General features: G+C 40.0%; 1 protein-coding gene and 1 pseudogene across 1 annotated transcript; both read left to right on the top strand.

Annotated features, from left to right (window-relative positions):
• The first annotated feature begins 4,773 nt into the window (after positions 1 to 4,773).
• Positions 4,774 to 5,370, top strand: LOC110130579 (dihydrofolate reductase pseudogene; annotated as a pseudogene).
• A 47,039-nt stretch (positions 5,371 to 52,409) lies between these two features.
• Positions 52,410 to 128,381, top strand: ASB4 (ankyrin repeat and SOCS box containing 4). Its single transcript, XM_020882693.2, has 5 exons — positions 52,410 to 52,778; positions 63,932 to 64,231; positions 107,647 to 108,137; positions 124,538 to 124,651; positions 125,829 to 128,381. The coding sequence occupies exons 1-5, from the start codon at positions 52,592 to 52,594 to the stop codon at positions 126,015 to 126,017; spliced, it is 1,281 nt and encodes a 426-aa protein (XP_020738352.1). The 5' UTR covers positions 52,410 to 52,591; the 3' UTR covers positions 126,018 to 128,381.
• Positions 128,382 to 144,179: the final 15,798 nt, after the last annotated feature.

Genomic DNA, 144,179 nt, shown 5'->3' with positions numbered 1-144,179 from the left:
TTTGCAGTGACATGAATGGACCTCGAAATTGTCACACTGAGTAAAGTAAGCCAGGCAGAGAAAGAAAAATATCATATGATATCACTTTATATGTGGAATCTAAAAAAATGGTACAGAGGAACTTATTTACAAAACAAATAGTCACAGATGTAGAAAAAACTTCTGGTTACCCGGGGGGGGGGGGGGGGATAAACTGAGAGACTGGGGTTAACTCATAAGGACCTACTGTGGAGATCAACAGGGAGCTCTCCTCAGTGCTCTGAAGTGGCCTCTGTGGGACTAGAATCTGAAAACGAGTGAATGTGTGCATGTGTATAACCGATTCACTTTGCTTACAACAGAAGCTCACACAACATTGTAGATCAATTATGCTCCAGTAGAAATTAACTTTAAAAAGCTAGAGAGGACCAAAAACACCTTCACAAAAACATCCAGAGTAATGTTCAACCAAATTTACAGCTGGCACTGTAGGCCAGCCAGATTGCCACAAAATTAACTTTATAGTCACTCATCATATAAGTCAGATTAGACTGTGAAATCCTGCACAGGCGTCAACATCACTTGATTAAAACTTGCATTTCTAAGGTTAAAATGAGTAAACATAGTTCCATTTAACTCTAAAGATCTTTGAGCTTGCATGAATCCTACCTGAATTCTTCTCATATACTATCAATATTGCTTATCATTAAGTCCCATAAAACTCTTTTTGTCGATGTGTAAATTTTATTTCTGAACTTGACATCACTTATGTATATTTTCCATGTTACTCGTTCCCACAGGAGTGCTTCATTCTTCGATGCATAATATTCTTTGCATGAATGTACCTTAGTATATTTAACTTATTGTAATTGATTGATATTCATTTTTCTATCACAAATAATTATGCAATAAATATCTTACATTTGATTTCTTGTGCATAAGTATAAATGTTTCTATAAGTTAAATGCTGAGAAATAGATTTGCTGAGTCTTAGAGTATGCATATATTCAATTTTAATCGATTGCTACACTCCCTAATTGTCCTCCAAAGTGGCTATACTTTGTAACACAACAGGAGTATGAAAATACCTTTCCTTCTAATCCTCACCAATCAATTGATATTATAAGACATTTTATTTTTTGCCTATTATAAAAATAAGGGGATTTTGTTTTCCTTTTTATTTGTATTCTTTTGAATCTTCCTGAGGCCAAGTATCTTTTTGGAAATTCATCTGTCATTGTAATTTGTCTGCAACTTGGCTTTCTTATGTTTATGGAATGAGTCTGTTTCTGGAATCTTTATTTTTTAAAAATGGATCTGATTTTCATATTATGCCAATAATGCTATTTAAATCACTATAGATTTATAATACAGTTGGATATTGTGTTGTAGTTTGTGTTTAATCTCTAAGTCATGCCCAACTTTTTGGGACCCCATGGACTGTGACCCACCAGGCTACTCTGTCCCTGGGATTTCCAGGCAAGAATACTGGAGTGGGTTGCCATTCCCTTCTTCATGGGATCGTCCCCATCCAGGAATCAAACCCATGTTTCCTGCCTTGCAGGCAGATTCTTTACCACTGAGCCACCAGGGAAGACAGATTCTTAAAATTCTTGAATTTCTAAAATTAAAGAATTTAATTTCTTAAAATTCTTAAATTTCTCAAATTAAAATTCTTAAATTCTTTTAACCTTTCTTAAAAATATATGATTTTTTTCCCATTAAGATTGTACACATTAATACTTGGATTTATTCCTAGATAATTTAAAGATCCTGTGGTATCATAAATGTATTGTTTTCCTGGGACTGCCATAAAAAATAACCTTAAACTAAGTGGCTTAAGCAACAGTAATTTATTCTCTTATCGTTCTGGAGGCTAAAAGTTCAAATCAAGCTGTAGGCAGGGCTACACACCCTCCAAAGTTCTAAAAGAAGATTCTTTCTTGCTTCTTCCAGTCTCTGCTGTCCCCTGGCAGTCCTTGCTTTGTAGCATCATAACTTGCATCTCTGCCTGCATCTTCCTGTGTCTTCCTTTTGTCTCAAAAATCTTCCTCTCCTTTTTCTTATGAAGACATCAGTCATTGAATTTAGGACTCATTTCTTTAAATTTTTGAACTTGGGGATGATTTTGTTTACTTAATTTTTTTTATTTTTAGAAACTTTTTATTTTGTATTAAGGTATAGCCCATTAACAATGTTGTGATAGTTTCAGGAGAACAGCAAAGGGACTCAGCCATGCATACTACATACACATGTATCCATTACACTCCAAACTTCCCTCCCATCCAGACTGCCACATCACATTGACCAAGTTCCATGTGCTATATAGTAGGTCCTTGTTGGTTATCCATTTTATTTATTTTTCTCCGTGGTGTTCAAGCATTTATGTATATATATTTTTTCCATTTATTTTTATTCATTGGGGGCTAATTACTTAACACTATTGTAGTGGTTTTTGCCATACATTGACATGAATCAGTCATGGATTTACATGTGTTCACCATCCCGATCCCGCCTCCCTCCTCCCTCTCCATCCCATCCCTCTGGGTCTTCCCAATGCACCAGCCCCGAGCACCCGTCTCATGCATCCAACCTGGGCTGGTGATCTGTTTCACCCTTGATAGTATACTTGTTTCAATGCTGTTCTCTCTGAACATCCCACCCTCACCTTCTCCCACAGAGTCTAAAAGTCTGTTCTGTACATCTGTTTCTTTTTTCTGTTTTGCATATAGTGGCTGTACTAGTTTGCATTCCCACCAACAGTGTAAGAGGGTTCCCTTTTCTCCACACCCTCTCCAGCATTTATTGCTTGTAGACTTTTGGATAGCAGCCCATTCTGACTGACGTGTAATAGTACCTCATTGAGGTTTTGATTTGCATTTCTCTGATAATGAGTGATGTTAAGCATCTTTTCATGTGTTTGTTAGCCATCTGTATGTCTTCTTTGGAGAAATGCCTGTTTAGATCTTTGGCCCATTTTTTGATTGGGTCATTTATTTTTCTGGAATTGAGCTGCAGGCGTTGCTTGTATATTTTTGAGTTTAATCCGTTGTCTGTTTCTTCATTGGCTATTATTTTCTCCCATTCTGAAGGCTGTCTTTTCACCTTGCTTATAGTTTCCTTTGTTGTGCCAAAGCTTTTAGTACATCCACTATGGAGAACAGTGTGGAGATTCCTTAAAAAACTGAAAATAGAACTGCCATATGACCCAGCAATCCCACTCCTGGGCATACACACCAAGGAAACCAGATTGGAAAGAGACACATGTACCCCAGTGTTCATCACAGCACTGTTTATAATAGCCAGGACATGAAAGCAACCTAGATGCCTGTCAGCAGACGAATGGATAAGAAAGCTGTGGTACATATACACAATGGAATATTACTCGGCCATTAAAAAGAATACATTTGAATCAGTTCTAATGAGATGGATAAAACTGGAGCCCATTATACAGAGTGAAGTAAGCTAGAAAGATAAATACCAATACAGCATACTAACACATATATATGGAATTTAGAAAGATGGTAACGATAACCCTATATGCAAGACAGAAAAAGAGACACAGATGTATAGAACAGACTTTTGGACTCTATGGGAGAAGGCGAGGGTGGGATGATCTGAGAGAACAGCATCGAAACATGTATATTATCAAGTGTGAAACAGATCAGCAGCCCAGGTTGGATGCATGAGACAAGTGCTCGGGGCTGGTGCACTGGGATGACCCAGAGGGATGGGATGGGGAGGGAGGTGGGAGGGGGGGGATCAGGATGGGGAACACATGTAAATCCATGGCTGATTCATGTCAATGTATGACAAAAACCACTACAATATTGTAAAGTAATTAGCCTCCAACTAATAAAAAATAAATGGAAAAAAAAAATGAAGCAAGGCAAAGGCTAACAGAGTTTTGTCTAGAGAACACCCTAGTCATAGCAAATACCGTTTTCCAATGACACAAGAGACAACTCTACACATGGCCATCACCAAATGGTCAATACTGAAATCAGACTGATTATATTCTTTGAAACCTCAGATGGAGGAACTCTATATAAGTCAGAAAAAAAAACAAGACCTGCAGCTGACTGTGGCTCAGATCATGAACTCCTTATTGCAAAATTCAGGCTTAAATTGAAGTAAGTAGGGAAAACCACTAGGTCATTCAGTTATGACCCAAATCAGATCCTTTATTATTATACAGTGGAGGTGAAAAATAGACTCAAGGAATTAGATCTGGTAGACAGAGTGCCTGAAAAACTATGGACAGAGGTTCATAACATTATACAGGAGTCAGTGACCAGAACCCTTCCAAAGAAAAAGAAATGTAAGAAGACAAAGTGGTTGTCTGAGGATGCATTACACATAGCTGAGGAAAGGAGAAGTGAAGAGAAAGGGAAGACAAATCCAATTTATCTCAAGATTCTTAACTAATTAGATCTGCAAAGACTGTTTCCATACAGTCATATTCTGAGGTTTTAAGTGGATATGAATTTTAAGGGAGGTACTATTCAACCACTACAAATAGGAACTTACTTTTTTCCAATGTATTTTTTCATTGGTTACTGAGGAAATAGAGGAAAGATATTAATTTATTGCATGTCGATCATATGTGTAGGATCCCTTGCTGAAAATTCATGAAAATATTTTGCCAGTTTCTTCTTGGAGTCACTCTAATTTTCTGAGTGACCAATATTATTGACTGCAGAAAGTTCAATTTTAAATCTTTCCTTCAAAATTCCCCGCCAAAGTGGCTGACCAGTGGGGTTCGGGGTCCAGCGCTAGGTCGAAAATGTTCCCTGCAGCTATCGTGGTTCGTCTGCTAAACTGCATCGTCGCTGTGTCCCAGAACATGAGCATCGGCAAGAACGGGAACCTACCCTAGCCTCCACTCAGAAATGAATTCAGGTATTTCCAAAGAATGACTACAGTGTCTTCAGTAGAAGGTAGACAGAATTCGGTGATTATGGGTAGGAAGACCTGGTTCTCCATTCCAGAGAAGAATCGACCTTTAAAGGACAGAATTAATATAGTTCTCAGTATAGTTCTCAAGGAACCTCCAAAGGGAGCTCATTTTCTTGCCAAAAGTCTGGATGATGCCTTAGAAGTTATTGAAGATCCAGAATTAACAAATAAAGTAGACGTGGTTTGGATAGTGGGAGGCAGTTCTGTTTATAAGGAAGCCATGAACAAGCCAGGCCATCTTAGACTATTTGTGACAAGGATCATGCAAGAATTTGAAAGTGATACGTTTTCCCCAGAAATTGATTTTGAAAAATATAAACTTCTTCCAGAATACCCAGGTGTTCCCCTTGGATGTCCAGGAGGAAAAAGGCATTAAGTACAAATTTGAAGTATATGAAAAGAACAATTAATGTGAAAATGTTTTCCGATCTATTAGAAGCCTTTCTCCCCCCCCAAAAAACTATATATTTCTTGTTGTAGAGACTTTGTTCACTTTAGATCTATTACTTCTAATCAATGTACTTTTATTCGCTATTAATCTTTTTTTATTAATTATTATTGGAGTATACTTGCTTTACAATCTTGTTAGTTTCTGTTGTAGAGCAAAGTGAATAAGCTATACATATACACATATCCCCTCTTTTTTGGATTTCCTTACCTTCGATCACCACAGAGCATTGCGTAGAGTTCCCTGTGCGATAATAGGTTCTCATGAATTCCCTGTTTTTACATAGTTGTATATTCCCCATTAATCCTAACTAGACTGTATCGGATACCATTTGTAAAACATTTCTTGCTGTAACCGTCTGAATTCCCACTAAGGGGCAGGAGTAGATTACCAGCACCACCTCGGGTAGAGGTGTCTATCAAGACAGCCCGAACTGGGAGAGTCCCCTGGTGGCAAGAGCTGAAACCATAGCCTGCAGAGCTAGGGGGTAAGTCCAAAGGTCAGAAATGGGCCATAGACAGAAAAACTAGCATTCACTTATTAAATTAGCTCAAAAGAGGGACTAAGAATTACTTCATATAGATCACACTACTGAAAAAAATTCTGTTCGCTCAGACCATTCCACAAGGATAGTGATGGACAGGTACAGCACTACCTTTCTATGGTTAAGAGACGTCTGAGACCTTTAAAAACTTTGTTTCTGAACTTCAGTGAGATTTCACAGGATGTTACAATGATAGAACAAGAATTGGCTGCTCTTTACAAAAAAGGATAATCTAAAATCAAGCATAATAGCTAAAATTTTAAAAGGTAATAAGTTGAGAATAAATATTGCTAGAAACCAAAATTAGTAAGTTAGAAACTAAACATCACAGAATTAAAAAATGAAGACTAAACCATGTTTTACCCATCTTGTTCGCAAAGATTTAGATTACTATTATAAAAAAATAGTATTTTCTGCCTTATAAATTGGTACAACCTTTTTAGTGTGTAAGTTAGCAATATCAATTAAAATTCAAAATATTCTGGGTTTGGACCCAGGACTTCCACTTCTAAAAATTATTCCTGAACAAAGAGATGGGCCCAAGAATATTTGTTGCAGCAGTAAAAAAAAGGATGACTGAAAAATGCCAAAAACTGCTAAGAAGCAACTTATGTATCAACTCAAAATGTTTAATAAATGTTAATGTGTGGGGAAAAAGCATGTGGCAAACTAAATAAATAAATAAATAAATAAATCTTTCCTTCAACCATTTATACTCTGTTTTGTCTATCTCTTTCCTTGTTTAGGACTTGTAATAAAATCTTGAATACTTTCAATTTATTCAAATCTTCTTTTATGTCTTTTAATAATGTTTCATAATTTCTCCACAAGGGTCTTACACATCTTAAAAATCAATTTTGTGTCTAAATGCTTTATGATTTTGATACATATGTGAAAAAGTCCTTTTAAAAATAGTGTTTCATACTTTGTTTTTAGTGATATATAGAAATATTTTAAAAATTGATCTTACATTTTATGCCATACTGAATTTTCTTCATGCTTCTCAGAAGTTATTGGTTTATTGCTCTGGATTTACTAGTAGAAAATAATACTTTAGGCAAATAAAAAGTTTTTTCCCTCCCTTACCACCAGTATTTATATTTTATTCCTTTTGGAGGGGGATATTATCTAAGCCCTCCAAGATGCACTGAATATGAGTTAAAAATGAAGAAATGACTTTATCTAAGATGTTTCTAAAATTCTGTCATTACATATGCTTTAGGTTTTTGATAGATACCTTCCTACACATTTAAGAAGCTTAGAAGTCGCTTCATCTTAAAAAGTAAAAATATGAACAAACTAAAAAACTACAAACTTTATTTAGATCCATCAGAGAAATGTAGCCACCAGGCATATTGCTGCCTCCCAAATTGAATAGACAGACTGGTGGATACAGAAAATTTCAACTTACCGGAGCAGAAACCCATGAAGAGAAACCTCTCTGGGAACGAGTGCCTTGGTAGGAAAATCTGAACTGTAACCATTGAAGACTTGCTAGACGCTTAGTATGGACAAGTCTGAAAGTTAAAAATTCCAGGGAAATCCAGTCATGGGGCCAGTTCCACACTTTTGTGAATTTTATCACTAGGAGCTCCACCAGGTCCTCACAGTGAATATCAGAGAAAAATCCCCATGTGCTTCTAGCAGAGAGAGGGTGAAAATAACCTTTGTGAAATATGCCATTACTTTCTATTCTTAACAAAGGCTGCCCTCAGGATAAACTATTTTACCAGAGTCTAACCGGATGGGATTTTATCAGAGTGCGAGGTAGCTGGGGGAAGGGAAATACTCAACTCTAAGCCCTGTGTAGCCATCCCCTCACGGTTAGGAGGGGGGAAGAACTTAGGAGCACTGGTGAGGTTCACATTGCAGAAGCACAGGCTCCTCCAAGACTGAGACCTAATCACAGCACCATAGAGTGCGTCCTCTCTTCCCACACCTCACCACCACATCACTGAAGGTCTACTTACACCTGCTCCTTTCCCTCAGTATACCGTGTCTGGCTATCGAGCAAAAAATTGGAAGGCACACTAAAAGGCAAAAACACAGTTTAAAGAGACTGAATAAGCATCAGAACCAGAGTCAGATATGGCAGGAATATTGGCATTATCAGGCCAGAAATTTAAAACAACTATAACTAGTTTATTCAGGAATCTAATGGGACAGCTTGATTCCAGCTTGTGCTTCTTCCAGCCCAGCATTTCTCATGATGCACTCTGCATATAAGTTCAATAAACAGGGTGACAATATACAGCCTTGACATACTCCTTTTCCTATTTGGAACCAGTCTGTTGTTCCATGTCCAATTCTAACTGTTGCTTACTGACCTGCTTACAGGTTTCTCAAGAGGCAGGTGAGGTGGTCTGGTATTCCCATCTTCTTGGAGGAAGCACGAGCTAGAATCAAGACTGCTGGGAGAAACATCAATAACCTCAGATATGCAGATGACACCATCTTTATGGTAGACAGTGAAGAAGAACTAAAGAGCCTCTTGATGAAAGTGAAAGAGGAGAGTGAAAGAGTTGGCTTAAGCTCAACATTTAGAAAACTAAGATCATGGCATCCGGTCCCATCACTTCATGACAAATAGACAGGGAAACAGTGGACACAGTGGCTGACTTTATTTTTCTGGGCTCCAGTATCACTGCAGATGGTGACTGCAGCCATGAAATTAAAAGATGCTTACTCCTTGGAAGGAAAGTTATGACCAATCTAGACAGCATATTAAAAAGCAGAGACATTATTTTGTCAACAAAGGTCTGTCTAGTCAAGGCTATGTTTTTTCCAGTGGTCATGTATGGATGTGAGAGTTGGACTATAAAGAAAGTTGAGCGCCAAAGAATTGATAGTTTTGAACTGTGGTGTTGGAGAAGACTCTTGAGAGTCCCAAGGAGATCCAACCAGTCCACACTAAAGGAGATCAGTCCTGGGTGTTCATTGGAAGGACTGATGTTGAAGCTGAAACTCCAATACTTTGGCCACCTGATGTGAAGAGCTGATTCATTTGAAAAGACCCTGATGCTGGGAAAGATTGAGGGCAGGAGGAGAAGGGGACGGCAGAGGATGTGATGGTTGGATGGCATCACTGACTCAATGGACATGAGTTTGAGTAAACTCTGGGAGTTGGTGATGAACTGGGAGGCCTGGCGTGCTGCGGTTCATGGGGTCTCAAAGAGTCAGACATGGCTGACTGAACTGAATGGGACAGCTAGACAACACATGAGAACAGACAGATAATGTAACAGAGGGATGGAAATCTTATGAAAGAAGCAAAGAGAAATGCTAGTGATCAAACCACCTTAACAGAAATGAAAAATGGCTTTGATGGGGCCATTAGACTCCATACACCTGAGGGAAGAATCTTTGAGCTTGAGGATATCTCAATGGAAACTTCCAAACTGAAAAGCAAAGTGAAAAAAAGACTGAAGAAAACAGGACAGAATAACCAGAAAGTGTGAGACATCTACAAAACATCTAATGTATGCATAATGGGAATACCAGAGGAGAAGAGAAAAAGGAACAGAAGCAATATTTGATGTGATAATGACTGAGGATTCCCCCAAAATTAATGTCAGACACCAAACCACAGTTGCAGAAAGTGCAGAGAATACCAAGCAGAATTTTTATGATAAAAACAAAAATTAAAAAAACCCACTACATCTAAGCATGTTCTATTCAGACATTAGAAAATCAAAGATAAAAAAAGAATCTTGAAAGAAGCCAAAAGGGAAAAACACCTTATCTACAGGGAAGTAAAGATAAGATTTACATCCACTTTCTCAGAAACCATGCAAACAAGAAGAGAGTGAAGTGAAATATTTAAAGCATTGAGAGAAAAACCACGAATCCAGAATTCTGTAGCATGTGAAACCACCCTTTAATAGTGAAATAGATATAAAGACTTTCTCAAACAAGTAAAAATTGAGGAAATTTTTTTGCAAGTCGATATGCTATGTAAGAGATGTTAAATTCTTCACAGAGAAGAAAGTGATATAGGCCAGTAACTAGGCTCCAGATAAAGAAAGAAATAGCATCAGATAAGGAATAAATGAAGATACCTTTGAACTAAATACTGAACAAAATTGATTCCTGGACCACTGAGAACCTCTGGCTTGACCCTTCTGTGAAAGGACAACCAGAGACCAGGAAGAGAATGATAGACATCTTAAATCCCTGTGTAGACTATATGAATGTTTGACCACTCATGTCTAGCTTCTGGATCTACCCTGGGTCCACTCTACTCTCTACTTCAGTCTGTGAGTTCCTGTCTCAGAAAATCGCTGAATTGAAGAGCCAACAGAGTCAGAAATATGCCTTCCACAACTTTCAAATGCCCTAAGTCATCTTTAACCAGGATGGCTACTCAGACTTACAAAGGCTTTCCAGGGACACTTTCTAATCACTGGAGGAAGGAGATATGTCTCTGGATGATGAAAAGTTAATCTTAGGACTTTCAGAAGCTATTAGTCATTTTCTGTCTCAGCAGAACCTCATGAAATCCCTCTTAATTGGTACCTGGTGGTGAGAAAAGCAGTTATGGGAGGTTAGGCACTGTTGTTGTTCATTCAGTCGTGTCCAACTCTTTGCGACCCCATAGACAGGAGCATGCCAGGCTTCCCTGTCCTTCACCATCTCCTGGAACCTGCTCAAATTCATGTCCATTGAGTCGGTGATGCCATCCAACCATCACATCCTCTGTCGTCCCCTTCTCCTGCCCTCAATCTTTCCCAGCATCAGGGTCTTTTCTAATGAGTCGGTTCTTCACATCAGGTGGCCAAAGTAGTGGAGTTTCAGTTTCATCATCAGTCCTTCCAATGAGTATTCATAACTGATTTTCTTTAGGATGGACTGGTTGGATCTCCTTGCAGTCCAAGGGACTCTCAAGAGTCTTCCCCAACACCAGAGTTCTAAAGCATCAGCTCTTCAGCGCCCATCCTTCTTCCAAAGCGATTAAGAGACCCGTTGCATACTTTTTCAACTCTGAACGCCCAGTCTCCGGGGCTCTGCGGTCAAAGAAGTGCTCTGCAGTCGAAGGCAGGCATCTCTGACCTTGGAGCCAGGTCGATCCATGTGGAGAGCCAGCAGTACTTGGGAGTTTTGTGTGCCCCATGGTTAACCTACCTCCCAGCCTGTCCTGACATTCCCCTCAGCCTAAGGCCAGTAATGGGTTCAGGAGTCAAAAAGCCCTCTCGCCTGGCTTCAGTGAATGACATGGTCTAAGGAATAATTTATACTCAGAGCTCCCCTTGGAATTAGGCTGGAACTTCACATGAAATCACATCCTTTCTCAGCTTCTTCCCTTTCCCTGTCCTTCTCCCATCCACTTGATGTCTCTAGGGAGCCTTTCTTTAATAAATCTCTTAGAGCTGAAAAAATAAAAATTAAAGTTTAAATGTATGTTGAAATCTACCAAAAGTTTTACTTATACCATATGACATAATTATATTTCTTCAACTTTTAATGTGTTAACATAATAAATTACATACACAGCTTTTAAAAAAAATAGTAAATTCTATTTGGCTGTTTTTTTTTTAAGTAAACCACCAGATTTGATTTGCTATTATTTATTTAGGACTCTACCTCTTATGTTCTTAAGTGAAATTGACTCTAATTTTATTCTTGGACAAGGTTTACCTTGTTTACATTTAGAGACTCTAATAATCTTATAAAATAACTGTCTTCTTCATTATATAGTATATGGTCATGTTTTGTAATGATTCATGGATGTTTGGTAAATATTTATGTCTATTAGGGCTTCACTTGTGGCTCAGCTGGTAAAGAATCTGCCTGCAATGTGGGAGACCTGAGTTCAATCCCTGGGTTGGGAAGATCCCCTGGAGAAGGGAAAGGCTACCCACTCCAGTATTCTGGCCTGGAGAATTCCATGGACTGTACAGTCCATGCGGTTGCAAAGAGTTGGATACTACTGAGTGACTTTCACTTTCACATGTCTTTATTCGGTGCAGAATTTGCTCTGATTCTCATAAATTGAAGCTTCTCAATGGTGTATGACTTCCCTGGTGGCTCAGATGGTAAGGCGTCTGCCTACAATGTAGGAGACCCGGGTTTGATCCCTGGGTCAGATAGCTCCTCTGGAGAAAGAAATGGCAACCCACTCCAGTACTCTTGCCCGGAAAATCCCATGGATGGAGGAGCGTGGCAGGCTACAGTCCACGGGGTCGCAAAGAGTTGGACACGACTGAGCGACTTCAATATTTATATTGCTTTGAACATTGTCTTTTTTCCATTTTTTTCTTAAACGACTTTTCTAACAGTATCTTCCAAAATTTGTGTTGGATAAAATTTGGATCTTCTTGATGGATTGCTTGAGGTTCTGTCTTTCTCTTCTTACTTTACATCTTTTTATTGTGTGTGTGTTCTCTCTTCTGGAAAAGATATTTGGGTTTTACCTCCAGCTCACTAATTTGCTCTTTTGTGTTTCCCATCTGCTATTCTATTCATCTGTTGAATGATTCATTTCAAAGATGAAGCCTTTAGTTTGCATGATTGCTGGCTGATGCTTTTTAAGGAATTGCTGGTTGAAATACTCTCGGAACGTGCTGTATCAATTAAGCTTAGAAAATCACAAGTCCTTAAGATGGCCCAGAATGTCCTAAATGATCAGGCTCCTATGGATTCTCTGAACTTTTCCCCCTGGCCCATTCTGCTCCAGACATTTTGGTTTCTCTGCTGTTGTCAACATTTCAAACCCTCCACACACATACAACTGTTTCTCCTGCTGCTTGCCTCATTTCCCCTCTGAATGTTGTAAAACTTGCTTCTACCCATTATTTAAATCTCCTCATTAGAGAGATAATCCCTGACTACTTTATCTAAAGCAGCACTTAATATCCTCACATATACATTCTTTCTCTCTCCCCACACACCTTTCTTACTTTGCTTTGTTTTTGTCCAAAACATGTTTTGCACTCTGATATTTTCCTTTGCTTATTCTTTGTTGCCTGTCTCGACCAGTAAACATTGAAATGTCCATGATGGTAGCAACTTTGCCTGTTGTGTTTACCGTGGTATCTACAGAAGTTAAAGAAGTGCCTGGTACATACCAGAGAAGCTCAGGGAAGCTGTATTAAATTAAGTAGTGATGGTTTCTAAAGTCCAGTGCTGCCAGTTCTATTCACTGTTTCCTCATGTGTGCATTCTTTCATGCATGGTACCTCTCTCTCATGATGCTGGCTAATCTCAAGTGATGAGTGGTTCTGTGTGTATCTTTGTATTTGTGTTGCTCTGTTTGGCCATCCTGGGAAAGCTCTATCAATTTACTCCAGCCCGTATATGAAGGAGATTCATGAAGTGATGCTGGGAGTGGACAGGCAAACTGCCTGCAGTCACTCGGGGGAGAGGCAGGATAAACAACTGATTGGGGTGTACCTGTAGCTTCAGGAGGGGTGGACACTCCTCACTCCTCCTGTGTGTAACAGTTATTCCTGGATCCTAGTCCTTCCTCCCCAGCAGAGGCCCTTCCATGTCTCGTTGCTGCCTGAATGCAGGCGCCACCTTGCTTGTTTCTTTACACAGGGAGAACCATGGAGTGGCTGGCCTGCTTGACTGCCCTTGCTGTAGTAACGCTGTTAGCTTTCTCTCCATCACCCCATCCTCCTTCAGGTCTTTCAGCCAAGTGCATGGAGTAGCACGCTTTTCTTAAAAGATCATTTTTGCATTTTGAAATGATTGTGACTCACAAGATGTTGCCAAATAGTACTGAGAATCCCCATGTACCCTTCACCTATTATAATGCATGTAGTACATTGTCAAAGCCAGGAAACCCATGTTGGCACAATAATGTTAACCCAGGTGCAGACCTCATTCATATTTCACCAGTTTTTACACGCAGCTTATGTTTTAAAAAAACAGCCTTATTGAAGTTATGATTCATGTACCATTTGCCATGTAATTCATATATCACAAAATTCACCCTTAAAGTGTACAGTTCACTGATTTGTCATAAATTCAGAGTTCCTCAACCATCACATCCTAAAAGAGAACCCATACCCATTAGCTGTCACTCTTGGTGCTCTATCCTCCAGTCCTAGCAATCACCAGTTTACATTCTGTCTCTATAGATTTGCCTAATATTTTCATCCATTTTGAATCATGTATCAGTATTTTGTTCTCTTTTTATTGCCCAAAATGATTTCATTATATTGATATACCACATTTTGTGTGTCCATTCATCTGTTGTTGGACATTTGGGTTGTTTCCACTTTTTAGCTATTATGAATGATGCTGTTATATACTGTGGGTTTTTTTGCCGGGGGGGGGTGGTAATTCTATAAAGTTTTCTGTCATAGATTCAAATGACTATCATCACAACCAGGATACAGAAATGGTCCATCACTGTAGATAAATTTCTTCTTGTTCTTCCTTAATAGTCACACAGTTTCCCCAACCAGAACCCTTGGCTACCACTGACCTGTTCTTCTATCACTGTCGTTTGTCAGTTTGAAAATATTATGCAAACGGAATCACACAGTATTCAACTCCTCACACTTGACTTTTTTTTTTCCACTAAGATAATGTTCTTGAGATCCATCCAAGTTATTTCATGTGTCCATAGTTTGTTTCTGCTTATTGCTGAGAATTATTTCATAGTGTGGATATACAATCTTTTGTTTATTCCTCTGTTGAAGGACATTTGGGTTTTCTATTCTGAGTTATTGCAAGTAAAGCTTCTATGGGCATTACTTAACAGGTTTTTGTGTAAACATTAGTTTTTGTTCCTCTAGGATAAATGTCCAGGAGTACAATTGATGGCTTATATGATAGTTGCATGTTTAGGTTTTTATTTTTTTATTTTTTTTGTACCTTGCCTCTTCACATGCCCTGGAGCTCTATCTGTGTCAATATGGAGAGGCAGCCCTCATTCTTTTGTTTATAGCTGTGTTAATGGCCCCATATTGCTGGACACGTGGATTATTCCAATCTTTTGCTATTACAGTGTCACAACAGATAACCTCGTTTCTGACATTTTGTGAAAATATGCTTGTAGGATGAAGTCCTAGGAGTTGGGTCAAAGGACTGGCGGCCTACATTTCCAGTTTCAAGGCTAAGAGAATTAGAAATGTTTAGGTTTTTAGAAAAATCCCAAACTGCTTCTCAGGGTAGCTGTCTTGTTTTACATTCCCACTAGCAATTTATGAGAGATTCAGTTTTTCCACATCCTCTCTAGTGTTTGCTAATGTCAGTAATTTTTATTTTAGCTGTTTTAATGGGCATGTAGTGGTATCTTCTAAAGGTTTTCTTTTGCATTTCTATATGTAATCCCAGGTGGTACTAGTGGTAAAGAACCTGCCTACCGGGAGACATAAGAGATGTGGGTTTGATCCCTGGGTGGAGACAATCTCCTGGAGGAGGGCATGGCAACCCACTCAAGTATTCTTGCCTGGAGAATCATATAAACAGAGGAGCCTGGTGGGCTACAGTCCATGGGGTCACAAAGAGTCAGACACGACTAGAGTGACTTAGCACAGCACAGTGACTGTACTAGCCTTTATTGCTGCTGTAACAGATTTCCACCACTTTAGTGGCTTAAAATAGCACAAGTTGTTTCATAGTTCTGTAGGTCAGAGGTCTGAAACAGGTTTCATGAGGCTAAAATGGTATAAGCATGCCTTCCTTCCTCTTTGGAAGATTTATTTCTTTGACCTTTCCAGCTTCTAGAGGCTACCAGAGTCTCCAGGCCCTTCATCTGTCTTCAAAGCCAGCAACATCACATTCCTTTGACCCTTCATCTGTTGTTATGTATCTCTAACCGTACCGGAAAAGATTCTTTCCTTTAAGTACTCATATAAGACTGGGCCTGCCTGGATAACCCAGGATAATCCCCCTATCTCAAGGTTCTTAACTTTAATCACATCTGCAGAGTTCCTTCTGCCAAGTAAGATCATATGTTCACAGGTTCCAGAGATTAGGAGGTGGCCACCTTTTGGAGGCCATTATTCTGCCTACCATATTATGGCATTGAATACTTTTAATTGTGAGTCTCTTGGGCAGCAAGGAGATCCAACCAGTCCATCCTAAAGGAAATCAGTCCTGATTCATTGGAAGGACTGATGCTGAAGCTGAAACTCCAGTACTTTGGCCACCTGATGCAAAGAACTGACTAATTTGAAAAGACCCTGATGCTGGGAAAGATTGAAGGTGGGAGAAGGGAACAACAGAGGATGAGATAGTTGGATGGCATCACCAACCCAATGGACATGAGTCTGAGTAAACTCCGGGAATTGGTGATGGACAGGGAGGCCTGTCGTGCTGCACAAAGTCCATTCGGTCACAAAGAGTCGGACACGACTGAGCGACTGAACTGAACTGAATTGTATATAGTTTCTATTTGTATACATTATTTGGTAAAGTGTTCAGATCCTTTACTCATTTTTAATTGAATTGTTTGTTTAACTGTTAAAGTTAAAATGCTCTTTACATGTTCTAGATTGTTGTTGTTTAGTCACTAAGTCATGTTGGACTCCTTGTGACCCCACAGGCTGTAGCCTGCCAGGTTGCTCTGTCCATGGGATTTCCCAGCCAAGAATACTGGAGTGAGTTGCCATTTCCTTTCTTTATCCAGGCCCATGGATAGAACTCGAGTCTCCTTAATCAGCAGGTGAATTCTTTACCCCTGAGCCACTAAGGAATTCATTCTGGATATAAATGTCTTGTTGAATATACAAGTATTTTCTCCCAGTCTTTGTTTTGTCCCTTTTATCTTAATAGGGTATTTTGCAGAGTAAGGATTTCAAATTTTGATGTGCTCCAATTCAGTGATTATTTCTTTTATAAATCATGCCTTTGGAGTCACATATAAGAACTCTTTACCCAATTCTAGGTCACAAAGATTTTCTTCATGTTTTCTTCTGAAAGTTTTATAATATTACATCTTACATTTAATTCTGTGTTATATTAGTCCAGAACCAACTATTATTTTAATCTTTCTGCATAATCAGGACTTTCTGAGCCAAAATTACTAGCAGTATGGGCTAAAGGGCAAGCATTTAATTCCCATAAATTTCCCTACATACTACAGATATTTTTAATTGAAACTTTATTGAGATAATTGTAGATTCACATGCAGTGGTAAGAGATAATAGAGAGATCCTTCATACACTTTCCCCAGCTTCCCTCAATGGTAACATTTTGAAAAATTATAGTATAATATCACAACTAGGATATTGACATTGATGAATCCCATTGTTTTTTCAGGTTTCCCAAATTTGGTTTGTACTCATTTGTATGTGTGTGTGTGTTAAGTTCTATACGTTATCACCTTTGTAGGTTCACGTATCCTCTACCACAGTCAAGACACCGAGCAGCTCCATCACCACGGCCACAAGGGTCCCTTTGTTGCCCTTTTATATCCATACCTCCTTCTCATCCTTCCTTTCTCTATTGGCTTAGAACCTCTAGTCTGTCCTTTTTCCCCCAAATTTTGCAACTTCAAAAATGTTGTATGAATGAAATCAGGTGGTTTGCAATTTTGGGGAATTGGCTATAGGTTCCCTGGAAATTCATTCAAGTTCCAAGTGGTTGTATGTATCAGTGCTGCTGCTGCTAAGTCACTTCAGTCTTGTCCGACTCTTTACTACCTCATGGACTGTAGCCCACCAGGCACCTTTGTCCAGGCAAGAATACTCAAGTGGGTTGCCATGCTCGTCTCCAAGGGAACTTCCTGACTCAGGGATCGAACCCATGTCTCCAGCATTGGCAGGCAGTTTCTTTACCACTAGTGCCACCTGGGGAGCCCACAGATCAGGAGTTCATTTTAAATTAATTGTTGAGTAGTTTTCTATGATCAATGTAACTATAACAATCTACCATTCATCTGTTGAAGAGCATCTGGATTGATTCCCATTTTTGACCATAACAAAAAAAGCTTCTATTAAAAATCATCTATATAGTTCTTTGTGTGAGCATATGTTTTCATTTCTCTAAGATAAATGCCTAAGAATGCAACTGCTGGGTCATGTGATAGTTTCATGTTTGGTTCATTAAGAAACTGCCAAACTGCTTCTTGGAGTAGCTATACTATTTTACATTTCTACCAGAAATTTATGAAAACATCCAGTTTCTCCAGATCCTCACCAGAATTTGGTGTTGTCATTACTATTATTTATTTTAGCTGTTCTGGTACATATGTAGTAATATTTCATTGTGGTTTTCTATATTTCTGATATGTTGTATTTTCATTTTAATTCAGTTAATTTAAAAAGGTTTTCCTTAAGACTGGTTATCTGATATATGGATTATTTAGAAGTAGATTGTTTGATTTCTAAGTGTTTGGTGATATTTTTCATTTTCTTTTCATTATTGATTCCTAGTTTGATTTCATTATGATCAGAGAATATATTTTATATGATCTCAGTAATTCTTTTATAATTTGTTAAAATTCATTTTAGGGCTTCCTCAGTGGCTCAGTGGGTAAAGAATCTGCCTGCAGCGCAGGAGACACAGAAGACATGAGTTTGATTCCTGGGTTGGGAAGATCTCCTGGAGGAACTTCTCAAGAATACCAACTCCAGTTTTCTTGCCTAAAAAATTCTATGGACAGAGGAGCCTGGCAGGCTACCGTCCACAGGGTCGCAAAAGAGTCAGACATGACTGAGTGATCAAGAACAAGGTTCATTTTATGATCTAAGAAATAGTCTTTTGGCAGTGTCCCAAGCACACTTAAAAAGAATGTGTGTTCTGCTGCTGTTCATGAAATGTTCTTATAAATATGAATTAGATTTCTTTGCTGATAATATTGTTTAATTCTTTTAAATCCTTCCTAACATCTTTTCCTACTATTTCTACTAGCTAATTCCAAAGGGGTATTGAAGTCCCCAGCTGTACTTGTGGATTTCTCTGTTTCTCCTTTCATTTCTGTAAGTTTTTGCTTCATGTACTTTGTATCTCCCTTTTTGACACATTTCTGGCCATTTGTACTTAGAGTAATTGTTAATATTTCAGAATTCATGTCTGCTATCTTAAGGTGTGCTTTGTTTATTCCATTTTCATTCTTCTATTTCTTCTTTCCTGTCTTTCTCTGCATTCTTCAGCATCTCATTTCATTTTGTATTCCATTTTGATTTATCGATCATATTCTCTCTTGAGTCTGTCTCTTCATTTAGTTTTTGTACATGTTTGTGCTCAGGATTACAATAAGTATATGTAGCTTGCTCTAGTCAGTTATTATCAGTGTTTTACCACTTCACATGTAATGCAGATGCATCACCGTCATTTAGATCACTTTCTTCTACCTCTTTGGTGCTTACCCAGTGGCTCAGTGAGCAAGAATCTGCCTGCAATGCAGGAGCCGCAGAAGAGGCGGGTTCATTCCCTGGGTTAGAAAGATCCCCCTAAGGAGGACAGGGCAACCCACTCCAGTATTCTTGCCTGGAGAATCCCATGGACAGGGGAGCCCAACAAGCTACAGTCCATACGGTCATGAAGAGTTGGACATGACCGAGCATGCACACACCTTCTCCCTCTTTATGATATAATTGTCTCAAAATATTACTTCTGCACACACTGAGAACCATATTAGACATTGTTACAACTGTTAATGATTTTTTTAATTGCCGGAAACATTATCTATTGGACTTGCTTATATATTTTGCCCTTCAAGTTACTCTTTCTTCATTTCTGATGTTCTTAGTTTCCTTCTGTTATCATATTTTTTCAGTGTGAAGAATTTCCTTTAGCTATTCTTTCATTCTTCTGGTGATAATTTCTCTTAATTGTTTTTAATCTTCAAATTCTTCTTATTCCTGAAATATATTTTTACTGGAATATAATTCTTGGTTGACAATTCTTTTCTTTCACACTTGAAAAATTTCGTATCACTTCTTCTGACCTTCATTATTTTTAATGAGTAATCAGCTGTTGTTTGAATCATTTTTCCTCTGTGGGTTATATGTTGATCTTTTTTCCTGTTTTCAAAGTTCTTCTCTTGTCTTTTCACAATTTTGACTGTGATGCATTTAAATATGGATTTTGGAGGGTTTATTCTGTTTGTGGTTTGCTCAGCTTCTTAAATCTGTAGGCTTATATCTTTCATCAAATTTGTGATTTTTTTTTTTTAGCCATTATTTCTTCAAATTATTTTCAATACTGCATTCTTTTTTTCTTTCCTTCTGGGACTTTGATAATATGAATCAAAGACCTCTTGTTATTTTTATTCAATAGGTCCATAGGGCTCAATTTATTACAATATTCTGTGTATTTTTTATTAAATAATTTCTGTTAACATATCTTAAAGTTTGTAGATTCTTACCTTGTATCTCCATTCTGTCATTGAGTCTGTCCAGTGAGAATTTTATTTAGGTTATTGTATTTTTCAGTTCTAGAATTTCTAATTAATTTTTCTTTACATTTTCTGTTTTTTGCAGAATTTTCTATTTTTAAAAAATATGTTTCATAAGTGTTCACAATTGCTTGTTAAAGCATTTTAGACAGCATTTTGCAAATCCTGTTCAGACAATTCCAAAATTTGTCTTATGTAGATGTAGTCATCTATTGATTATCTTTTCTCACTTGGTTTATACTTTCCTGGTTCTTGGCGTGACAGTTTTGTACTGTACCCTGGGCATTTTGAGTTTTGTGTTATGAGACTCTGATTTCTATTAAGTCGTCTTTTTTTAGCACCCTATTTAGGTTCAGAATGCTTATACTGTTACTGTCTTTGTGTACAGTAGTTCAAAAGTCAGTTTAGTTTATCAAGACTCTGCCATGCTATTCTGATCTACTCTGCTTCTGTTACCCAGAAGACTGTAGTGCATCCCACAGTCTCTCTGAACTGTCTGGGTAGATGGTGGAGTACCACCTCTTTGTTGCATAACACAGTTTGCAAGACAAGTTTTCACCCTCTGACTCGTGTGAAAGTGGGAGTGTTTGCTCCTCAGTTATGTCCAACTCTTTTGCAATCCCATGGTCTGTAGCCCACCAGGCTTCTCTGCCCATGGAGTTCTCCAGGCAAGAATACTGCAGTGGGGTTGCCATTTCCTTCTCTAGGGGATCTTCCTGACCTAGGGATTGAACTTTGGTCTTCTGAGTTGCAGGCAGATTCTTTACCATCTGAGCCACCAGGGAAGCCCATCTGACTCATGTGGTGAGGGTCATCTCCTTGTTACCACAGTGAGAAGGGTAGAAAACAGCTCTGCCCCCTTGGCCTGCCACTGCAGTGCCCATTGCGGTAGGGGAGAGGAGCGGTCCTTTTCCTAATGTTCACCCCCAAGAGCAGGCAGAGTTTCTGTCTTGTGGATCACGTTTCCTGGTCCTCTGGCTAGAGAAAGCAGACTTTTCTTGGGGCTATTTTCTGTCTGTGACTGTTGATGTTCCTGCGTTCTCATTCAGGCTGAGGTATTTATGAGGCAAGAAAAACCTCAGTGTATTTACTGCCAGCTTGTTCCTCAAGTTCCAAGGTCCCTAGCCATTCCACTTTATTTTCTTCTCCCTTCAGAGTCTTCTATAAGTGTCTTTTTTTTTTTTTTTGACCCAGGATTTGTTGTTGTTTTTGTTGCTGTGATTAGTGGGAGAAATAAAATAGAATGTGTTTACACCATTTTGTCTGGAACCATCAGTCTCCAGAGCAGTACCATTTTTTTTCCCTCCTATTTAATTCCATTTTAAAAATCTTTCTAGGGTTCGCTCACAGTTACCATTCATGTTTTCCTCTGTGGTACTGGATTTGAAATCACACATCTTTTCTGTTATTTCTAAGTAGTCACTGTGGAAGGGAGAGCTTCCACATGGAATCAGTCTGTCTTCTAGAACCAGAGTATAAAGAACATTTGTTTCTGTGAATTTATTTTATGTAAGTAAAAGTCACTCAGTCATGTCCGACTCTTTGAGACCCTATGGACTATAGCTCTCCAGGCTCCTCTATCCATGGAATTCCTCAGGCAAGAATACTGGAGTGCGTAGTCATTCCCTTCTCCAGGGGATCTTCCTGACCCAGAGATTGAACCCAGGTCTCCCACACTGCTGGCAGATTCTTACTGCCACCAAACAGGAATATTTTATGTAAAGAGCTTATAAAATATGAAATTTAAATTATTTAAAACTCTCTTAACAAATCGTGCTTATTGAGAATGAAAAAATTACATGCAAAGAAATACTAATTTCAGCAAAGACATATGCATCAATTAATAAAGCATTTGAGTGTTTAAAACCAGAATTTTTTTCTGTTTTATATATATATAGAGAGAGAAAGAGACAGAGAGAGAGAGAGAGAGAGAAATACCACAAAGACAAATTGAACAGTTGGATTAAGCTGCTTTTAAGAAATCAGACAACTATTTATTGAGGAATCATTGCTATGGCTGACTCCATGGAAACAGCTGAGATGAAAGGTGAGTAAGTGGGGGGGAGAGAAAGAACTAAGGTGAGAATCCCAAGGGAAATCCAGACAAAAGAGAAAAAAGGGTCTCAGGGGGACTTCTAAAAAGATTTGTCAGAGGTTTAAGAGGAAGACTGGAGGATCAGTGAGTTCTGTATAACTATTGCAGTAGAAAAAAATAGTACCATTTTGAAACTGATATTTGCATTGACATTTGTCTTCAACTTAGTCATCTATTATAATAATTACTATTACTTAGAATTTTGCTACAGAAAATAACATGGACAATTTGAGAAATAAAAGTAAATTATGACAGTTGTGGGCATGTAAGGATTTCAATTAAAGTGGAAAGGTGCCCTATTGAATTGAAGAGCTTATAGAAATTGTTCTGTCTGATCAATGTGAGTTGAAGACAGATGGATAAAAATTTTGTAGCTTAGTTAAAATAAAAAACATTGACAGGTTTCAACATACTCATAAAAATATTTTATTTATTTACTTCTTCATAACAGTTCAATCCTTCACTATACAGTTGAGAGCATGAATTTAGAGGTTGCCTGTTAAATCTTTTTTAGCAAATTGAAAGCTAACACATAACTGATACCAGAAAATGAAGTTTAATTACCTTAAAAAATTCTGAATTATATTATTGGAATATAAACACATTTATCTAATTTTTAAGTAATTATAATAACATTAGTAATGAATAGTAAAACATTACCAGAGATTGTACTGGATCTAGATTAATAAATGAATTAAAATTATAATCAGCAGCTTGTGAACAAATGGTGCTTGAAAACAATAAATGCAAATAGTACTTGAAAACAATGCCTTAAATATCTCCCATATTTTGCAATTATTAATTAGCAAACTACTGTTTTACAAGATTGGATCAAGGAAAGCTTCAATGCAGCTAATGAAATTATCATAAATTTGAAATTAGTCTGGCCTGAATTATATTCTATTCTAAAGCTAAGAGCTTGATTTACATTTTAAATTTTAAATGCTTTTCATTTTCTTTCTTTGAAACCTTACCTCAAGTTTGACTGTTTCGTTAATAGTCAACCTTTCTCTCCATGACACAAATCAATAGTAAATTGAATGAAATCAGGATTCTTTTCAACTCTTTGAGAACTCATTTGAATGACTGGTACAGGAGTTCTGTGCACCAGCTTTGAAGACATTTTGCGTTACCAATCTTGACTTAAAATGATCTCCTTTTTTACAAACTAGGGAAAGGTAAGAAGTTCTACATTTGTTGTGAATGATAAGTTATTTCTCCCAATATTAAATTCTAACTTAAATCCTTTAAAGAGTATCTAACAAAATCTTTAGTTCTTGTGTTGTACCTTTAAAATATCACTGTATATATGTTTTCTATCACAGTAAAAAAAGTTAAACAGCACCTGAGAAGAAAGGTAAAAAAGAGGAACATGTATGTATATCAATTATATATGAACAAAGCTGGAGGAGAGTGCTGGGTGGTGAAATGTTTGAAACTATAGTACTTCATCCTTTTCTCTTCACTTCAAATAGTATTTCATACCTAGTATTCCTACATACAGAATCATTATTATAATAGACATACCCAGGTCACAGCAAGGCACAGCTGGGGTCTGGGAGGGCATCATTTATAATGAATGCAATATGAATAGTGTCTCCTGGAGTCCCTGGCCTAAGTGCTTAATCCTGTGCTAGATACTGAGATGTCAAAGATCAGTATGTTGCTATCTGTCTAGTTATGGAAAACAGATATGTGAAAACATAAATGTTATGGAATCCAAAAGGCAACAATGAAATATGTTCAAAATACTGTGGTAATAGGAAGGAAGAATTACAAGCCTGAAGGAGTCACAGAAGACCTCCTTGATCCACAGCCTTGTCTGCTTTTAAAAAAGTATCAACTGAGCACAAGTCTTCACAATTAGAATGTGCATTTAATTATAACCATGTGCTTCCATTTATTGAACTCTTACATACTAGGCCCTAATGCAAAGTAATTAATATGCCCTGCTTTTGATATAATTCACATGACTGTCTCATGTCATAGATACCATCCCTGTTTTATTGATAAGAAATCTGAAATTTGGAGAGGTGAAATAGCCAGTCAAGGTCACAGAGTTCTTCTAAAATGTGAGGTTGGCATGGTGTGGACCTGGGTCAAATAGGAAATGGTATACAGTAGGGGCCTCTTTTAACCTGTCAGTGTATAAATTGTGCCTGATCTTTTTATGGGGATTGGTTATGTTATAACCAGGTTCAGGGGCATGGGTTACTGAAGGGTGTTTTTAGAAAACTAGGGAAGATAAAGGAAATAAAGTTCAGTCCGGAGGATAGCACCCTAGAGCAATGGCTTTTGTGCAGCGGCATTCTGCTGGGCTTCTCTGGCGGCTTAGATAGTAAAGAACCTGTCTATAATGCAGGAGACCTGGATTCAATCCCTGGGTGGGGAGGGTACCCTGGGGAAGGGAATGGCTACCCACGCCAGTGTTCTTACCTGGAGAATTCCATGGACAGAGGAGCCTGGTGGTTCACAGTCCATGGGGTCACAGAGTCGGACACAATTGAGCGATTAACACTTTCACATTTCATAGCTTACTACTACCCTATGTGTGTCTGGATTCAAATCCTGCATCCATCAGTATGGCTTGTGTGACCTTGAGAAAATTATTTAAGCTCTTATTTCTTACTCCTCTTCATGAAAAATACATGAATTATTCTTTGTTAAAATTCAATAGTAACTTGCTGCTGCTGCTGCTGCTAAGTCGCTTCAGTCGTGTCCGACTCTGTGCGACCCCATAGACGGCAGCCCACCAGGCTTCCCCGTCCCTGGGATTCTCCAGGCAAGAACACTGGTGTTGGTTGCCATTTCCTTCTCCAAGTAACCTGTTAATAAATGTTAAAATTCTTCGATAGTGGTATAGGATGAATTGGGGGATGGAGATCACAAATTCTTAGAAATACTGTGTAAAATTATGTGTGGGTATATAGAATTATAGAGAGGATGGGAACCTATATATGTATGCAAATGTCCCAAAACATCACATTATGCAGTATATTTTAAATCAAGATAAACGTGACCTTAAGTCCCCATTTTGCCCTGGATGGCAGAAAATTTGAGCTTGGTCATTACTGATCCTCTCCCAGCCCCATCCTTGGACAACACAAAGCTTCCCGAACTTTCCGGGAGGCCTCCCATGAATGGATTGGCAGGTTGTTCTCTGTACAACCTCAGGGGCACAATTCACATCTCTAGAGGCTTGACCACATTCTTGAAACAGGAGGGAGGAAAAAATAGAGCATGAAACAACCCACCAATTAACATTTCAATAAATTATCCAGCCACATGCTTTTTTTTTTTTTTTTTTTTTTTGAGGGAAGAAGAGAGTCCATACCTTTCATTAGATTCTCAAAGCAAAGAGGGAGGCTGATTTGATCCAGCAAAAGAGATGGGTGTCAAACCTCTGTGCTCCACAAAGCAGGAAAACATCACATTTGCATTGATTATAGACCCTTTTCATAGTGCTGACACATCTATGAGCTTTGAGTGGCCTCATTATTTTTTTATTAAATTGGGTCAGGGTGGGGCCCCCATTCAACCTAAATGCAGATGGGGTCATTGTGACTGAACCGCAATATACACAATAGGTAATAAACTCTGGGAAATGAAATCTGTCATCAGACCACTCTTTCACACAACAAAAAACAAGATGGGGTATAACATTGAGACTTGAGGCAAAAAAGTCTCCAAGATAAAGAGCCAGAGTCGCATTCATTGGGTTATAAAGCATTTGGGGGTGGGGGGTGGGGCTCTTCTTTGGATAGAACAGGAAAGGGCCAGTGTTGATTTAGTAAAAAGTATGTAAAACTACTAAACAGAAGACCATGTACATAATGGAGCGAACTTGCGGAATACACAATGATTTTGCTAATAGATGTGGACACCTGAATGGCTGTTTCATTATCAGCCTTATCTTCAAGTATAGAGAGAAAGTGCTTTCTGAGGAGTAGTGGAAAAAACACTCAGGTTAATGAAAAAAAGCCTGTACTAAGTCATATCTGTCATTTTAAGTGCTCATTACAATGGTTATTTTTACCAGCATTTAATTTTTATAAAATTCAATTGATCAGACTTAGATCCATGATTAATCACCTCAGAATGACTAGACATAAATGGGTACTAATAAGCAGTAAGAGAATGTCTAAGTCCCATTTTTTTAGCATTGTTCTTGCACTAAATAGTGTCCACTTTCTATATCCCATTAACCTTCAGAAAAATCTGAAATTCTGTATTTCATGACAGTTCAACTTAGTCTTCTGTCACATTGATTTCAGAGTTCTTTAATAATTAAAAAAACATCAATGCTTTCGGAGTTCTGACATGTCATACAGTCATACTTTTCATTTTTTTATCACAAAAAATCATCAATTCATACAGTTAGCTGAAGATTCTTCACTAATGTGTGTGGTGTAATACAAAGTCCATAAAATCTAAGTTGGGCAGATTAAAGTTGTGTACCCTGTTTCTTCATTTGTTGAGTGGGAATACAGTACCTGGGCTTCCCAAGTGGCGCAGTTGTAAAGAATCCTCCTCCCAGTGCAGGAGACACAGAATACGCGCATTCAGTCTCTGGGTCGGGAAGATCCCCTGGAGCAGGAAATGGCAACCCACTCCAGTACTCTTGCCTGGAGAAGCCTGTGGACAGAGGAGCCTGGCGGGCTACAGTCCATGGGGTCCCAAAGAATGGGACACAACTGAGCAACTGAACATGCATTCACACTTACCTGCCTTACAGTGTCACAGGTAACATATACAAAATGTCAGACAGTGTCAGGATATAGTTAGTGCTGAACAAATAGTACTTTTCTTACTTCAAAATAAAAGTACCAGACAACTGATATATAGACAATTGATACACAGAATTAAAAAAAAATTTTTTTTTAATCTGGAAAGGCCCTCAGTACAAATTTTATTTTACAGATGAGAAAACTGAAGACCCAAAGAGGTGAAAAGACCTGTTTAAGGTGAAGTATCTATCTTTTTCATTAAGTAACTGCTTGCTGAATGAAGGAATAATTTGCGTCATCATCAGAAACCAATTTCCTATGTGTCAAGTAATGATCTGTCTTTTGGAAGAATGGCCTATGGTCACATGTGACAATGGGAAATGTAAAATGTGAAAAATGATTGAGAAGATTTGTATGTATTCTTCTTCTTACATATGTTTTTCATTGAAATTATATGTATTAATTACATTTTACACTTAACTAATTTAACTTGTCTATTTAGGTTAAAAATAACATTGATTTATTGTTCTAATCAATTACCTGCTTATTCTTTTATCTTTATTATATATCACGTATTAAAGAAAAGGACTAAGTCACAGGTAGCACATTATGATAAACAGTAAGTCATTTAATTACTGGTTCACTGTCAGAAACAATAGAATTGTTGTAAATAAATTTGCTAGTACATAATACAGTTAATTTGGCATATTTCTGATGTTCAGAATTTAGTAAATTGTATTTTCTAGTCTATCAGTCTTATCAGATTTATATACAAAAAATACAAAATGGTAGATTCCCATGTAAAAGAAGAAGACATGATGATGTATGAATTTTAAAATAGTGGTTTCCTAGAAATTGCACCGTGGCAGCCCTTCCTTCCTGGGGTTATTCAGCAGCACTTCAGCTTATATAATTACCACACTGGCCTCTCTTACAGAGCCCACAAGGCACCTGGGCCTGTCACCATGGCAACAGATTCTGAATCAGAGTAGCCCATCCTAATACAGTGCACGAGCTTCTTGGAAGAAAGTTTTTATTTTTTAAATTTTTTAAAAATGTTAAACACATTCCCCCACATTACAGGTATACAATTTCTAAAGCTTTGTTCTAGTTTTGTTATATGTGTAATCTGATCATTAAATATATGGGCATACACAGTTTCTTGAATAGCATAGGATATATAAGGCAAACATTTAAATACAGATTGCTTTTTCATCCTGGGCACCATTTTGAAAAGAAGAAGAAAATAACACTGCAGAGTGAAAAACACCTGAAGAAATAGCATGGAAGGAAATCAACTCTCTGATCTTTATGCTTCAGTAAAAACTCTTTTTGCTTATTTTTAAAACTCTTAAAATGCATAGATCTGAGCAAATAAAATACTTTTTTTCCATTACACTTAAAAAAAAAATGAACACATGTGGCAAGGGCTACATTTGTAAACCTTATGCAGTAAAATTTTCTTTTTGTCTATCAAGCAGAGAGTACACAGATTTGCTCAAGATTCTGTCTACCCCTGCACCTCCAGGAGGCCAGTAAAGTCTTGTAGAGGCTGCAGCTGAAGCTACTTTCTCATTTCCTGTTGCTGTGTGGACAGACCTTGCTGCTGCAGTGACGATAACAAGAAAGACTGATCATTTCCGTCATTTGTGATGGCCTGTCTCAAAGCATTTCCCCATCCATTAACTCATTGAAACTAAAGGTGGGGTTTTCTTCTCTCCCCACACCCCCTAATTAGGAAAGATACTTAGGTTTTGTTTAAAATTCCTTTCTAATCTGTCCCCAAACAAAAGAAAGAAATGCACACAGTAACTCATAATGCAGTATCCTGTTTACAAAGTAAGCCCAACCTTTTACTTTTTTTCTTGCAGAGCATTACATTCACCTCCTAGTTTATGCCATATTTCCATTTTCAGCCATCCTTGATACCAGAGTGACTCAGTTCTTGATGACCTCTTTGAAATGTCTCCTTTTTCCCTTTGCCCTCTGGCTCGGTTCTTACTGTGTATTCTGGGCTTCTGTTGTGGCTCAGCTGGTAAAGACTTTGCCTGCAGTGTAGGAGACCTGGGTTCGATCCCTGGGTTGGGAAGATCCCCTGGAGAAGAGGAAGGCTACCCACTCCAGTATTCTGGCCTGGAGAATTCCATGGATTGTATAGTCCATGGGGGTCACAAAGAGTTGGACACGACTGAGGGACTTTCACGTTCAACGTTTACTGTGTATTCTAAGGTATCTATCCTACCCAAACACTACCAGCCCTGTGACTTAGGGAGAAAGTACATTTAATCCATTCTACAGAAAAACAGGTGCTCCCTTCAACGTCCGTGGCTGGCCTCACAGAACACAGGGCTGGAGTCTGAGTCAGTTTTCACCCCCAGGGTTGCTGCCCCAGCACCCCTGTTATTTTACCCTCTCTTTTCTGTGGGCTTCCTCATTTGCAAAACAATGTGTATTCCAGTTCCTGTCTTTCTAACTAATGGAAAGAAGAGGAAGGTGAGGAGTGGCAGTGTTAAGGACCTTTGACACTGCTAAGGAGGGCCCCTCTATTTCTGCAGGCTCCAGTATACTTAAAAAAATGAAGAAATGCCAAAGTAGGGTTGTACTGAACTTGAAATATTTACAGTTAGCAATTAATTTTGCAAGAGGAACAGAGGCCCTTCAATGCTATTAGTGTATCTCTATGAATGGATGACCAATCTAGACAGTATATTAAAAAGCAGAGACATTACTTTGTCAACAAAGGTCCGTTTAGTCAAGGCTGAACTGTCATGTATGGATGTGAAAGTTGATCTATAAAGAAAGCTGAGCGCCAAAGCATTGATGCTTTTGAACTGTGGTGTTGGAGAAGACTCTTGAGAGTTCCTTGGACTGCAAGGAGATCCAACCAGTCCATCCTAAAGGAGATCAGTCCTGGGTGTTCATTGGAAGGACTGATGTTGAAGCTGAAACTCCAATACTTTAGCCACCTGATGTGAAGAGCTGACTCATTTGAAAAGACCCTGATGCTGGGAAAGATTGAGGGTAGGAGGAGAAGGGGATGACAGAGGATGAGATGGTTGGATGGCATCACCAACTCGATGGACATGGGTTTGGGTAAACTCCAGGAGTTGGTGATGGACAGGAAGGCCTGGCGTGCTGCGGTTCATGGGGTCACAAAGAGTCGGACACAACTGAGCGACTGAACTGATGCTGATGAATGGATATATCTAACCTCATTTGGAAATATAAACAAATGTGTAGATTTTTGGCCTCTGATGAATTTGAAGTCCTGGCCCAGTGCTCTCTTGTCTCAGTAGAGAAATGCTTCAACATGAACTTCAGGAGGACAGTGATGGTAACAATTAAAGAACTGCAATTGGGACGAAGGTGGCAGGTTAGTAACAGCTAATACCTGTAGAGCGTTTACGGTGTGCTCAGGACAATTCTACGTTTTTTATGTGTGCTAACATATTGTGCTTGCTTTGATAGCTACTCCTGTTACCCACATTTTTATATGTGAAGAAACTGAGGCACAGAAAGATTAAATAACTTGCCCAGGGTTACACAACTAGCGCTGAGTGTGTACTTTTAAGCATTGTGCTGTTCGATCTCCTACTGAACACAAAGCAGAAACCACAAGGACCAAATTGGGAGTACAGATGTCCTCAGACTCACAGCAGAGGGTGGTGTGTTGGTGTGTGGTAGTGGGGGTGCGTCATGGGATCAGTAGTAAAACTAGGTGGGAGAACAGCAGTGTCTGCCATTTTGATGCTACCCTCATAGGGTGGGATGGTTGTCCCACGGCTGCAGGAGTTGGGAAAACAAGGTTGATATCTGCACTCATATTCTCTCCCCATAGGCCATATGATGTGTTTCAGCAACAATGGAAAGTGTCATGCTTCAGTGACACCCAGAATCCAATCTACCTTCATGGACATGTGGCTTGGGTGGTTGCCTAGGGCCCTGGGCTCTGAAAGATCCAGCACTTGGGTTAATCCTCTATTGTTGCCATCTTGAAAGCTTTACTAATTTTTAAACGAGAGCCCATGTTTTCACTTTGCACTTGCAAATTATGTAGCCATTCCCGTGTGCACTCCTGAGCCATCTGGAGAAGCTTGTAGCTCTGATTTACCCAGAGAGACAAGATTTCCCTGGAACTTCAGTATCATAAATCTGCAGTGGCCTGTTAGTGGATTTGCATTTTACTGCAGTGTAATACTCGTCTTTACAGGGGAAAGCAGTCAGCCCTCACTAATAGGGGCTTTAAGGATGTTCTGCCAAGGTCCACGTGCATAGCCTTGAGCAAAAAGACTCAGGAGAGGCTCCAAATTCAACAGCAGGGCCAACTACAAGAGAGTCTCTTTGCAGAGTCTCTTTGCAGAATGATAAAACACTGTTAACCTCAGCTACATTTGCAGCTGGCTCCAAGCAGTTCTCCGGCAGAGTCAAACAGGTCCAAGTATAAAAATTCCAGCTCAGGTCCTCATAGAAATTTCTAATTTCCCACCTCACAGTGTTTGCAGAATTTAGCCATGCTATAGTTAAGTCAAGATTTGCCAAAACTTACAGAGAAAAATCTGACTGCCTCAGTATAGGGAAGCCAATCCGATAAGTCCTCCGTTTCCTCTCTCCACGATCTTCCAGCAGTCTGGCACTAGAATAAATGATTGCTCACCAGTGGTGAGCTTCCATGGAATCAGTGGCTCTCGAGGCCTTTTCTGAAGTGAAGGGTAGCCAGCTGCTGGGCCCTGCTAGGGCAGTAATGATACCAGTGAGCAGAAACCATGAGGGGAAAAAAGTCAACTTCTCAGAGCAGGCAGACAGGGGATTTCATGCCTGTGTCGTTCAGAGGAGCCAGAACCCTCATATTCAAGGAGATACACTGGGTGGGGTGGGGAGGGGGTTAGTGGGGGGGGGGGGGTTGGTGGTGAATTCATAATGATGGGCAACATGGTCTAGCAGTTACTATGCCCCAGATATGTATACATATCAACTTAGTTAATCCTCACAGCAAGCCAGTGAGGTAGGTATTATGATGATCTCCATTTTAGAGGTGAAGGACCCGAGGTGCAGAGAGGGTGGGCAGTCAGGAGAGCAGCTGCTAGGGCCTGTAGGAGCTACCGGTTCATCTAAGACAATAACAGGCAGTGAGGAGCTCCTGGTGGGGCCGGCTGTGTGTGCAGCTGCTGAGTCTGCATCCTGTTTGTCCTCACAATAAACCCCCATTAATGAGGCAAGCACGATGGGTCTCCACTGCCCTTGCAACCTGAAAGAGCCTATAGAATACAGATCTTATTGTGAACCCTTTTGTAATTTGGAGGTTTCTTTCTTTCTTTTTTAATAAATGGAATAATCAGCCCCTTGATGTATCCCTCGGGAATTGAGGAGCGGGATGAAGAAGCGGCTCCTGTTCTTGAGGCATTTGCGACCTTTGTTGGAGAGACAGAGCCAACAGATGGGGAACAATGAATGAGAGACTCAAGGGCTAGTGTAAGCAAATGCTGTACTGTGGTCTCTGCCTGCGAATGGTGTGGGAAATCAGGGAAGGGCAGGGCGTTTGCTACTGCGTTAGATGGGATGGGGGATGGAAAGAAGAAACTGGGTGGGGTTGGGCACACTTCCCCTTTGGACTCTACCTACAGCAACTATGAAATAAAGCCATCAATTATCTCAAAGACTTCTTCCAGTTTTAACATTCATTGAATCCTGACCTTTTCTGTAAGGCTGGATTTTTATGTGTGGTGTTTGCTAAAAGCAGATGCACACCCAGAAGTGACAGGATCTTAACTGCACATCACGTGGTCAGGTTGATACAGTCTCCTGATCTCATGTCAGCTCTCAAGAGCGTACAAGTCCTAAACTTTTAGCCCATTAGCTTTTCTTGGCTATTCAATCGAATGATTACCCCAGCAGTACACACATACACTCAGACATCTTGGCCATTTGTACTTATCTCTTTTTTTTTTTTTTTACCAAAATATAGAAGTAGGCTATAGATAGACTCTAGCACTTGTATGTTTGAAGAAATAAAATTTATCAAATGGGATAATCGGTCATCTCATTCATTATCATTTAAATTTTTTTTCTTGGGTCTTTGCTTTTGTATATTATCTTTCAATGACCTATGTTATTCTAGCCCCCTAGAGCTGGTTATGATTGCTTAACATACAATTTCAAATCAATGAGGTCTGTGATGGAGATTAAACAGATTTTAAAAACTCATTATTATATCATACACGCACCATGTTTTCAACAGCAAAATGTTTTTAAACCCAGAACAAGGTAGAAATGAAATTACCTGATGTTCCCAATCATTGAAATATAGAAACCATAATCATGGAAGGACTTAGAAGGTATTTGTGGTATGATCTTAGGAGGTATTTGTGGTATGATCCTTAGAGTGAAGTAGCTTTCTCTAAACTGGCAGATACTCTAGAGAGCCCATAAATTAATTGTTCTTTTAATGTGGTCCCCAGACCAGCAGCATTGGCGTTGAACAAATTCTCAAGTCTCACTCAATGAGAATTTTGAGAGTTGGGTCCCAGTAGTCTGAAGTATAACAAGCTTTTCAGATGATTCTGAAGTTCCTTAAAATTTGAGAAACATTATCATAATTCAAATTGCTGATAGAATAGATCATTATAATGAATGACTATCTTCTCTTACACAGTCCTTCCCTAAGCCCAGCTGGATATAGAATTCGGATATAAAATTATAATCCAGAGTATTGGCATTCTTCAATGATTCCCATTACTGGTTGGGCTTAACATGAACCATTTGTATTCAAGGCCTCCTGTAGTTATAGACCCAAGTCAGGTTTCCAGGTTATCTTCTACTTCTCCCTTCTTTTTATTTTAGTTAAATTGGATTAGCCATTCTCTCCGCATGCCCTTACTCCCTGCTGTGAGGGATGGTTGACAAACCTTAGGTCTGGGAAGACTGACATATTAGTAATCTCTGGTGAGTTGGAGATTTTGGTAAGAGTGCATTCTAGGTGGTGTCACAGTCTAACCAGACACTTGATCTGTTTTGGTTTCTATCAGAATTCTATGTCAAATATCCTCTATGAGATCTTTCTTGAGCCTTCAGCCAGAAGGTAGAAGTCTTCCTTCTCTAATACTCTCACAGTATAATCTATTCTGACCTGTTGCATAGTCTGTATTTCTCATTTCTCTGATTCAGTTATAAATTCTTGAGATTGGGGGCTTCATCCTCCTACTTGGGGCTTCCCTGGTGGCTCAGAGGGTAAAGAATCTGCCAGCAATGAGGGAGACCTGGATTCGATCCCTGGGTTGGGAAGATCCCCTGGAGGAGGGCATGGCAACCCACTCCAGTTTTCTTGCCTGGAGAGTCCCCATGGAAAAGAGGAACTTGGCAGGCTACAGTCCATGGGGTCCCAAAGAGTCAGACACAACTGAGCAACTAAGTGCAGAGACCCTAGCTCTTTACCGGTCACTGCGCATTCATTGTCATCATTGTCCTCCTACTCATCTTGTGACCATGCCTGCCAGAGTGTCAGACACATAAATAATAACTCTGCGGATAGCTGCTGAATTGTGGTATGTGGTGGCAGAACTGCCAGGCAAGCCTGGAGAGTCATCTGACAGTTTCCGGCTAAGTCTGTTAGCTGAATGAGTTAGGTGTACATTGCATGCCTGTCCCAAAATATTCCTTTGTAAGTGGCTGGCATTTGTTCTTATAAGATTTATAGAAGCTTCACAGCCTGTGTTTAAAATACAAAATCCACCTAGAAGGATCAAGAAATAGGAGAAAGATCTAGAGAACAAGCCTTGCTCTTTTTCCCCCTGGCGCTATCAAGGGGCAGCCTAAGAGACATGAGAAAGGGCCGGGGCTGGGAAACGGGAACAAATCTTTGATTTCACAGTCTTGCCTGGGGCCTTGACTGACAGTAGCTGCTGCTTTAACCTCCATCTGTGGCTTCACGCCTTTTTAGAAGAGACTCAGGAAATCTCGCTCTTGTCTTATATGGAATATTTTCTGCCTAAGAGGAAAATTGTGAGCATGAGAATCAAGCTTGCTTTGCTTTCCCACACCCTAAGACAGAATTGTATGACAATAATAATTTACAAAGAATCTAATGACACGAGGTATAAAGCATATTTAGTTTATTATTCTAAGTGCTCTTCTTAATATCACTACAATGAAAACAAACAGTAAACGGACAACTGCCCTTCCCTTCCAAACAACATTTCAGCTCAGTTCGGTCGCTCAGTCGTGTCTGACTCTTTGAGACCCCATAGACTGCAGCACACGAGGCATCCCTGTCTATCACCAACTCCTGGAGCTTGCTCAAACTCATGTTCATCGGGTCAGTGATGCCATCCAACTGTCTCATCCTCTGTCATCCCCTTCTCCTCCTGACTAGATATTTATATTTATTTGTTAGCTACTCGCATTTTGAAATTTATTCTATAACATCCTAGACCTATGGCAAATTCTGAACAGAGAAATTCATTGTAGAAAAATATGATAAATAAAAGATAGGGTTTAAGTGGATAACTCCCCCGCCTCAATCTTTAATCTATAGTTGTGATTCAATCTAGATCACATTTTATCTGCATTGGCTCAGATTTTTCCCCCCCTGGGAGACTGCAGTTGTTTTTCCAAGACCATTTACCGAGAAACACTGCCATCATGCGGCCTGGTTTGTTAAAGACAGCTCATAAAAGATAACTAGCAGCATGGCTTTAATTTTCTCTCCAGAAAAACGCTTGCAGCTTTTCCATGTGCTTTGCTCTTTAAAGCTGTATTTGTGGATTCCTTTCTCAAAGAGCGTTATTAAAATATTTGCCAAAGGATAAACTCTGTGTCAGCTTTTGAATCCCCAGAGTACATAGTGACCACAACAGAACAGCACATATATAAAATAATAATTGAACACTGCTTGTTTTACAAGTTTGTAAAGTTTTCATAAATATGTCCACCTTAAAGAGATAGGATAACTTTCTCATGTGCACTAAAGTGGTTGCCTTGTTTTTCCTCACACTGCAAAGACCCTTTGGGGAACGGAGGTATATAACGAGATATGTGGGGAGGGAGTATTATGTAGTTTAAAAACTAAAGGATGAAGCTTGACACTGAGTCTGAGGCTCCAGTTTGCCACTTTAACTATGGCATCTTGGGCAAGTCACACAAGCTCTCCGGTCTCAGTACTTGCACTTAAGTCAAAACCATTTTCTAGTTCAAAATTCTGTGATTCAACTTGACAAGTAAATAAGTTTATAAAAAGCACGAGTCCCGTTTTTCTTTAGGTAGATTATTTTTCCTATGGTTATGCTCTAACTGAAGCTTTGTTTGCATGACTCATCATGCATAATTTTCTCTGTAGGAAGCCAGAGATTATGTGTTACGCTCAGTAGTGCTCCGGCACAAACAGCTTTCAGGCATTTTGTGGGCATTCACAGCTTAGTGTCCCCACAAACATCAAGTAAAGTTCAAGAATCTTTGCAATTGGTAAACAGCTTACTGGCTTTTCAAGAGCTGTAGGTCTCAAAGTACATCCCAGAACATTAGAAAAGACAGCTTAGAACAGTCTTTATCACCTGAAAGGGACGGGCAGTTTTCTTCCATAATGATACCTCCTGCTTTGTAAATTTGTCAGAAGTAAAAAGAGGATGCAAATGCTACTTGGAGTACAATCGTGAGGTTAATATTCTGATGAAACAAAATTATGGTGAAGGGTTCCCTTATGAAGTGTGTAACAGGAAGAAGGATGGAAATACAAGCTGGGGTTGGCATTTGAACCATGTTGGAAGGACTTGTAAATGCAGGCCAGTTGCTAGGAGACCCGGAGCACAGAGTTATTGGCACCCTGTGTCTCAGGGATGTTTCATCTCAAGAAACCTTTTATTTCACAGTCAACGATGACATTAAATGTATAGTCTGTCAAAATTCAGGTGGAACAGAGCTAGGTTGTTGTTTGCATCAATAAGGCCGTTCAGTCATCCACCACCCACTAAGAGAGCAAACAGAAGAGAACAGTGTAACATGGAGCGAGCAACCAAAAGCTCTAGGAGCGCTCCCAGTGATGCACTATAAATTCAGTCTAAATACTCTCACATGAAAGACAGCTGGTTTCTTCACTGGTTATCAATTCCGAGTGTGCAGTAGTGTGGCTAAGGAATGGCCCCAGCATTCAGAAGAGAGGAATCAGTTCAGTTCAGTCACTCAGTCGTGTACAACTCTTTGCGACCCCATGGACTGCAGCACTCCAGGCTTCCCTGTCCATCACCAACTCCCAGAGCTTGCTCAAACTCATGTCCATCAAGTCAGTGATGCCATCCAACCACCTCATTCTCTGTCGTCCCCTTCTCCTCCTACCCTCAATCTTTCCCAGCATCAGGGTCTTTTCCAATGAGTCATTCTTCATCAGGTGGCCAAAGTATTGGAGCTTCAACATTAGTCCCTCCAATGAACACCCAGGACTGATCTCCTTTAGGATGGACTGGTTGGATCTCCTTGCCATCCAAGCGACTCTCAAGAGTCTTCTCCAACATCACAGTTCAAAAACATCAGTTCTTCAATGCTCAGCCTTCTTTATGGTCCAACTCTCACATCCATACATGACTACTGGAAAAACCATAGCTTTGAGTATACGGACTTTTGTTGGCTATTAGCGTCTCCGCTTTTTAATACACTGTATAGGTTAGTCAGAGGGATGCCCAGCCACAAATAGAGTCCTAAGAAAGGATGTGCTTGAGAAGGATTTGGGCCCCTATTGTTTACAGAGAAGTCACTTCAGCCATTTGTGAGATTTTTAAAAACAGATTTTATGCTAAACACATGCTTCCAGTTTGTAATTCCACCAAGAGTATAGATGTGCAGAACTTTAGACCTGAAAGGATTTTATAAGTTCTTCTAGCGCCCCCACCTGGTTGAAGATGGAAGCTGACCCTCTGTGGGCAAGGGCAATGGGGACCCCATTCAGAAAATGTGGCAAGGACTTCTGCCCTTGTGAAACACGGTCAAGCTTTGCCAATATCCAGAAGACACCATATTCAATGAGAGAGAAAGAAAAAAAAACTAAAGGCTGAGGAGTGGGTCTAGTAGATCTCATTCTGATTTAGAGGAAACCGAGTTGTTGAGAGGCGTTTTAAATTATCCGAAACGCACAGCTAATGATCCCCAGAGCTAGGAACACAACTCGGTTCCCCAGGTCAGTGCTCTTTTGCAGTAAAACACCAGGAGTTACTCAGGAGAGTTTGCTTTCTCAGGAGAGTTGTGATGTTCTGTTAGCTCACACTGACATGAACAGCAGTAGCAGTGGTAATCCTGTGATGCTTCTGGAATGCTTTCCAGTGTACAGAGCACGTTTATATGTTTGCTTTGAGTATTACCACCATGGGAATTGTCCTTATGAAATAATATGCTTAGTACACAGACTTGATATGCATCATGATAAAAGGAGAGCCGTAATGGCACTAGTTCGCTAGGTCTCTGTTGTAAACTCACTGCCGTGTTCCAACATCAGGGACCTTGGAGAATAGAGACTTGAGACCCCAGTCTGGTTTGAAAAGCTTTTGTGTTTGCTCCACTTCAGTACTGAATGCTTGTTTGCTTAGTCACTCAGTTGTGTCCGACTCTTTGTGACCCCGTGGACTGTAGCCTGCCAGGCTCCTCTGTCCATGGGATTCTCTAGGCACGAATCCCAGAGTGGGTTGCCATTTCCTCCTCTAGGGGATTGTCCCAACCCAGGGATTGAACCTGTGTCTCCTGTTTCTCTTGCACTGGCAGGTAGATTCTTTACCACTAGTGCTACCTTTAGTATTGAATATCCGCAAATAAAGTGTGTATTTTTCTGCTTACTTATGAAAAATATAAAACTACAGTATCATCAATGATAAGCCATTTTTGAGAACTTGCTATCAGGACAGACACTCAGAAATAAAAAAATGCTATTCTAGGCTTAACATGGAATTGGACTTGGGTTCAAGAAGTGTAAGAAATGAAATAAATAGATAACCATCAGTTCCACTGTTAAGTTTTATTGAGCTTCTGTTAATAGTTCTTTAGTTCAGTTACATTTGGGCTTTTGAGGAATGTGATCTCCCTACTATTATACTTTATTCCAACAGGGAAATATTTTATGACTTCCAACCGGTTTAAAAACAAACATTTAGAGTAGAATATATATCATGAGTTGAATGACCTATACTTGGGTTTCACTTGTCTGTACTTTGATAACATGCTAACACTCATCCAAACCCACTCTCCAAAGTGAAAAGTCAGGAGGAGAAGCTACAGACATAGATTCATAGACTGGTTAATTATTCCCTGTATAGTAAAAAGTCAAGTATATAGAAAATTTGAAAAAATGAAATCTGAAAATAGGTAGAGGAATCTGAGCAAAATCTGGGAGGTAGTGAAGGACAAGGAAGCCTTGGCTGCACTCCATGGGGTCACAGAGAGTCAGACATGACTTAGCGATTGAGCAACCACAGAGGCATCTGAATGGGGAAGGCCTTTTTGGGTCACCTCCTTTTCCTTATCTCGGGGCATTAGCATCTCCTGCTCCCGTGACCTAGGAGGCTCTTCCCCTAGATATCAACATGCTTTGTTCTCATACCTCCTTCAAGTTTTTGCTCAGGGGAAGTGAGGGCTTCTCTGATTGTGTCTTTGAAACCACAGTGCTTTCCAGGGCCCTAACACCTTCTCAGGACTAGCGTGGAAGTGGAGGATGCCTTTCTTTCACTTACTTGTTCTGGGGAACATAACTTTTTTCTGGTCTGTATGTGGGTGACTTCACAGGGCTGCTTGGGATCATAGACTTTACCTCGTCTATTAATTTCTATTATGGGCTTCCCAGGTGGCTCAGTGGTAAAGAATCTGCCTGCCATTGCGAGAAATGCACGTTTGATCCCTGGGTCAGAAAGATCCTCTGGAGAAAGAAGGGGCAACCGACTCCAGTTTCTTTTCTGGGAAATCCCATGGACAGAGGAGCCTGGCGGGCTACAGGCCGTGGGGCTGCAAGGAGTCAGACGTGGCTGAGCGACGGAGCACACAGTCATGTGGCCTGTATCACCACCTGAACAACTGTGTTTCCTTCTGCCTGTTTTTCACATTCTCTGCTCACTCCATGGTCCCTTCACTCGTATAGAAGCTCCGGAAAGGTAGGGATCTTCTTCATGTATTTACAAGTGCTCAAGAAGAGCAGCAGCGGTAGCTAAGGTGAACCACAACGACTGTCTTTTTCTGACATTCATGTCTTTCTTTTTCTTTCTTTTAACCTTTTTTTGGTGCACCATGCAGCTTGTGAAATCTTCCCTGACCAGGGGTTGAACCTGGGCCCCCTCAGTGATAGCTGGTAGCTTACCAGATAAGTACCCTGTGTCTTCCTTTACCCTCATTTCACATTGAATCAGGGAAGCTCGCTGTAGCCAAGCGAATATGGTGGAAGTAGTGGTATATGAGTTCCTAAGTCAGGTAATGAAAGGCACTGCAGCTTCCAGCTTTTTCTCATGGATTTTTAATTCTGGGGAAAGCCGGCTGCCATGTCCTGAGGATGTCCAAGCAGCCCAGAAACCAAGTTGCCAGCACCAACTTGTTAGCCAAGTGACCGAACCATTTTAAAAGGGAATCTTTTAACATTTAGCCTTTGAGTCTCTCAGCAGAGGCCTCAAATATCATGTCTTGGAGACAACCTTTCCCTTCCCTGTAGTGTCTTGTCTGAATTCCTGACCCACAGAAACCATGAGAGATAATACGTGATTTTTATTGCTTTAAGGTAATGCATTTTTGGACTATTTGTTAGCAACAAAAGACGACTAATGTGGTTCCTGGCCTGTGTGTGTGCATATGTGTGTGTGTGTTAGTTGCTCAGTCGTATGTGACTCAATGCGACCCCATGGACTGTAGCCCGCCAGGCTCCTCTGTCCATGGAATTCTCCAGGCAAGAATACTGGAGTGGGGTGCCATTCCCTTCTCCACTCTGGCCCATAGTCAGTTCCTAATAAATATTTATTTGAAGGAAGGGATAAATTAAGGTTTTTTTCCCAATAGATTACTTGATGATCATAATACAATGCCTTTGATTAGCCTAAACACAGCAGTATGAAAAGCCTTTGTTCTCACAGCAACGTTGGTTTGGGGTTTCAAACCTCAAGATATAGATTTGAATCTTGGATCTGTCACTTACTTGTCATTTGGCCTTGTATAATTGACTCAGAGTCCTTGAATTCTTAGTCTTCCTAATCTTTCAGTAAGAAATAATAATGCTGATTATGATTACACTACCAACAGTACCAGAAAGTGCCCTGTTGAGCTCATGAATCCCTGGATCAGAGCTCTCCTGAAGCCTCTGCTACAGCTGTGATTGTCCATTCTGTAAACCAGCCCATCTTTTTTATTATCTGTCAGTTCCTGTTGTTGGCATTACCTGTAGCCAAAAAAACCTTTCTACAAAACATTAACACTGACATATATGACACAATAGCAAACAAAACACTTGGTAACCCCATGGGCCATATAGCCTATCAGGCTCCTCTGTCCATGGGATTCTCCAGACAAGAATACTAGAGTGGGTAGCCATTCCCTTCTCCAGGGGAATCTTCCTGATCCAGGGATCGAACCTGGGTCTCCTGCATTGCAGGTGGAGTCTTTACCATCCAAGCCACCAGGAAAAATGGTGCAAACAAAACAAGATGACACATAATCAGTAAGATACTACATGGTAGTCTTAAGGACAGCAGCTAAGAAGAAAAGCATGTCACTCCACCTTATCAACAGTTTCTGTGAGCTGATGGCAAGGACATCCTAATTTACCTGCCTAGAAAAGTCAGGGAGACCCAAGGGGTTCTATTTTCACAGAAATTTTGGCTTCCGTCAGTGTATTTTAGAAGTCTCAGCTTCTGATTTCCTCTCTATGGTTGCTTTTCGCTGGCTTAGTAGCTTCAAATTCATGTTTTAATGCCTTCAGGGGCCAAGGAGCTATTTGTGCTTCAGAGAAGGTACTCCAAGTGGTCAGGCTGTGTCGTACACAGACATTTAGAAAACAAGCAGCTGGGCTTCTGTGCCTGCTGCCTCACCCTAGGTCCCCAGAGAGTACAAGAGCATCTTCCAAGTCACTTGCCACGATGTCATCACCTTGTTAGAAGGTTCTTCGTTTTGCTCCAGGAACAGAGGACACCATCCTGAGCATGTTGTGAAACACTAATGAAAAACTCTTCTTATGGGATGGAGACTTTTTATTTTTAAGAGCTGAGGATAAAGGCATTTCCAACAGGCCTGAATAGACAGGGTGAAATATGGTGTCTATGTAATTTGGCCTCCTGAGGCCTAGAAAGATGGTGGTTTGAAGCAGTGGTCTGGACTATGTGGAAATTTCACAAATGTGTTTTATTAGCATTGGTCACATAATTTCCTTTATATTAGAATGACCTTGATGGGCATTTTAATTAAGCTGCTATTTATTTTGTGAGTACATATAATAATTGCTTAGTTTTATCCTCTGCTGCTCAGATAACTTGGTCAATAATTGATTTTCTTAGCACAATAATCCAGATTACTTTCTCAATTTTGTACACTTCTTCATGAAAATTTGCTTTGTTTTCTCAATATTCTGCAGAGTTTACATTTATTTATTTTTATAGCTACAAGATGGGACTGAAATAGTTTCTGTGGGAAAAAGTAAAGTCTTTTCTTTAGGTCAGAATTACATATTTGTTTCCAAATATTAAATCAATGCTTTTAATTTTTATTCTTAAGTGGTGTACTTTGTAGCCTTCAGGGCCAAGTCTTGACGTCTGTCAACCCAAGGAAAGAAAGTGTAAGAATACCCTAGGACATATTAGTCTTTGATCAGGTTTAAATCTCAATCTTGACTTTTAGAAAAACAATGGTTATGAAAATCATGCTTTAAGAAAATGAAGATTTTTTCCCCCCTAAATTACCGTATCTCCTTCTTTAGTCTATCAAGGACCATATTCAGTGGGTTCAGGATCCAAAATTTCTTCTACAAGGCAAAGATGACAACTCTCCCACCTAACGAGGGAAGTCAACAAGCTTGCTGACTTAGGGAGATAAAGAGGAAGTAAGAAGTCCCCAACTGGACTCTTTTAGTCAGGAAGGCTGGAAGTCTAGAGGGATTTGGAGAGGTGGTATAGGTGGACTAGAGGGTTAGATGGCACCTTCTCATCCCTATTCACATACTTCTTTCAGGGTTGAATGTTAGTGGAACCATGGAGCGGGGAGGAGGCTTGGAAAGGAGACCTGCCTGAACAGGTCTGAGGACCTGAGATCAGTGGCCCCGCCTCGGGGAGAGCATAGGCCCCTTGGAGAGCCCCAGCTCTCATGGACTTAGGTCCATGTCCATTCTGGCCCCAAAAAGATGGCAAGAAGGTGGTTACAGAAAGCTGCTGGTTCTTCATGGTCTCTGTTTGAAGTGCGAGAGGGTGGCAGTGTGCTTGAGAGAGGACACAAAGTTTCAGAGCATACACTGGATGAACTTGGCCAGAGGTTGTGGTGTTTGAAGACGTCAAGACTGGAGGCAAATGGAGGATGGCAGAGTAGAAGGATGTGTGCTCGTGTCTTCCAGAATCTCAAAATCTCAAACATAGACAGGAGGATGCTGGAACCCACAAAAAAAGAGACCTCACATACAAAGACAAAGAAAAAGCTGCAGCAAGACACAATGTTGATAGGAGGGGAGCAATCACAATAAAGTCAAATCCCCATATCCGCTGGGTGGGTGACCCACAAACTGGAGAATAATATTACCAAAGTTCTCCCACTGTTTTGACAGTTCTAAACCCCATGTCAGGCTTCCTGGCCCAGGGATCTGGCAAAGGGACTGGGAATCCCCAGGGAATCTGACCTTGAAGGCCAGCGGGATTTAATTACAGGACTGGTGGAAACAGAGACTCCACTCTTGGAGAGCACAAACAAAATCTAGCATGCACCAAGACCCAGAGGAAAGAAGCAGTGACCTCACAGAAGAACCAGATCTGCCCGCTCATGTTGGAGGGTCTCCTGTGGAGGCCTGGGTCAGCAGAGGCTCGCCCCTTGGATGGGGGGCGCTGGCAGCAGCACCTGGAAGACGCCCCTTGGTGTAAGTCCTCTTGGAGCTGCCATTAACCCTACTGTAGAGCCCGTAGGCCCCAGAGCTGGGATGAAAGTGAAAGTAAAATTGAAGTCGCTCAGTCGTGCCCGACTCTTTGCGACCCCGTGGACTGTAGCCTACCAGGCTCCTCCATCCATGGGACTTTCCAGGCGAGAATACTGGAGTGGATTGCCATTTCCTTCTCCAGGGGATCTTCCTGACCAAGGGATTGAACCTGGGTCTCCCAGGTTGCAGGCAGATGCTTTACCCTCTGGGAAGCCCAGGGCTGGGTTGCCTCAGGTCAAAGATTGAAAGATCATGTGCTCCAGTGGTAGAAGCCAGAAACCTGATACACCCAGACAAGACCAATTTAGAGCAGTCTCTCTGCTGTGGAGATGGAGATGGGGGGTCTCTAGAGGATAATGAGTTCATCTGAGGATCCCCTCTCCTCTTATGAGGTCATATAAGCGATCTTCCTACCTCTAACTGATATTCACCTGATATACACGGATCTAATCATACTTGTTGTTTATGGCCAAAGACTCTTCTAATTGATACTGGGTGTTAAATATTAGTATTTTGAATTAGTATTGCTCCTATAATATCTCATATTTTCAGAGGGAAAATCATATTAAAAATAACCATTTTAGAGGGAAATTCAGAATTCTCAAAGATAGAGAACTTTATCCAAAGAGACTGAGGATTTACCTAAAGAAACTGCTAAATATTTGGATCACACCAAGCATATCAGTTTGGACTAAAATTAAGTTGTCCTTCCCTTTGCCACTAAGTTAGTTGAAAACCTATAAGGATCAATTAACTGGTAAACAAACTATACTATTTCTGTATGAAATTCAGTGAATTACAACTTTGTGACATTTTCTAGTATACAGGTGATTGGAAAGATCTGGGGACTTCCACTACTAGTTGAATCCATCAACCTAATTCCACATGGTTGTGGATTTTATTTTGCTCACTGCAGTGCTCAAAGTATCTGGCTTATGGTAGGTTCTGAGTAGGTATTGGTTGAAGGAATTACAACTGTAACACAAACCAGGCTTGCAAAGTGCCCTCTAAGAATCCAAGTACAATTTCCACAAAAGCAGAGTGTCCCTGGTGTCATCCATCAGAATCCCTTGTTTTCAACTCCCTCTAGGAACATTTGGTGCCATGTTAGGCACCAGAATTGAAGAGGGACATTTATTAATCAACTAGAGAGGATCCAGAAGTAACAGGCAGGGCCAGATAATTCTGAAAATCACCCCCAAATAAGGAACAGTTGACACTTCTTGAGGAAAAAGTGATTAATGACAGAAAATGCTATTTTCAAATGTTAGAAAGAGTCAGGAACAAATGTATGGTTGCATGTTTGTAGTTAGACCTAATGGAAAGAAATTATGTACAGGCTCAAGATAACAAAGAAGCCTCTGACTTTAACTTTTTTTTTTTCCAGCAAAGTTTAAAAAATATGTATTTATTTCCTTTTGGCCTCGCTGGGTCTTTGTTACTGTGCAGACTTCCCCCGGTTGCGGCGAGCAGGGGTGAGCAGGGGCTCCTCTCCAGATGCAGGGCGTGGGCTTCTTGCTGCAGCGGCTGCTCTTGGGGCGCATGGGCTCCAGGGTGTGCGGGCTTCGGTAGTTGTGGCCCATGGGCTCAGCAGTTCTGGTTCGCCAGCTTGGAGCACAGGTTCAGTAGTTGTGGTGCTTGGGCTTAGTTGCTGCGTGGCATTGGGATCTTCCCAGACCAAGGGCCGAACCCGTGTCTCCTGTTGTTAGCAGGCAGTTTCTTTGCCACTGAGCCACCAAGGAAACCCTTGACTTGCCAATAATGGATGGATTGCTTTGTGAAGCACGATGAGAGATTTAATTGTGTGTTATCTGGCACTTTCTTCTCAGTATTCATTGACACTTACCTCCCTCCCTCTCAATTTACTTTTACATCCTTGAAAGCAAAAAAACAGTAAAATTTGTAACCCTAAGGTTATATTTAAATCTTCATTAAGAATCATGGAGCTTATTAACTGATCATCCATTATCTTAGTCCCTTGGGTCTCAAGGAAGCAAACTCAAGTATGAGAACATAACCTTGACTGTTGAGACTTGATCTCACTTGGATTATCTGATGTCTGTCACAAAGTGAAACTGCAAATTTTGCGTATCAGCCAAGATTTCAGGAGGTTGGTAAAAGCATTGGAAAACTGTCCACATCATGAACAAAACCGTCTATTATTTCTGTTGACAATTGAATAAGAAAAGTTTGAAAGCATGAGGATTTGATAGGTGTTTTAGAGGGAACTCCAGGCATTGACTTTAAATGTCATTGGAATATCAAAGGATGAAGAAAAGTACTTGGCAAAACTTCTAGAGGCTCTTTAATATGTTTATAAATATGATTCTTTTTATATTAGTTTGACAGAAGTCTCTCAAGAGGTGAAAGATATTGCTTCATGTGTTTATGAAATTGAGTTACAAAAATTATCTTAGAAATAGTGAACATTTAATTTTCTGGTTCTATGAATTACACAGGTTGCTGTCAATATAAATGTTGTTAAGTATTAGAAGAAAAAGGGTTTCCTATTATTTTTGCTTTTGTTTTTCAAGATGAATTAAAAACAGAATCTCCCGCCTCTTCTGATTGTGAAATTCAGTCTTAATTTTAGGTAGTGTGAATTTTTACTATCTTTTTTAAAAAACCTCTTTATTTTACACGGAGTATAGCCAGTTAACCATGCTGTGGTGGTCTCGGATGGACAGCATACATACACACGTGCTGTGCTGTGCGTCGTCGCTCAGTCATGTCCGACTCTTTGCGACCACTTGGTCTGTAGCCCGCCAGGCTCCTCTGTCCATGGGGATTCTCCAGGCACGAATACTGGAGTGGGTTTCCATGCCCTCCTCCAGGGGATCTTGCCGACCCAGGGACTGAACTCTGGTCCCCAACGTTGCAGACGGATTCTTTACTATCTGAGCCACCAGGGTATATCCAGCACGAATTATCCTCCTTACTGGGGAATGTGTAAAGCTCTATGTCTCTGTTTTGTCTACTGGGCATGCTTTTTTTTTCCCCTCTTAGTTTGTCAAAAAGGGATACAGCATATCAATCAGATGACCATTATATCTACTACTGTGGGCAACAATCCCTTAGAAGAAATGGAGTAGCCATCATAGTCAACAAAAGAGTCCGAAATGCATTACTTGGATGCACTCTCAAAAATGACAGAATGATCTCTGTTCGTTTCCAAGGCAAGCCATTCAATATCACAATAATCTGAGTCAATGCCCCAACCACTAATGCTGAAGAAGCTGAAGTTGGACAGTTCTATGAAGACCTATATGACCTTCTAGAACTAACACCCAAAAAAGTTGTCCTTTTCATCATTGGGGACTGAAATGCAAAAGTAGGAAGTCAAGAAATACCTGGAGTAACAGGCAAATTTGGCCTTGGAGTAAAGAATGAAGCAGGCCAAAGGCTAACAGAGTTTTGCCAAGAGAAGGCACTGGTCATAGCAAACACCCTCTTCCAATAACACAAGAGAAGACTCTACACATGGACATCACCAGATGGTCAACACCGAAATCAGATTGATTATATTCTTTGCAGAAATACAAATATCTTTTGCAAAGATGGAGAAGCTCTATACAGTCAGCAGAAACAAGACCAGGAGCTGACTGTGGCTCAGATCATGAACTCCTTATTGCAAAATTTAGACTTAAATTGAAGAAAGTAGGGAAAACCACTAGACCGTTCAGTTATGACCTAAATCAATTCCTTTATACAATGAAAATGAAAAATAGATTCAAGGGATTAGATCTGATCGAGTGCCTGAAGAACTATGGATGGAGGTTCATAACATTGTGCAGGAGACAGTGATCAAAACCATCCCCAAGAAAAGGAAATGCAAAAAAGCAAAATGGCTGTCTGAGGAGGCCTTACAGATAACTGAAGGAAAAAAAAATCTGCGAAATGCAAAGGAGAAAAGGAAAGATACACCCATTTGAATGCAGAGTTCCAAATAACAGCAAGGAGAGATAAGAAAGCCTTCCTCAGTGGTCAATGCAAAGAAATAGAAGAAAACAATAGAATGGGAAAGACTAGAGATCTCTTCAAGAAAATTAGAGATACCAAGGGAACATATCATGCAAAGATGGGCACAATAAAGGACAGAAATGGTATGGACCTAACAAGCAGAAGATATTAAGAAAAGTTTGAAAGAATACACAGAACTACACAAAAGAGATCTTAAATGAGCCAGATAACCACAATGGTGTGATCACTCACCTAGAGCCAGACATCCTGGAATGCGAAGTCAAGTGGGGCTTAGGAAGCATCACTACAAACAAAGCTAGTGGAGGTGATGGAATTCCAGTTGAGCTATTTCAAATCCTAAAAGTTGATGCTGTTAAGGAGCTGCACTCAATTTGCCGGCAAATTTGGAAAACTCAGCACAGGACTAGAAAAGGTGAGTTTTCATTCCAATCCCAAAGAAAGGCAATGCCAAAGAATGTTCAAACTACCACACAATTGCACTCATCTCACACGCTAGCAAAGTAATGCTCAAATTCTCCAAGCCAGGCTTTAGCAATACATGAACCATGAACTTCCAGATGTCCAAGCTGGTTTTAGAAAAGGCAGAGGAACCAGAGATCAAATTGCCAGCATCTATTGTATCTAGAAAAAGCAAGAGAATTCCAGAAAAACACCTGCTTCATTGACTATGCCAAAGCCTTTGACTCTGTGGATCACTACAAACTATGGAAAATTCTGAGAGAGATGGGAATACCAGACCACCTTATCTGCCTTTTGAGAAACCTGTATACAGGTTAAGAAACAACAGTTAGAACCAGAAATGGAACAACAGACTGGTTCGAAATTGGGAAAGGAGTACATCAAGGCTGTGTGTTATCACTCTGCTTATTGAAGTGATAGGCAGAGTACATCATCCAAATTGCTGGGCTAGATGAAGCACAAGCTGGAATCCAGATTGCCAGGAGAAATATCAATAACCTCAGATATGGAGATAACACCATCCTTATGGCAGGAAGTAAAGAGGAACTAAAGAGACTTTTGATGAAGCTAAAAGAGGAGAGTGAAAAAAACTGGCTTAAAACTCAACATTCAAAAACAAAGGTCCAGTCCCATCACTTCATGGCAAATAAATGGGGAAACAATGGAAACAGTGAGAGACTTTATTTTCTTGGGTTCTAAAATCGTTGCAGATGGCAACTGCAGCCATGAAATTAAAAGATGCTTGTTCCTTCGAAGAAAAGCTATGACAAACCTAGATGGCATATTAAAAAGCAGACACATTACTTTGCCGACCAATGTCCATATAGTCAGACCTATGATTTTTCCAGTAGTCATGTATAGATGTGAGAGTTGGACTATAAAGAAAGCTGAGTGCTGAAGAATTGATACTTTTGAGCTGTGGTGTTGTAGAAGACTCTTGAGAGTTCCTTGGACTGCAAGGAGATCCAATCAGTCAATCCTAAAGGAAATCAGCCCTAAATATTCATTGAAAGGACTGATGCTAAAGCTGGAACTCCAATACCTTGACCCCCTGATGTGAAGAACTGACTCATTGGAAAAGACCCTGATGCTGGGAAAGACTGAAGGTAGGAGAAGAGGATGACAGAAGACAAGATGGTTGGATGGCATCACAGACTCAATGCACATGCGTTTGAGCAAGCTCCAGGAGACAGTTAAGGACAGAGAACCCTGGCATGCTGCAGCCCGTGGGGTTGCAAAGTGTTGAACATGACTGAGTGACTGAACGACAGCAGCAAATATCAATCAAGAATTACTGTAATTCTACTTGAGTCACCTCTGTGGATGTGAAAGCTATAGTTTCTTGTTTGCCACCAAGCCTAGTGCTAAGGACATTGTAAATAATTAGTGAATAACTTTTTATTCATTTGTTCATTCATGCTGGGCACTCAGGGCAGAAGAATGATTTTGTTCCCTACTTTATGCAATCTATAATTCTGTGGTTGTTCTGAATTAGCAAGTTATTGTTATTAATATGTTCAGTACAGAAATACATTTTATCACAAGTGCAAGTTATGCTCATTGTAGGTGACTTCAAAAAATAAGGAGATAAAGAAGAAACAGGTGTAATTTTAGCACTAGGAGATAAAAGCCAATGATATTTGGAAAATGATGCATGCATACAGATTTTTCTTCCCATGTGTGCATTTAGTACACATTTTTATACATAATATAAATATATACAAATTATGTAAGTATATACAAATATATAGTAATACATTATATAAATATAGATATTTTAAAGATGTTTATACTACATTTACTATTTTATAAATTATGTCATAGATATTTTAAAATAAATATCTATCTATCTATTCATAATGGCCTAAAAATATTCCATTATATGGATATGCCATAATTTATTTATCAAAGTTTTTGCCGTTGGTCATTTATATTGTTTCTGTATTTTTCACTATTATTAACAATATAGTCATCCATATATACATTTTTGTTAATTTATCCATCTGCTTTTTCAGGACAAATACTTTGCACTATGTAAAGCTTGAAATTTTATCTCCTTGAAGATTTAAAATTAAGAATATTAACAGAATTTTTTTTTTTTAGTTTTTTTTTTTAATTTATTTTTTTTTTCCATTTATTTTATTAGTTGGAAGCTAATCACTTTACAGTACCACAGTGGGTCTTGTCATACATTGACATGAATTAGCCATGGATTTACATGTGTTCCCCATCCCGATCCCCCCTCCCACCTCCCTCTCCACCCGATCCCTCTGGGTCTTCCCAGTGCACCAGGCCCGAGCACTTGTCTCATGCATCCAACCTGGGCTGGTGATCTGTTTCACTATAGATAATATACATGTTTCGATGCTGTTCTCTCTAAACATCCCACCCTCACCTTCTCCCACAGAAATTTTAAATGTTAAAAAACAAAGCTGATCTACAGTGCTAGAAGTCAAGATAATGGTTGTTGTTGGGGGTCAGGTGAGTGGAAGGTGACATAAAGGGGTTTCAGGTGCACCTGAACTATTTTGTGGTTGAACCTGAGGCTTGGTTACAAAGGTGTGTTCACTTTGAAAATTTAACACTTTTGACTTGTCACTTTCTACTTTCTTACATTTATGTTGTACATCAATGAAATAAGTAAAAATATGTTATGATTTGCATCCATATTTACATACTTACATAAATTCTAAGAAGTGAATACTATTATCTTTTTTAATTTTTAAAAATTTGTTACTAATTATACTATAGAAAGTTTACACCAGTTCTGACTCCCACAGACAGTATGGAAAATGTGATTTATTTGTGTTCATATTAACACTATCCTAATTTTTCTAATTTGTAGTGACGTATACATTTAAAAATTGAGTGTTTTTCTCTCTTACTTTCTGTTTGGAATATTTTCAAACTCATAGAAAAGTTGAAATAATACAACGATATCTGAAATATTTAATTGTATTATACAATAGTAAAAAAATATCATGGTCATCTTAAATCCCTCATTAGATTTTCCAACTCTTAATTTTTTGCCACTTTTGCTTTTTCTGTCTCTATTTACACACTCATTCACTCTCTCATTCATGTATCTATACACGCATATATGTGTGTGTGTATATATATATGCATTTAATTTTATACTTCTGAATTAATTGAACTGAATGTTTAGACACCATGACAGTTTACCCCTTAAGAATAAGAATATTCTTCTACATAACCACAATACTTTTCTACCACACCTTAAAAAATTAACAAGAACCCTATTATCAAGTAACATCTAGTCCATATAGTCCCACAACCGTACCAAGATAATCTTTTCTAACTGATTTTTTAAAATACAAGATTAAATAAAGTTTACTCACTCATTGCATTTAGCGATTTTTATCTCTTTAGTCTCTTTTTACCTAAAATGGTCCCCTACCACCATTACCCTACCCAGCTTTCTTGTAGGATGTTGGAAGTCTGTGGCACTTGATAGCCTCCTGTTTGTTTTCAGATGTGTTTGACCACGTTTGATTTTGCAGGCTCATACTGCAAAATTATTACAGGTTTTCAGAAGCACATGTATCAGCAACTGTAATAAATTTTCATTTGTGGCTATTGGTTAATCAGAGCAAGACATTGACTCTCCAGTTGGGCACCAGATGTTTATACAAAGGGGGGAAAAAAGGCAGTAAGAGCTTTTAAATCTTACACTCTTCCTCTGATTGTACAAGAAATAATGATGACATTTCAGTCTCTGAAAGATATCGCGAGGATCTTCCTTCATATTCACACGACATGGTCTTCAATGAGTTAGTACAGAGCCAGTTTAAAAGCCCTGCAAGTGCGGTGACAGCCAAGAAGGATATTTTGAAGTTTGAAATGATCCCTATATAAATAGAACGGATCAGCATAACTTTGGGATAAAATTAGCGACAGTTTGTGGGCTCTCTAGCATGTGCCTGTTTGCTTGCTGCTCCTCGCCTGATAAAGCACGACAGAGCTTCCAGAGGGACAGGAAGGATGGACGGCACGGCTGCCCCTATCTCCAAATCTGCAGCTGCCAAGTTAGTTAAGAGAAACTTCCTTGAGGCTCTAAAGTCAAATGACTTTGGAAAATTGAAGGCCATTTTAATCCAAAGACAGATAGATGTGGACACAGTTTTTGAAGTTGAAGATGAGAATATGGTTTTGGCATCTTATAAACAAGGTAAAAAATTAGAGGTGTAATTGTAAAATCGGTAGAAAATGGATTTTTTTTTAGAATGTGCACCATTAGTCACCCAAGGTAAACTGGTAGCTCTTATTGTTTCTTTAAATATATGTTTAAAAAATATTTCTAATGTAATCATTTCTTTCTCTTTAAACTAGACCAAATCATGAGCTGATATATGTATATATGAATATATTATTTTCTTTACTTTCCTTCTCTTTTTTTTCTATATCCCTGTGCCTGGAATTTGAAATCTTGGATAAAAATATTTAGTAATGCAGTTTTCTCCTATTTCTAGCTTTTCTTCTTCCTATAAATGCATAAAGCTTCTCTAGATTATGACTAAATAGATTTCTGAAATCTAATCCAGCCACTGTGACTGGCTTGGAAACAGGCTACTAACTTTGTGTTAACAGGGCCCTTAAAGATATATCATCTCTATGTGCACTTGAAGGAAAAAGGATTTTTGCCCCTATTTGGAGGGTTAATAAGTGGGTAAGGCTACACCTTGATGCACCTTTATGATTCTTGTCATTTAAATGAGTTTTCAGTTCAGGTAGAAACGCTAAAACCAGAAAAGCCAAAAAGTTAACTTTTTTTCCGTGACTGTAGTGAAAGCTTAAAATTGTAGATCTGCTTATTACAGAGTACCTACTTTATGAAGAACTAAGGATAACAAAAATTAGAACCAAATTTCCTTTATCAAGGGATTTTCTGGAACCCATGCTTAATAACTCAGAAATAAATTAGAAGTGAGCAGACTCTGATTTCCCAAATCAGCTAGTTAATGGGGGAATTTGAGTAGCGAGGCCATCTGGTGAGCAGACTGCAAACAAACACCATGTTCAACATCACTTCTGTTTAAACAAAATAGAGGATAAGGTCTTGTGTACAGCATTGAGAGAGATAGCAATTCATTTTTTATGTTTAAAATACTTTCCGTTTGTATATAAATCATCAGCATGATCAGTTTTCAGAAGTGAATACTAATGGTATATATTTCTACATTAATACACTGTCAGTTCTAAAGGAAGCATGGAATAGCTGAAGCAAGTTAGTGTTTATATTTTTTACTTGAGGATTTTATTATAAATTGGCATTGCTATTTTGACTGGAAAATAAGGAAGGGGTCTGTGTTTTCAAAAGTGGTTGATAGAAGCTCTGTTAAGAAGAAAAAGTGTATACTATATGGTTAGATTACTTTCATCTTATGTATTTGTTTAGTGAAAGACTTTCTGAATGCCAAATACATTTTAAGGTATTTTTAAAAACTTATATTTAAGCCTAGAGTAAAATAACTTACATCCAAGTCAGCAGGTAATTTGTGTGACCCTGAGTTGTGAAGACTGCCTTTCCTCATCTCCTGAGCATGCCAAATTGCGTAGATCATGGAAAAGTTCTGAGGTGGTGAGAAAGGGTTTTAGTGGCAGTTTACAGAGAAGGATGCTGTTTCTCTTGCTTCCAATGGTGTCATCATCCTTGAACGAGAGAAAAATGCACTTTAAAATCTTTCTGTCAATATGAGCCGACTCTCTATGATTTTCATAGAGCTAAATTTTCATTCATGCTAATGGGTGTTTTCATAGGACTGTGGGGATGGGGCTTTCAATTAGAGAGAAAGCAAATCACACTCTCTGGTTTTGGGGAAAAAAACAGAACCATTCCATTCCTATGCATGCCAGGTGAATGCGGGAAATGATAGAATTTGTGGTCATATCCTCAGAGTTTATGCAGGAAATCATGAGTATTTGTGCACACGTGTGCATGTCCACATGTACCTATAGGAAGAAATACACTTACTCCGTGTTTAATATGAATACGGGTATAAGACTCTGTCTCTTCAATCTTAATCCCATTTTCTTCAAAGTTTCTTCATATATTTTCACTTGGCTTCCAGCCTAATTATCAAAGCTTTGCTTTTAGTCACGAATGGAAGTGAAGCATAGAATCCTAGTTGCTAGCCAAGCAAAGTAGACCTAAGTGGCTATGTCAATTTCTAAGTCACAGAGGAATTCTCAAGGACTAGTGTAGTGCTGAGCAGGCTACACTGGTCGTTTGTTCTTTAGTTAGTTAGAATTAGTTCCTTTCTGAATAATTCTAATGAATGAGACCCTTTTCTGTGTGGCCTTGAATGGTATGTGACTGGATTAAACTTTGTGAGATTTTATTAAATCACAGCAGACTTCTGGGATGTTGAATGCAGTTGAATTGTTATGCATTAGTTTTTTATTTTTTAAAGCATTTTTGAAAAGCTCTACAACAGAAAAGTGCACAAATTGTAAATGTGCAGCTTGTTTAATTTTCACAAAATGAACAGACGTCTGCAGCCAGCATCCAGATGAAGAAGTTGAATGTTACTGGCTTACTTTGAAAGTGTGGCAGTCTTCAGTTTTTAGTTGCTCAGCCACTCAGTCATGTCCAATTCTTTGTTACCCCGTGGACTGTAGCCTACCAGGCTCCCCTGTCCATGGGATTCTCCAGGCAAGAATACTGGAGTGGGTTACCATTTCCTTCTCCACAGCTTTTAGTTATTTTTGGCTTAATTGGCATGAGAGTATATAAAATCTAGAACATAATATGCCTCCTTTAAATTTGGTTTGTGTAATTAGTAATGGAATTTATACTCAACACTTGATTGTCCTGTGGAAGATCAACAGTGGTACAATTAATCCCAAATAATTTTTGTTTCTTTCAGGATATGTTGTAGCACTTTACATAAGATGTTTAAAAGTGACCACATTTTCACCTAAATTATGGTATGTTTAAGCCAGTATGAAAGTCAGTTTACATTTTTTGTAAAGGCAACTTAAAAATCTCTTGGTGAAGAAATCAACTTGGAATCTTAACAATGCAACTCCAAATCCACAATCTAAATGGAATACCAGTAATCAAAAGTTGACCTCCTAAGCAAATGTAAAATACGGACTTGGTGAGGAAAGTAGAACAAAGTGTCTGGAAATTCACTTCTGCTGCCCTGTCTCATTGAGCAGCTTCTCTCACCTGTGAGACTGAGAACAGATTTAGAAGCTAGCTTCTAGGTCCAGATGGCGGGTCCTGCCTAGCCCCAGCCCCTAATAACGATTCTTTTAAAAAGGGGTGTATTTATTTAGTTATGGCTGTGCTCGGTGTTCATTGCTGCACAGGCCTTTCTCTAGTTGCAGCAAGCAGGGGTGCTCTGAAGTTGCAGTGTCTGGGTTCTCGTTGCAGTGGCTTCTCTTGTTGTGGAGCATGGGCTCTCGGGCTTGTGGCTTCAGCAGTTGTGGCTCGGGAGCTCTAGAGCACAGACTCGGGAGCTGTGGTGCATGGGCTTAGTTGTCCTGCAGCGTGTGGGATCTTCCCAGACCAGGGATGGAACCTATGTCTCCTGCATTAGCAAGCAAATTCTTTAGCACTGAGCCCCCTTGAAGCCCAATAACGATTCTTGGAGACATCTCGTTTTGTTTTTTCAAGCATTTTGAACTTCATAATCAAGTCTTCAGATAAAATCATGTTTTATCAATTAAAAATATGTGTCTAACACTTTGTAAAGCAAACATCAGCAACATTCTGATTGGCATTTGCATTATCTCCTAGAGAATGACTGATATATCGGTCTTAAAATGAAAACAAGTAAGCGAAATGCCATCTACCAGCTGACCACTTTAAAGTGGGAATGATGTGAAGTAAAGTTAAATAATGAACAACTCTTAACTCCCAAATACAATAAACAGTTGAATAGTTAGGAGATGTCAATGATATACTTTATTATGAGCGAAGCACACAACATTCATAGCGAAAACAGGCCTCTAAGAAAATGTAGAGTTATTCTCAGTAGGTGATCTCCATACTGGAAACATGAATATCCATAAAGCTGTTTCCAGAGATTTTTCTCACCGCATGTTTTGATTCTCCTTCAGGTGTATCAGCCTTGGCTCATTAATGTTACAAGAGGAATATCATACTTATCTCTTTGGTATAAAATTCCCTAGTCAGCAAGGTTAATCAGAATCCTTTTATTAATCAGTGTAATGCACTTTAAGTACTTCATTTATGGCCCACAGCCACAGGTTCTTTGGTTGATAGTCATATTTTTAATTAAAATAGCCAATGACTGATTTCACTGAAAAACTTTCTGGCAGGTAATCTATCTACTAAGTAGCAAGAGCCTTCCAAATATCTTGAAAGCTCTTACTTTCACTCTGTTAATGAGTAATCTTCTTATCACCTAATTTTCCTGTCTGCCAGAAATTCACTCTCCTGCTTTCGTATTGCCATCCTAGGGTTCTTTTCCTTTCCTAGATGTTCAAACATTTTTCTTTCAAATTTTACATTGCAAGCTCACTTTTTTCCTTCTTCTCTCCTGGGGGAACTCTGAGATTTATCCTGGAAATATTAGCTATTAAAAAATAGCCAAGAATTGTGCTCCAGTCTATAACCCTTCAGGACTGTGTAAATACGTGGACAGAGCAGAGCAAATGTCTGCTAATCCAGCCATGAGCAGCGTGTGTAACCTTTGGCTGTAATAACAGAGGCTTCTCGTGTGTGGGGTTCTTTGGACTCAGATAACATTATAGCTGAAAACTGTGGCAGATCTAGGGCTTAGCTGAAGGTTTACCAGAAATGTCTACATTCTCCCAAACACTGGAGCAGAACCAACCCCCTCTTTCAAAAGATGACCCAAGTATCCCGCGCCTTACCCTCTTTCCTGAGCCGGCGGGTTGTCTCCTGAATGAGCGATCTCTGATTTAAACTAAACACACACACCCAAACACACACGCGAGAATGGGTCTGCATGTTTTTGTAGGACATAACTCCAGTCCTGTAGAATTTTTGCCTAAAAGTGATATCAGCTTGGAGGTGGACTGCGTGTAGCTTTCAGACCACTGATGGCTGCTTAGAGATTTGTTGCTGCTGTCCTGTCACTAAGTCCTTCCAACTCATTGTGACCCCGTGAACTGCAGCACACCAGGCTTCCCTGTCCTTCACCGTCCCCTGGACTTTGCTCAAACTCATGTCCGTGGAGTCCATGATAGCATCCAACCATCTCATCCTCTCTCATGCCCTTCTCCCCCTGCGCTCAGTCTTTCCCAGTAACAGGGTCTTTTCCAGTGAGTCGGCTCTTCACATCAGGTGGCCCAAGTATTAGAGCTTCAGCTTCAGCATCAGTCCTTCCAATAAATATTAGGGTTGATTTCTTTTAGGATTGACTGGTTTGAGATTTGGGGAGATCAATTATACAAACATGGACACTTCCTGCTACTTAATCTCTGCAAGATATTTATCCTCATCTGTAAAGGGGAAGCTTTGTCAAGACGCCCTCTTAATCTCCTGCATGCTGATTATCTACAATGTTATGAAGGGGAAATTATATAAGCAGATTATGTGTCTTGGTCTGGAAATGGTAAAAAAGTAACTATAGATGCTGTAAATCCAAGTGGACATGGCCTATATTTGAGAGTTCTTTTGGGGATTTGTGCCTTGGAGAAAGAATCTGAATTTTCATCTCTTTTCTTCTCAGTTAAGCTCTTTGCTCAGCAGAGCAAAGCAGAAGGCATCACTGCACATAGACTGCAGACCTGGGGCGAGAACCGAGTGATTTACATTAAGGGGGTCAGTACCTTCCTCACGTCTGGCCCTATCAAGGGCTTTGTTCCTGGGTTTCCCTCCCCGCCCCTCCCGAACTCCTCACCCTGTGTGCAGTCTGAGCATACAGTCAGAGGGCAGCCTGGCCTCTGCAGAGGTGAGCAGAGGGGGCCCTTTGAAAGACAAATGCTAAGAGTGAACCACATTCCGAGTTCTGAAGCCCTAGGACAGTTCTGCTGTGGAAAGAAGAGAGAGTGTGAAAGGGACTCTGCCCAGTTAGTTAACTGTATTTCTGTCATGCTGTGACCATTGGGAGTTACATTTTGGAGGAGAGATTTTGATCTCTTGACTTACCAGCATTGACAGAAGTGTGTTAATAAGTGCTGCATCACTGCGGTTTTTGATGATGGCATCGCCTCATGTTTGGTCCTCAGTGAGGGTGGGTAGGGGGGAAGGACACTCCTGCTCGTTGCTGCACTTGGTACACAGTGACCCGTGGCCGCAGCCTCACTGAAAGTGGTGATTGGGTGTGGGTGGCCTCTTTGCTGTGGGCTGCTGCTTTCTCTCTAGTGGGCTTTCCTGCTTTGCAAGGGCTTGAATCAACCAGAAGCTCTGCCCCACTACCCTCTCCCCCAACCAAAGTTCTGCAATGCAGCATCAAGATACACTGCGAGGGAGGCTGGTCTGTATCCGACAATCTGTCTTCTTCCTAATCTCTCCACTCAGCTCCCTTGGGGCACCCGCTCAGGCATCTTGCTGTCACCCGCCTACAGGAACATTCTTAACGCCCAGGTTCCTTTCTAAGAGAGGTGAGTTGTAGGTGCAGTTCGATTCAGGGAGGCGGCTGAATTCCAAGACCTGGTCCTCTCTGAGCCCAATTTACTGGTTAGTGAGTATGACTATGAGAGACACAGATGTAACTGACGGAGAGGCCGAGGATGACTGATTCAGGTAATAAACAGGCAGGATAGAGTCTCTCGGTGCTATTGGGAATTTAGGGGGAAGAAAAAAACCCAACAAGCAAATGTATTTCCATATCAAAGTGTGACATACTACAGATGAATTCAGAATCTTCTTTCTTTCCTCATGATTTGTGAAGCTGGGTTGGCACTCCACCTAGTCTGATTCCACAAAGACAAAGACAGATGGAAACCCAGCACTGCAGATACCCTGAGTCCATTAGCTTGGACGGAGGCAGACGTCTTACGGCTCCAGCAGGCTGAAAAAGTGGCAGTTTTCTCATCTGGAAAATGAAAGGCTTGGACTGGATAACCTTCCCTCCAGCGCTAACATTCTGTGTTTCTTTGATTTTACATCAAAATGGTGTTTTCTTAATCAGCTCTCTGCTGCTTCCTTTCTGAGATCATTTTTCTTCCCATTGCAGAAGCAGACATGAGTTTCCAATCAGTTGCTGCATAGAGCTGCCTGATCTTTGCTGCTAATCGGCAAGCAAAACACACTCTGGTTTTCAGATCTGGAACCAGCTTCTTTGCAAGAGAGTTAGAAGGGGCTGTCCTTCGCAAGTTGCTTGTAGAGGAAATTTGAGTATTAAGATGACTAGGCGAATTGAGAGAGTAACGTTGAAACATATGCATTACCATATGTAAAATAGACTTCTTGTCGCTCATTGTGTCTGACTCTTTGCGACCCTGTGGACTGCATGCAGCATGCCAGGCTTCCCTGTCCTTCACCATCTCCAAAGGAAATTTGCTGTTTGACACAGGCAACCCAAAGCCAGTGCTCTATGACAAGCCAGATGGGTGGGATGGCGGTGGGAGGTGGGAGGGATGTTCACCAGGGAGGGGACCAGTGTATACTTATGGCTGATTCATGTTGATGTATGGCAGAAATCAACACTATTTACAACAGTATTTACAGCAATATTGTAAAGCAATTATCCTCCAATTAAAAATAAATAACTTTAAAAAAATGGGAAAATTAAATCATGTCATGGGTGAAAAAAAATCGTTAAAAAAAAGATGACTAGATATTGGTGTTAAGTGATTCATTCCTTATCAAAAGCAGGTTGCATACCATATAGCTTAATAACTATGCTTGGAGCATGGATTCAGCATACACAATTAAATGGAAATGTATACATGGACACATGCAAATGTATATACATATCTGCATATCTATATGTGCATGTGTATTTATGCACACACACACACACACACACATAGGCACAGGGTTGATCCTTCCCAGCCCAGACTGTCTGTGACACTATTTGCTTCTTCCAGGGAAATTCCATATCACCAAATACCTTCCATTTTCAGTGTCTGAAATCTGGAATTAGTATATTAGAACTTAATTCTTTTGTATGAATACAGATTCCTACATAAATTCAGATAATCCTAAGAAGGTCATACTTTAAACAATCCTCAGTCTGTGAGACCTTAGTGTAAATTAACTTTGGATTTCTTTTTAAAGAACAACTTTGGATAAGGGAAGAGTTGGAGAAAGAGAAAGTGAAATGATCCTAGAATTTTGAAAGAGATGAAGAGATTAAAATATGTGCGAGAGGGAGTGTGTGTGAATGTGTGTATGTGTGTGTGTGTGTATGTGTCTGTCTAGGTTGGAGGGAAGCCTGTAGAAAAACAAACTTTGAGCTGAGAGTATTCATTCCCTCAGGATTAGTCAGCATTGTGCATGACCTCTTTAAATTATTTTCCCCCCTGAACAGGGGCACCTAGTTTATTTTAATTTTATTTTTATAAATAGTAGTACACACACAAGGGACTAAATTTAAAAGCTCAAAGGGAGCACTCAAGGACAATAAATCTATGTTATTGTCCCCCAACCCCCAGTGTTTGGAGGCCACCAATGCAACCAGTTCCTTGTGTTGCTGCTGCTAAGTCACGTCAGTCGTGTCCAGCTCTGTGTGTCCCCATAGACGGCAGCGCACCAGGCTCCCGTCCCTGGGATTATCCAGGCAAGAATACTGGAGTGGGCTGCCATTTCCTTCTCCAGTGCATGAAAGTGAAAAGTGAAAGTGAAGTCGCTCAGTCATGTCCGACTCTTCGAGACCCCATGGACTGTATAGCCTGCCAGGCTCCTCTGTCCATGGGATTTTCCAGGCAAGAGTACTGGAACGGGCTGCCATTGCCTTATCCGGTTCTTTGTGTTAGGTGTTTATAAATATTTTCTTACATATTAGCATTTATGCACACTTTTCAGCTCCCTGCTTATCTCACTTGATACTGTATCTTGAGATTTTTCCTTATCAGTATACACAGGACTGCCCCCTTCTTTATGATGGCTGTATAGTGTTCCACTGTATGGATGTACATGCTTTATTTAAACAGTCTCCTATTGATGAAGACTGAGGTGGTTTCCTACTGCTGACCATTAAGAACAATGCCGTAGTGCACTGCATGTTGTCCTGGGTCAGGTTGCCAAGATTCATAACTCCCAGGAACTTTGTACTCTTCATAAAGAGTTCAGTACAAGTAGTGTTGCTGGGAGTTGTGTAATACAGTGGCCCTTATATGGCATTTCACACATGAATGAATGTACCTGCAGGATAAATACCCAGGAGTGGCACATAAGTAGCACTTTCCACTTAAATGAGAGAATTTTAATACCTGATCACCAGGCTCACCTTTAATGTGGTCATCATCTTCTGAGTGACTTGCAAATGCTCATTTTTGTTGCCCAGAAGTACTCACAATATTTTAGATTTATTCTGACCTCATCTATCAGTGAAGAATACAACTTTTTACTTCTTTTGTTCTGGGTGTTACACTTTTATTAATGTAGTTAAAGATTGTGTCCGCTTTGGGGCAGCTTCATCTCACTGTCGGCTCATTTTGAGATTATTGTCAACTCCAATCCCTAGTTTTTTCCTCAAATAAATTACCATTAAATCATAATCTTCCTACCTTGTACTTGTATAGTGGAATATTTTTGCAACCTAAAAGCAAACTTTTGATTTACCCAAGTTAAAATGTATTTTGTTGTTTCAGCCGTAGAGTTTCTTCTGAGCTGTCAGATTATATCTACATCTTCAACTGGCCATGAAATATTTCATCTTTCTGTACCTGTTTTTCATTCCCCACTCATAGTGAGCATGATGCCATGGCTCTGGGTATTGACATTGAAAAAAAATGTTTATAAAGTTATCTCTGATGAGCTTAGAGCCTATTACACAGAATGAAGTAAGTCAGAAGGAGAAAGACAAATATTGTACATTAACGCACATATATGAAATCTAGAAAGCTGGTGCCAATGACCCTATGTACAGGGCAGCCAAGGAGACACAGACTTAAAGAACAGACTTTTGGACTCAGTGGGGGAAGGAGAAGGTAGGATGATTTAAGAGAACAGGACTGAAACATGTACATTACCATGTGTAAAATAGATGGCCAGAGGGATTGTGATGTGTGATGCGGGAAGCCAGTGCTCTGTGACAAGCTGCAGGGATGGGTGGGGAGCGAGGTGGGGGGTGTTTAGGAGGGAGAGAACACATTGTCTGCCCATGGCCAGTGCATGTTGATCTATGGCAAAACCCATCACAATATTGTATTATCCTCCGATTGACATAAATAAATTCAGAAAAACATAGACACACAAAGTTAGTTTTGTGATGGCTTGTCAAGATGGCAATTGTTGGACACTTGGAATAAAGGACTAGCTCAGTGTTTAGAAGTCAGAGGTAAGAGGGAAAACGGAAAGGAGAGAGAGAGGGAGGAGCTGGGGTGGGGCGGGGTGGGAGATTTCTAATAACTAATGGGAAAAATTTAAGATCTCAGTTCTAGAAACAACTATGGTTCTCCTGACCAATTGATTTGTATATATAGCTTGTGCTTGCAGGCATAGTTAATTGTGTAACATATCATGTTTTCCTGTCTATTTTGGCTGCTGGGAAGTTCAGAGGAAAATTTAGATTGTGGTTCTAGCATATGGAACACAGTTAACACAGTTTATATTTATTTTGGTCACCTATCTGACCCAGGACCTCTTTTTACTTACCTACCTTAGTTTTCCCATTGCTCTTATTTTGTAGATCACTTTTTAAAAATCTTGTATTGTGTAAAATTTGTAAGCTGCTGTAAATTCTTTAATTCTCCTTTGGAAAGAGGTGTTGTATAAACTGATAGGCAAATAAAATCTTAGTGTGACAAATATTCTAAAGACATCAAATACATTCACACCTTAGCTTGACAGCAGCAGCAACTAGAGGGAAAAAGCACTGTGATGGAATGAAAATTACAAGCTTGTAACAACTTTGAAATCACTCAAGATAATGATTGGGAGTTTAAAAAAATTCTTTAATAAGCATCTCATGTAAGATAAAATGCAATCACATAAATGAAGTCTCAAACAGAAATACTGTGGACAGGCAGGAAGGTAAAGTAAACAAAGGAACAAGATAATAGGGAATAGTAAAGACAGTGAGAACTCGAGAGCCCCAGTCCTGTTTAAATAACTCAAAGAGGCTACTAAGCTAAACATTAGCAGATCCAACAGCTGCTACTTACAACTTCCAAATCATTCCCCCAGTTTTGTAAATGCGTGAAAGTCCCCACTAAGCAGGGAGATATCCTAGGCTAATCCGAGGCTAAACTTTCTTTCCCTTTCTTTTTCAGGTTATTGGTTGCCTAGTTACAAATTAAAGTCTTCCTGGGCCACGGGCCTGCATCTTTCTGTCTTGTTTGGCCACGTGGAATGTCTTCTGGTGCTCCTGGACCACAATGCTACAATCAACTGTAGACCCAATGGGAAAACCCCTCTTCACGTGGCTTGTGAAATGGCCAACTTGGATTGTGTTAAGATCCTCTGTGATCGTGGAGCAAAGCTCAACTGCTACTCCTTAAGTGGACACACAGCTTTACACTTTTGTACAACTCCAAGCTCCATCCTCTGTGCCAAGCAGCTGGTTTGGAGAGGTAAGCCTATCCGGGTGGCTGACCTTGTCATCTACTTGCTTGGTTACGGTTTTGGAAATTGGTGATCCTTACTTACATCAGGCAATGTAATTAACAGTACATATCTCTATGCATAAAGCCTAATTTGAGGGCCCTAAAAATACAGAGAGAGATGGATGGTTGTGTTTGCCCAGGTCCTTCAGGGATAATCATATTGAAGTCTTACTATTATTTTAACTGTAGGTGTCTTGTTAATCTGCACACTTATTTAACAAATATTTATTAGCTCCTGTGATGTCAGGTAATGTGCTAGTAAGTAAGTAAAAAGAGAAAACAGTTTCTGCTCTCTTGGAGCTTATGTTCTAGTATGGGAGATGAATATTGAGAAAATAAATTCATAAGTACATAATTATAAATTGGGAAAGGGCAAAACAAGGTGGTATGAAAGAGAATGTCAGGAAGAAGCTAGTACAAAATGTATAAAGACTTCTCTAAAGATACAGTATGTAAGCTGAAACTTTATAATGAGAAGGAATTGACCTTTAAAAACAAGAACAAAGAATAAAAGTCTCGGTATAGGAAATAGCAAGTGCAGAGTTGTTAGGGGGGCAAAAACCTTGGAATACTCCACAAATGGGAGAAGGCCAGTGTGGCCAGAGTATCGTGAGTGTGTGGTGGGGCGGGAGAGGCATGAGGGGAGAGGGGAGTGCTACAGCATGATGTCAGATATATTAGGTTATATATGGCCTGCTGGGGGCCGTGTATGGGGTTCAGAAATGGAGCTACTGAAAAGTTTATAGCAAGGCAATGACATAGATTAACTGACATTTAAAGTCATCTGGACTTATTCAGAAGTTGGGTTGGAGAAGGCCAAGAATGGAAGCAAGAAGACTAGCAAGGAAGCTCTTGCAATACTGTAGGTGAGAGGGGATGATGATTTGCACTGAGGGACATGGAGTGATCAGAAAATGGATCTTCAATATGTTTTAGAAGCAGAATTGATGGGATTTGGACATGGACTAGATTTAGGTTGCTGATCGGGGGGTGGTGACAGAAAAGGAAATTTCAAGAACCATTGCCAGGTTTCTGGCTTTAGAAAATGGGTGGATAGTGACGCCATTTTTAAGATGGGGAAACTTGAGGAAGAAAGGTATCATATGGGAAGATCGTTATATCTTTTTAAAAAAAACAAAACAAAACAGATTTTATAGGATTTGTTTCTTTATGTCTGGTGGCTCTGGGTCTTCATTGCTGCCCACAGGCTCTTGTCTGGCTGTGGTGCATGAGCCTCGCATTAGCTTCTCTTGCTGTGGAGCACGGGCTCTCAGGCCGCAGGCTTCACTAGCTGCAGCCCTCAGGATCAGTAGTTGCGATGTGTGGCTTAGCTGCCCAGAGGCAAGTGGCATCTTCTTAAACCAGAGATTGAACCCGTGTCCCCTGCATTGGCAGGCAAATTCCTAACCACTAAACCACCAGGAAAGTCCCATTATATCATTTTTTAAAAGTCAAGTTTACAGAGGTCATAATGTATAAGCTGTAAACTCACTGTTTTAGAGAAGCAGATAGTCGTGAAGCCATTCACCACAGTTATCTCAGAAAATTCCCTGATGCCCTTGGTAATTAATTTCCTCACTCTACCCCCACTTCTGGCAACTATTGATCTGTTTTCTGTCCCTTTAACTTCATCCTTTCAGGAGGTCATATTAATTAAATTATACAATGTGTAACCTTTTGAGTCTGATTTTTCCAGTTTAGCATATGCATTTGAGGTTCATCAATGTGATTGCACTCACCAGCAAATCAGACCTTCTTATTGCTGAATAGTATTCCTTGTATAGATATAACACAGTTTATTCACTCCTCAGAAGAGGAGCATTTGGATTGCTTCTAGTTTTTTGTAATTTAGGGAAAAAAAACTGCTATAAACATTTGCATCCACATTCTTGTGTGGGCATGTTTCATTTCACTTGGGTAAACACCTAGGAGTGGGAGGATGGGTTGTTATGGTAAGTTTGTAAGAAACTACTAAACTGTTTTCCAAGGCACTTGTGCCATTTCACATTCCTACCAGCAGTGATAAGAGTTCCTGTTTCTCTCCATCCTTGTCAGAACTTCATAATGCCAGATTTTTAAAAACTGTTTTAGCCATTCTATTAGGTATATATTAGCATCTCATGATTTTAATTTGAATTCCCTTAATAACCAAAGGGGCTTCCCAGGTGGCGCAGTGGTAAAGAATCTTCCTGCCAATGCAGGAGACACAAGAGACGTGTGTTTGATCCCGGGGTCAGGAAGATTCCCTGGATGAGGAAATGACAACTCACTCTAGTATTCTTGCTTGGGAAATCCCATGGACAGAGGAGCCTGGCAGGCTACAGTCCATGGGGTTACAAAAACTCAGACACAACACACACACACACACACACACACACAATGACCAAACACATTGCATATGTTTTTGTATATTTATCTGCTAGCTAAGTATTCAGTTTGGTGAAATATCTGCTCAATTATTTTGCTTTTTTTTTTAATGGGCTATCTTCTTATTATTGATCTGTGGGAGTTCTTTCTGTTGTTGTTAGTTTTTTTAAAATTAATTAATTTTTTAAATTGAAGGATAATTTCTTTACAGAATTTTGTTATTTGCTGTCAAACCTCAACATGGATCAGCCATAGGTACACATATCCCCTCCCTTTTGAACCTCCGTCCCATCTCCCTCCCATCCCACCCCTCTAGGTTGATACAGCGCCCCTGTTTGAGTTTCCTGAGCCAGACAGCAAATGCCCGCTGGCTGTCTATTTTACAGATGGTAACGTAAGTTTCCATGGTACTCTTTCCATACATCTCACCCTCTCCTCTCCTCTCCCCATGTCCATAAGTCTATTCTCTATGTATGTTCCTCCATTGCTACCCTGTAAATACATTCTTCAGTGCCATTTTTCTAGATTCTGTATGTATGTGTTAGAATAAAGCATTATTCTTTCTCTTCCTGACTTACTTCACTCTGTATAATAGGCTCTGCGTTCATCCACCTCATCAGAACTGACTCAAATGCTCAAATGCTTTCCTTTTTATGGCTAAGTAATATTCCATTGTGTATATGTACCAGGACTTCTTTATCCATTCATCTGTTGAAAGGACATCTAGGTTTGCTTCCATGATCTAGCTATTGTAAATAGTACAGCAATGAACAATGGAATCCATGTGTCTTTTTCAACCCTGGTTTCCTCTGGGTATATGCCTAGGAGTGGGATTGCTGGGTCATATGGTGGTTTTATTCCTAGTTGTTTTTTTTTTTTACACCTAGTTTTTTAAGGAATCTCCATACCGTCTTCCATAATGTGTTGGAGTTCTTTATATATTTTGGATACGAGACCTTTATAAATACATGTTTTGCAAATATTTTAATTTACTCTTTGGCTTTTCATTTTCTAGTGGTGTTTTTAAAGGAGCAGAACTTTAAAAATTTTGATAAATTCAGTGTTTACATCTTATGGTTTGTGCTTTCTGTGTTCTAAGAAATGTTTGATTAACCCAAGTAACAGATTTTCTGCTGTGTTTTCTTCTAGAAGTTTTATAGTTTTAGGTTTTGCTTTTAATGTCTTTGATTAATTTTGAGTTATTTTTTCGCATATGGTGGTAAGTATGGGTTAAAGCTCATTGTGTGTGTGTGTGTGTGTGTGTGTGTGTGTGTAGATGGCCAGTTGTTTCAACATCATTTGTGGAAAAGACTATTCTTTCACCATTGAATTGTTTTGATATTTTTCTCAGAAGTCAACTGGCCAAACATGTATGGTCCATTGATCTATATATCTATTTTTTTTTTTGCTAATCCTCCTCTGACTTGGTTGCTTTATAACTAGTCTAAAAAGCACACAGACTGAGTCCTTCTAGGTTAGTTTTAAACATGAAAGGTTTCAGACCTCTTTGAGACAACAAAGCAAATAAGTCAAGGATGTACTTGATATAAAAGTATGGATTTTGAAAAGAACTCTGGACTAAAGCATTAGGTTTAGGAACCGTTGGCCAATAGATTGTATTTGAAACCAAGAAAATCAATGAACTCACCTGGAAAAATGGGGTAGAAAGATGAAAGAGAACTTAGGACCAAGCTCTGACAAATTCTTATGTTTAGATGTTAGCAGGATGAAGAGGAGGCAATAAAAGAGTGAAATGATTCTACTTTTGATTTCTTTTCCTTGTGATAACCACCTTCCTCTGTCTATATTTTTTATTTCTAAGAGTGTATTAAAACATATTCCACACTGGAAAATAAAGAGTGAAATGGATTTGCAAATGATATTGGAGAAAACCCAAGAGCATCTTTGGCATCAAAGAAACTAAGAAAAAGGCAGGTTCAGGGATGGAAGAATGGTCTGCTGTACTGATAGCTACTGAGAGGTTTAATTAGGTGTTCATTGGATTAAGAGAGTTATTACTGACAAAAATAATTTTGGTGAAACAGTAGGTGCAGAAGCCAGATCAGAAGGTATGGATGGGAGGTTAGAAACTAGAGATGGCATATGCTGACAACTCTTAATTTTGGCCGCAAATGTGAGCATAGGAGTAGCATGATTGCTGAAGGAGATTAGGGTGTATCATACTAGACTACTACCTACAGTTGAAGATAAAAGGAAATGTTTATGTGCCGGAAATGATTTCTAGAAAGCAACAGTTGAAGATGTATGAGACAGGATAACTGAAAGGTCTAAATCTTAGAGAAACTGAGATGCGGTGAAATCCAGAGACCATAGGACACATCCTCATTTTCAGTGGGCAAGCCAAAGTAAAATATGGCTTTAATGCCAGGGCACTTGCAGATTTGGTTGTTGTAAGATGAGGGGGTCCCTGTCTGATGCAGTCATCAGCCAAAGTGAGACTAGAAAGATTGGAAACGTATTGAGGGAGGGGAAGATATGGAGAGATCATGGGGAAAGAATGGGAGAACATGCTCGAAGATGTTATGATCTTCTCAACCCATGAGGGTTAAAAGGAAAAAAAATCAGCCTGGCTTCTTTTTCTTTTTGCCTGCCCTGTGATGAAGGGCCTAGTGCAGAGATACTCAGAGAAGGACAGGCATCCATTGGAGCATGAGGCCATCATCAGTTTTCATAGTTACTAATACATGTATTTTTAGATTTAGTTTTTATTTTTATCTATATTTTAATTAAACTTTTAAGCTGTTTTCAGAAATTTTGGAAAAAAGTTAAGAAATATGTTATATATATTTATGTATATAAATATGTATATGTTATATATATTTATGTATATTATATATATAAATATATTCATTTAATTATTGACCTTTTATATTGGTGTGTTTTCATCAACTACAGACTAATATCAAGCTGTCAACACTGTCTCTCCTCTGAGATATTGACACAGTTATCCCACATGTCCTTTATCCTTGTGGACAGAAGGAGACCTAACTAGAGAGGTAGGAGACTGAGCCTGGTTTCCTCTAGGCTGAGACAAAGAATTAGACTGATGACAATCTTGGAGAAGGAGCAGAAAGAAGTCCATCAAAGATAGCTCACTCTTTCCCATCACTGTAGCAAAGACTGAGTCACAACAAGAAAGATAAATTAGAAAAAACAAAAATGTTCAACATCTGTGTGGCAAATAGATTATAAAACTAAAAGGCAGTCCTAAAACTCAGGAAAATATTTGGGACTATGTGACAAAGGACTCACACCCTTAATATATAAAGAAACTTTAAAACTTAAAATTAGGAGGATAGCAGCTAAGAGAAAAAAGAAAACCAAAGGGACCAAGAATAGGCATTTCAGAAAAAGACAGGCATGTGAACAACAAATAAAGGTGAGACAATGATCATCTGTATTGGTAATCAGTAAAGTGTCAATTAAAATAAGAATTAGATGCTTTTATTTATTATGTTAACAAAGATACCAAAGATGATAATACATGTTCTGGCAAGCATGTGGGGCAGTGCTCTTACACAGGCTGCTGCCCCTGCTGCTAAGTCGCTTCAGTCGTGTCCGACTCTGTGCGACCCCATAGACAGCAGCCCACCAGGCTCCCCCGTCCCCGGGAATCTCCAGGCAAGAACACTGGAGTGGGTTGCCATTTCCTTCTCCAATGCATGAAAGTGAAAAGTGAGAGTGAAGTTGCTCAGTCGTGTCAGACTCTTAGCGACCCCATGGACTGCAGCCCACCAGGCTCCTCAGTCCATGGGATTTTCCAGGCAAGAGTACTGGAGTGGGGTGCCGTTGCCTTCTCCGCTGACACAGGCTAAGTGGAGTGAAAACATCTATGATTAAGGGGAATATCAAAAACTCACAGCTTTTTCTAACTGAGAAATTCTGCTTCTAGGATTAGGGACTAATTCATCACCTTTTGACTTATTGTTCTCATTGATGTAGGTCCTCAAATTCAGACTCTGGATATATCTCCAAACAAAATTACACATTGAGTTAAAGAGATAACTGATGAGAAAAAAGACAGTTATCATGTAACAGAACTGTGCTTGGTCACATGATCTGTAGTACACTAGAAATTGAGCTTTTCTCCTAATTCTATAAGAGTCTTCAAAATAGTGTAGTTACAGTGTATATTATTGTATATTTTTTCAATGAAAGCCATGGTTGGTTATGGAATATGTTTAAAATATGCCACAATTTTAAAAGACATATACTGGCACTTTTTAAGATACTGAGTGTCTCAAAAAAGTTGCCTAATTGTTTTTTTGCCCTCAGATAGTCATTTATACTACTGAAAAACTTAAAAATACTTGCACATGTAATAGAAAAAATTCAGTTCAGTTCAGTTCAGTCACTCAGTCATGTCCAACTCTTTGCAACCCCATGGACTGCAGCACGCCAAGCTTCCCTGTCCATCACCAACTCCTGGAGCTTGCTCAAACTCATGTCCATGGAGTCAGTGATGCCATCCAGTCATTTCATCCTCTGTCATCCCCTTCTCCTCCTGCCTCAATCTTTCCCACCATCAGGTTCTTTTCCAGTGAGTCAGTTCTTAGCAGCAGGTGGCCAAAGTATTGGAGTTTCAGCTTCAGCATCAGTTCTTCCAATGAATATTCAGGACTGATTTCATTCAGGATTGACTGGTTTGATCTCCTTGTTAAGCTGTGTTACTTCCATATCATAAAGACATTTAAAAATGATGTTGTAAAAGGATGTTTATTAACATAGAAAGATTTTTAAAAATAAGTTCATAAGACAGTATGAACTGCATAAACTTTTCTAAAAATTAGATATGATTATGCATATCAGAAAATAATATCCAAATTATGAGTCAAACTTGGTAGCATGACTAATGTTTAGCTGTAGCTAAGCTACTTCAAAAAAAATTGTTTTGTCTTTCAAATTTCCATGATAAATATGTTTTAAAGTTGGTACCTGGAAAATATATCAGAACAAAATAAAACTGCAAGTCAGGTAACTGAGGAACATTTCACCCATTTTATGAATGGAGAAACAGAGAAAAGGAGAAGAAAAGTGCTTGGAGGTAGATCGTCTGGTCTGGAAATTCTAGAAAACTGTCAGCATCCTGCAGCCTTTCTTCTGCATTTTAATGTCTCAGTCTCTTGGACAGTGCTTGGCACCTGGGAAGTACTCAATAAATGGTCTCTGACTCCTGGGAATGACTCCAGGAGGCCTGAGTGCACGGAGGGAAATCACGCCTATCTAGTAAATATAAACTGCTATGTTCACGGCTAATGAAATGCTGCTGTTGGTCAGTTTTAGCCTTTCCGTCTCTAGAGACGTAGACGAGGGATGAATTTTCTCTCTCCCAGACTATGTCGTGTAGGCACTTTGAAAAGTCACATACATCCCTTTGTAGCTGGACAGAGGGAGTTGAGACAGCACACAGACAGGAAAATAAGTCAGGCTAACATTAAACTTGGGACCAGAGAAGTCCATTAGAGGAAAACCAATGCCATGGCAACTGAAAACCCATGTAATTTCATTTGCTATTTAATGGGCTCTTTGTGGAAAAGTGCTCTTTGTGGAAAAGGCTAATTGAGGCCAAAAAATTGCATGCAATTTTCTCTTAAAGGATTTTCCCCGGTTTTTTCAATGTTGCAGAGCTGGCTTTGTTCTCAAGCTGGATTTTGTCTGCTATTTTCCTGTTTGCCTTCCTACTTGATGCCCCCCATCTTCTGGCCTTTGTTGCCTTTGGTATTAGTATAATGGTGTTCATCAGTTGAGAGGGCTTATTTACCTCAGTGAAAATGTCCTTTCTGTGAATCCCGCCTTTCCCTATGAATAAAGAGAGTCAGGTCAGGCTTAGCTGGCTGAAAAGAAGCATATTATTTCTACCTATTCCCTTTCGTAAGAGGAAAATGAAAGCTACTTGCTTTTCTCTGCATGAAGCAAATCCTGACAGTTGGAGGAAAATTTGTTACTGCAGGAAAGCCATAAAAATTCAAATGTTTCCTAGCAGAATGTAACATGAGGGCAATGCAAAGGAGACCGTGCCTTTTAAAAGACTGTCCCCTGCTACTTGGTGTGACAGTCACACAAGTTACCCGCACATTAGGAAATTCCCTATTCAGTGATGTGAACACAGGAAGACAAGATGTCATTGGACTTCACTTCAGTCAAGAAATAGATACGCCTGCTTGACACATACCTCGTTCATTAGTCCATCACCTCTGTCCTTCCATCTCCCAGGTTATACATTGTAGTAGCAGAAATCTGACCCTCCTAGTCTCTTGCAAACAACCCTGGGGATTTTTGTCCCGTCTGCTGCATGGTTAGTACCACCTGCACAACATGAATTTAATATTGTCTTTAAATTGACATTATTATTAAGCTTAATTTTAAAGGAACCTTGATATCACTATAAAAATGGACTTGTCATTGTAAAAAATATGCCAAAACCCCTTGCCAAATATAGAAGGTAGTAGTAACAGGGCTTCCCTGGTGGCTTAGATGGTAAAGAATCTGCCTGCAATGTAGAAGTCCTGGGTTCGATCCTTGGGTCTGGAAGATTTCCTGTAGAAGGGAATGGCAACCCATTCCAGTATTCTTGCCTGGAGAATCCCATGGCCAGAGGAGCCTGGTGGGCTATAGTCCATGGAGTCTCAAAGAGTTGGACATGACTGAGCGACTAACACTTTTCCCTTTCACTTTCAATAGTAACAGTAAATAGTGGGCAATCAAATTCTTAGCTTCTGTCTACCCAGAGACTTTTTTCCTCAGCTAGCAGAGAATGGCTTTAAAAAGTCACATCTTCTGGTTGCTGTCCTTCTGGAAGCATTGTCTCCAGTCCTTTTGCTCTGAATGAGAGGACTTGACATTTGTTTGCAGATTGTCTCTCACACCCAGTCAAGCAGTAGGCATCCCAGCGCAGTGAAGAATGTCCCGCTTAAAATCCTGGCACACTTGGGGAGGCACTGACTTTAGCAGGGCTTTGTAAAGTCTGTGGTCTATTTAGAAGCAAATTTCAGAAGCCTCCTCTTTAGAATCAGGAGTGAAATAAATTTACTGCTCTCACATCTCACACCTCTGTCTTGGAGGTCCTAGCTGACGCAAAGAGAAAAGAAAATAAGATGTAAGAAGATTGGAAAGCAAGGAAGTAAAACAGCCATCATTTCATACAATATGTTTGTCTAGACTTTAAAAAAAAACAAGAAAACTTAAGATCAAATGGTTAGAATTCATAATTGAGTTCAGAAGAGGTACTGCATTTGAGATCAGTTTACAAAAATCAATCACATTTCTGTACACCAGAATCAAGCAGTGAGAAATTATAAAAAAAGATGTATTTGTAAAATCACAAGAAATTTAAGGGATCTAGGAAATATATTCAACAAAAGGTGGAACAAACATAAAAATTGATTATAAAAGACATTAAGAGGATACTACATTTATTACAAAAAATATATTTCTTGATTACTCCCTCCTCAGAGGCAACCACTTTCACTACTTTTAGCTGATTAGTTTGATGTTTATCTCCATATTGCTAAATAAATACCATTTATTTATGCATAAAATTGAAAAGAATAAGTAGCAACATAAGCAGTTTTCTGATAATCTATTGATTTATCATGATGGAAGTGGAGGATCTGGCTCCTTTTCCTCACTGCCCTCCTCCCCATACACGTACATTTCTTAGTCTCCATCCTCATAATATAATTGCATTAAAACTATGAGGCTTGTAGTAAACTAGGATAGTCATTTCTTCTTTTGACCACATTTCCCCCTGGATTTGTGTATTATTTTCTGCATTTGCTCCTTTTTTTCCCCCTGTGACTCATCACTATTTTAACCCCAAAACCTTTTGCCAATAGCTTTAATCTTTTCTGAAAATATTTCAGTTCAATGGTACTTCATCAGTTTTATTTTGTTGAGAAAAAAGGCCCTTCTGGAGACAACAGATCTGCTCCAATGACTGCCACCCTGGAATCTCCATTCTTCAATGTCCTGGAGGGTCCCTTTGCCCCTCGCTGTGTTGGATTTCCTGTTTCCTGGATTTTGGGTTTTTCTAGGTCTTGCTTTGTTGCTTGTTTGGGTTGAGTACCTCTGTTAGTAGGTTTCTGAAAAAGGTGCAAGAAACTGCTCATGCATTTATTCTACCCTGACTTGGCACAGAATTCTAAATTGATAATCATTATCCTTTAGAATGATGAAGGCATTTCTGCAGTGCCATTTTATTTCCTCATAGTTTCTTTGCAAAATTCAGAATTAAATTGAAGAATGTAGGGAAAACCACTAGACCATTCAGATATGAGCTAAATCAAAGCCCTATGATTAAATAGTGAAAGTGACAAATAGATTCAAGGGATTAGATCTGATAGACAGGGTGCCTGAAGAACTATGGACAGAGGCTCGTGACATTGTACAGGAGGCAGTTATCAAGACCATCTCCAAGAAGAAGAAATGCAAAATGGCAAAATGGTTGTCTGAGGAGATCTTACAAATAGTTGTAAAAAGAAGAGAAGCTAAAGGCAAAGGAGAAAAGGAAAGATAAGCATCTGAATGCAGAGTTCCAAAGAATAGGAAGGAGAGATAAGAAAGCCTTCCTCAGTGATCAATGCAAAGAAATAGAGGAAAACAATAGAATGGGAAAGACTAGAGATCTCTTCAAGAAAACTAGAGATAACAAGGGAACATTTCATGCAAAGATGGGCACAATAAGGACAGAAACAGTATGGACTTAACAGAAGCAGAAGATATTAAGAAGAGGTGGCAAGAACACACACATACAGAGATCTATACAAAAACGATCTTCATGATGCAGATAACCATTATGGTGTGATTACTGGACTAGAGCCAGACATCCTGGAATTTGAAGTTAAGTGGGCCTTTGGTTCAATTCAGTTGCTCAGTCGTGTCTGACTCTTTGCGACCCCATGGACTGCAGCACGCCAGGCCTCCCTGTCCATCACCAACTCCAGGAGTTTACCCAAACTCATGCCCACTGAATTGGTGATGCCATCCAACCATCTCATCCTCTTTGTCCCATTCTCCTCCTGCCTTAAATCTTTCCCAGCATCAAGGTCTTTTCCAATGAGTCAACTCTTCACATCAGGTGTCCAAGGTACTGGAACTTCAGCTTCAACATCAGTCCTACCAAGTTACACCCAGGACTGATTTCCTTTAGGATGGACTGCTTGGATCTCCTTGCAGTCCAAGGGACTCTCAAGAGTCTTCTCCAACACCACAGTTCAAAAGCATCCATTCTTCTGTGCTCAGCTTTTTATAGTCCAACTCTCACATCCATACATGACCACTGGAAAAACCACAGCCTTGACTAGATGGAACTTTCTTAGCAAAGTAATGTCTCTGCTTTTTAATATGCTGTCTAAGTTGGTCATAATTTTTCTTCCAAGGAGTAAGCATCTTTTAATATCATGACAGCAGTCACCATCTGCAGTGATTTTGGAGCCCCAGAAAATAAAGCCAGCCACTGTTTCCACTGTTTCCCCATCTGTTTCCCATGAGGTGATGGGACCAGATGCCATGATCTTGGTTTCCTGAATGTTGAGCTTTAAGCCAACTTTGCACTCTCCTCTTTCGCTTTCATCAAGAGGCTCTTTGGTTCTTCTTCACTTTTTGCCATAAGGGTGGTGTCACCTGCATATCTGAGGTTATTGATATTTCTCCTGGCAATCTTGATTCCAGCTAGTGCTTCCTCCAGCCCAGCGCTTCTCATGATGTACTCTGCATATAAGTAAAATAAGCAGGGTGACAATATACAGCCTTGACGTACTCCTTTTCCTATTTGGAACCAGTCTGCTGTTCCATGTCCAGTTCTAAGTGTTGCTTACTGACGTGCATACAGGTTTCTCAAGAGGCAGGACAGGCGGCCTGGTATGCCCATCTCTTTCAGAATTTTCCACAGTTTATTGTGATCCACACAGTCAAAGGCTTCATAGTCAGTAAAGCAGAAATAGATGTTTTTCTGAAACTCTCTTGCTTTTTCAATAATCCAGTGGATGTTGGCAATTTGAACTCTGGTTCCTCTGCCTTTTCTAAAACCAGCTTGAACATCCGGAGGTTCATGTATTGCTGAAGCCTGGCTTAGAGAATTTTGAGCATTACTTTACTCACATGTGAGATGAGTGGAATTGTGCGATGCTTTGAGCATTCTTTGGCATTGCCTTTCTTGGGATTGGAATGAAAACTGACCTTTTCCAGTCCTGTGGCCACTGCTGAGTGTTCCAAAGTTGCTGGCATATTGAGTGCAGCACCCTCACAGCATCATCTGTCAGGATTTGAAATAGCTCAACTGGAATTCCATCACCTCCATTAGCTTGGTGCATAGTGATGCTTCCTAAGGCCCGCTGGACTTCGAATTCCAGGATATCTGGCTCTAGGTGAGTGATCACACCATCGTTATTATCTGGGTCATGGAGATCTTTTTTGTATAGTTCTTCTGTGTATTCTTGCCACCTCTTCTTAATATCTTCTGCTTCTGTTAGATCCCTACCATTTCTGTCCTTTATTGAGCCCATCTTTGCATGAAATGTTCCCTTGGTATCTCTAATTTTCTTGAAGAGATCTCTAGTCTTTCCCATTCTGTTGTTTTCCTCTATTTCTTTGCATTAATCACCAAGGAAGGCTTCCTTATCTCTCCTTGATTTTCTTTGTAACTCTGCATTTAAATGGGTATATCTTTCCTTTTCTCCTTTGCTTTTCACTTCTCTTCTTTTCACAGCTATTTGTAAGGCCTGCTCAGACAGACATTTTGCTTTTTTGCATTTCTTTTTCTTAGGGATGGTCTTGATCCGTGTCTCCTGTTCAATGTCATGAGCATCTGTCCATAGTTTTTCAGGCACCCTGTCTACCAGATCTAGTCCCTTAAATCTATTTCTCACTTCCACTGTATAATCATAAGGGATTTGATTTAGCTCATACCTGAATGGTATAGTGGTTTCCCCTACTTTCTTCAGTTTAACTCTGAATTTGGCAATAAAGGCCTTAGGAACCATCATTCTGAACAAAGATAGTGGAGGTGATGGAATTCCAGTTGAGCTATTTCAAATCCTAAAAGATGATGCTGTGAAAGTACTGCACTCAATATGCCAGCAACTTTGGAAAACTCAGCAGTGGCCACAGGACTGGAAAAGGTCAGTTTTCATTCCAATCCCAAAGAAAGGCAATGCCAAAGAATGTTCAAATTACCACACAATTGCACTCATCTCACATGCTAGCAGAGTAATGCTCAAAATTCTCTAAGCCAGGCTTCAGCAGTACGTGAACTGTGAACTTCCAGATGTTCAAGCTGGATTTAGAAAAGGCAGAGGAACCAGAGTTCAAATTGCCAACATCCACTGGATTATCGAAAAAGCAAGAGAGTTTCAGAAAAACATCTATTTCTGCTTTACTGACTATGCCAGAGCCTTTGACTGTGTGGATCACAATAAACTGTGGAAAATTCTGAAAGAGATGGGCATACCAGGCCACCTGTCCTGCCTCTTGAGAAACCTGTATGCAGGTCAGTAAGCAACAGTTAGAACTGGACATGGAACAACAGACTGGTTCCAAATAGGAAAAGGAGTACGTCAAGGCTGTATATTGTCACCCTACTTATTTTACTTATATGCAGAGTACATCATGAGAAACTCTGGGCTGGAGGAAGCACTAGCTGGAATCAAGATTGCCGGGAGAAATATCAATAACCTCAGATATGCAGATGACACTACCGTTATGGCAGAGAGTGAAGAAGAACCAAAGAGCCTCTTGATGAAAGTGAAAGAGGAGAGTGAAAAGTTGGCTTAAAGCTCAACATTCAGAAAACTAAGATCATGGCATCTGGTCCCATCACCTCATGGGAAATAGATGGGGAGACAGTGGAAACAGTGGCTGACTATTTTTTGGGCTCCAAAATCACTATAGATGGTAATTGTAGCCATGGAATTAAAAGACACTTACTCCTTGGGAGGGAAGTTATGACCAACCTAGACAGCATATTAAAAAGAAGAGACATGACTTTGCCAACAAAGGTCTATCTAGTCAAGGCTGTGGTTTTTCCAGTGGTCATGTATGGATGTGAGAGTTGAACTATAAAGAAAGCTGAGTGCCGAAGAATTAATGCTTCTGAACTGTGGTGTTGGAGAAGACTCTTGAGAGTCCCTTGGACTGCAAGGAGATCCAAGCAGTCCATCCTAAAGGAGATCAGTCCTGGGTGTTCATTGGAACGACTGATGCTGAAGCTGAAACTCCAATACTTTGGCCACCTCATGCGAAGAGCTGCCTCATTTGAAAAGACCCTGATGCTGGGAAAGATTGAGGGCAGGAGGAGAAGGGGACGACAGAGCATGAGATGATTGGATGGCATCACCAATTCAGTGGGCATGAGTTTGGGTAAACTCCGGGAGTTAGTGACGGACAGGGAGGCCTGGCGTGCTGTGGTTCATGGGGTTGCAAAGAGTCGGACACGACTGAGTGACTGAGCTGAACTGAACTGTGAGGAGGAGGCCAGAAGGCAGATAAAGAAGAAGATGGTGCTGAGAAATTTTTTCTTCTAGATGATAGAAAACTGAGCATTTAAGAAACTGATGACAGAATTCACTAGTTAATTAGACCTTGAGGACAAAGGAGAGAGGAGGGATATTTTATGGTGTGAGAATCCAATAAGTATGGGCAATGAGATTGAGAACCAGGCAGAGGCATATGACTCTAAAGAGAAGAACACCTCTTCGGTTGTAGCTGTAGGCAAGAAAAGAGAGAGAATGGAAGTGAGATGGGGATAGTCAGACTTCTTGGAAGTTTTCTCTGAAAGGTATCTTTATGTTAAAAAGAGGTGAGGACATATAAGAGTGAAGAGAGAGGGGAAAGGATTTAAAGATTGAGGAACTTAAAACGAGTTTGAAGTAATTATGAAGAGTGGGGGAATAAACTGAGTAGAGAAATACTGACTTGGTGGGCAGTCTCCAGGACCCGGTTGAGTGTTTATGTTTGACCTGAAGGTGATACCAGTCTTGTACGGTGGCACTGCATCTGCACGGTGTGGTTTTTGCCACACAGCTCTCAGCTGCTTGGGTGCAGGTGCTGAGAGCATAGATAACTGGGTTCACTCAGGATTCAGTTCATTCATAGCACCAAGCAGACGCTATGAAGAGTAGGAGGTAGTTTAAGGTTTTGGCAAAAGAGTGATTAAACTGATGGGGAATGGAACTCAGCTGGATAGGAAGGGGAGGGGAGGCACATAAGGAATGTCTAATGGACAAAAAGACTCCGGAGAGGGATTCCAGTGAAACTAAGATGCGAAGATAGGCAGTTATGATCAGAGAATTAGATTGGGGAATTTGTGATTTTTTGTGTGCATGCTCAGTCATGTTCGACTCTTTGCAACCCCATGGACTAACCCACCAGGTTCCTCTGTCCATGGAATTTTTCAGACAAGAATACTGTAATGGGTTGCCATTTCCTATTCCATGGGATCTTCCCGACCCAGGGATCGAACACATGTCTTCTGAGTCTCCTGTATCTCCTGCACTGGCAGGCAGGTTCTATACCATTGAGGCAAGTGGGAAGCCCTGGAGACTGAAAAGTTTTAGGTAATGACTCAGTCACCAGGTGACTGTAGGCAGGAGTCACCACATTAGAAAGGAGGAGAAAGTGACAGGAATGAGACCCAGAAGTTGAGAGGCAGGGTATTGAACAGGCATCTGAGTGATGGTTAAGGCAACCCAGAATTTGTGTGGAGGGGTCACGTGAGTCAGGCGCTGAAATCTTCAGAGATCGATGGCGAGATAAATGTATTCAGAAAGGAAGGTAGGTGGTATTGATGAAAAAGCAGAGCCCCGAAGAAGCAGTGGTGTTTCTTTTTATCTTTGTTGTTGTTTTTTTTTTTCAAAAGTGTTAGGGAATAATTGGAGGCAGCAATGGGGAGTCAGATATATGAAAAAACACCCAGCTATATACTGCAGGCCAGAGTTAAGCATCCCGCATGCCTTCTTTCAGCTTGGAACCAGGCAAAGCTCCTTTGGTTGCCATGGTGACCAACACCATGTCTCCGGGCTCATTAATCCTGTGTTCCAAACTAAGCACTTAGCGATAGGTTCTGAATAAATGCAACAAAGCTCTGCATACTGAAAAGGGCACATTCATGTTAAGCAGGGGAAAAGGTTTTCAATTTCATTCATTAAACTGGAGTAAATAATTTAATATCTTTGTGCGTCAGTCCTCCTAGCTAATGAATAAGGATAAATGCTTAATGGAAAATCTAGCCTAATAAAGTCAACACCATCGGCTTTACGTATAAAGGAAATTGATGTTGCTGGTATATATGCATATGAAGGGGGAAATGGAAAGAAAAAAACATATATGAGTGTCTGTGATGTGGAATGTCAGGTACTTTAAAATAAAATGTCTCATTTAATCCTCTCAACCACCATGTGAGATTGTTCTTATTATTCGTATTATTTTCTTCATTTTATAGATGAGGAACTGGAAACTCAGAGCAGTTAATAAGGCCCCAGTTAACACAATTGGCCTAACTCTGTCTGATTTGGCTCCACAGTGGTCCTACAGTGCCTTGCTGAAAATTGTATACTGCTGATTCTTCTGGGACTTTTGGCTATTTAAAAAGTCAGGAGAAAAGTTTGTGCTAAGGTGACACTGCCTATATAAAAGAGAAGTTTAAATGCTGTATTAGAATTCCATTAGCTGAAAAAACCCTTCACCATCATAAGATGATTTTAAAGGCTCTTGTTGGGAAAAAAAAAGTGAGAAGGTAGTTGGGTATATTAAACATGTTTAATTAAAAGTGATGAAGAACGTTTATTCCAAAATGCACCCCTCCCTGCCCTGCCTTCTCAAAGTAATCATTTATCCCACTTTGCCATTTGCAAGTACATGGAAGGTACATGTACATATATATGTTTATATATATGCTAAAAAGTAAGTTAAAAAAAAGAAGGTTTGGAATTGCAAAGCAGATCCTCAACACAGAAGCTGATTTTTTTCTTTTCAGTGTCATTCCTTCATGTGGTTTTTCTGGCTTGGCTCCAGCAAAGATATAGATAAAGTGATGGACAAAGATATATTAAAAATCCATTAATTCGCTTTCCTTGAAATTAAGTCTTTTAATTAAAACAATGCTTTGATCAATTTCTAATTTCTGCTTCTAATACAGCAAGGTTTAAAATAAATGGAAACAACTGGGTCCAAGTTAGATATCTCTGTCACTAAACTTAGCAGTTAGCACTTTCTTTTAGTTCAAATACTAATTGTTTTGGTCTCAAGTATATGACTATCCTGTGTCTATTTTCTCAAATTTGGATAATTGCCCCAGGCTATTCCCAAATGTTTCTTCATAGGGAAAGTGTTAATTTTGGCCCTCTCTTCCATTAGTGTTCCTTCTTCAACTGGCTCTCTCTACTTTAAATTCTCCTATCAAAGGCCGTATGTGGGAAAAAAAAAAAAAGCCATATGTGACTTGAGTTGTAAGTTTTCAGTCTGGATATTTTATCTTTGTTTTGTAACTAGAAGCATCAGAAACCAGAAATTGAAGAATGGCATTTCCTTGGGCCTCCTCTGCTTTATTTATTTATTTTTTCCTATCAGCACTTGTCTAATTTGTTTCTTACTTAGAGGAGGCTGGATCTTATTATCTTCTGAACAGTTTGAACACCATTTAGCAAAAGATATCAGCTTTATAAACAGGAATGTAAGTCTTTTCTTTGTAATCTCCATAAGTAATTATTTATGGAGGATAATCTAAACAGTTTTAATAGGAGACTCCTGGGGCCAGATCTGGAGGTGAAATGGTTAAGTCAAACAAGACCCTGGTGCTTCCATCTCAATTTTCCATTAAAGCTGACCAAGAAAACCTCCAAACAGAGAAAATAGCAAAAGCAGCAGAATTGGAGGCTAAGAAAAGCATAAGCTAGCTTCCTGAAGACGTTCCTACTAATTAGAAAGCTAATGGGAAGGGAGCAAGAGTGGACCCTGTCTTTTCTGAGATAAAACATCTACTGCAATCACAAGAGGTATTAGCCGACCCCCACTGAGAGCCACCGATGGCTGAATACTTGTGGGGAGGCCCTTAGAGCATCCTTCTCCTTTGTTTCCCTTTGTTAGAAGTACCAGCAGCCCTCTGAAACTCTCTTCAATTAAGAGGCCATGCCAAGCAAAGAACCAAGTGGGAAAGGCAGAAAGTAAATGCACTTCTTGCAAACAGAGTTGAATTAACCTGGGTTGGGGCAGGAGAAATAGATTGAATAAGAGCCCTAGGGAATGGTCGGCGTGGACTTAATAATAACTGGATATGGTGTTTCTCTTGCATGCCTGGCATTTTATCCATATTCTCAATTAACCCTCACAACTATCTTGTGAGAGTAATACTATTCTTTTCATTTACAGATTGAAAAGCACTGTGCTTTAGATGAGTTGCTTAATGGTAAGCCCCGGTTTTGAGTGCAGGATGACCTCAATGCAGAGTATTTGCTTCTTCCACTAGGTGGGGCTGCCTATCCTTTGCTACTCAGAATCCTGCCAAGAAGAGAACCTAATCTGGGGACAGCCCTGCTGCCCTGTTGTGAATCTGTCTCCACTGTAGGCTGGACGTGTCAGTCAATAAACCAGCTACTTCCTCAGCTCCTCCTGGAACGGCCTTGTTCACAGCCCCTGGTGAAGGGAAGGCTTAAGTTGTTAAGTTCAGTAACGCTGGATCCTTCCCCACCACAGCCCATTAGACCAGGGGTGGTATGCAAGCCAGGGAATTCAAATACAACTTGATATATAAAGATGAACTCAAATATAGAGCGTAAGAATGCAGGTTCTGGAGTAAGGTTTGTTGTTGTTCGGTCGCTAAGTTGGGTCTGATTCTTTGCAACCCTCTAGACTGCAACACACCAGGTGTCCCTGTCCTTCATCGTCTCCCAGAGTAAGATTGCCTGCATTCAAATTCTCACCTCCTTCCCGTTCACTTCCTGACTGATACACCACCAGATTTAACCTCTTCTAATCTCAGTCCTTGTTTACTAAATGGGGAAATTGGTAATAATCCTAGGTGATTCTAGGTCCAGTAAGTTTGGGAAGATATATGTTTAATTAGACAGTTCCTTACCATAGGACTTTTCAGAATCCTTCATATGCTAATATAAATTGGGACTATACCAAGGGGCACAAAATTACTAATTTATTGAACTAAGAACTTTCATTTTTTTAATAAAAATGCCCCAGAATAAGTTTTGGGAAATACTGGCTTAGAAGAGTGAGATTAGGGTTTGTAGGTAGAAGGGGAACTCATATTTGGTACTTCAGGCACTGACTTAGCCCTGTGTATATCAATCTCCCCTCCAGCTTCCCTTCCGAGGGCAAATCCTATCTCTCTATAGTAGGCAGATAATGACCCTCCACAGTTGTCCACAGGCTAATCCCTGGAATATATGAATATGTAAACTTACGCAGCAAGAGGGATTTTGCAGATGTGACTAAACCAAAAACCTTGCAATGGGGAGATGATATTGGGCTGTCTGAGTTGGCTCATCTCCTTAGAACTGGAATTTCTCTTCTGGCTGTGGTCAGAGAAAACCTAACTATGGTAGGAAGTTTAGAAAGATTTTATGTGAAAAGATTACATACATCATTGCTGGCTTTAAAGATGGAGGGAGAAGTTATGACTCAAGGAATGTGGATGTTCTCTAAAAGTTGGAAAACCCAAGAAGACAGATTTTCCTAAAGACCATCACACTGACTCCTGATCTTGGCAGACTTCTATTAGAGTTTTCTAAAGAAACAACCAATGTTGGGGGTGGGGGGTGTAGGAGAGATTTGTTTTAAGGAATTGACTGATGAGATTGCAGAAGTACAAGGAAAACTGAAGTTTGAGATCAAGGCAGTCTGGAGCAGAATTCCTCCTTCTTCAAGGGCCCGTAATCCTTTCTTGTAAACCTTCAACTGACTGGACGAGGCCCACCCACATTGTGGAGAGTAACCTGCTTTCGGAGTCTACTCTGTGTGTGTGCTTAGCCACCCGATCATGTCCAACTCTTTGCGGCCTCATGGACTGTAGCCCTCCAGGCTCCTCTGTCCATGGAATTTTCCAGGCAAGAATACTGGAGTGGGTTGCCATTTCTTCCTCCCGGGGATCTTCCCCATCCAGGGATCAAATCCACATCTCCTGTGTCTACTGACTTAAATGTTAATCTCATCTGAAAAACCACCTTCACAGAAACATCCAGAATAATCTTTGATCAAATGTCTGAGCACTGTGGCCCAATTAAGCTGTCACATAAAATTAACTGTCATACCCACTAAGACCTGTGCTAGACTTCTGACCTACAGAGCCGTGAGCAAATACATTTGTGTTGCCCTGGGCGACTACGTTTGTGGTAATTTGTTACTGCAGCAATGAGGAACTGATACATTCACCTACTACCCATTATGCATTGCCATCAACTGTAATGCTAGTCATTTCCTGCTGAGGACCTGACCATTTGTCTCAGTTTTTGTCCATTTCCCGAGTTCTGTCAACAGGGATGGATTTAAGTTCTGACATAGATTGCCAATCCAAACTCAGCCTTGGCTCCTGGACCTCCTCAATGCTGAAGACCTTCATCTCACTCCAGTTCAACCACCCATTCTTATTGTGGCATCCTGGCTCTTTACGTTGCTCCATTCTCTTCACTTCCCATCTTTTCAGCCATCACTCCCTCAGTTACACCTTCCCAGATCTTCAGTGATGTGGTTGCTCCAGTTCCTGGCACCTCTCTTTAATCCAGGTCCCCCAGCCCTCCTAGCTTTGTTTCTTTTTCCTCACCGTGTGTCCTGATGGGTTACTGGAACTACTGTCTCACCAACATTACTCCTTCTTTGGCACAGCAGGGTTCTTTTGAGCAAATCTACCTAATCTCTGCTTACTGTTAACTGTCTACAACAATATGTTTAAAGGTAAAACAACAACAACAAACTTTTAGCTGCAGCTATACAAACTAAATATATCAGCAAACTATAAACTAAAAAATGAATGAAATTTCGTCTACGTCAGAGGGAATGGATTGGAATACACATTTTTGATGAGCTGTCACATACTATCTCTTAAACAGAATAGGATAGGTACCACCCCCCTTAAAGGTTAGGGAGAGAAGTTGACTCTAATGTTCAGTATTTGGCTTCATGGATTACTTCTCCCCTTAATTTCTTCATCAGTCTGTATCCACTGAGAATACAAACTCACAGCATGCAATGTGTCAGGAATTAGAGAATATCTTGTATTCTCAGTTGATTAGTCACTACCTGTCTGACAGAGCTCTCAAGTGTGAAGACAGTAACAAGAAGTCCAGCTGGGAGGCTATGAAAAATACACTAGCCCACAGGGAAGCAACGTTACCCTGACAACTCAGGAAAAGTTAATTCCGCAACTGCTTTCCCACAAGAAATAGAAAGATTGAAGCCCTCTGCTTTAGCTCCATTTAAAGTTTGAAGGGGAAGTGGCCTCTAAGAAGCCTAAGCAGAGATAAAGGATAAATGCAAAGGGATATGTGGGTACTAAATCCCTCACCCATCATCCCCAGTTCAGTTCAGTCACTCAGTTGTGTCTGACTCTTTGTGACCCCATGGACTGCAGCACGCCAGGCCTCCCTGTCCATCACCAACTCCCAGAGTTTACTCAAACTCATGTCCATAGAGTCGGTGGTGCCATCCAACCATTTCACCCTCTGTCGTCCCCTTCTCCTCCTGCCTTCAATCCTTCCCAGCATCAGGGTCTTTTCCAATGAGTCAGTTCTTCACATCAGGGAGTCAAGGTATGAGAGTTCCAGCTTTAGCATCAGTCCTTCCAATGAATATTCAGGGCTGATCTCCTTTAGGATGGACTGGCTGGATCTCCTTGCTGGCCAAGGGATTCTCAAGAGGCTTCTCCAACACCACAGTTCAAATTCATCAATTCTTCTGCCCTCAGCTTTCTTTATAGTCCAACTCTCACATCCATACATGTCTAATGGAAAAGCCATAGCTTTCACTAGACAGACTTTTTGTTGGCAAAGTACCATCTCTGCTTTTTAATATGCTGTCTAGGTTGGTCATCGCTTTCCTTCCAAGGAGCAAGAGTCTTTTAATTTCATGGCTGCACTCACCATCTGCAGTGATTTTGGAGACTGCTGAAATAGTCTGTTACTGCTTCCATTGTTTCCCCATCTATTTCCCATGAAGCGATGGAACCAGATGCCATAATCTTAGTTTTACGAATGTTGAGTTTTAAGCGAACTTTTTCACTCTCCTCTTTCACTTTCATCAAGAGGCTCTTTAGTGATTCTTTGCTTTCTGCCATAAGGGTAGTGTCATCTGCATATCTGAGGCTATTGATATTTCTCCCTGCAATCTTGATTCCAGCTTGTGCTTCCTCCAGCCCAGCGTTTCTCATGATGTACTCTGCATATTAATTAAATAAGCAGGGTAACAGTATGCAGCCTTGACATATTCCTTTTCCTATTTGGAACCAGTCTGTTTTTCCAAGTCCAGTTCTCAGTGTTGATCCTGACCTGCATAAAGATTTCTCGAGGCAGGTCAGGTGGTCTGGTATGCCCATCTCTTTCAGAATTTTCCAGTTTGTTGTGATCCACACAGTCAAAGGCTTTGGTGTACTCAATAAAGCAGAAATAGATGTTTTTTTGGAACTCTCTTGCTTTTTCAGTGATCCAGCAGATATTGGCAGTTTGATCTCTGGTTTCTCTGACTTTTGTAAATCCACTTTGAACATCTGGACATTCACGGTTCATGTATTGTTGAAGCCTGGCTTAGAGAATTTTATGCATTACTTTACTAGTGTGTGAGATAAGTGCAATTGTGCAGTAGTTTGAACATTCTTTGGCATTGCCTTTCTTGGATTGGAATGAAAACTGACCAGTTCCAGTCCTGTGGCCACTGCTGAGTTTTCCAAATTTACTGGCATATTGAGTGCAGCACTTTCATCATCTTTCAGGATTTGAAATAGTTCAACTGGAATTCTATCACCTCCACTAGCTTTGTTTGTAGTGATGCTTGCTAAGCCCCACTTGACTCTGCATTTCAGGATGTCTGGCTCTAGGTGAATGATCATACCATCATGATAATCTGGGTCATGAAGATGTTTTTTATATAGTTGTTCTGTGTATTCTTGCTACTTCTTCTTAATAATTTCTGTTTCTCTTAGGTCCATAGCACTTTTGTCATTTATTGTGCCCATCTTGCATGAAATGCACACTATCAAAGTAATGCACAAAATTCTCCAAGCCAGGATTTAGCAGTACGTGCACTGTGAACTTTCAGATGTTCAAGCTGGCTTTAGAAAAGGCAAAGAAGCCAGAGATCAAATTGCCAATATCCACTGGATCATTGAAAAAGCAAGAGAATTTCAGAATAACATCTATTTCTGCTTTATTGACTATGCCAAAGCCTTTGACTGTGTGGATCACAATAAACTGTGGAAAATTCTGAAAGAGATGGGAATACCAGACCACCTGACCTGCCTCTTGAGAAATCTTTATGCAGGTCAGGATCAACACTTAGAAGTAGACTTGGAGAAATAGACTGGTTCCAAATAGGAAAAGGAGTACATCAAGGCTGTATATTGTCACCCTGCTTATTTAACTTATATGCAGAGTACATCATGAGAAATTCTGGACTGGATGATACACAAGATGGAATCAAGATTGTTGGGAGAAATATCTAAAACCTCAGATATGCAAATTACATAACCCTTATGGCAGAAAGTGAAGAAGAACTACAGAGAACTCTGGATGAAATTGAAAGAGGAGAGTGAAAAAGTTCGCTTAAAGCTCAACATTCAGAAAATAAAGATCATGGCATCTGGTCCCATCACTTCATGGCAAATAGATGGAGAAACATTGGAAACAGTGGCTGGCTTTATTTTCTGGGGCTCCAAAATCACTGCAGATGGTGAGTGCAGCCATGAAATAAAAAGACACTTACTCCTTGGAAGGAAAGTTATGACCAACCTAGGCAGCATATTAAAAAGAAGAGACATTACTTTGCCAACATAGGTCCATCTAGTCAAGGCTATGGTTTTTCCAGTGGTCATGTATGGATGTGAGAGTTGGACCATAAAGAAAGCTGAGCTCTGAAGAATTGATGCCTTTGAACTGTGGTGTTGGAGAAGACTCTTGAGAGTTCCTTGGACTGCAAGGAGATCCAACCAGTCCATCCTAAAGGAAATCAGTCCTGGGTGTTCATTGGAAGGACTGATGTTGAAGCTGAAACTCCAATAATTTAGCCACCTGATGTGAAGAGCTGACTCATTTGAAAAGACCCTGATGCTGGGAAAGCTCAAGGGCAGGAGGAGAAGGGGACGACAGAGGATGAGATGGCTGGATGGCATCACCGACTCAATGGACATGAGTTCGAGTGAACTCCGGGAGTTGGTGATGGACAGGAAGGCCTGGCGTGCTGCAGTCCATGGGGTCGCAGAGAGTCGGACACGACTGAGCGACTGAACTGAACTGAACTGAACAGTTGAATGACCATAGCAGCATGCAGGCTTTTTAGTGAAAATACCATCCAGTTGTAAGACATGGTCTGATATGATGAGCACAAGATTAGAGCAAAGTAGTATGATAATAGTACATTTTCCAAAGTCTGAATTATTCAATCTTATCTATGGTTATTTTGCTAAATTTTAATCAATGTTTTCTCTCTTTTTTTTTTGGAATAAAAAGGATTAAAAAATAAAATATATTTAAGTTGACTGTGCTCAGTGCCTGCATGTCGATTGCTCACATCTAGAAAGATATTTTTTCCTTAAGGCTGAGTAAATTAAAAATAAACAGAAGAATAAATAAACATAGGCTCTATGAGAAGTCTACATCGCAAGGGATGAGAAGCAATAATCGGATGCGTCAGCAGATAAGCTTTGATATGAAAAAGATTTGCTTCAGGAGACAGAAGGAAATAGTTCATGATATTTGCTTCCTGTGTTCAGTTTGTTTTTTAAAAAAATACAGGTAGCTGTTAAAAAAGGTACTTCTTATGAGAACCGATTGTGTCTTAAATGACTTTGTTTAAAGGCTGTTTATAAAGCCAGGCTTTTTTCTACTCCCTCACTGGCCTTTCTTCAGTCCTGTTTCCCTGGATTTCTCTTTTTCATGTTTAAAAGTTGGGGGAGCCCCAGGGCTCAGTCAAACACACTTTTCTCATCTAAACTCACCCTGGTGATCTTATCTAGTGTCATGACTTCAAATATCATCCAGTGGTGCTCCCTCCCAGGCTTATATCTCCCAGCCTGATTCTCTCCTCTGAAAAGCAGCTCACCTATCCTGCTATGTATAACCCACCTCCACTGGATGTTGAATAAGCGCCTCAGGCTGACCATGTCCAGACTATACCTGGGTCTTAGTCCATCTTAATGCTCGCCGTTTTTATAAATGGCGGTTGTGTTCTGTCAGTTGCTCAAGCCAAAAGCATCAGGAGGGATCTGTGTTTCCTGACTTTCTCTCATACCTCACACGCCACAAGACCTGTTGATGTAGCTCTGGTTTGACCACTTCAGACCACCCACACTGGGACCACCTTAACCAAAGCCATGTTATTTCTTGTTGGCTACAATAGCAGACTTCAAATAGTTCCATTGCTTTTGCACTTTCCTTTTTTACAGTCTACCCTCCACACAGGCAGTATGAGTAATCTTTACAAAAGATGAATCGGATCTTTTCACTCTCCAGTCCTTCCTCCCACATTTAGAATATAATTTAAAGTCTTCCCTGTGGCCTTCTGTGCCTGACCTCATCTGATCCCTGCTTGCCTCACCAATACTAGTTCCTACTGCTCCCTCTGTTACTCACCCCCCCTTTTTTTAAATCTCTGATTCATCCAGTATTTTATTTTTTAAATTAATTTTTATTGGAGTATAGTTGCTTTTCAATGTTCTAGTTTCTGCTGTAAGGCAAAGTGAATCAGTTATACGTTGACATGTATCCCTTCTTTTTTGGATTTCCTTCCCCTTTAGGTCACCACTGAGCATTGTGTAAAGTTGGCTGTGCTATGCAGTAGGTTCTCATCAGTTATCTGTCCATGCGGGCGTGCTAAGTCGCTTCAGTCATGTCCGACTCTTTGCGACCCTATAGACAGAAGCCTGCCAGGCTCTTCTGTCCATGGGATTCTCCAGACAGGAACACTGGAATGGGTTGCCATGCCTCCTCCAGGGGATCTTCCTGACCCAGGAATCAAACCCACGTCTCTTATGTCTCCTGCAGGGGGTTCTTTACCACTTGCGCCCCCAGGGAGGACATAGTGGTGTATATACGTCAATCCTGATACACCTCTTTGGACACTTCTCCTTGCGTTTTCTGAACACGTCGCTGTTGTTCTTACCTGTACAGGAGCCTTTTCCCTTGTCGCCTTCCCTTGGCCAGGACAGCTTTTCTTTGTAATCTTCGGGTGGTTTACTTTTTTGCTGCACAAAAGTCAAGTACCTTCAGAGCCATTAAGTGAAAAACTTAATTTTCTTCCCTCATCATTCTCCATCACTTTACCCAGCTTTCTTTTTCTTCATAATATATCATTACCTATAATTTTATCATATATATATACACACATATATATATGTATATGTTACTTTTTGTCTGTCTGCTTCACTTGCATGTGAAGTCCGTGAAGTTAGGGACACTACCTGTCTTATTTACTATGGTCTTCCCAGAGCCTCGAACAGAAGCTGGTACATAGTAGAGTCTCAATGAATATTTGTTGAATTAATGAGTGTATCAAGCACTAGGAACACAAAGGCAAATGAAAAGAGCATCTGCTCTCAAGGATCTTAAGGTGAGGAACCCGAGCTTGTTGTTCCTGAGCACTCTGGATGAATTTTTTACAGAGGAGGGACAGCCAGCACAGCCAGGAGTAAGGGAAGGATTTTTTTAGAAGACATAGTGCTGAACCTTTAAGAACAAGTAAAGTTAATCAGTCAAAGAGGAAATTCAAGTCATTTCAGGTCAAGGAAACAACATAAGCAAAGGCACGTAGGTGTTTGCACAGAACTGCAGGATGCTCAGTAATTAAAGCAAAGTGTGAGACAAAAGACAGCAGGAAAGACGCCTGGAGAGGTAGAAGCTGGACTGTGGATGGCTTTATCTCATGTGATGAAAAGCTTAGACCGTATCGTACAGAAAATGGAAAGCCATTATAGGATTTTATGAGATAGAGCAATATGGTCAGATATGCCTTTTAAATACATTACTCTCGGAGTTATGGAGGGTGGACCTGAGCGCATGGTAGCCAACAGGGCAAATGCAAATACAAACCCGGCGGTGGCCATAGGACTGGAATTAATAGTGCCAGCACTCACTGACTAGTGAAAAGGGGCAGAGGGGTGAGAAGGGAGGAGGGATGGAGTGTGAATTTCTGACTTTCAGTTTGATTCACTGGGCCAAAGCATTGCTGTTCATTGAAATACTGCTTATATGAATCACAGGATAAGAAGGAAACGTGTTTGGGACATGTTAAATTTTAGTGCTCAATGAACCTCCAACTGTTTTTTTCAGAATGCAATTGTACATTTGGATCTGAAACTCAGGGGTTAGCTCAAGACTGGTTTTATATATATATATGCATATACATATATACATGTATGTATGTATATGCTATTTATTTATATATTTGGCTGCACCGGGTCTTAGTTTAGGCAGGCAAACTCTTAGTCACGGCATGTGGGATCCAGTTTCTTGACCAGGAATCAAACCCAGGCCACCTGCATTGGAAGCCCAGAGTCTTAGCTGCTGGACAACCAGGGAGTCATAAGACCAGTCATTTATTTTTTAGCAGCTTTATTGTGATAGAATTCACTTATATACAGTTCATCCATTTTAAAGTGTGTAATTCAGTGACTTTTAGTATTTTCACAAAATTATGCAACCACCACCACAATCAATTTTAGAACATTTTATCACCCAACAAGAGAACTGTATCCATTACTTTCCATTTCTATGAACTTGCCTATTCTAGACTTTTCATATACATGGAGTCAGACAATGTGTGATCTTCTGTATCTGGTTTCTTTCACTCAGCATAGTGTTTTCAGTTCTGAAATGATGAAATGAAACAAGGTGTTAGTGCTGTGTTCCTCCTTATTGCTGAATGATATTCCATGGTATTGATAGGACACATTTTGTTCATACATTTACCAGTTGCTACATTTGTGGATTGTTTTACGTTTTGGCTGTTATGAATAATGCTGCTATGAATAGTTACATGTAAATGTTTGTGCAGACATAGGTTTTCATTTCTATTGAGTAAATGCCCAGGAATGGAATTGCAGAGTCATAAGGTAACTCTGTGTTTTAACTTTTTGAGGCATTGCCATACTGTGTTCCAAAGTGACTGCACCATTTTACATTCCTACTATCAATGTATGAGAATTCTCATTTTTCTATTTCCTAACAATTGGTACTATCTTTTTGCTTGTTTCATTGAAGTATAGTTGATATACAATATTACATGTTACAGGTGTACAATATAGTGATTCACAGTTTATCAAGGTTATACTCCATTTATTGTTATAAAATATTATAAAATTATCAATAAGTGGCACTGAGAAAATTGGACAGGAACTGTGAAAGAATGAAATTAGCACACTCCCTTAACACCATACACAAAAATAAATTTAAAATGGTTTAAAGACCTCAGACAGTACAAAACTCTTCAAGGAAAACATAGGTAGAACACTCTTTAAAATAAATCACAGAAAGATCTTTTTTGGCTCACCTCCTAGAGTAATGAAAATTTAAAAAAATAAACAATTGGGGTCTAATTAAACTTAAAAGCTTTTGTACAGCAAAGGAAACCATAAACAAATCAAAAAGACCATCCTCAGAATGGGAGAAAATACCTGCAAATGAAGCAACTAACGAGGGATTGATCTAAATATGCAAACAGTTCATGAAGCACAATACAAAAGAAAAAAAAAAGGGCCACAATCATAAGATGAGCAGAAGACCTAGATAGATATTTCTCCAAAAAAAATATACAGGTGGCCAAGAGACACATGAAAAGATGCTTAGCATCACGAATTATTAAAGAAATGTAAATCAAAACTACAATGAGGTACTACCGTACACCAGTCAGAATGGCCATCGTCAAAAAAATTTACAAACAGTAAATACTGGAGAAAGTGTGGAGAAAAGGGAACCCTCCTACACTGTTAGTAGGAATGAAAATTGATATAGACACTATGGATAATATTATGAAGTTTCCTTAAACAGCTGAAAATAGAACTACCATATGACCCAGCAACCCCACTCCTCGACATATACCTGAAGAATACCATAATTTGAAAAGATACATGTGCTCCATTGTTCATTTCGGCACTATTTACAATAGGCAGTATATAGAGGCAACCTAAAGGTCCATCAACAGATGAATTGATAAAAAAAGATGTGGTGCATACATACAATGGAATATTACTCAGCCAAAAAAAGAACAAAACTGTGCCATTTGCAGAATGGCAAATGGATGGTCCACCCATGTGGATGGACCTAGAGAGTTTCCATACAGAGTGAAGTAAGTCAGAAAAAGAGAAACAAATATCGTACATTGATGCATATATGTGGAATCTAGAAAAACTAGTACCACTGAACCTATTTGCATAGCTGAGATAGAGACACAGACATAGAGAACAAACATGTGGACACCAAAGAGGGGAGAGGCAGGGATAAACTGGGAGACTGGGCTTGACATATACACACCACTGATAGCTTACAGTGAAGGATGTCAGATTCGTGATCTCCAAAGAAAAAAATTTAGCTTCGGGACCAGGGACCAGGCTGGATCACTCAAGAGCTTTTGTGTAGCCAAGTTTTATTGAAGTGTGAAAGGGGACAGAGAAAGCTTCTGACATAGACATCAAAAGGGAGAGTGCCCCCCTCACTAGTCTTATCAAGGCCTTGTATACTTTTACCAGACCCATTCCCTCAACATACATCTTAAATGAACAAGATTAGAACTCACCAGACCCACTCCCATAATATACACTTTAAGATGACAGGATTAGTCAGAAGTTTCTCAAGGAGGAGAGACATGTCCTCAAGCAGGATACATTGTTGTTATATAATCCTTAGTACCAAGTTAAAGATGAATTGTTTTGTTGTGATGCATTGTTGTTATATAATCCTTAGTACAGAGTTTAAACTGAGTGTTTTGTTTCAGCTCTGGGCTTAAAGAAAAGAAAATGTTTATTTGTCCTTTTCTCCTCCTTGAGAACTCCAGACCCTTATCTCCTCCTCAAGAGCCCCAGACCCCTCTCTTCTTCTTGGGGATTCCAGACTTCTTATCAGCCTACCTAGGAATTGTCTCTCTCACTACTATGTGTAAAAGAGATAACTAATGAGAACCTACTATATAGCACAGGAGAGAAAAAGGAAGGTACAATCTTTGTAGGACATAAGTTAATCTTCAAAATTCATTCCAATATACAGTTGGTACAGAAAAATGCTGTTTTATTCCACTCACATGAAATTCATAGAGTCAGAAGCTACATTGGTAGATGCCTGGGGTCTGGAGCGGGTGGTGGGATGGGGAAGAAGAATGGGGACTTAGTGTTTAATGGGGACAGAGTTTTGGTTTAGGACGGTGAAAAATTCGGGAGGCTGATGATGGTGAGAGGTGCACAACAATATGAGGGTACTCAGTGCCACAGTTAAATATGGTTAAAATAGTATGCTTTATATCATGTGACTTTTACCACAACAAAAAAACATTTAAAAAATATTGACTATACTCCCCATATTGTACATTATATCCTTGTACCTTATTTTATACCTGATAGTTTGTGCCTCTTAATCCCCTACTCCGATATCGCCCCTTCCCCTTATACTGTCTTTTTGATGATAGCCATTCTGGTGGGCATAAAGTGGTATCAAGCTGTCATTTTGATTTACATTTCCCTGATGACTAATGACACTGAGCATCTTCTCATGTGATTATTGACCATTTAGATATCTTCTTTGTGGAGATAGCTATTTATATACTACGCTCATTTTAAAATTGGTGTCTCTCTCTTTTTATTGCTTAGATATAATAGTTACATATTCCAGATACAAGTCCCTTATCAGACCTATTCTAGTTCATATAATTTTGAGAGTCATCTGTTCACAGGTAAAGTGAAAAGAGTGGTTATGACTATTCAAGGAAGTTACATACGGTAAGAAACCAAATGATACCCAGGTGAAACCACAATGTGAGGGTTGGGAAGAAGAAAAATCATAGAAAAATAATGAGGGAATAGCCAGAAAGGGAGGAGAAAGCATCCCAGGAAAGCTGAAACAGTAGAATTGTAGAAGTGAATTGTCAGCTCTCCTGGATGCAGCAAAGAAGTGCAGTAAGATGAAGATTCAAAATTGCATATGGGAATGATCGATTGGAAGCCACTGGCAACGTTTCTCAGAGCAGTTCCAGTGTAGTGGTGGGGACAGAAGGCAAGTTGTGATGGACCGAGAGAATCATAGGTGGTAAGGAAGCAGAGACCACCCTTTCCAGAAGTTTGACTAAAAAGAGGTCAAAGGAAATTGGAGAAAAGGAAAGAAAAGGATTAGGACAAAAAGTTGATGAGAGAGAGATGATGGATATAGAGTAAAGAGATATTATCTGTGGAGCAACGTTTGACTTCTGGGAAGACCATCAGTTGCAAAGGTGGAGGTACTTCTCTTGAAGTAGAGACCTCTCTTTCCTAACATGAAAGGGAGAGGAGATAAAGGTAGGTATCAAATCAGCCAGAACCATTGTTCATCTTACTGTAACTCACAGAAACTCAATTCAGCAAGGGTAGAAGTAACTACTGCTCATCTATATCTCTTTCCCTCTAGGCTCATGGAAGACCACACTTTCTTGTACAGTTCAGCAGGGTCATGTGAGCCTTTTGACTAGTGTCGTGTGACTAGAAGAAATGAGTCACTTCCAGGTTTAGGCAATATAAAGCCCACATAGGATGTTTAAAGTTCTTTTCTCCCCGTGTCGTTGTGGTATTGGGGGAAACCTCAGATAGAGATGGGGAAGCCAGAAGACCAAGGTAGCTTGGATTCCTGATATTCTCTAACTACGGTGGACAATGTGAGTGTGATAAACAAACTTTTATCATATTCAGCCACTGAAATTTGAGTGTTATTAAGAAGGTGAAATTGAAAGAAAGTGAAAGTCTCTCAGTTGTGTCTGACTCTTTGCGATCCCATGGACTGAAGCTGGCCAGGCTCCTCTGTCCATAGAATTCTCCAGGCCAGAATACTGGAGTAGGTAGTCATTCCCTTCTCCAAGGGATCTTCCTGACCTAGGGATCAAACCCAGGTCTTCCACATTGCAGGCGGAAGACCTGGGTTCTTTACCAGCTGAGCTTCCAGGGAAGCTCTCTAGATACCAGGAGTGTTGTTACAACACTATAATTTAGTCTATCCTGATTAAATCCTAGCCTAAGGAAAATTTAGAATACATTGGCAATCAAGAAAGAGTGGAGTAACTTCACTAAGGGAAGGATAGAAATGCGACTGGGCAACAAGAACCAGTATTTCAAACTGAGTTCAACAGGGTGGAGGTATATGAACCTTCAACAGGGAAGCCACAGCAGGCAGGACCAATAAGATATTTGATAATGGTGATATTAACACAGTTTGCTCCAGAAGACATAGGAATTGTGAGTGCCAACATGTTGGATCAGTCATCTGCAAAGATATTGCAGAGTGACGTCAGGACAGATAAAATAGACTGAGCCTGAAACCTGTGTCGGTGAAAATGGGAGAGTGGCTGGGGGCTTGTGAAATGGTAGGTGAGAGTAAAAGGCATAACCTCATTGGGTGGCATAAACCTTAACAGATGAGGGGCTGTACACAAGGCTGAGAGAGGGATGGCTCAGAAGCACCATTGTTGATCTAGAAGAAGGCAGTTCTCAACTCCAGACCTGGGAGAATGTAAGTGTATAGAAATGGGGCCTTAGGGGAAATGCTGTTTCATTTAAGATTTCATTTAAGATAAGACCATGGAAGATACAGAAAAATGAATTTGCCATAGACTGTAGATTGAAGGGGCAAAGTTGAAACTAGAACAAAGCAGCCTGCCGAAAATGTGCTTTGGTGACAGTTAATAGCAAACTTGACACTGCACCAAATTGCATCCTTGACAAAGAAGCAGACTTGAGAAACAATTGTAGAACTTGCAGAAACTGAAAAGCCCTGAACATGAAAAAATCTCAGCTTTGAATAATATGTGTTTCTAAAGAATGCTAACTATTAATCATAAGCAAGACAATATATGTAAAAATCCTAGTGAGTGCTTGAAAAATAGCAGACATTATTAATATTTTCATGAAAGAATACTGAACAAATATGCTGTCTTTTTTTCTGCATAAAAGCCTATGCAAAACCCTAGCATGGTTTTAAGCTGAGGCAGGTGAATTTCAAGCTAATGAGGAAGAAGGTGTCTCAGACAAAACTATTAGCTACTTAGGATTCTAAATTTGTACCTGCAGTTAATAAACTGAAGAAAATTACTTCTCAAATCCTTACTACTATAACCCATAAGAATGTTTTCTCCACATTCCCATCTGTTCTCATGTATGCTGCAGGCCTCTATAACCAATGAGACTAATCACTGTTCACTTTGTTTTACCACACTTTTTCTAAGAAAAGTGTAATATTTAAAGTTGATATTAAGAAGAATGCCATGAGTAACTTACCACTTTTTCACTCATGCATTTAGGATTGGAGTTTAAAAAACCGTGAAGGGATTTTTTTTTTTTTAATCATTGACTATAACTTGTTAGTGGGTAATGAACATTTTGAGCAAAAAAAAAAAATATATATATAGCTTTCAATACATATAAAAATGTTTCCTTTTTGAATATGACCAAACCTTAAAAACAGGGTAGTAGAAAAAATTTCTTGTATAAGAACCAGTTATTTATGTGAAGATGAAATAGGTAAATTTGGTTCCTAGTAAAAATAAATGAAAAATAAAACCTGAGCCTAGATATATCTTTAATACAACATCAGCTTTCAACAATGAAAATAGTACAAGTACACAGTGAATAAATAAAAAGTAAATTGCTTGTTTCATTGAGCATGATACCTTCCATGTTGTCACAGATGGAAATTTCATTCTTTTTTATGGCAGAATAGTATTGCTGTGTGTGTATGTGTGTGTGTGTGTGTGTATGAGAGAGATATGCTTAGTGAAATAAGTCAGACAGAAAAACACAAATACTGTACTTTTCACTTACACCTGGAATCTAAAAAACAAATATAACAAAGTAGAAATAGACTCATAGATACAGAGAGCAAGCTAGTGGTTGAAAAGGGAGAGGAGAGGAGAGGGACAAAGCAAGTGAAACGGATTGAGAGGTATTAATACAAACCAGCAGTTACAAAATAAATGTCACGGAGATGTGATGTATAGCACAAGGAATATTGTCAATATTTTATAGTAACTTTGTATGGTATATAATCTATGTATAATCTATGGAGCCAGCGTGTTGCCCACCTGAAACTAAATAATGTTGTAAGCCAATAAATAAATGTAGGAAAGAAGGAAGGAAGCCAGTAGCCAGTCCTCAGAGGTATATTACATGTAACCTGTATCATTACAACCTGTTTTATTTCTTTATTGTGTTTGTCACTGTCTGAAATTGTCTTGTCATTTACTTACTCCTGTGCTTCTTTTTTCTTTCTCAACTAGTATGGAAATTACCTGGTAGTAGGGGGTCTTGATCCTTTTTCATGCTAGTCTCTCTCTGTTCCTGACACAGAACAGGCTGCATGAATGAATGGATGAATCTTGAGATGAACACTTGATCCTTGTTAGCAAAGAAAGCATCTCAAAGAATATGGATGAAATGTTCACTGTTGGGACAAAAGGTGTAGTAGCTTAAGGGGAAGTCAGAACCCCAGAGAAAGCTGAAAGCATGGTAGGATTTCTCATTTTTGCTCTTCTGACCTAAAGGAAAATGAAAGAGGCTGGACTGAAGATAAGGAAAAGAGAATATTTAAATGTAGAAATGAGAAAAACCACTTCCCAGTGACATTTACGCCAGAGTATTTTATCAAATAATAAGGTGCAGCCCTACGTTGAGGGATAATTCAGAATTTGAGAGTGTTCCCTTGACAGAGGGCGGTTGGCTCTCCAATGTAGGACGCTTAAGGAAGTTATGCACAGAGAGCAGAAACAAAACATAAAACGAGCAGTGTTCACCTTGTCTCTACCTCCTGCAGCTGGCTGAAAGTCTGAACAAAGTGAAGACAGTCAACACTGTACAAATTCAGGTTTCTAGGGGAGAAAACAAGATAAACTGGTAGAGGGAAAGTCAGAGAAGAGTAAGATTCAAGAAGATTGCACCCTATTCTTTCAACTGTAATAAAAGGTTTGCATCTAATAGAAGGCTTGGATAAAACTGCCTCCATCAAGAGTTAATGAGCTAAGAGAGTATTCTGTAGATACAATGACTGAATGTAGATGACTGTCCATTCCCCTCCAATACCAACTCCTGTGCTTTTGTTTTATAAGTTTACTGTTTAGCTTTTTGCTTGAGTTTTATTTACCTGAAATTTAACATGCACATACACAAACATATACACACACAGACACAAGATCTAATTTGTGCTTCCACAGCATTGTTAGTCTTTGGTCCCAACACATTTATTAGATATTCCATTATTTCTCCACTGACTGCACTGCCCCATCTGTCATTCCAGATGCTTTCTATAAGTAGGTTTGTTTCTAGGCTGTCTGTTCTTTCTCATCCTCTATTTTAAAAATTGAAGTTTAGTTGATTTTCAATATTGTATAAATTTCAGGTGTACAACATAGTGATCCACAATTTAAAGGTTACACTCTAGAGTTGTTAAAAATATTGTCCATAATCCCTATATTGTACAATACATCTTTGTAGCTTATTTATTTTGTATGTCATAGCTTGTACCTCTTAATTTCCTACCCTCTACTCCCTTGCCTCCACCCTCTTCCCTCTTTCCACTGGTAACCACTAGTTTATTCTCTATCTGTGAGTCTGTTTTTGTCTTATTTTATCTACTGATTTGTTTATTAGATTCCACACATAAGTGATAACATGTATATATACACATACACACACTCACTACATGTCCTTTATTAATTCTTTTGTTGTTGGACACTTAGGTTGCTTCCATAAATTGGCTGTTGTAAACAGTGCTGCCATGAACATTGGAATGCATGTATCTCTTCAAATTAGGGTGTTCATTTTTCTTTGGATATATACTCAGGAGTGGAACTACTGGATCATATGGTAGTTCTCCTTTTGCTTTGTTGAGGAACCTCCATACTGTTTTCCATAGTGTCTGCACCAATTACATTCCCATAAGTGGTGTTCATTATAGTTGGCTTGAATACCTGGTTGGATAAGAACACCCCTTTCATCATCTCTTCTTTCCTTCTTTTTTTTCCAAAATTGATTTGTTCATTACTTTTTGAAAAATTATGTAAAAAATGTTTGAATTACATTGAAATTATAGGTTAATTCAGGGAGAATTGCCATCTTTTACACTATTGAATCTTTCTATTAGTGAACATAGCAGTACTTTACATTTAAGTCCTTTGCCTTCAGTAAAGCTTTTATCATATTCTCCACAGTGATCTTGTTTATATCCTAAAAAATAAACAAGAAAAACATAAGCAACTCAATGAAAAATGGGCAGAGGCTATGAATAGGCAATTCATATAAGTGAAAATCTTGTTGCCTGTAGACATATGAGAAAACACTACTAATAATAAGGGGAATGCAAATTAAACCTAAATACCATTTCATGCTGTCTAATTGTCAAACATTAAACAGTGTGATGGTATCAAGTGTTGGAAATGATGTTGCACTTTTAAACTCTACTGATGGACATATAAATTGATATAACACTGATGAGTATAATATAGTTGAAAATGTTCATATGCTACTACCACTAATTCAGTTTCTCTCTGTAAAGAAACTCCTGCATGATTTAAAAGATATTTGTTATTATAAAAAGCTAAAACAACTTAACTGTCTTTCGTAGAGAAATGGCTAAACTGTAGTTTAATTACGCAATATAAATCTGTTCAGCAGTTCGAATGAAAAAAAAAATCAGCTCTCTGCTCAAAAACATAACATGGCTGACAAAAGGGGTTGCAAAAGTGAGTACCACTTATATGGTTTTTAGGAAAACAGAATAAAAGTGTATATGTTGTTTATGGATACCTATGTGAGTAATGGGCTTTCCAGGCGGCTCAGTGGTAAAGAATTCTGCCTGCCGATGCAGGAGACAAGGGTTCGATCCTGATCCAGGAAGATTCCCTAGAGAAGGAAATGGCAACCCACTCCAGGATTCTTGTCTGGGAAATCCCGTGGATAGAGGCGCCTGGCGGGCTGCAGTCCATGGGGTTGCAGAGTCAGACATGACGGAGCGCGCGCGCGGGTGCACGCGTGTGTGCATGCTCACACACACACACACACACACACACACACGAATAATGAAAGAACACAAATTTACAAAGGAATGATAAAAGTCAACTTTAGAATAGTAGTTACTTCCGAGGTAAAAGAAAGGGAAGGAAGAAAGGAGAAAAGGGGTGTTTTTTTTTTTTTCTCTGTAAAATTTTTTCTTAGAAAAAAGAAAACCAAAGCAAATATGGCAAAGATTAGTATCTGTCAAACATGGATAGAGGTATATAGATGTCTATTATATTTTCTGAGATTTTTCTGTATTTTTAAGTTCTTTCATAATTTTTTAAAAAAAATCTTAGATTTATCACTGATGTAAAAATAGGTATTTGGATGTAGTAACACAATAGATTTCTAATCTAACTCCATTTTACATATGTAAACATAAAAAGCTTTTGAATTGTAAATAAACATGGAAATTTCCAGGAATAGAGCTATGCTGCAAATCAAGGCAAAACTAAACCAAGTGATTTTCTCATTTGGAACACTGTTCATTATGGCAATGACATGTGTGGTATTTGAGTTATGGTACAAACCCCTGTGTCAATTGAATGATATAGTTGCTGGGAGCCTACATATAGATTCAAACAAATAAACATTTCATGAGGTCATCTAGGATAGCCAATAACTTATTAAAATTTATACTACATCATTGTAATTTATATTATTTTTAACAATCATAACTATATGGTTATGATTATCAGAAACTACTTTTATTTTGCCTTTACATGTTAGCTAGGTACTAGATTTATTTTTAAAAGATTATGAAAGTAGATGATGTATATTATTTATGAATTTCATTGTGGAATAGAAAAGGCATGTCTCAAAGGGTTGCGAAGCACTCGTCTGGCCTCATCTTCCATCTCCCCACTTAAACACAAAAGTGTGTAAAAAAAAAAAAAAACTTGGCAAGAAATTAAGTCCATCAGGACAAGGAGGGAAGCAAGTGCTGGCTTAGGGATGGAGTGAAGATGTGGCTTTGTTGAGTCGGGGAAGATGGACTAGTGACAGTTTCTGCAGTAACCTAGACCTGCCCCCACTCCCACGTAGTTTGGGAGGTGGTAGAATTGGGCGGGGAATGTGGCTTCTTTGAAAGAAAGGGTGCTTCTGAGGGCCACCTCAGGGCCTGTAGAAAGTAGCGGGGCCCAGCAGAGGGAGCCAGACGACGATGGATCACGGATGATCGGCCAAGTCAACAAATGGGCGCTTGGGGGTAGTTTAATTTTATTTAGAAAAAAGGAAATGCGAGGTCTCATAACTAGGGTTCATGTGATTGATTCTGTCTGTTGAAGGGTCGTGAAGGGAGACTGTCATACAGTATGGGAGAAGGGAAAAAATGTCACTTTGACTGACACCGTTCCTCCCGTGGGCCTGTGCCCCCATGTTCCTGGCTTCAGGGGCATCAGCACCGTTCCTGGGGCCACTGTCCTTTCTGGGCCACTGTTACCTTCTGTCCCCTCTTCATTCTATTCTCAGTGCACACGGATCTGTTCTTCTTTGCCTACCAATGAGGTCTAAAAAGTCCTGGTTCTTTATAAAGCAATGCAAATTAAAAATTTTCTTTGTCTCATTTGCTATCATTTCAGAGTAGTTCTGAAGTCTATCTTACAGAAATTAGAAAGTTCATGAAGGTCTTTCTCTCATTAGAAGTTACTTTACCCCAGAAATAACTTACTGTTCTTCCCTAAAATGAAAATTGCTACAAATTTTGTGGGCTATAGTTTACAGAAATATGAAGAAAACTTTTCAAGAAACAGACTGTGTTCCTACATGAAAAGACTCTATATTGTAAGAATATCAATTCTTCCTAAGTTGGTAAGCACACCACAATAATTTCCATGTGAATTAGATGTTAAATGTTTTAAAATATATACAAATTAAATTGTAATTAGTCTGGTTAATGTTGAAACCTCTGAGAGGAGTAGGGCATTCTAATACTGAAAACAAAAACAAACACACAAAAAAAATACAACGGGATTTTTTGATACCATTTTTTACTTCCAAAATTGCAAAAAAGTTTTTAATTACGTAACTACATACTGGGTAAGTAAAATAGCACTCATACATTAATGAGAGATAGTTCAGTTCACCCAGTTGTGTGACCCCATGGACTGCAGCATGCCAGGCTTCCCTATCCATCACTAACTCCCAGAGCCTACTCAAGCTCATGTCGATCAAGTCGCCCTTTAAATAGCTCAGATGTTTCAGCTTAATGAGTCCATTTGGGGGACTTTATGCTAAGGAAATAACCTTAAAATTTACACATAAATCTAGCAATTGTAGCATTAGTCATAAGATCAAAACTTTGGAAAAAGTCTTTACACCTAACAGTAGGGTAAACTGACTCTGTGGAATATTATGTCATTATTTTAAAATGATATTTTAAATGATAACAATATGGAAATGCTTATAATAGTAAATAAAAAGCAATGTTTGTTTAAAAATATTGAAATATGTAAACTAATTGTTAATTAGGGGAAAATAACATTAAACACAATGAGGTATCACTATGCACTCTCATACTGGCTAAAATTAAATAGATGGAAAACCCCAAATGTTGATGAGAACCCTCACACATGGCTTATGGGAGTGCAGGTACGATAGGTACAATACCTATTTAAAAACATCTAATGACATCAGGGGGATGCCCCGGAGAAGGGCATGGCAACCCACTCTAATATTCTTGCCTGGAGAATCCCATGGACAGAGAAGCCTAGCGAGTTACATTTCACGGGGTTGCAAAGAGCCACGACTGAGCAACTGAGCACACACGGACACAATACACATGATATATTGTGTTGTGCTGTGGGCTTCCCAGGTGGTGCCGTGGAAAATAATCTGCCTGCCAGTGCTGGAGACGTAAGGACGTGGGTTTGATCCCTGGGTTAGGAAGACCCCCTGAGAAGGAAATGGCAACCCATTCCAGTATTCTTGCCTGGAAAGTCCCATGGATGGAGGAGCCTGGTGAGCTACAGCCCGTGAGCCACAGAGTCAGACAGGACTAACTGAGCAACTGAGCATACCTGCAAACACACAGTGCATGTTATATATTATGGGTGGAATTGTGTCCCCTGTTTGGCCCCCTAAAAAGAAGATATGCCGAAGTCCTGATCCCTGGTAGGTCAGCGTGTGACCTTGTTTGGATTCGGGGTTGTTGAAGATGTAATTCACTAAGATGCGTGGAGCAGCATGGGCCCTTGTTTTTCAATATGATTGGTGTCTCTGTAAGAAGATTGGTGTCTCTTGTGAAGACAGACAGAACCAGGTGAATATGGCGGCAGCCCTTGGAGGATGTACCCCTGTTCATGTGTACATGTACATGTACCCCTGGAGGATGCATCTACACACCAAGGCACCCCGAGGATTGGTAGCCATCACCAGAAGCGCAGAGGGAGGCACAAGACGGAGTCCTCCTTTACCTCTCTCAGAAATAGCCTCCTTTATCAACACTTGAATGTCACTTCTGATCTCTAGACTCGTGCACAAATTTCTGTTATTTGTAGACACCTAGTTTGTGGCATTTGATGTGGCAACTCTAGAAAACCCATACACATTTTCACATTAAAGATGTATATATATTTTTTACATTCCCAAGAATTTATGTTTATGGTCTCTAATTTCTTGAATAAATCACAAAATTTAAAATGGAAGTAGTCAAATCATTCTACTTTATATGTAGTTCCTGGAAAAGTTCACTCAAAGACACAATTCAAATATAAAAATAAGGCTTTCCTATTCAGGAGAACAAACCATGCAGTATATCTAGTTGTAGCAAGAGGTCAAGGATCCATTGTAAGTGTCCAAATACATTAAAGAATAAAGGATGTGGTTTGTTCCAAGTTGGCCTGTAAATTTCACCCAGACCCTCTGATTTCCTTTCTTACTGGAAATTCTCCAGTGTCTGAAGTGACCCTGCACTGGCTTCTGGGAAGACATTCATTTCATTTCACTCCAGAGCATAGAAGGGCTAACCTGAAGGGAGATCTGACCCAGAGCTGCTCCAGGGCGGAATACTGATGAACACAGACGGCAGATCTTCGTGAGGGACAATCTTTGCTTATAATTCTGCTGTCTGAAGTTAGGAGCAGAGACAGTCTCAGAGTTTACAGAACAATATGCTCTCAGAAACCTCACTAGGGGGTGGATTTTGTGTTAGACAGCAAGCAAGCTGTTAGGAGTATCCCCTTTCTTAAATGTGTTCCATATGATCAGAGGATGAAAAACGGCATAAAGGAGCAACACATGGAGAACAGATTTTTTAAATTAACAAAATGCAACATGATTTCTCTCTTACTTTCAAGTTTTCAAATATCCAAAGACAGCAAAGCAAACAACAAATTTTAAAGAAAAATAATGAGGTAGGATGTCTCAGTGGTGAGAGATTGTGAAGCCAGGCTGTCTGCTTTCAAACTTCTGTTCTATTGCTTCTTAGCCTGGTATAGTTATTAGCCTAAGTACAAATTTCTTCATCTGTAAAATTGGGATAAAAATGCACCTCCTGCAAAGAGTTGCTAGGAAGTTTCCATGAGGAATATGAAAAGCATTTAGCTCAGAATGTTAATAAAGAACTTAATAAATGTTAGTTGCTACCTTAATATTAATAATGATAAAAGTCTTCCCAGATTTATCCTTGAGATAACTATAAACATTTCCAGTAAAACTGATTATAGAGTAGACCCTCTGGGGCCGTTTAGCTTACCCCAGTTAAACTAAGATGAGAAGGAAAATTTCAGTTTCTCAGACTGATCATTCTAGTACTTAACCTTCCTATCAGAAAAAATAAAATTTACTGATTTTCCTGGTCTGTTAAATAAATGGTTGGAGTAAATAATTTCTCAGGAGATTTCCAAGCACTCATAATTTGTATTTCTAAATAGCCATTGTCGACAATAAATTGCACATATTACATTCAGTCTTTAATTGTTTCTTTTTCGATGAGTCTTTTATATTCCCAGCTTCTATTATTTTTGTTGCAAAATGTGACCTTTAGTCTAGTTTGGTGATCAAAGTATTTTTGCTCCAGTTGTGTTCCAAAGGAGCCTCATAGAATTCAGCGGCTTGATATTGTCAGTGTTCAGTCAGAAGACTGAATTTCTATACCACTAAATTTCCCTTGTACCAAGTTTTTAGGTTTAGCTGCTTGGAAAGAAAAAAAAAAGACATGACATTTAAGAAATCTCATCAAGAAACTGATGACTTTTAAAGCCACACATATAACATATAAGCCTCAAAGATTGTGATATAACCTTTATTGTTTTTATACTTGCTATTTTATTGATAAAAGCTCTTTGGTTATCAGAATCACTTTGTATTTCCCAATCCACCTAGGAGTAGGAACTAGAACTCAACTAACAACGCTGCAGCGCCCAGCCCCAGTCCTTCCTTCTCAGGCCCACTCTCCTATCACCCCATATGTTTACTGCTTGCCCAGAAGGGGGCACTGTCCTTTCAAAGCCGGGGCTCCCATGGGGTCCAGAAAGGGAACTTGGAAAAATGGGTAGTCGGAAGCAGCGAGAAAAGGCCTGTTCAATGAGCCTTGTGAGTAATGGTAAAATATGTTTAAATAATTGTCTGCTTCAACCTCCCTTTCTAGGGGCGAACGTGAACATGAAGACCAACAACCAGGATGAGGAGACGCCCTTGCACACGGCTGCCCACTTCGGCCTCCCCGAGTTGGTGGCCTTCTACGTGGAGCACGGGGCCATCGTGGACAGTGTGAATGCCCACATGGAGACGCCTCTGGCCATCGCAACCTACTGGGCCCTCCGCTTCAAAGAGCAGGAATACAGCCGGGATCACCACCTCATCTGCCGCATGCTGCTGGACTACAAGGCGGAGGTCAACGCCCGGGATGATGACTTCAAGTCTCCGCTCCACAAGGCCGCCTGGAACTGCGACCACGTCCTCATGCACATGATGCTGGAGGCTGGCGCAGAGGCCAATCTCATGGACATCAACGGCTGCGCCGCCATCCAGTACGTGCTGAAGGTCACCTCTGTGCGCCCCTCCGCCCAGCCCGAGATCTGCTACCAGCTGCTGTTGAACCATGGGGCTGCTCGAATATACCCTCCGCAGTTCCACAAGGTGAGGCTGCCACGTGAGAACCGGGCGGATGGGCAGCAGGGTAATGGGGACCTGGAGGGTGGCTCAGTCTGAAATCTCCAAGCCACTCAAGCCTGCTGGAGGCCTGGCTGACTGCCTCTGACCTCCAATCTGACCTTCCATTTGTGTATGTACCCCTAGCTATCTCATCCTAGTTCAAGTTTGTTTGAAGTCTGGGCTGAGAGCAGAGAAAGAGCAAGAATAGCAGGTAATTCTCCATGGCTTGTGTGAACACCAGTGAACTGGTAGTGGCTTCCTGGGGGCCTGAATGGGAAAGATCAGAAGGATACTGTAAGTCTGCAGAAGCGGTGAATGGTGTCACATGTGCACACGCATCTCTTCAGCAGAATGTCTGCTCTATAGATGACAGAGCCTGCTTTGGAATTGGTTTGAATACATGAAAGGGAGGCTCAGTTTTCTAGCTTAATGAAAACTAACATTGATTAAGAACTAATAATTAATATTTATTATAGATAAATAAATATAAATATTTATTATAGATAATGAATTATATTTATTAAGCACACTTATAAATCATCTTATGTTTCTTAATTTAATTCATTTAATTCTGTAATAATCTGATGAGATAGATTATATTATTATACCTATTCTATAAAGGAGGAAGCTCAGGCAGAGTGGTTAAGCAGTTTGTCTGATCTCACACAGTAGCACTGTAGGTATTCAGCCTTAGTTCACTTGATGCTAGTGTTTAATTTTATAATATGCTGCACAACCTTTATTTTAAATGGTATTTATTGATAATCTCTAATGGGCTAGCAGGGACCAAATATTAACAATATTGTCAAGACTAATACATGGTCACTACTCTGTTAACTTAGGATCTAGCTGGAGAGACAAACACACAAAGAGGTAACTTTAATATTTCATGGTAAATGATAAAGTAGAGGAATGAAGGGTTCTACAGCACATGGGAGAGAGTTTAGCATTAAGATGATGGTAATTAATTTGGAAACCAAAATGCCTTTCACCTAAAATAAATCAACTGATAGCATACCTAGGATCTCACTTATCTGAAAGAATTAATAGGCAGCAGAGGAGTTTTATGTGCTCACTAATGCAGGGTCACAGAAAGCTAGCTGACAGAAGTTTTAGTAAATTCACAGCCAGCTTCTACCTCCTGCCTTGGTAACATGTCTGAAGTCCTGCAGAAGGAAGGTTAGTTGGAAGAAAAGTCCCACTAAAGAGTTTAGGGGAGGTGCACTCAGCACATTCCGTATAGACAACCCACAGAACGTCCCAGCATAGATGTGATGAGTTTGATGATTCCTGAGATCTCAGTAAGGAATTTTCCTTTGGTTGTCGGTGTTTCAATGGAGGAATTTTTTTCTTTAAAATTGTATGTAATTCTCATAATGTCCTGGAACTTTATCAAACTTTTATAGTGAATTCCAAGAGGTTGTGGCTCAGCTGGTAAACAATCTGCCTGCAATGCGGGGACCTGGGTTCAATCCCTGAGTTGGGAAGATCCCCTGGAGAAGGGAAAGGCTACTCACTCCAGTATTCTGGCCTGGAGAATTCCATGGACTGTACAGTCCATGGGGTTGCAAAGAGTTGAACACAACTGAGCAACTTTGACTTTCACTTTCCAAAAGATTATGTTGATTAGAAATAAGATAATAAATAATGTTACAATAATATCCTTTGTTGAGTTTTAGATAGGCTTTATAAAGATTAATTAGTTTTATTTTTATAATAACCTCTGAGGTAGGCATTGATATTATCCTCATTTAAAAGGGGATGGAATTCAGATACTTTTCTAAAGTCACACAGAGTAAGTGGTCAAGCTCATTTATTTTTTTACTGAACTGTGTATTTCCTTTAAAAAATTATTTTTTATTGGAGTATAGTTGGTTTATAATGTGTTAGTTTCTGCTGTATAGCAGAGTGAATCAGATACATTCATTTATTTAACAAGATTCACTGAGTACCTATTATGTGCCAGGAACTGTTCTAGGAGATGGCGACAGAGCCATGAATCAAACAAGGGCCTTCATGGAAGTTACTTTCTAGTGGGAGGTAGGGAAAAAACAAAACAACAAATGAAATAAATACACTCTGATATGTTAGGTGCTATGGAGATAAGTAAAGCAAGGTAAATAAAATAAGAGACTGTGGGTTTTCTCTGGTTTACGTACGTGCTATTTTACAAAAGCTGATTAGAGAAAATGAGAATGTGAAGAAGCAAGTCATGTGGATATCTGGGGGTGGGCAGGCGTGGGAGGGGAGCATTCTAGGCATAAAAAAGCAGGTGCAAAGATTCTGAGGTACAAGAGGACTAAACATGTTTGAGGAAACCAGAGTGCCTAAAGTGGGGTGAGAAAGGAGAAGGAGAAGTCGGAGAGGCATATGAGAGGGTGGTTTGCAGACCATTTATATGGCCTTGTAGGCTGTGCTGATGGGCTTCCCCGGTGGTGCTAGCAGTAAAGAACCCACCTGCCAATGCGTGAGACTTAAGAGACCTGGGCTCCATCCCTGGGTCAGGAAGATCCCCTGGAGGAGGGCATGGCAACCCACTCCAGTGTTCTTGCCTGAAGAATCCAATGGACAGAGGAGCCTGGCAGACTACGGTCCATAGGGTCATAAAGAGCTGGACATGACTGAAGTGACTTAGCATGCACATACTGGTTGAATATAGGTGGCATTTCAAATAAGATGAGGGCTAAGAAGTTGCCACTGGACTAGACAACTAGTCTAGTTTTACTGGGGACCTCAACAAGAGTTATTTTGGTGGGACAGTGGTGAGAAAAGGTTAGTCAAAGTGGATTCAAAGGAAAAAGGGATAAATGAAAGTGAAACCAGTGAAGAATTTGAGGCATTTTCTTAAAATGGAAGAGCAGCTGGAAGGGAATGATGGCTGATATGTTTGTTGACTGATCGGAGTGTTCTAGGAAAGGGAGAAAGACTTCTTGCGGGCAATTACCTGAGCACCATCTTGATTTGGAGACAGAGGATGAGGTCTAGGGCCCAAATGGAGGTGTTGTTCTTCATAGCACAGACCATCCATCATCGTAGAAGGGAAAGCAGTGCCTGCGTACCCAGATGTGGGGATGTTGGTAGATACATTAATAAGAGTTTGTACAAGTTCTATTTAAATTGCTTCTGTTTTCTCAATGAAGAATAAGAAGTGGATGGAGACAAGGTTTGAAGGCTTAAGGCAAAGGTGAAGGTGTGAGATGTTGATCATGGGGAGCAAATGGACTTGGGAAATACAGTAAGGTTGCTGGTTGGCTCAAGCCCATTAAAGGTTAATAGTCATGTGTTTGATTCAGAATGAAGTCTGTGACTCCTGAGCCTAAGCCCTTAGATTTAGCAGTTTCCACTGTGTTTTCTGATATTACCCAGGAAGTGTAATTAAACCTGAAGGATAACAACACAAGAAGAGACCTAAAGAGGTCATTGTATTTAATTCTCAAGACCTTAGGGAGAAGTAGTGCTCTTATTGTGTTTGCATATCTCCATGAAGGCAGATTCTACAGCATTCCCTTCCTTGGGCACCTTGTGGGTTTTGGACCCCTACCCCTACTCCAGCATCCCTTCCACTTTTTTTTTTTTTTTTTTTGGTAAATCATCTAAACAAATCCTCTACTTCTTATTCCTGACCTGGAATAACTCATATGTATACTAGTAAATTTTTACATCTTTGTGAAATCAACTCTGAATATTCACTGGAAGGACTGATGCTGAAGCTGAAGCTCCAGTACTTTGGCCACCTGATACAAGAGCTGACTCATTGGAAAAGTGCCTGATGCTGTGAAAGATTGAGGGCAAGAGAAGAAGGGGGCAACAGAAGATGAGATAGTTAGATGGCATCACCAACTCAATGGACATGAACTTGGACACACTCTGAGAACACTCTGAGAGATAGTGAAGGACAGGGAAACCTGGTGTGCTACAGTCCATGGGTTGCAAAGAGTCAGACACAACTTAGCGACCAAACAATCAGTTTGTACCTAAAGCTTCTCTTTTCCCACATCAAAGTTTGTATTTCTCCCAAGTTTTTAGCTATTACTTATTTTTGCCTCTGGATCTTGGTCAAGGTATGTCTGAAAATATCAAGAATTAGAACAATGCTTAACTCTTATATTTTCTTTGTAACAAATGAGGAAAGACTGCGGCCTAAATGGCCAGGAAAAATATTCATAAAATCAACTGTTGAAGGCACCTGATGGCCCCAGTTGTTAATTCTCACCTTCCTTGCAATTTCCTCATTGACCAATGGGCTTTGGAATGAAAAAATACTTTTTTATGAGAAGTTTGGATGCAGGCACCTTAGAAATAAAGTCAATTGGTCATATTCTCTGATAAATTGAACAATTTTTATTTAAAGTACAGTGATTCATAATTTTTAGCTAGGAATATCTACTTCTTAGTTTGCACCCATTTTCTGGATTGTACACACTGGTATCTAGATTTGGCTAAAACAGTAGGTATTAACAATCTAACTGTAACTCAGCATTTTAAATTGCATATGAAATGGTTCCTATTTTAAATTTTTACCTCTGCTTTGTCACTCATAACTAGTGACATTCATTCTAGACTTTGCCATGCTATGCATATCAGGAATAAAGAAGCATATAATTTGGGGGGGAGGGTGGGCACCAGATAAATTTGTGACCACCACTCACCTAAGAGTGTGATTTTGAATGAATAGCTTACTTCTTGAGCCTCAATTTCCTCCTCTGTGAAATGGATATGCTCTATGCCTTGGCAATAATATGCAGATGGATTCCTTCGCTAGAAAGTAATGAACCTTACTCATAGTACATCACAAATATGCTCAGAGCCCAGAAGATGGTGCCAAACATATTTGTACTTTTTTCTGGAGTCAATTTCAGTTTTCGCAAGGACCCTCCCCGAATTCCTCATGACAACCTTCATCCTGCATCTATAATTATCTTTCCCTTGGACTATCTCCATTTTTTTCATCTCCAATCACATCTCACTTTTCATAATGGGACTTCTAGAAGACAAAAAAAAATCAGTCTCTTTCTAATATGACTCATTTCATAAAGCATAATTTTGTGCATATTTATGCTCTAAGGCCACCTTCCTTCCAGAGAAGAGGATGGAGAGAGACTGAGGGAATGGAGGTGCCAGAGAGACATACCTTGCCACTTTATCTATGAATAATTATATCCTTCTCCTAAGGTTGTTTTAAGAATGAAACATGGTGATATTTAAAAAGTGTTTATCATTTCTGGTCACGCATGTGTGCTAAGTTGCTCAGTCATGTCCAACTCTTTGCGACCCCATGGACTGTAGCCCATCAGGCTCCTCTGTCCATGGGATTCTCCATTAAATAAATAACAGTTTATTATTTAATGGTTTAAATGGTTTAAATATGTTATTTAATGGTTTAAATAATTTAATGGTTGCTATTTAGGCAACCATTAAGTAAACAGTAACTGTAATTGTTGTTACCATTACTTATCTGTTGAGCAATAGAATCAGTTTTCCCAAGCCTGGTTTACCCACAGGGGTTTCCCAGAAGAGAAAATGTATGAGAATGCCTAGAGACTAAATGTTGAGTTTTATTCTGAAACCCCCTGCTGGTTAACTGTGGATAAAACAGGTCTCTGCAAAAGTAAGTTGTTCAGCTGCTAAGTCGTGTCCGACTCGCTGTGACCTCATGGACTGCAGCGTGCCTTGCTTCCCTGACCTTCACCATTCCCCGAGTTTGCTCAAACTCATGTCCACTGGGTCAATGATGCCATCCAACCATCTTATCCTCTGCCTCCCCCTTCTCTTCTTGCCTTCAATCTTGCCCAGCATCAGAGTCTTTTCCAATGAGTTGGCTCTTTATGTCAGGTGGCCAAAGTGTTGAAGGTTCAGCTTTAACATCAGTCCTTCCAATGAATATTCAGGGTTGATTTCCTTTAGGACTGACGGGTTTGATCTCCTAACTGTCCAAGGGACTCTCAAGAGTCTTCTCCAGCACCAAAGTTCGAAAGCATCAAAAGTAAGTAAAAGATCCTCGTCTCATTTCCTGGTAAGAATCACATTAGGGGTTGAGTTTCTGCTTCCCATCCCCCCAGGAGCGTGGTGCTGGTTGGGTGGAGCCACAGGTGACTCCATATGGTGGAGGGAGAACCTGGTCCCATAGGATTGCTTGCTCCTGGCTCACAGATGGAGGAAAGTGGCTTCTGAAAGGTTTCCTGTGGGGCTGCTGGTCTGGAGAGCAGCAGTGGTCAAGCTAGAAACACACCCACCTCCCCTTCCAAAGATGTACCCAAGGGGTCATTGTGTCTTCCTCTTTAATTTTAGAGTCAAAGTAGTCTTCACCAATTAGGAAAGGTCTTTAAAATTTCCAACCTCAGACAATTGCTGCTTCAAAAAAAGGCATTCTGCCTGATTCCTAAAGATTTCTTTCAGTTACTGCCAAACTTTCTTGGCTAGATCTCTGGTGTGAGAGAATGAAAGCCCTTCCTTCTGGGATTGGAGATCATGAGCATTTCAATTTTAGAAAGAAATCCTATCAGAATGTTACCGTGGAGGAAGGGAATGTGACTACACTAAAAGCTCTGAGATTGAGATGTTGCCCTCTGGAAATCCCCCCACGGCTTGTGGTGCAGAAAGGATTGGTAGCTATCCGGATCTGCCTATGGCTCTAGACAGTAGAACATCCCTCTCCTTGACATGTAACTTTTTGAGGCTGGTAAGACAATTATGATGACAAACTGTATTGAAACTGAAGTTAATGCCTTTTTTTAAAAGTGCCAGACTAGAGGGGACAGGTCTTTAAATGGAGTTTCTGTTCTCCCACAAGAAATCTTCCAAATGTGAGGAAGATCTTAAGTCCTGTTCACAAAGGCAGTTTGCTGAGAGATAACAGCAAGGGAAGTAGGAAGAGGGGTTTAGTAACTGGGGGTATAAGTTCTCATTTGGCCGTGTGATTTTGAAGTCCCTTAATCTTTCAGATCCAAGAGAAAACAAAGATTAAAAACATCAGCTTTCCAGGAATGTCTGGACAGTGAGTAAGGCATGTAAATCATTGAGCCTAGTAGGTGCTCAACAAAATTTCTTCCTTTCCTTTTCCTCCCAAAATGTACCCTTGGTCCACTGTAGGAGTCTTTCCTACCAGCCTTACTTTAGCAGCTTCACTCACCTGTAGAACAGGTACAATTACGTGTTTCAGGGAACACTCTCTGTGGTTGCCATCTGATTCAGTTCTGTTTTGCTCCTCTGAGTTCCTCTAGTGTGGCCATATGCTAAAGAGATTTAAGGATTCAGTTGGCTACTGGTAGATGGTTGGTATTGTAAACATTTTTGTTGCTACCGAATAGACCGAATAAGAGAACTGGCCCCTTTCCAAAGGAAAACTAAAGAAAAACTATTCAATTTACTATGCAGATGCTTCAAGGTGATTTAGAACAACTACTCCACAGCTCGACTTTCCAAAGAGAAAGTCATCTTTATGACAAGTATGACTGACTCATTTATCCAGAAGATAAAGCGATTTGTTCTCTTGTGGATGGGGAATTTGGTTTCCTTATTTATAAGGAACAAGGTCAGAGCTGAAGATGCTGTCTTCCAAATACAAAACAAATTTGTAGAGGGTGTATTTCACTGAAAGCCACCCGTATGTAATTTATGTATAAATTGCGTAAGGGGAAAAAAAAGAATTATAGGGTCTGGAATTGCTTTTCAGGGTACAAAAGGACATTTGATGTTTTTTTCCCCTTCAGCATAATTCAGAAGGAAGTGACACCCCAGGAAGCCAAGACTGGGTTTTCTTATAGTGCAAGAAAGATGTTTTCTGGGGAAGGAAAATATATGTAAAAGTTTGGGGTAGGTAAAGAAGATTTCTGTCACTGAACTGTTCTGCATATAGCCCAGGGTATAAGCAGTCTCTTTGATCATCAAGAACCTTTCTGCACACAAAGATATCAGTATAAAAGGGCAGACATAGCTTTAAAATTTCTCTGCTGAAGTGGCTTATAGGTGGCACTTGCATTGGAAGGGTGGTAGGGAGATTTATCTTGAATCTGTTTTCTGATTTATGCTTTTAGGGGTCAGATGATGAGGGGAAGGGTCTTAAGGTCTCTCCAGTTGTCACCTTTTGTCCAATTCTTCTTCTAAGAAGGGAGAATAGAGACCCCGGGGATGTGTAAAAGGTGAAGTCTCCCAGGTTTGCAAAGAGAAAGCAGAAGCTTCTGCTTTCTGGGTCCACACCAGTCCCTCCTCATTTGGTGATCAAGGTTCCTGGGAGTCACCGTAGAGTGATGATTTAGATTTTGCTTTCTCAAGCATCTCTTTTTTGTTGTTGCCTGGTGAAACGATTACTGAGGCTTAAAGAAGGCATGTCCAGCTGTCTTAGTTCTGGAAGAAGCTAGATGTGTCAGCTCACAGAGCTGAGAGGCTGTAAGGCTAAAAGGAGCCTTTCCTGCTGTGAGAACCATCTTCTGTCAGCAGAAAACTTACTAGTCAGTGTAAGCAAAACCCAACGCGGCAGGCATTGGGAGCTTTAGGCTTTGTGTGACTCAAGACTGCTGTTTAGGACTATTTGAAATTTGTTATCCTGATGAAAGGGAAGTTATCTCCGTGTGCTATATGGGAGCATGCCAGGTGCAAACTGAAGCACCAAATGTGTGAAGTTAGGCTCCTGAACTACGAATGAATTGTATTCCTGTATGCAAGTGGCGCTAGTGGTAAAAAACCCCTGCCAGTGCAGGAGACATCAGAGGCCTGGCTTAAGTCCCTGGGTCGGGAAGATCCCCTGGAGGGAGGGCACAGCAACCCACTCCAGTACTCTTGCCTGGAAAGTCCGATGGACAGAGGAGCCTGGCGGGGCACAGTCCACAGGATCGCCAAGAGTCGGACATGACTGAAGTGACTTAGCACAGCATACATAACTTAGCTTGAACTGTTTCTGAATAGAGGCTGGGAATAGGGTTGCCAGACAAAATACAGGATGCTCAATTAAATTTGAAATTCATCATTTAAAAGTAGCTTTTAGTATGAATATGTCCCATGCATTACCGAGGTCATATTTATCCTAAAAATTATGTGTTGTCTGTCTGACATTCAAGTTTAACCTGGCACCCTACATTATTATTATTATTTGCTAAATCGGGAAGCCCTAGGTGAGAAATAAAGAATGTGTTACAAGAGGAGAGTTAACTTTTAGCCACATCTGCTTTGTGTTCGTTGTGTTGGCAGGAAGCGGAAGGTAAGGAATTCCTAAAGCCGGATTGCCTGTCCTGGGTGTGTGAGCATCGTGTCTTTAAGCAGAAGCAGGGTGGTTTCCATGAGGAGCGAGTGTAGCCTGGGCATTCATGCAGCGCAGAAGTCAGTGTTCTGAACGGGCACCTGAACTGCCTGCGGAGCCTCCTGACAAGCTTTCTGACTTCCCCATGCTCTTTGTTTTCGGAATTCCTGTGCAAGTATATTTTTTTACTCGGGCCTTGGATTGATTTCACCTGGTGTCTATGTCCTGGTAACTCTTAAATTTAAATCTTCATTTTGGATTACTCATCTGATTACCTGCATAGTTTGCACCATGGTATATTCTTTCAGAAAGGATGTATCTGGGAGTCTTTAGAGAAGGCTGTATATAGATAGAGGTCTTGATGGATGCTATTTTCATTATTATTATTAACATCTTTGCATTAAAAGGGGGATTATTTTGAAATTTCAACAAAATCCAACCTATAATTACTGTAATGATTATAATAAAGAATGTTTCTCATTCCAAATATCTGTGTAATAGGATTTGTGTCCTTAAACCATTCATTTCACTGGTCATTACTTAAGGATTAAAATAAGGTTATCAGACTACATTTGAAAGGGCGCTAAACTCAGATGAAGGCTGAAAATCATGCTTTCCCTTTGTGTGCCTCTCTGGGTTTCAATTTCCTGATCTTCAAGTTAAGGGTATTAGATAATCCCGAGGGTCCTTTGCAACCCTCGCAGTCTCTGATACTATTAGGGTTGCTTATAAACCAGTGTTCAGAGCCGTCCGTCAGCCTCAGGTTTTGTCTGCCTCTTTTACATAGAACTGCATATCTGCCATTCTCATCCCAACTACAGAAAACAGAGTGGCCACATCTGCCTCAATTTCCCAAGACCAAGGTCCTGGAAGAATTGCCTCCTCACCTTGACAGCCATGTACCCATAGAGAAATTCTTCTAGTTAACGTTTTCCATAGACTCAGAAATGCTGACCCTTCAGAGGTCCTGTAGCAATGGATGTCTGACTCCAACCCTTAGGATTGATGACGTAGGATTATTCTTTATTTATGTAGACCTGGCTGAAATATTGTCGGCAGCTCAACTTTGTGCACTGAACCCAGAATATGTATGTGAATGGATCTTCTCATTAAACTGGTATTTATGTTGTGCACGTTTGGACCTCACCACCGGGCAGGATGATTCTGATGTCTTAGCTGGTTTGGAGTTTCAGTATGCACGTGTAGTCTGCACTGGCTTATGACTGCAGTTCTTAAATACAGGGATAGTTGAAAGGAATTGTGTGCTAGAGCTGGCTTGCTGTGGCTTGCTAAAACTGATTATTAAGTTATCAGGAGTTTTGTGAGTTGATTGTTAAATGCAACCATTATTAAAAATCAAGTCACACCAACCTCCAACAAATCATATTAAAAACAAAAACTCAAAATGTATTATTAATACCTCCTGATTATTTTACTCTGCATATCTATGCTCTTGATATTATTTGCATGTATTGGAGCTGTTTGATGAAAACATATCATGATGCTCCTGTATACCTCTTCCCTACCATGTATTCAGAGATCTCATGTTGGTCACTTTACATAGGCCGTGATGCAAGTGTTTACACCACAGAAACCAGCAAATGTTACCATTCAGACCTTGACTTATCTCTTTGTTGATGTCTAACTTTCCAAAATTAATGGAGAGAATGTTACTAATGCAGATTAAACTTAAAAATGTGCGGTGTGTGGTGTCTGTAGCTCTTACATTGTGAATACTGCAAAAAATTGAGAAAATCTGCTTCCAGCATTCAAAAAACTATTAAGTGCTTCCACATAGAAGTCCTTGTGTCAGGCCGCACACTCTTTCTTGCTTCTGCTTGCGCTTAGTCTCCAGTACTGCCGTGTAGACTGAGTGAAGTAGAACCAAGAAAGAAGCTTGACCTTACCAACAAATTTTTGGAGGTCTTGTGAGATCAAACAAGACCAATAAAAAAAAAAAAAAAAAGAAGTCCTTGTGTCATTGATGAAAGAGTGAGTTTCCAATATGTGTCTTCATTGTTTCTCATTTGTGAAGCGATTGCTACTTAGTGTAATAAAAATATTAACTGATATAAACATAGGAACTGCATGCCCTCTTCAGTTGCAGACACAGACTAGCTATGAATACAACTTATGTCTATACAAAATTGATACAAAAAATGTTAAAGCATTTTGAAAGCACCAGTTGGTCTTATAGAATAGAAAATATATCATATTGGGTATTTTATTATTTGTAAATTGTGGGCTTCACATTTTTTATATTAGCAAAACATAAACTTATATACATATAGATATATGTACTTTTTTTTTTCATTTTTTTTTTTTACAAAATGCTTGTTGAACATTTTCTAGCACACAATTGACTTAAACCTCTGCCCCTCTGGTTAGTCTATTTGTTGGGACTGACATAGGCCTCAGGTGAAGCCATGCTTCCTAAGACCATACCATGTGAAGCAGAAAAAGCTTTTGATAAAATTTCAATATTGATTTATGAGAAAAGCACTCCAAAAAGAGGGCATAGAGGGAACATGCCACAATATAATAAAGGCCATATATGACAGACCCACAGCTAACATCATATTCAGTGGTGAAAAGCTGGAAGCGTTTCCTCTAAGATTAGGAACAAGATATGGATGGCCACTCTCGCCGCTTTTATTTAACTTAGTTTTGACTTCTGGAGTCACACAGACCTGAGTTTGAATCCTATCTCTGTCATTTACCAGCTAAATATGCTTGAGTTTATATTCTCTCTGCCTTTCATTTTAAGTCTGTCGTGCAGGGATAATTATAGGGCTAACCTCATAGGGTTGTTGGAAAATTCAGCATATATTTAACACAGGCCATGGCACATGTAAGTTCTCAAAAATGGTAGCTGTAATTTTTTTTTCCTACATCCTCTGTCCTGCCTATTAGGATTCATCAAGCTTCCGACTACAGTCCTCTACCTTTTCTGTTTATATCCATTTAGAGTGTAACCGAGCCTGACCAGCACATTCTTTGGTAATTCACAAATCTCCTTGTCTTGACCTTCTCATTAGGGTATCCATGCACATTTTTAGCTAACCTTAGGACATAACGTAGGAAATGCCTTCTGTTCATTGTCTGACCGTCCTTGGATTAGAATGCCCTTCCAGTTTTCCGATTTCCACCGGTGGTACCCTATTTGTGCTTGATCTCAGGCTTAAAAGCTGCATTCTATACTCTCTGTATCTGATTATTCATTAAACCCTACTTATTCTTTCTTGCAGCTTCAGTTATGCTTCCTTCTCATGACTAACAGTGAAGCTGGCTGACAAGCCATTTGGTGCACGCCCATCCCTTGATATCCTTGTTTTTCCCTTTGTGGTCATGGTGCTCAAGAGACACTGATGATCTTTTAACTAATAAGTTAGTCTTTTATTATTTACTGACATATATTGCTCTTAAACTCTGTGAAATATCTGTGTCTTTTTCTCTTCAACTAGGTCGTAAGCTCCTTGAAGACAAAAGCAGGATATAAACTCAGAATTACTGTCACAGTGCTTAACCCACTGCTCAATAGCTTCCCCGTGGGATGAATTGATTGAATATAACCCTTTCTTATTAAGAGTATGTTTTTTGTTGTTGCTTGTTTTAGCCACTAAGTCGTGTGTGACTCTTTTGCGACCCCAAGGACTGTAGCCTGCCTGGCTCCTTTCTCCATGGGATTCTCGAGGCAAGAATACTGGAGGGGTTTGCCATTTTCTTTTCTAGGAATATGTAATTTTCTAGATTGCATATATGTAAATATGTAGCTTCCTAATGCTTGTTAAGTCAGTCCCAAGCTCTTCAAGCTGACCTTCTAGTTATACTGTCAGCTGGTTCCATCTTACGTGCCCTTAACTTTATCATCCTAAAATGGGCCCCTTAGTCAGGTGACCTTGACACACACACACCTGGGTATTAAAATGATCATCCTTCCATCTTAGTTTTGATTGCAGTCCCAAGACATTGGGTACTTACCACCTCACACTGAAAAAATGCAATGCCTAACCACCTAAGAAGGACTTATAAAGGAGGTGGGGAAAACCAGTTTTGTGACTTTTGCTCAATAACAATAGCTAGAGGTTCAGAAGGACCAGGAAATTAGGAAGAAAATTTCCTTCAAAAAGTTATTTAAGTGCAGAGCCATGCACACTTTCTAATGGTAGGCGTCCTGGTTTATCATGAAGGGTAAAACTCAGGAATAGATAATTAGAGGTGATACATCGGGCAAGGCATGGGGAGCATGCACAGAGCTTTCATGCCCTTTTGGAGCACGTACCCTCCAAGCACTTTGATGTGCTCACCCACCTAGAAGCTACTTGAAATGCCATCTTTTAGGGAGTTTCGTTAGGCGTGACTGATGAAATCATTTGGCCACTGGTGGTTGAACTCAATCTCCAGCCCCTCTGTCTTTCCCTGGTGGTAGAAAGCAAGGTGTGTAAAAGTTCCAAGCCTCTAACCAAGGATTGGTCTTTCCAGTAACCAGTCTACATCTCGAAGCTCTCTCAGTTCAGTTCAGTTCAGTCTCTCAGTCATGTCCTACTCTTTGCGACCCCATGGACTGCAGCATGTCAGGCCTCCCTGTCCATCACCAACTCCCAGCATTCACTCACACTCATGTCCATTGAATTGGTGATGCCAGTCAACCATCTCTGTTGTCCCCTTCTCTTCCTGCCTTCAATCTTTCCCAGCATCAGGGTCTTTTCAAATGAGTCAGTTCTTCACATCAGGTGGCCAAAGTATTGGAGTTTCAGCTTCAGCATCAGTCCTTCCCATGAATATTCAGGACTGATCTCCTTTAGGATGGACTGGTTGGATCTTGCAGTCCAAGGGACTCTCAAGAGTCTTCTCCAATACCACAGTTCAAAAGCATCAATTCTTCAGCGCTCAGTTTTCTTTATGGTCCAACTCTCTCATCCATACATGACTACTGGAAAAACCATAGCTTTGACTAGATGGACCTTTGTTGGTAAAGTAATGTCTCTGCTTTTTAATATGCTGTCTAGGTTGGTCATAACTTTTCTTCCAAGAAGCAAGTGTCTTTTATTTTATTTTTTTTTCATTTTTATTTTCTGCAAGTGTCTTTTAATTTCATGGCTGCAGTCACCATCTGCAGTGATTTTAGATTCCCCCAAAATAAAGTCTATTGCTGTTTGCATTGTTTCCTCATTACCATGAAGTGATGGGACCAGATGCCATGATCTTATTTTTCTGAATGTTGAGCTTTAAGTCAACTTTTACACTCTCCTCTTTCACTTTCATCAACAGGCTCATTAGTTTTTCTTCACTTTCTGCTATAAGGGTGGTATCATCTGCATACCTGAGGTTATTGATATTTCTCCTGGCAATCTTGGTTCCAGCTTGTGCTTCATCCAGCCCAGCATTTCTCATGATGTACTCTGCATATAAGTTAAATAAGCAGGGTGACAATATATAGCCTTGATGTACTCCTTTCCTGATTTGGAACCAGTCTGTTGTTCTATTTCCAGTTGTAACTGTTGCTTCCTGATGTGCATACAGATTTCTCAAGAGACAGATCAGATGTTCTGGTATTCCCATCTCTTTAGGAATTCTTAAATTCTCTCTAGGAGCCCCATTAAGAGTCACTTCGTTAGCATAATTGAATGATGTGAAGGAGCTCCATTTAAGGAGCTCTATGTGTTAGGGACCAGAAACAAAGATCAAGTGTGTATTTCCTGTTATCCACAAGGACCTCCTTTCCAACTGCAGCTTGAAGTAAGCCCACGCTATGGGAGAGGAGAGACTTCTGAATAAAATTTACAGTTTTAGTTATTAAAGTAAAATCAACATTGTTATTAATGAAATGACATTTTTCTCCTTAGAAAATGACATTTTCTCCTTAGAAAAAGTTAAGTAGAAACAGGTGTGAGTGCTGCTCGGGGTGTCCTGTCAGAAATGGAGAAGGGTTCCAGGAAGTGAGTTAGTGTGAGCAGGACAAGGGGAAATAATAAAGTGGTGTTCTCTTTGTACCCTTTGAAGCGATTCTGTTTCAACACAACTGTTATGTTTGCTGATGCTGCACATGTAGACAGGTCTCTAAGGGCATGCAGGCAGGCATGACTGCAGGACACGGCACATACACACCCCTTTCTACCATTTAGGTTCTACTGTTGCACTCATCTCCTCCAAGAAATCTTTCCTGGTTAGCCCAAATCACACAGCTCTCCTTTTTGGAATTTCTATAATTCCTGTTTTTCAAACCTAACACTTATGTGAACCATATATATCTTCATTGATCTTCACTTGTTTCATTTATGTGTTTTTGCTTCTCATTCTTATATTAAGCCTCTCGCCAGAAACAGTATATTTTACTTTTGGGGTATGTCTGCTATATCCATCCATTGTCATTGAATAAAGGTTGCATGATTTATTGGTCAGATATGTCCAGATTTCTTGGTGACATCAGAGGTTGGTTAAATATTGAGTTTAATCTAAAACCTAAAGCTAAATCTTCCTGTCTCCTGATGAAAATGCTGGCTACCTGGACTCAGCTTTGTTTTTGTTGTTGATGGTGGTGGTGGTTGCCCAATGAGCTGTTGAACAGAGCATGCTAATGAAATAGCTAATCTTTGTGCAGTCTTTCTTTTATTGCTGAAGGTGAAAATAGCAGTGAGTGTAGTTTGGTATGTGACCTAGGTCCTCTTTAGGTGTTGCGCTGGGACGATGACTTTGATCAACGTTCATGCTACTGTCTAGTTTGCGTTACCTCATAGTCACCAGTGGGCTTAAGTTCTTGGTTTATGAATATTCAGCTTTTTGCTAATAAAACTTTCTATAGAACTAGAAGTGTTTCCCAGACCACTGGAAGTGTATTTTGAGATCAGCCTCTCTCAAAATTGCTTCAGTTATGGGCAGGGCATGCATTTCATCAGACTTCCACTTTCTTTGTTAGCAGCCTCTCTTTTACTTTATCCTGAATGATGAAGGAAATTAGTCTTATGTTTTTAATCCTCCCATCTACCACGGGAGCTGGCAGTGTGTCCAAATATCAAAAGCCTGAGAGCATTGTCAGAGCATTTCAGGGCTGTAAGGAGCCTTATAGGTCCATGATGTCTTGATATCTCTGTGAGTGGAATGGATGAATCATATGTGTGCACTGAACAAATAAAACTCTATGGTGTCTCTGTAGGTGATTCAAGCCTGCCATTCATATCCCAAAGCAATTGAAGTTGTTGTTAACGCCTATGAACACATCAAGTGGAACGTGAAGTGGAAAAGAGCCATCCCTGATGATGACTTGGAGGTAAAGCATCCATTCATTTCCTCTGGTTTTTCACTCCGCAGGACTTCCAGACCACAATGGAAGTGCAGGAAATTCTAATTTTAAAAAAATGGGTTTTGAGAATGCTTTTAAGAATTTTAGAATGCCCCCCCCAATATGAGACAAAGGGTTATAAAATGCAGGTGTGAGAATAGATAAATAAATAGGTATGTAACACTTGGGAGCATCTCGGGAATTTCTCTATCAAGGGGCAAGTTGAACAATTATATAAAGTGGACCATTTTACTTTCTTCCCCATCAATTTAGATGAATTTAATAATAACAACAACAACAACATTTGGGATTGCTCATATAGCATTTTTACCAGAAGATTAAACTGTTTTGTATAGATTATGTCACTGACTTTAATAAATTGCTTTGTATCGATTATTTTCATTCACTTTTAAATATCCTAAAGTCTTTAGTAAGCAGGTAACAGAGTATTAAAAACTGTGGGACCTCCCTGGTAGTCCAGTGGTTAAAAGTCCATCTGCCAGTGCAAGAGGCATGGGTTCCACCCTGGGTCTGGGATCGATCCCTGGGATCCAGATGCTGCAGGACAACGAAGCCTGTGCACCGCGACTGCCGAGTCCCAGCTCTAGAGCCCTCAAGCCAAAGCTATTGAACTGCGACTAGAGAAAGCCCACACGTCACAAGGACGACCCAACGCAGCCATCAGTGAATAAATAGATCGGTAGATGGATAAAATCGTGGCAAAAATGTGTATAACATAAGATTTTAAAAAAACAAACTTTGTGATGACTCATGCAGAAAGCTTTGCAAAGCTGAGTCCTCATGCCACACATGGACTTTGCTGCCTTTGTGAACCAGCTATTTCACTAGCCTTCTTTTCTTGGTTTTAGCCACCACAGCTATCCCTAACACGGGAGAGGTGTTGGGCACAGAGTGCAGAGCTCCCTGGGCTTAGAGTCCAATGGCTTAGCTGCAATGTTATTCTGCTACTTATTAGCTGCCTTAGCTTTGAAAAGTTGCTTAACCTGGCTTAGCTTTATTATTCCTGCTTAATTTTGCCTCACCATCAGAGACTGTGGAAAGCTGCCACTAGGTATGAAGCAGGACTAAACACGTCAGTGTTGATTTCTCTTGATGTCAACTGCGAGGCTTTTCTGACTTGAACGTGTCTTGCCTTCCTTTTCAGAGATACTGGGATTTTTACCACTCTCTCTTCACTGTGTGCAGTAACTCTCCGAGGACTCTCATGCATTTATCAAGATGCGCCATTCGAAGAACTTTACACAGCAGATGTCACAGAGTAATTCCTTTGCTTTCCCTCCCATTGTCATTGAAAAAGTACTTGCTTTTAGAGCCGGAGGGAATCATTTATTAAGCCTTATGAGGCAGAAGTTCCCAATCCTAGATCTTTAAGTGGACTCGCTGGGTAGACACAGTTTGCATAAATAAAATGGTACTTGGGTTGATTATAACACTTCAGGGATGTAGAAACACTTTGCAAACACTGTGTCATTAATCCTAGGGTACCATGGTGAGGGGAAATAAACAAGAGGTAAAGTGAAGGTATTCTCAAAAATAAGAGCATATTCAGAAGGTACTGACATAATAATAATAATGTGTATAGTGCATTTACTTGGTACCTGTTGTAATTTTGTAAAAATTTTCATATATTATCTCATTTGAGAGGGGACCCAGGTTTTCTTACAACCAATCTCATTTTCTCTCCCTTATCAGTGATGAGTTTACATTACCCTTCAGTTGCCAGCATGCAAGGCTTTGTGATAGGCCCTTAATCTTTGTGTCCTCCACCCTCTCCCACGTAGCAGAAATCACTATTGCTAGTTTTGCCAACCCCTTTCCCCACACCGAGCTCCTCCACTTACTTTCAGAGAAGAAAGTGTGAGCATAGTCAAAACAAAGGGGTCTCAGAAGCAAATGAGAAGTGAAAAACAGAGACCTGTGCACTTGAAAGTAAAAATAAACATGTTAACACACTCGCACTGAGCCAGAGACCGGAGATGCAACGGTGAATCCCAAGCAAGGACTCCAGCCCTCCCGGATGTCATCATTTAGCAGAGGATCCAGACATTGAAGCAGGGACCTGCTACTCAGGAGCAAGGGCACAGATGCGTGTTCATTCTCAGCGCTTGCCTTTCAGAGTCATGTTTCTGAAAGGAAGTGTGGTTTTCTTTGAAGCCTGATGATAAAGAGAAGGGGTAGTGAGTGTGAAGTAGAGGGGATCTCTGGCTTCTGTGAGTGTGAATGTAAAAGGCCTCACTTCCAGTTTCCTGGCACATCTAGATATTTTTATCTTAGTATCATTTGCTGCGTTGTACTGTCCCACGTTCCCTGGGGAAAATACTGCGCACTTGATGGCTCCCATGTATGTGACAAAGAAGTTTTAGAAAATGTGTGCAAGGAAATGTATGAAAGGACTTAGGTTGGTTACTTCAGTCTTTTCATGTAAGAGACTGGCATTTCAGAGCATGTTAGCTTGAAGATAAGGAGAATTTTGCTGGTGATGGCCGGGTGCAGAAAGTACATAGAAACATTTTGAAAATAGTAGTTAGAAACATTTTGAAAATAGTAGTTAGAAACATTTTGAAAATAGTAGAAGTTTGAGAAACTTGGAAAGGCTAGTGTGTTAATCAGGTTTGTTAACAGTTTGCAGAAAGAGAAATGTAGATGGTTAACCTTTGGACTTCATGGTTTATGAGGCCGGCTTTCACTTCACGTATTTGTTCTTGCTAGTCACTTTTAGATATGCTAAGTGACTTTCAGCATTACGTTTTAGAGCTTAGAGCAGAAGTAATTAAGCACAAATAAATCTATTTGCCAGTTGTGAGCAGGATTTTTTTTCCAGGGATAGGGTGTATGTACATGTGTATGTTTCTTCATCTTGTTGAAGTTTACAGACTTGAGTTTTGAGTAGAGATGAAGTCAAATATTCCACTAGCCTGCCGTCTAGACTGTGCTTCGCATCTTGGGATTTGCATCCTCCTGGTGCTGTGTAGGAAAAATAATGTAGATGCAATAATCTTTCCAAAGTATCAGTTCTACTCAGATATTTTGGGAGGAATATTCTGTACAAAAATGAGATCTGTATTATGGAATAGAATACTGTATGTGTGTGAACTAGTCATATAAAACATGATCCTTAAAAAAACAAACAGTTTACTTGCAGCAAGTGGTGTAGAACATATTCTAGAATGCCAGATGGAGGTGTTGCCCCCCACTGCCCCCAGTTTCAGGAGTGTTCTGGAGAAATATTTGTGATGCTGACTTGGGTGATAATGCTGAGGCTGAGGATGAAAGGAGAGAGGATGTTCCTTGCATGGGGAAATAACGTTTCTCAGGCTCCCTGCTGTGCTTAGACGTTCTGTGTTAATCTAGTATATAATACAGAACAACTTGTTTTGGATGGTTTATTGTAGACTTAAAGTTGTTTCTCCTCATCTCTGAACCTTCATTTAGAGGACTTAAATAAAGCTCTTCTCTTTCATCTGTGTGAGTTATCTGTTGATAAGACTTTCCTAACTGACTTCTCAGCAGTTGGACTAAAGAACTCTACATGATTCATTGCTTTCTTCCACACTGAGGAGAAAAAAGAGAATGAGAAGATATGCCTGTAAATAAATAATATTTTCAAAAGAAAGTAAAGGGTAAACACAAAAACCAGGCGATTGCTTTGAGAACAAAAAGATGTTTTAACAATAATAGAGAAATTGTGCTGAATATAGTCTTCTGTCTGTCCCCTCTCTGTCCTCTTGGGTTTCTAATTTCTTTTCATTCTCACCATTCAAGCAACCGTGAGCAGGAGCAACAGAGGAAATTGTATCCTCATGATAGCTTTGTTAACTTTCTGTAAATAGTCACTTGGTGAGGAAGAAGACAGATAGTAAATAGTCGCATGTGAGAAGGAATCTTTGAGATGATAGAAAGACCACCCTTTAAGTTTTCTCCCTTCTTAGGAGCTAGACACACAAGTTCTCTTTTTAAATCACCTAGTGTTACACCATCTCTGTGCCCTTCCATCCCAAACCCAGTGGTTTCTGATAAAAAATACAGCAGTCAAAAGCCAACTGTAAGGATGAAAAAAGTAACCAACCATTTGCAGTGGCTTATCAATGTTGGAAAAAAACAGCTGAGCCTTATATTTTTGTTACTTGGTTGATTGTTTTAAACTACACACTTTGAAAACTTTTTAGAAAAATCCAATGATTTATTTTTTTTGAAACACAGACACCAGATCTAGTATATGGAAGGAATTCATTGTCATTTTCTTTGGGGTATGAACAGATGCACTGCAGTGAAGTGTTAGAAGTTTGGCTCTGGGTCTGTCTACGTTTATATCCACTCTCAACCTAGTTTGACCTGTTATCTGGGGAAAATGATGTGCTTGCTCCCTGCCTCAGTTTCCTCATTTGTAAAGATGCAAATGGTGGTGGTGCCTACCTCATAAAACTTTTATATGATCACTCTGAAGTGCAGGGAAGGAAAAGTTTTACTTGACCCTCTTAGGGTCCCTGGCTGGGTCTGAAAGTTAAACTGACAAAGACAGATTAACAGGAGGAAAGCACATAAATTAACTTAATATGTTTCACATGACATGGAAGCCTTTACAAGGAAACGAAGGCCCTGAAGAAGCAACCATGAGTGTTTTCGTGCTAGGTTTGACGATAAGTGGGTAGTTGTGTAGAAATATGATAGATGAAGGAACGTGAGGTCAGTGTGGTAAGCGAGGGGAAGCCTGGGAATCCTAACTCTTCATTAGGATTCTTCTTTCTTCATTAATTTTTGCTTTACTCTGTTGTGTTCGTTTCTACTGTACAGCAAAGTGCCTCAGCCGCGCGTCCGCACACGCCCCTCCTTTCGGACTCCGCATTCAGTCACTGCAGGGCGTGAAGAGAGTGCTCTGAGCTACGCAGACGGTTCTCCTCCCTTACCTATTTTATACGTGGCATCCATAGTGTTTATGGGGCAGTCCCAATCTCCCCATTTCTCCCACCACCGCTTTTTCCCCCTTGGTATCCATGTATTTGTTCTCTACATCCGTGTCTCTCTTTTTGCTTTACAAATAAGATCGTCTGTTCATTTTGCTCTATGCATTAATATACAATGTCTGGTTTTGTCTTTCTGACTTACTTCCCTCTGTACAACAGTCTCTAGGTCCATGCATGTCTCTGCAAATGACCCAGTTTCACTCCCCGTTGATGGCTGAGTGGTATTCATTGTTAGGAGTCTTCTTGATGTCCCTTTGTCTTAGAAGATAAGGGTGCTCCTTTCCTCCAGATTTAGGGAGAACACTTCCTGCAGGAGGGTTTTATGACCTATTTCAGGGAAGAAGGGGCAGGGATGGTCAGAGTGATCTTCCTATTTTTGCTGTTTTCTTGAACTCCTTCAGTGTAAAATAGTCACTATGCCAAGGTGCCACATATGGGAATGGTGTGTCTAGAACCCATCCTAGTGTTAAATTTTTAGTGCATTAAAGAACACAGGACAGAGTATGACATTCAGGAAGGATTTTACTATTATTGTTGTCCTTGTTTCTGTCATATTTATTATTATTTACGGAGAGCTATCTACCACTGAGGAACGTGTTCGTAGAGTGAAGCTGCAGCTGAAGGTGACATGTGCTAGATTTCTGTTCACTTTTGGAACTACTTGTTGAGCTTCTTCTACATACCAGGCACTTTGCTGGCAGCTGGGAATCAACAGATGACCAGATAAACCAGGTCCCTGAACTTCTTGGGGTTTTTTGAGTTGGGGGCCAGAGACGGAAATAACACTGATGTAGAGGATTAGCAAACAGGCAAACTGATTAATTTGTGAAATTTTGCCCTTTTTTAAAGTGGGTTTATCAAGGATGAAATGACTCCTTTTACCATTTCCTGAAGGCTGCGGAATCACTTTATCATGTGGATAAAGAGTGTCAATCAGCTGTTTCCATCTTCACTGAGGGAAGAGGAGGAAGTTATCTTGGTAGCAGGAGGAGTAAAGATTGGCAATTCAGATTCCCAGCAGTGAGGGTTACTGCACATCAGAGTGAATGCCCAGGAAGGGTTGGAGGATTTAATTTAATTATTCTTTCACTTTCAAGGGTTTATTCAGTACTAATACATGTATGGTTCTGTGCAAAATATGGACAGAAGAAGGGAGTGTTGATACCAAATTCCTGAAAGGTTCACTTTCAGTAGCTCAAATTTTTTTGTTTTTTTTTTGTCTATTTGTTTGTTTTTTTACTAAGTAGTAAGAATAAACTGTATACAGTGGGTTTTTAAAAGTTAGATGCTATCTAACGGAGCTGTTTTTCTGTCAACCTGCCATAAATGGTTGATTAGAAATGATTTTCAAAACCTGTATTTCAGTGGCAAATTGCCTTCCTCCTATATTTGTTTACACTTGTCACCAATAAGAAGCAGCACGTGAAATATGAAGAAACAACCTCCAAGAAGCAGTTGATTGTTTTCTTGGTTTTTTCTTTTTTTTTTCTTTCTTTTTTAATTTTAGCGACACTAAGTTGATTAGGTGTGCTGAAATTACTTATTTAGTCATTGGTTTTCTCAGACAGAGGTAAGCCTCAATGATATTGTATAACAACTATGCAAATATCCAGCCAAGGAAATAAAATAATGATGCTACCTTGTACTTCTTAAGTTAAAGACACCAGTGGATTCATTCTTAGTGCTTAATCAAGCACGGAAGATTTGACAAAGCAGAACTATCATCATGTGGTGTTTGGTGGCTTTGAAGCAGAAGTTAGGTACCAGAGGTCTTCTCAAGCTCCAAGTGCCCAGTCATTGCCCAGAGTCACAAGGGAAGATGTTTACTCACTGCCCCATATCAGATTTAAGGGAACCTGAAAGTCTCTGATTGAGAAGAGGTGGAAATTAATGGAGATTATAATCAATTTAATTTAGAAAGCAAGACAAATAAACTCAGCTGCCTTTCAGAACACAAATTCTCTCTTTCCCCTGTTCAGGGTCTGGCAGGATGACTTTAATGGGCTGCATCAGCCAGTCTCCTTTCGCCTGTCTCCTTGGTTTCACTCAATGGGAAAACCATCAGGAGACTGAAGAGCGGGAGGAGATGGAGATGGGGACACTTCCTGGCCCCTCCCCTGCTGGGCCTTCTCATGATGGTGGCTGAATTCCTTCCTCGAGGCCACAGTTCCTATGATGAGCCCTTCTCCTAAGCTGCTGTTCTCCTTGATGAAATTCTCTTCAGTCATCCTTGGGTGTGCAGTTCATTTCTTGTTGCGGTTTTGGCAAATGCATAAACCATGCATAGGACTGTGGTAAGTCAGTGAGATCTCAGGTGGTGGTCCAGACGATAAGTGCTGTCAGGGTTGAGGGAAGAGAGGGCCACTGGGGACCAGTGGTCAGGCCAGTGGTCTTGAGCTGTGACCTGAAGGAAGGGAGGGTTGGGTAATAATTTGAGTAAGAATAGGGCAGTGGAAGGGGTGGAGTTTAAGGTGAGTAGCCTCTGTGAAGGGTTAGAACGGTAACGTACAGTGAGCATTTACTATCAATTAGACAAGCTTGCTGCGAGTAAAAGATGAACATTTGTTGTAGAGAGTGGAGAATGAGGTTGGCAGGGTTGGGTGGGATCAAATCATGAGATATCTTTAACCATGTGGAAGCACTGTGGGAAATCAATGGAATATTATTATTATCATAATTATTCTTTTCCACCCCTATAGCTTTAATAGTAATAATCATTATGATACAACTACATAACATATATTTTATGATTTTCAGAGCATCTTCATGATGCTTAATAAATATAACTGCCTTTATCATTACCTTCACCTCTTCTTCCATGCCAAAAAATATTTACAATTCTGAAGATTTAGATGTGAAAAAAAAATAAAATATGAGATTAGTAAACTCTTTTCTTCCCCCGTAAAACTCTCCAATCAAATGGAATAATTTACTGGAGCAGAAAGGAATGATAGCCTTGCATTTTCTTAAATATCAAAAAGCTGAAAAGATTTTTAAATTGGGAAACCTTTTTAAAAAGGGAAACCTTTCTTCCAGTGCAAAAGAGGATAAAGGAACAGACACAAAATTTGGAGTTTGAGCACTGCTTATAATTCTTGCCACAGCAGTGTTCAACTGATAAATTGTTTACAGAAGCACTGACAGCGCTTCAGGAACCCCGGAACTCCCGGTACTGCTGAAGTCAAAGGCAGAATGAAAGGCCTCTTTGTAAGGTGATTCATCAGGGAAAGCTCAGGTAGCAATGAATGGTTTCTTAGTAACTTTGGCTGATCCTGCGATAAAGATACAAAGAAACTGCAAAGCTTTCTTCCCATGCATTAGCAAAACAGAGTGACCTGGGAGGAAGAATCTGAATTTTGGAATCCAGTAGTTGAGTTTTAATCTCAACTGTGCTACTTAATATCTGTGTGAACTTGGGCTAGTTTCTTAGTTCATGGGTCAATTTCTTTATTTGATTACTAGTGATTAATTACCTGGTTTGGGAACTGAATGAAATGATACATGTGAAGCTTCTTAAGTGTCTGGTGTTCAGCTGAACCCTCATCAGTGCTCAGATGGTGCAGGAGTCTGCTGGGTGGGAGGCATTATGTAGAATATACCTGAGGACATGGAGAGCTTCTAAGACATGCGTGCTATGGACCATGGGCTTTTTTTCTTTTTTTTAATTTGCATTTTAACTGCAGGGTTTTTTTTTCTTGTGGTACCAACTCTCTGAAGCAAACTGTTGCAAGCTGACTTCATTAAGTTTCTCTACTCTTGACTGTTTGACCTGAAGGAGGCAGTGTAGGAGAGTGTTCTCCCTACTGTGAGTCAGAGCTTTGGAACTACCATCAGGTCTCAGTTCTAAAAATAAACTCAAGATGACTTGAAGACTTACAGATGACGTATAACATCATAAAAATCCTAGAAGAGAACATTAGGCAAAACATTATCTGACATAAATTGCAGCAATGTTTTCTTAGATCAGTCTCACAAAGCAAAAGAAATACAAGCAAAAATAAACAAATGGGACCTAATCAGACTTACAAGCTTTTGCACAGAAAAGGAGACCATAAATAAAACAAGAAGACAACCTATGAACTGGGAGAAAATATTTGCAAATGATGCAACCTACAAGGGCTTAGTTTCCAAAATATACAGATAGTGTAAACAGCTCTCTCTCTCTCTCTCTCTCTCTCTCTCTATATATATATATATATATATATATTTTTTTTTTTTTAAACACCCAATCAAAAAATGGGCAGAAGACCAATAGACATTTCTCCAAGGAAGACATACAGATGACCAACAGGCACATAAAAAGATGCTCAACATCACTAATTATTATTATTTTTCACTAATTATTAAAGAATGCAAATAAAAACTATGATGAGATATCACTTGACACCAGTCAGAGTGGCCATCATCAAAAAGTCTACAAATAATAAATGCTGGAGAGGGTGTGTAGAGAAGGGAACCTTCCTATACTGTTGGTTGACATGTAAACTGGTACAGCCACTATGGAGAACGGTATGGATGTTCCTTTAAAAAGGAAAGACAGAGTTATCATATGATCCAGCCATCCCGCTCCTGAACATATATCCAGAGAAAACTCTTATTTTAAAAGGATACGTGCAACCGCAATGTTCACAGCAGCACTATATACAATAGCCAGGACGTGGAAGCAACCTATGTGTTCATCAACAGATGAATGGATAAAGAAGATGTGGTATACATACACAGTGGAATATCACTCAGCCATAAAGAGAATGAAATGATGCCATTTTTAGCAACAATGGCTGGACCTAGAAATTACCATTACTAAGTGAAGTCAGTCAGACAGAAACAAATATTATATGATATCACTTATATGTCAAATCTTAAAAAAATGTTACAAATGAACATATTTACAAAATAGAAATAGACTTACAGATGTAGAAAACAAGCTTATTACCAAAGTGGAAGGAGGGGGAGGGATAAATTAGGAGTTTGGAATTAGCAGACACACATATAGGACATATAAACAACAAAGTCCTACTGTATAGGAAACTGTAAACTGTAAACAGGAAACTGAATTCAATATCTTGTAATAAACTGTAATGGAAAAAAAAAATCTGAAAAGTGAATCACTTTGTTGTACACCAGAAACTAACACAACATTGTAAATCATCTATACTTCAATTAAAAAAGTTAAAATTAAAAAAAAAAAAAAACTGCATCTCTGAAGAAAACCAAACTGGAAAGTTTAATGAAGACAAAAAGATCCACAGCAAGTTTCATTAATCTCCTGGTTACGGTTTCAAAGAAACCTGCTCTGCCCTTTGATCTAGGAATAAGGAAGAGGTCTTAAAACCATAGTTTTCTACCCTGTTTTACATAATCCAAAGGAAAAATAAAATTGCAGTGAGTTTCTCTCCGTGTGGCATGGAAATGGACAATTTCATTAGTAATTCCATTCATTTGCTTTCTGTTTTCTGTCCTACTTCTTGCCTTCTCTCTCTCCTTTTCCCTTCCCTTCCTGTCTCTTATCCTCATTTTCTAGTGTCCTGCTGCCTCTGCTTGGCCAGGATCTCAGTGTGAGCTAAGCAGAGGCAATGCTGGTGAATTCCTAGGGACTGTCAGTCATTGATGAGACCAGTATCTCCTGCAACTTTGCTTCAGGATGCATGAAGGTGATACATAAGTCATGCAGAAACTGGGACATTTTATGCTTCTTTCTCCCTGTCTAATTCTTTAATTCCTTTGTCCCAGTCTGAAAACCACAATTATGGAGGGATAATAGATTACAGGTTAGAGATAAGGGTCAAGCTTGAAGCAAAAACTACCAAAGAGGTAATGAGAAAAGTTTCCAAGATGAGACCTGCATGATTCAGGTCTGTCTGCCTTGGCAGTGCTGGAGAAGGGGCCTGGTCACCCAGTCTCGGCTCTTAGCATCCCACATACTGCTGCGTGTGTGCTTGCTAAGTTGCTTCAGGCGTGTCTGACTCTTTGTGACGCTATGGACCATAGCCCGCCAGACTCGTCTGTCCATGGGATTCTCCAGGCAAGGATACTGGAGTGGGTTGCCATGCCCTCCTCCAGGGGATCTTCCCAACCTGGGGATCAAACCCGCATCTCTTACATCTCCTGCATTGGCAGGCAAGTTCTTTACCACTCGCACCACCTGGGAAACCCACATATTGCTGCACCATCAGACAACTCTTCAGTGAAGTCTTGAGGTATTTCCTTTTGGAAAAAGCAGAAAAGTTGCTTCCCGAGATCATCTAACAGCTAGCTGGCCATATGGATGAACAAAGCAAGTCAGCCACGCTGGATTAGAATTCCTCTCTGCCACTCACTCCCTCTGAGACTGTTTCTCTCTTTGCAGCTAGGGGCAGTAATCACCTCATTGTAGAACTGATGGGAAAGTAAATAAAAATGAGCATGTTTACTACAATGCCAGGCACATAGTTAACATTTACAAAGTGGTGGTTATTATTATTATAGTCCTATCCTGCTTGGCTTTTCCAGCTGAACTCTGTAAGTTTGTAAATGACTTGTGGGACTTCCCTGGTGGCTTAGTCGTAAAAAATCCACATGCCAATGCAGGATGCATGGGTTCGATCCCTGGGTTGGGAAGATCCCCTGGAGAAGGATATGGCAACCCACTCCAGTATTCTTGCCTGGGAAATCCCATGGATAGAGGAGCCTGGCAGGCGATAGTCCATGGGGTCCAAAGAGTCAGGCATGATTTAGCAAGTAAACAACAACAACAAAGTGACTTGTGAACCCCACACATGTTAGAAAAGTTTACACACACACACATATATCTAGCAAACAGGTGAGCAGAATATATGGATACATCTATTCAAGAACACGCCATCAGCATGTGTGGCAGTGCACAGGAGGAAATCTGCCCATTTCTAAACATAGGACACATCTAAATAAATCTATAGGTCCTCTCGCAATGTGTTGGTATTTGACTTGGTCTTCAATAGTCCTTACATTTTCTTTTCTGCCTTGGGACAGGGCTGACTAACTCATTGAACATGTTCTGCCTCTATATGTATAGTTTACCTTTCTTATTTAGATATTCAGTTCAGTTGCTCAGTCATGCCCGACTCTTTGCAACCCCATGGACTGCAGTGCACCAGGCCTTCCTGTCCATCACCAGCTCCTAGTGTTTACTCAAACTCATGTCCATTGAGTTGGTGATGCCATCCAACCATCTCATCCTCTGTCGTCCCCTTCTCCTCCTGCCCCCAATCCCTCCCAGCATCAGGGTCTTTTCCAATGAGTCAGTTCTTTGCATCAGCTGACCAAAGTATTGGAGTTTCAGCTTCAGCATCAGTCTTTCCAATGAATATTCTGGGCTGATTTCCTTTTGGATGGACTGGTTGGATCTCCTTGCAGTCCAAGGGCCTCTCAAGAGTCTTCTCCAACACCACAATTCAAAAGCATCAATTCTTCTTTCTTTATAGTCCAAGTGTCACATCCATACTTGACTACTGGAAAAACCAAAGCCTTGACTAGATGGACCTTTGTTGGCAAAGTAATGTCTCTGCTTTTTAATATGCTATCTAGGTTGGTCATAAATTTTCTTCCAAGGAACAAGTGTCTTTTAATTTCGTGGCTGCACTCACCATCTGCAGTGATTTTGGAGGCCCCCAAAATAAAGTCTATCACTGTTTCCATTGTTTCCCCATCTATTTGCCACGAAGTGATGGGACCAGATGCCATGATCTTAGTTTCTGAATGTTAAGTTTTAAGCCAGCTTTTTCACTCTACCTGGTGCTTAAATTTGAGCTCTCTTGAGTTGGCAGAAGGGTGGCATGTCCCTTTCCCCTCTGTGGCAGGCAGTTCTAACCAGTTGAGACGCTCTCTCCTGTTGAACACAGTCTCAGCCACTGAATCCTCAACATGCCATGTAGACTACTACTGCCAGTGCTTGCAGTTGACAGTCAGGATTGAACTTTTGTCATCTCTGGGTTCTACTTTCAAGATTCTCACAGACTCACGGTCATATATCATGTAAATAAAGAGCTGGAAGAGATAGAAAGAAGGTAATAGCTACTGGCACAGATTTGGTTTTGTTTTTTGTTTGTTTCCTCTGTGTGTGTGTATAAGTATAGAATTTTTTCAAGTGTTTGTTGAGCTGGTCCCTGTAGCAGGTGCTGGGGATTCAGAGGTAAATAATAATAGTCAAAGCCCCAGACCTCATGGGGTCATTTTAAGATATACTAGTGCCCATTCCCCACCAAGTCTTTGAAAAATCTTAATAGGTTAATTAGATTGATTATACATATGAGTGAGGTTAAGGGCCTCACTCATCATATAGTATTGTATCATCAGTCTGCCTACTGTCTCCCCAACTAGGCTATAGCTTTCTTAAAGGAAAGAACTTCTGTTTTTCAAAAGATTAAGGTAAAATTTACATACATCAATATGCACAACCTTTGTATAATTGGATGAATTTTTATAAACATATATACCTGTGTGATCAATACTGTGATAAAGATAAAGAACACATATTACCCCAGAGTGTTCCTTTCTGCTTCTTTCTAGTAAATCCTCACCTCCCATAGGCGACATCATGTTATTTCTATTACCAGATGTTAGATTTACCTGTTGTTGAATTTCATAGAAATAGAATTATATAGTATATACTCCTTGATGTCTAACTTCTTTCTCTCAACATAGTATTTTGGAGAGTCATCTGGATTTTCCCACGTATCAGTAGTCTGTACTTCTTTATTGCTTGTAGTAATTCCATTGTATGAACATACCACAATATGTTTGGGCTTCCCAGGTGGCTCTAGAGGTAAAGAACCCACCTGCCAATGCAGGAGACAGAAGAGACTTGGGTTCAATCCCTGGGTGGGGAAGATCCCCTGGAGCAGGGCATGGCAACCCTCTCTGGTTTTCTTGCCTGGAGAACCCCATGGATAGAGGAGCCTGGCAAGCTACAGTCTATGGGGTCGTACAGAGTTGGACATGACTGAAGCGACTTAAAACACACACACACACACACACACACACACACACACACACCACAGTATGTTTGTCCATTCTCCTGTTGATAGAGATTTGGGTTATTTCTAGTCTGAGGTAATGATGGATGATGGTTAATTTTATGTGTCAACTTGGTTAGACTATGTTACCCAGATGTTTGGTCAAATAGCAATCTAGATGCCACTGTGAAGGTATTTTTTAGAAGTGATCAGCAGGCTTAGAGTGTACTCATACTCATTATACTCCGTATTATGAAGCAGATTATCCTCCATAACATTGGTGGGCCTCATACAGTCAGTTGAAGACCTTATAAGAAAAAGACTGGGATCCTCAGAGGAAGGATTTCTGCTTCCAGACTGCCTTCAGATTCAGAATTAAAGCATTAACTCTTATATAGGTCTCCAGCTTGCCCTGAAGATTTCAGATGGGAGTTCCTACAATCACATAAGCCAATTCTTTCAAATAAAGAAATCTTTCTCTCTCTGAATACATATACACAGCCTAGTGGTTCCGTGTTTCTAGGGAACCTTGACTAACACAATGGACAAACCTGCTATAAACATTCTTGCTGAAGTCTTTTTGTGGACATGTTTGCATTTCCCTTGGGTAAATATCTAGGAGTGGAATCGAAAGGTCAGTCAGTGGGCACATATTTAACTTCATAAGAAAGTGCCAAACGGTTTTCCAAAGTTATGGACATTTTTTCACTCCCATCAGCAATGCAGGAGAGTTCTAGTTGCTGCACATTCTTATCAGCATTTAGTGGTGTCAGCTTTTTTAATTTTAGGATGCACTGATACGTATTTGTAGTTTTTAATTTGCATTTCTCTGAGAGCTAATCATGTTAAATAGCTTCTCTTGTGCCTACTGGGTGTTTGTTTATCTTCTTTGGTGGGCTGCCTGTTCAAATATTTTGTGATTTGTTCCTTTTGAGTCTCAACTGGTAGCATTTAGTAGGAGTTACACAACTACTGAATGAATGAATGGAAGAATATTATATCTTCTATTATCAGTGATTATTCTGAAATGATTATTAAATCTTTGTCCAGTTATTTATAATGCTTCTAAAGTGCTTCAGTAAAGCCTGACACATAGGCAACAGCCAACATTTGTCAGCTAGTAATATCATCCCTATTTTTTGTGAGGAATTAGAGATCAGAAAGATTATGTGACTTAACTCAGTTTACCTGGTTACTAACTGTCAAAAATGCGGTTCAACTCTGGGTTCTGTAATTTCACTTTTTTGTTGTTGTTATTAATAGCTTGACCATATAGGATTCACCATTAAATGTGTTACTTCATTTTTCTCTTGACTGTTACTTATGGCACATCTATTATTGCACATACAATGGTGCTAATCATTTTACTTGTGTTTAACTCATTTAAACACAATGATTTTGGGCTCCAAAATCACTGCAGATAGTGACTGTAGTCATGACATTAAAAAATGCTTGCTCCTTGGAAGAAAAGCTATGACAAACCTAGATAGCATATTAAAAAGCAGAGACATTACTTTGCCAACAAAGGTCCATCTGGTCAAAGCTATGGTTTTTCCAGTAGTCATGTATGGATGTGAGAGTTGGATCATAAAGAAAGCTGTGCGCTTAAGAATTGATGCTTTTGAACTGTGGTGTTGGAGGAGACGCTCAAGAGTCCTTGGACTGCAAGGCGATCCAGCCAGTTCACCCTAAAGGAAATCAGTACTGAACATTCATTGGAAGGACTGATGCTGAAGCTGAAACTCCAATACTTTGGCCACTTCATACGAAGAACTGACTCATTTGGAAAGACCCTGATGCTGGGAAAGAGCGAGGGCAGGAAGAGAAGGGGACGACAGAAGATGAGATGATTGGATGGCATCGCTGACTCAATGGACATGAGTTTGTGAAACTCCGGGAGGTGATGGACAGAGAAACCTGGCGTGCTGTGGTCCATGTGGTCACAAAGCATCGGACACGACTGAGCGACTGAACTGATACTGAACGCATTTAATTCTTACTACAATCCTACAATCCTATGATGAAAGTACTATTATATTTATTTTAGACAATGAAACTGTAACACAGAGATGTTATGCAATTACCCAAGATCACATAGCTAATTAAGAGGTACAGGCAGGATTCAGGCCTGGTCGGTCCCATACCAATGCCCATGTGTTTTGTTTTGCTTCTAAACCATAATGTTCTACTGTTTCTTATAACAGGAATAATTTTGGACATATTGAATTTGAAGGATTAGTGAAATAGCAGGATAGAGAAGTTCAACAGAGTTATGACACTTAGGAGAAAGTTACTGACAGAGATGGGGGCAGTGGGGCAAGAGAGGAGAGTGTGGTAAGACTGTGTCTGTGTGTTCAGTAAACTACAGTGCAAGACCATTCTAACAAAGGTGTGTTAGGAGTGGTTAGAGAATGTGCTGAATATATTTGGAGATGGACAAATTCTAACAGTTTGATTCCAGAAAGTTCTGTCGTGGCCCCCATTTTTTTATGGACTAGCCTTATCTACAAGGAGAGGCCTATAATGATGAAGTCTTATAATCGGCAATACTTTGTATCCTAAGATATCCCACAATATTTTGGCTGCTGTTTGCCGTTAGAATCCGAGACATGTGGACCTGGGTTACGTACCCATAGGGCCCAGGAGCTCAAAGCCATTCTGATCACCCCTTTTCTATTTACTGGAAACCTCAAACACCCCTTCAAGTGTCTGTTGAGTCAGGCTGACTAATTTCTCCTTCTGCTCAGATTTTGCTCCCCTGAAAAGGCCATCTGAGAAGCAAGGAGTAAGTCAGTCCCTTCAAGCTGGCAGCACCCAGGGCTGGAGCTTAATTGGCCTTATCTTAGCTCCCACGGGGTAAGTAACCATGCCAAGCCAGAAGATCTAACCCTGGAAAAACAGCTGCACGTATGTAAAGGACGGCTTTGTGACCTTACTGGGAGGTTAGCTGAAAGTCAGTCTATATTTGCTCCTGGCAACAGAATATTTATTGGACCATGGGCTACAAGGCACATTTAGTTTCCCTAAAAATTGATCTCTGCACCGAATATCTGGGCATGTCAGAAACACCAGGACTTGCACAGCAGGTCTGAGCCGAAGTCTTCCCCTTGACAGTCCAGAGAGGCAGTGGTTGACAAGGAGTGACTAAGCCCGGCTGCGCCTCCGGGGCTTCACACACAGACATGTTTTTGAAGCCCTGTATACACTCGGCAGGAACACACTGTTCTTTCTGGGTGGTTGCCAGCAGCTTATGAGAGAGCGAGCTCCATGCCAGGAAGAGACACCAAGGCCTCTCTCCCGCCTCAGAAGGGGACCCTGTGTGGTGCTGGCCGGCCAGCACCCGCTCCCTGCTCCTCAAGCCTTCCAGACCTAGCCGGCACTTCTCAACCCCTTGGGTAGTTTTAAAATAATGACTAGAGACCAGTACATATCTCTGGGCCACTGTAATCATGCTATTCAAAGCCAAATGCAAATATATTCCCTGTCCTTTCATTTGTTTTGCTTCTCATAGCCTGAGGCCGCGAACCTTACAGGCAACCCCAGAGAATAGCCACCAGTCTTTCCCATTTCACAACAGGTACAGACTGCGCTCCCACACTAGCCCTATGCTGTAGTTCTGGCAAGGCACACAGAGGTTACTTGAAATTCAACCAGCGCAGGCAAAGTGTTGAAAAAACATTTATCTTCTCTCGGAGCTACTCCTCCCCAGAGTCTTCGTAAATCCTCAGTGTCTCCATTTGGTTCAGCTCTATAGTCAAATATTTAAAAAATTTTTCCTCTGTGAAATGCCTATAAGAGGCAAGTGTCCATTTTAAAATAAATATTTTAAAATTATATTCCCTATATTTGTATAGGGTATAGCTTCTTGTTTAAAATCTGCTTGCAGAGTTCTCTGAGTTTCAAAAATTCAACTGTGTTTTGCTCTATTAACCAAGATAAAACTGCATGGTGTCAATTACCTGAAACTTTGGCATTTACCCAATCCATGCACCACCCACCCATCCATCCATCTATCCATCCACTCATTCACTCATACTATACTTTTTGAGTTTGAAGATCCTAATGAGTAACTCATCAGCCTTTCTAGCACTGAAGTTGAGAACCTACGGTAATTAAGAGATGATAAATGTCATAGAGATCCTTATTGCTTATTAAGCAACTTAAAATAGAAAAGCTCAGAAGAGAATGATCCGTGTGAGAGTTAAAGATCCTGCCGTGGAGTGATCTCACCAACCATATGCAACTGCAAAATGTAGAAAGCCAAGCCCAGGCAGGATGCGTCCATTCTGTGCTTAGGACTTGCTAATTGGTTTCACATGTATGTGCATGGAACCCTCCTGGGGCTAGATTCCAATATGGGGCGAGAAATGAGGTAATTCACTGAATACATCTGAGTCAGACTCAAGGAGCTGTTATGACCCTGAGCCGTGGTTATAATCAGTGTGGGTGGGAGGTTTACACTTTATTTAGGGGTGTATTGATGGTCAAAAAGAACTGATTTTGAATGCTGTTTCTCTACTTCCTAAGTGTGACCTTGGCTTTTCACATTATTTATTCAGTAGGTATTCATTGAGCCCTATTACGTGCCAAATGGGCTTCTCCAGTGGTGGTGGCTCGGTGGTAAAGAATCTGCCTGCAATGCAGAAGATGCAGGAGATGCAGGTTCAATCCCTGGGTGGGGAAGATCCCCTGGAGGAGGGCATGGCTACCCACTCCAGTATTCTTGCCTGGAGAAGCCCATGGACAGAGGAACCTGGCAGGCTTCAGTCCATAGCGTCACAAAGAGTCAGACACGACTGAAGCAGTTGAGCACACACATGTGCCAAGCTTGGTGGGAGGTGATGGAAATTCCCTTGCCTTTACAACATAACAATGATTATTTGGGGGCTTCCCTCTCCTAAGGCATAACAATAGCTATCTTTCAGAACTGTGTGGCATTCACACATAATGCTGTATGTATGATAAGATACTAGGAGGGACTTATTGTCTCTAACTGGCAACTTGGCTCCAAAGTTGGGGACAAAGAGATGATAGAAGACAAAGAGATGACTGGGATTTATTAAGAGGCAAATTCATCCTGCTGCCCTCGTTATCACTCTCAACTCACTCATCTTGAGAGAACTGTTGACTTGTTCATCGTCAGCTTCAGAAAGAATTCCATGTCTTTTCCTTCCTCCCTTGGAGGGTGGTCCTTCTAAAATAAGCCAATGGGGTGCCTCAAGAGAATGATCTGTAGAGATTGGGGAGGGGGTTGCCCACAAGAAGCTGAGCCTGGAATCTCATTTTTCAGTTGGATACCTACTTATGCGATGAATGGATTTGCTAAACGGCACTTTGTGCCTGTTTGAGCAATAGGAAAGAGGTTTCTGGGAAACACTCGGGGTAAAGAAAATGGGCAGTAGGGGAATAGGGCACATTTTCATTATCTGGCAGGAAAAGGACACACAAGTCTTCCGTAGGTCAAGTGGATACCGTGGAAAATGTGAGTTATTGTGATGGAACCACACCCTGAAGTGTGACTAGGAGGAGAGACCCCAACAGTAGAAGTTTGTAGGGTGGATTATA

The sequence above is a fragment of the Odocoileus virginianus genome, chromosome 1, assembly GCF_023699985.2.
Source record: "Odocoileus virginianus isolate 20LAN1187 ecotype Illinois chromosome 1, Ovbor_1.2, whole genome shotgun sequence".
NCBI classification, from domain to species: domain Eukaryota; kingdom Metazoa; phylum Chordata; class Mammalia; order Artiodactyla; family Cervidae; genus Odocoileus; species Odocoileus virginianus.
The sequence above is the reverse complement of the archived record's forward strand: the minus strand, read 5'-3'. Positions and strand labels throughout refer to the sequence as shown.

Bases quoted from the DNA above. Each gene is read 5' to 3' on its own strand.
- ASB4 (XM_020882693.2), top strand. From the start codon at position 52,592: ATGGACGGCACGGCTGCCCCTATCTCCAAATCTGCAGCTGCCAAGTTA. The intron at 52,779-63,931 runs GTAAAAAATTAG...TTTCTTTTTCAG, and splicing joins TTTGGCATCTTATAAACAAG to GTTATTGGTTGCCTAGTTAC. The intron at 64,232-107,646 runs GTAAGCCTATCC...CTCCCTTTCTAG, and splicing joins CAAGCAGCTGGTTTGGAGAG to GGGCGAACGTGAACATGAAG.